Genomic DNA, 139,550 nt, shown 5'->3' with positions numbered 1-139,550 from the left:
TACGGGGTGAGGCCTGGAACAGTGTCCCACGTGTCCTTAGTATCCAAGTTGTCATTTGAAATTTAGGCTCTGTCAGGGCTGAGAACCTCACCCAGGCACCTATATTTTCGCTCTTTTATCTTTTCCAGAGGACTGTTGAGTGCTGAATCTAGGATTTGAACTCAGGGTTATGCTGCCCAGACCCTAAATCCTTAATTGCTAAGCCCAGCCTCTTTACCTCACTCTCAGACAAGAAGCCGCACAAGCCAGACTGAGCATGTGAGGATCCCTGCAGACTGGCTTCCAGCCACCCCGAGTCCCCCTGGGACTGTCATCTTAGCAGTAACCATCACTGATGAGCCCAGTCCCAGGAGCAGCAGCTGTAGTCTGGGAGGATCATGAACTCAGCACCACGAGGAGAGATGAAAAGTGACACCTTCTGGTCCCGAGGCTCTGTGCCTGGGGGAGGGGGTGCAGACTGCACACCTGGGCCTGGTGCAGCAGCTGTCACACAGGAGGCGGCAGGAATGGGAACTGACAGCGTGGGTAGAGGTACTTGCCCACCCAGGCACTGTGGGGTGCCCATCACACAGCTAGGATGGAGGTGGAGGGGGGCAGGTGGGGGTACAGAGCACATGAGGCAAGCCCTGGCTAGACAGTCAGGGCCTGTGCTGGCTTCCACACAGTGTAGAAGGCACCCGGGTGACAAGTGGGGATTGGAATGGCAGCTGGAACCCTCTCTAGCTACAAACTGTGGTGAGCTACTTCTCCTGGACTTCAGTTCCCAACTCTAATGGGGGTGGTAATGGCACCTCTTGCCCCGCTGAGAGCCTTTGGGGCACCAGCATACATGAAGTACTGAGTGCCTGGCATGCCTTCTCTTGTGGGTTGGCTTTGAAGAGAAGCAATTTACACCTGGCTGCTGTGAGGGGCAGGTGAATTACATATGGGAGAAAAAAATGCACGGTGCCAAGTGTACAGCACACTCTGTCAGTAATTGGTATTATTATTAGGAACAGGCCAGCTACATAATTTGCAGAGCTCAATGGAAAAGGAAATGTGGGGCTCTCACATATAACCGATTAAAAGCTCCAAAATGGTGGGGCCAGTGAGGTTGCCACAGTAAGGAAAGGCGCTCACCGCCAGCCATGACGCGAGTTGGATACCCAGAACCCACATGATGGAATGGGAGAACTGACCACTACAAGCTGTCCGCTGACCTCTACATGTGCACGGTGACAGGTGCACGCAGGTATGCATGTGAGCGTGTGCATGCACGCTCGTGTGCACACACACACACAATGTTATTAAATGTAAATTTAACAATAATAATAATTCCAAGAATGGCTACAGAGCCATAGGCTGAGAGCAGGGTCTGTCTGAGGATTCATACCTGCAAAGTCTACAGCTGGCTTTGGTGAGGAGACAACATTACTGAGGTTCTAATAGTGCAGTTGACTGTACAAACTTAAGGATTCCCCAGCCCTGTCTCCTGGTCTCCTGATTATTCCGGTAAAATTCTGTGTATTGTGTGAGCTTCTGACCTTCTCCGTCATTAGCTTACTCATCATGAAGGAGCAGGCTCTGTGAGGTGAAGGCACATGACCCCACCACATGAACTTTTGGGCGGGAGCAAGTGGCTGCCCGCCGCACACAGGTCACCACTGACTGATTGAAGCAAGTGGCTGCCCACCGCACACAGGTCACCACTGACTGACTGAAGCAAGTGGCTGCCCGCCGCACACAGGTCACCACTGACTGACTGAAGCAAGGAGTCCAAGGATGAGCTTATTGGGTTTACTTCTAGGAATGTGATGGCACCCCCAAACAGCCACATCACTGAAAAGTCTCACCCCAGCACGAAGTCAGACACTCTCTTCCATCAACCCTCACACTCTGCAGCACCTCCTGAGACCACTAGTCCACACGCAACTCATGCAGAGTTACACACAGCTGGTGGTGAGGTTCAGGAGGTCCTAGCAGCAATCTCAAGTGGGTGGAGTCTAATGACCCTCCCCACTTCTTCTATGAAGGAATATCTGTAGACCCAATCTCTCTCTCTCTCTCTCTCTCTCTCTCTCTCTCTCTCTCTCTCTCTCTCTCTGTGTGTGTGTGTGTGTGTGTGTGCATTCATATGTGCAAGCACATGGAGGGCAGAGGTCAATATCTCCACCTTATTTTTAATATCAGTGTCTGTGCATGTATGGTGTGTATGTCAGTACAGGCACATGCATACCACCACATGTATGAAGGGCAGAGGACAACCCTCAGGACTTGATTCTCTCTACTGTGGTATCTAGGACCCAAATTCAAGAACTTAGGCTTGTGGCAAGTGCCTGTACTCACTGAGCTACCTCACCAGACCCTTGCCACCTATTTTTTGAGATTGGGTCTCTCATTGAAACTGGAGTTCATTGATTGCCTAGACTGGCTGGCCAGTAAGCTCTGGGGATCCTCCTGTCCTTACTTCTGAAGGCTGCGATTATAGATATATGATGTCACATCTGACTGTTTATGTGAATGCTGGGGACCCAAACTCAGGACCTCACACTGGTGCAGCAAGTGCTGTACCCACTGAGCCATCTCTTCATTCTCAGCAGAGCCAGTTCTGAAGCTCTCATGTGAGTCGTCAGAGCTGCTTTGATGAATATGGTTTGTTATGCTCAGGAGACAGCTTCCTGCATCAGAGACTGAGAAATTATCCTAAGCCCTCCCCAAAGAGGGCAAGCGCAAAGATACACAGGGCCCTGTCCTGATGCATGACAATGACCCAGAACAACCCCAGGACAGGACAGGACAGGAACTCCAGGGCTCTGTGGTAGCAGAGGGTGTGCAGAGGAGGAAAGGGTGGGAAGGACAGTGCCCATGTGTCAGCCTGGGCTGTCCCTGGGGGTGGGCACGGGGGTGGTTCTGTTCTCTTGGTGTCTCTGTGTTTTCCCCAATGGCAGGGATTGCTTTTGTAATAGCAGGCAAAACCCATACACGAGCTTCTATTCAATAAAAAGCACTGTTCTCATAGGAACCAGGAAGACAGCCCCCCCTCCACCCAATGCAAAGTACATCCAAGGAGGAGAAAATAAAAGCCATGAACATGGTTAGATTAGAACAGCTCATCTGTACTACCCCTACATAGCTCACCCCCTCCATGAAAGCCCCGTGTGAAAAGGCTAGAATTGTGTTCTTCTGGGCTGCTGGGCTGGTGTGTGTGTGTGTGTGTGTGTGTGTGTGTGTCCCCGTGTGTCCGTGTGTCCTAAGTGTGATGGTATCTGTGAGTGACTGAGTGTAGGAAGTTGGGGCTGGGGGAAACAGTTGGTCTTCCCAGAAGCTAAACCCAAAGTGTCCTCTGTGATGCTGAGTGACAGAAAGAGAACAGACTTCGGATGGGGTGGAACAGCGTTGGAGTACCAGCTGCACCAAACCCGTCACGACCCTACCCCAAGCAACTCCTGGCGTAGAAGGGAGAACACAGAATCTAAATTTAAGGATACGGTTCTTATAATGAAAGAGACCCAACCAGCCTTTACTGCATAGTAGGTGTGCAATCAATGAGGACTTCTCCACTTCACCCCTGACACATCTTAGCATTACCTTGAACTTTGACATCTTCAGATGTAACCCAACTCTTGTGAATAGGAGGAAGGACTGATGGCACTCTGGGAAGCTAGGGTCTGTAGTCCCTGTGCTCCAAGGACGATGGGAGTCAAACCCTTGATAGGTCCCTGGAAGGAGGCATTTGGTGGAGAGTAGAGACCCCTAGTGGTCATATCAGAGACTGCATGTCTCATCCTGAAACTTTCTACCTTGGGTTTTCCCTTCAAGGCCCTGCAAACATGCCTTGAAAGTTAAAACATGCCTGGAAACATTGGTGGTACTTGAGGTGTGAACAGAAAATGGTTGTCAGTCTTAATAACCCATTTTCAGATGCAGCAGAGATGAGGCCATCTTATTTCTGCTTCTTACCCTTACAAATACCCACATAGAAAAGGGGCTCAGGCATGATACACTTACAGGCCTGTAGGAGTAACGTTCTTCTGGTCACCTATGGAATAAGAAGGAATCTGAATATTCACATGATTTTAAAAGACCAAACTTGACCGATAAATTGAGTCTGAAGTCGCATTCCCTTCCTCTTCTGCGGGCATGATGGAAACACCTAGATTCATGGTTATACAAGCCGGTACTTGTGGTGTGCCAGCCACTGAGAGAAGCCCTTTGTGTATGGCCTCTCATCCCATTCCCCACAGAGCAGAGACTCTGAGCTTATCGAGCAGCTGATGTTCCAGGAGCATTGGTGTTTGAAACACCTATAGAGTGTAGAGTGGAGACTTGAACCCAGGAACACCGCCTATAGAGTGTAGAGTGGAGATTTGAACCCAGGAACACCGAGCTCCAGAGCTCTAGCTCTTGTGCATGAATCAATATGCCTGCCTAACAAACTCACAAAGCAACGTTACTCCAATCTCTGGGCCTCAAGTCCTCCTTGGTCGAGCCAGATGTTCTGTTTTGTTATTGTTTGGTCACTGTGTTTCAGAGGGAACCCTGTGGGTGTTCATTCCCAGCCTCAGATAAATTTTGGACTTAATGGGTTATCTGTGTCTGAGCACATCCCAAAATTGGGACTTTCAAAAGACTTCTCAGGTTGTTCTAACAAGGATTGGAGACCAGAGTGAACACACATACTACAGAACAGCAAGAAAGCACTTCTGCTCAGGGTGAAGTCTGTGGAACTGGAAAAAGTGGTGTGTGCCTTGCAATCCCACTCCTCCGGAGACAGAGGCAGGAAGGTCTGGAGTTCAAGACCGGCCTTGGCTAAACGAGAACCTCTCTCAAAAACTACCCTTCCAAAGCCTGCATAGCCCCCAGCTGCTTCATAGATGAAATCCACACCTTTAGCTGGATTGTGTGTGTGTGTATACACACCAACACCAGGCTAAGACGTAGCCTCTTTAAAATAGTGTTTATGGGACTGGAGAGATACCTCAGTGGTTAGGAGTCTTTGCACTGCAAAGAACCCAAGTTCAATTCCCAGCACTAAAGTCAGGCAGCTCACTAATGCCTACAACTCCAGCTTCAATGGGATCACACACCCTCTTCAGGATTCTTTGGTCTTTGGATGCCAACACACACACACACACACACACACACACACACACACACACACACAGAGAGAGAGAGAGAGAGAGAGAGAGAGAGAGAGAGAGAGAGAGAGAGAGAGAGAACTTTAAACATATTTGTGTGTGTACGAAGTGGAGGGGTGGATAGAACGTACCACAGTTTATACACGAAGCTCAGAGGACAATTTTATGGAGTCGGTTCTCTCCTTCCATACTTACGTAGCTTCCAGGGTTTGAACTTGAGTCACCAGACACTTGGGGGGCACTTGCTTAGTGGATTGCTCTCCCTGCCTGGTTGTCTCACTTCTTAAATGGTAAGCTTCTTAACCCACACAGATCTGCCCTGTGGCTTAAGCCTGGAGCAGCTAGTGTGAGGGCCATATTACTTTAATCAGATAATCAGATTATTTCTCTCCTTGGCATCTGGCAGAGATCAGAGCATTAGGCAAAGGGAAATGAAAGCATAAAGCACCCATCCCACTGGGCAGATAGTTATCAAGTGCCTGCTATACCCAAGCCAAAGGCCCACACTGTGATGTGCGTGCCCCCGGGGCTTCCTCGGCACAGTGAAACCCTGCTCGCATATTCTTCCTGCCCTGTCCTCCTAGTTCACATTTCTCACCATAAGCGCCATCTTGAGCATTTCACATGGAATCCCTCACCTGACTCACATGACACCAGATACAGGAAGGGCCTTATTGACCGATGCAGCAAGAGGAGGGTTTGTCTGCCCACATATGGAGGGTTAGTAGCCTTCCAGTGTGGCGTGAGGCAGGCTTCCCTGTCATGCCCTTCCTCTTTATCCCATGGCTTCCTTGGAGGCTTTGAGGTGGCCACCAGGGCCATCAGGCAGAATGCCTCTTTATTCTTGTCCAGCAAAAGAGAGATTGAGCTTTCCAGGGTTGTCTTCCAACAATGAGGAGGATGGTCACTTCAAAACCATGAATGAGGGGGCTGGAGAGCTGACTCAGTGGTTAAGAGCACTGACTGCTCTTCTAGAGGACAGAAGCTCAATTCCCAGCAACCACATGGTGGCTTACCATCATCTATAATCGGATCTGATGCCCTCTTCTGGTGTGTCTGAAGAGAGTGACAGTGCATTCATACATTAAATAAATAAATAAATAAATAAATCTTAAAACAAACCACAAATGAGTCTCATCTTACATTTTTGTTATCCCAGAGTGGCTTAACCTACCTATCTCCTAATAAAGTGGTCCCTCCACCCCAACTGATGGAACATCAAAGTTGCTGTGAGTTTTGGAGAAAATAAAATAGTGACACCTGGGGACCATGTTAAAGACCATCTTCCTATTAAGTTAGGACTCTGTGGGGTGACTGCAGGTTCCAAGGTTTTTAAAGAAGTATCCAAAGTATGTCTAGCACATAAGGAAAGCTTTGGGGTTAGAATGTGGGTACCCCTTCCAACAGGAGATCATTGCCCTGGGCTAAGGATCCTAGCCAGAATAGATGAAGATGTTCATCAGAAAACATCATACCCATGGCCTTTTGCTAGACCCCACTGCCCAGAGTATACTAGTAATTAATAATTTTTAAAATCCTGTAATTTTCTTGTGAATAGCATAATTATATTGCTTGGCAATTTGCATGTGTGCTAAGAGCATTAATTTACTAAATGTAAACATCTAAATCTATGCCGCAATTATTGTAAACCATGTTAGCATGCCTTGGTTTTTAATATCCTGGGAGCTTCTCCCATTATAAGGTGTCCAGGAGCCGGGCATGTGGCTTAGTCGCCAAAGCACTTACTTTAGAAGCCCGAGTGCCTGACTTTCATCCCTAGGACCCACATAAAAAGAAGACAGGCATGGTGGCACAAACTTGTACTCTGAGGTTGTCCTCTGACTTACACACACACACACACACACACACACACACACACACACACACACACGAAGGACCCAAGACCTCATCAGCTTTTGGAGATTTCACATCTAATATTCGGCCACAGGCTAGGCAGCACAGCCCTGACACGTCCCTTCTGTGGAAGTTGCAGACTTGATCCCAGTTCTCCACCTCTTTAGAGTTCCATTGCACCTACTCCGTTGCCAGTGGCTTAGTGGGGGGTGGATGTTCCTTCAGCCCCTGACTGCGACCTTACTATGTAGTTTGTACTGAGCAGTGAACTGAAAAGTCGGCAGAAGCTAAACAGATCCCATATGGCTGCCGCCTGTCAGCCTGAGTCTGGGATGGTTCATTGTGTGGGTGAACTGGATTGGACTAAGGAATGCCCAGATAACTGATGGACCCCATTAGTAGGCATGTCTGTAAAGGGGTCTCTGGAAGAGATTAGCACTGGACTCTCTAGATGCTCACCCCTGGGAAGTTATTATTTTTATTGTTGTTGCTCTCACAAAATACCCAACAAAAACAACTTAAGAAGGGAAAGGTTTGGGGCTGGAGAGACGGCTCAGCAGTTAGAGCACTGTCTGCTCTTCCAGAGGTCCTGAGTCCAATTTCCAGTCAACCACATGGTGGCTCACAACCATCTGTAATGAGATCTGATGTCCTCTTCTGGTATGTCTGAAATGTATTAACATATATAAAATGAATAAATCTCTTTTAAAAAGGGAAGGGTTTATTCTGGCTCGCGGTTTGAGGCTTCATGGGGGAAGTGTGAGGTAGCTGGTTATACTGCATGCAGCTTCAGAGAGCAGGAGATGGATGTTGATGCTCACCTCACTTTCTCCTTTTTATTCAGTCCAAGACCCCAGCCCACGGGATGGTGCTACCCAATTTTGGATTTGTCTTCCCTTCTCAGTAAACCTAGTCTGGAAACTTCCTCAGATGTGCTTAGAGGCTTGTCTTTTAGGTAAATCTACCCCAATTGATAGTCAAGGCTGCCCAGCAGGCCACCTCACCAGTTGGGGTGGACAACAGCCAGTCCCCCAAGGGCCTGAACTGAAGGAAGGAGAAGGAAGGGTAAGTTCTCTCCTCTTCAGCCAAGCTGACACTTCCTCCTACTCTTGGATATCCACACTTCTGATTCTTGTTCATCTGCTCTCAGGCTAAAGCATATACCTAGCTTGTCTGGCTCAGCAGCTTGCAGGTGGCGCATTGTGAGACTCTTTGGCCTCCAGAGTCATGTGAGCCAATTTCCACAATAAGCTCTCAAATGCACACATGCACACTATTGGCTGATACAGGGCCTCAGGAAGAGACAGAGCTCTGTGCTGTGCCTGTGGCCATGCTGGCCTGAGAAGCTCTGAGGGGAATAGCCAAGCACTTCTGGATGTGCCTGGAAGGACACTTCAGAGTGGGTTAACTAGGGAGGATGCCCTGTCTCTGATGTGAGCCATACCATCTGAGAGCTGGGAAGAAAGAAGAGGGAAGCCCTGTTTCAGGGATTCTCTTCTGTCTTCTAGAGATGAACACCCGTTGTTTTGTTTTGGTTTTTGGTTTTTTTTTTTTTCCCTCATTCCCCTGAGGTCATGTCGTTATCTCTTCTTGTGTCCCAAAGCAGTGATTCCAGCCAAAGACAAAGAAACTTTCATCCTCGAACCTATTCTTCAGGTATTTTTCACTGAAAAAATGGAAATATCTGCTTCCTGGAGCACAGCCCTGCAGCCAAGTGAGACTGTGCTGTAGAGAGTGAGAATACCAGAATGCTGTTTTAAACCAACCAGCTTTGGGATGTTGGTTAGGCAGCATCAAGGCAGCATTAGCTGCCTAACACACATTTTTAGACTAAGCTGGAGATAGATATTCAGCTTAATGATTTTTCTTTCCTCTGAGAATTTAAAGGCTTAGCCTAAAGGCAAAGACTGAACAGCAGATTTCCCTGTGGGTGTCCAGTGATTATATCTAGCATTTTGAGGGTTGTGGTCAAGTCTTAGTCTAAGGGTAGAGATTCTTCACTTCATTACATCAAAATGAAACAACTTAGCTCTATCTCATCATGTATGTGGACTTAGATAGGCCCCTAAACTTCTCTGGGCCTCAGTTTCCTCATCTGTAGAAGGGGACAACAATAACAATTACTGCCTGTGCCATGCAGATTAAATAATCTCTGTATCAGATGCACAGATCAGGGTGTGGTCCACAGTTACCTCAGAGAAGCAGGAGTTCTGCCCCCTCAATTCTCTTAATTAACAGCCAGAGTCTTATCATTCATAGGAGCTGAAGTAAAGAAAGATCTACTGGCCAATTTTCTGTCTCCATTTCTGTGGTGGATTGAATGAGAAAGGTCCCTCCTAGTCTCAGGCATTTGGACTCTTTTGTTGTTGTTGTTGTTGTTGTTGTTGTTATTTGTTTGTTTGTTTGTTTTTCTGGGCATTTGGACTCTTGATTCCCAATTGTTAGTGCTGTCTGAGGAGGTACAGGAGGTGCAGCCTTGTTGGAGGGACCTCAGCATCACTGGGGGTAGGCCTTGAGAGCAAAAACCCTGTGGACACTCCCAGTTTGCTCTCTCTGCTTTGTGCTTCTGGGTCTATCTGTGAACTTTCAGATGTCTGTTACCACCACCACCATGTCTGTAATCTGTTGTCATGCTTCTTTCTGCTCTGCCATTGTGGACCCTCGTCCCTCTAGAACCAAAATCCAAATAACTTCTTCTGTAAGTCGACTTGTCATGGTGTTTTTATCACAGCAACAGAAAAGTAAGTAATTCAGTTACTCGCTTGTGTGTGTGTGTGTGTGTGTGTGTGTGTGTACTTGTGTGTGCACCTGTGTGTAGAGATCAGAGGAAAGTCTTAGGTGTTGTTCCTCAGGTACCATCCACCATTTTTGTTTGAGTCTGTCACTGTCCTGGAACTCATCAAGTAGGTTAGTAGGGCTGGCTAATGAGCCCCGGAGACCTTCCTGACCCCAGTGTTGGGATTCCAAGTAAGAACTATCAAAAAGGCCTGACCTTTTTTATGTAGGTTCTGAGATTTGAGCTCTGGTCCTTTGCTTACACCTTATCAACTGATCATGTCTCCAGCCCTTATTAGTGAGTACGTGGCTTGCATCAGGCAGCCATGAAGTATGTGGTTAACATGGAGGGGTGGAAACTGATTAAAAACTAGCAGGGGAGGAGCAAGATCCCTGGGTTGGTTGGTGTATGTGTGTATGTATGGTGTGGAACTGCCTTCCAGATTCTGAGGCTAGGTTTACTCCAAAGTAAAAAACAGATGCTGCTGGGAAGTGGGGTCAGAGCTTCCGGTCCAGTGTCCTCTGCTGTCTGTAGTAAGGCCCCTCCTTCCCAGGGAGACCCTGAGCCTTGCTGAGCTGGCATATCCTGGGGGCCTGACAGCTGTGTCCACAACCCCATGCCAGTACAAAGCTGGTCTCTCTAAAAAGCAAGGATAGGTGCAGGGCTTTCACTGGATAACAGTGTTTGGGGGGGGGGGGGCTGGGAGCTGGCCTACAGGCCTGGTCCACAGCTCTCTAAAGCCAGATGCTCAGATGGAGAAGGTTGCAGAGTCCTGAGGCCGGGCTCAGGGGGAAAGAGAGAGGGTATCCTAACTCTGGCCGCTTTGCTCTGGGAATCTCAGTTTTCTTGAAATGAGGTTCATATTCTCATGCATCTTGGCCCTGTACAGACGTTCCAAACAGGTTCCGTGTGGGGGCTGGGATGGGGAAAAAGACCCTTGCTAAAATGCAAGGATTTGAGGGTCTAGAGACTGCTCTTAGGTCCTCAGTTCCTGTGCTGTAAAACCCAAGCAAGAAGTTTAAAGGGCCTCACAGCTGGGATGTGTCTCTCTCATTCTGTCTCCCCAGGAATGTGAGTAGGAGATGCCACCAACTGTATTGTTATGTACATAAGTGTTAAATTGTAGTTTCCCCACCCCCAGACCCTCTACCACAGCACTGGGGATGGAAGCCAGGCCAGGCACTTAGCTATGTTCACAGATCTCTTTTTACCATGGTATTTAGAGACAGGGTCTTGAAACTGTGCTCCTCATGCTCGCCCTCCCAAGTAGGCCAGAAGAACAGGCCTATGCCTGTATCTGAAAGTTTCCTTGTAGCCTCATGATTTGAATGGTCGGGACCTGGTTTGTGGTTCTATGAAGCTTTTAGGAGCTGGGGCCTGGCTGACAGAAGTGGTCCACTGGGTCTTTGAAGATTACCCACTTCCCATCTAGCTCACTGTCTCAGGAACTGTCCCATGTCAGCAGTCACCATCACACATGCCGGATGCCTCAGACCTGACTTACCTCACAATAAACTGGACCCTCCAAAACCATGAGCCCAAATCAGCCTTTCTTCCCTTTAAACTGTCAGATATGTTGCCATCGTGACCAATATACCAACAGCTCCCACCTGTAAGTGTAGCAGACAAGGAATAGGATGAACTAAATAATTGAGTCCCAAAGTGAAACTTACCGTCATTTCCTGTCACTGGTTAAAACACTCTAACAGAAGCAATTTAGGTGAAACAGGGTTTATCTTGGCTCACAGTTTAAGTATGATCCTCCATGGTGGAGAAATCAAGGGAGCTCAGAGCAGCTAGTCATGTCTCATCCATAGTAAGAGACAAGATGAGTGTTGTTCTTCAGACCCCTATTCATGAAGTCCAGGACCCCTGCCTGGGACCGGTCCTGCCCATGGCAAAATGGGTCTTTCCACATCAATTAACAGAATTACGATGATCCCTCACAGACAAGCCCAGGCATCCACTCCCCAGGGGATTCTAGAATCTGTGATGTAACTGGTTCAGTCCTCCAGATCTTTATAACACAGGGACTGGTAAAGCCCAGACTTGAAGGCTCATCCCCTGAGGCCTTGTGCTGCCAAGAGGACCAATATTTCCAGCAATCAAAATGAGAGATAATTGGGGACAATGAAGGAACTTGAGTGTAGACTGTGAAATAAAGAGATATAGCTGAGGGCTGGAGAAGTGGTTTGCTTGCTTAGCAAGCCCTAAGCCTGAGGACCAGTGTTAGGTTCCCAGAACCCACAACAACTGTCTCAACTGTCCACAACTCCAGACTCAGGAGATTGTGTAGCCTCAAGGGCATCTGTATAGCCTCCAGGGAATCTATCTGGCCTCCAGGGAATCTGTGTAGCCTCTAGGGATCATTCTATCCTTCAGGAGATCCGTCTGGCCTCCAGGTATCTGTCTGGATATCTGGGCACCTGAGCACATGTGGTTCACATATATGGAGACATGAACATACGAACACATATTTTTTTAATCAGATAAATAGTTTTAAAGAAGAAAGATATAGATGGGTTGGCAGGAAGAGGCTGGAGCTGTTACTGACAGCAGACAGTAGGATCTCATATTGATTAGAACATTCACATTCATAAAAAGAGGCCAGACAATAAGATGTTTACAGTGAGACTCACCAGGGGCACAGAATGACAGCTTTGTTTCCTTTTCTCTCTCTCATCTGCATGCTAGACTTCCAGGATAACAAAAGTGTGTTAATTTTATTTTGAAACAAGATCTAAAATACTTAGACTCCAACAATCCTCCTGCCTTGGGCTGCTAGATCGCTGAGACTATGGACTTTGTTCCATGCCAGGTCCTTTTATTTATTTTTTTGAGATCGAACCCATGGCCTTTTTGATTTGAGGCAAGAGCTCTGCCACTGAGCTACAGCCCTAGCCCTTAAAAGGCTATTTTATTTATCAGTTGGGGGTGTGGCTTGATTGGTAGAGTGCTGTCTAGTATGCCCAAAGCCCTGAGTTTGTTCTCTAGCTCTTCTGGCAAAAACTGCCTGGCCATGGGCGAGGAGTTGCTTCTCCAGGCTTCAGTTAGCCCTACCTCCCATTCTGTTGCTCTGTGGCGGTTGTGGTGGTGTTGATGGTTGTGGCAGTGGGGATGGGGGTGGAGGTGGTGGTGGTGGTAATCAAATACAAGGCTTTGGATTTGCTAAACAAGAGAGTTCTACCTGTGAGCTATATCCCCAGTTTGTTAATGTTCTCATTATAGATGGTGTTGAGTGCAGGCTCTGACTCCCAGGACTCATTGAAGGCTATATGAGTTGAAGGTGGGCCCCAGTGCCTGGTGACTAAGAGGTATAAGCATCATTTTTATTAGCCATTCACTACGTATATAATTGACTTGTGGATGGTGTAGTCCCAGTTCCTGGTGACTAAGAGGTATGAATGTCATTTTTATTGACCATTCACTATGTATATAATTGACTTGTGGATGGTGTGACTGTGGAGAGGGGGGAGATAGCCCAGCTTCCAAAATTCTCACAGAACACACACTTTGTTCTGTCCAGAACATCTCAGGGAAGTTATCAGCAGCCAGATACTTCTAGTTAGCTCTGCTCTGATGCTATTCCCCAGGACCCACTCCCAAGGTCTTCCTACCTGCTTCCCAGCCACTGGAAATTGGCCCCTACCCTCTGCTCTTTGTGGCTGCTACCATACAGGTGGCTCAAAGAACAATTGCTGTCCCAGTCAGCTCCTCAGAGGATTCTGGGAGATCTGCAAGGACATCTTGTTGGTCACAATAGCTGTGTGCATCTGTGTGTGCACGAGTGTGACCTGTTTATATATAAACACGAAGTAATCTTTCATGCTTCTTATATACACAGAATTTTCTGGGAACGAGACTATTGTGTATTCAGAGAAAAGATTGTCCTTTGTTTTGTTTGGCGTCTTGCCAGGACTCGGTGCCTAATTCATGTCATTGGCAAGAGGGCGGCTCGTGGTGTCTGAGTCAGCTTCACAGCCACCTGTGTCCACTGTCCTTGGGGCTGCTATGGTCCTCACGGTTACTTCTCTAGGAGCAAGTGTGGGGCCATGAAATGCTATCTACCTCCTACAGTCAATTTGCACCCTGCATCCTGAAGTTCATATTATTTTATTATAAATTATTTTTCATTTTTTCCTTCATGGTGTAGTTAGGATATTACATTGATTTTTTTCCATCTGTTTAAAGGCATATGTGCACACAGGTTAGGTTATTTATGAATTTCATTTCTATTCAGAGAAGGGAGCACTGGGAAATATTTGTCATAGGAACCAGGCACCGGCCTGCAAACCACCACTCTAGAGCCCACATTTGTATAATTCCAGGAGACCCATTTCTGAATGAACCTCAGCATCAGCCTTCAGCCGGGAGAAGCCTGTTGCTGAGATGAAACACTCAGCTGTTCACTTGCCTGTGGGATGTGGAATCTACCTCCATCGCTGTTCTGTTAAATGGAGCCTTTCCCTCCCCACTAAGGAACTGTCCATGACTGGTCTTTATGCCCAATCCTGTTAGTCAGAATCTTTTCCAGACTCCTTCAGGTCTGGAAAAGAGTACCTGTGTGGTTTGGCCAGGCTGTCCCCTCACGTGCAGCCACCCAGCCTCCTTGCCTTGGTGCTGAGGCCTCTTCTCTCTGGAATGTCTAGTCGGCATCTCCTCCAGCTCCCACCGCCCTCCCCTCCACCGGGCTGTACCCATGACTTCCCATTCTGATCTGGCATCTCTAAGATACTTCTAGAAAACTGTTCCCACCCAGGCCTGTAACTGCCAGAGAAAAGTGGCTGCTGGGGGGAGGGGGACAAAATGTTCAGTTTGAGAGGTTCTAGAAGCTCTTCCCATCCAAGACTGAACCATTGTGAGGCAGAGGATAAGGTATCTCCCTACATACCCAGGCCAAGTGGGCTTTGGGTGTTCTCATCCTTGAACCTGACATTCATCTATGAGACTACACAGTTTCTGGCCCAGTGGGAACACCACAAGCCTCTTTGGGATAAATCAGTAGACACTTCGCACAAAGATAGGGCCAGGCACGCCCAGAAGCTTCTCTCATAAACAGCTATCAGCAAAGTCACTTCTCTGTAGAGTAATGAGAACAGTGAGGATGGACATCCCTGGGACTTGGTGGATCCTCAGTGAAGGGAGGGCAGAGAGGCTGGCCTGGCACTGGTACCCAGGTTAATGATGATTGTGGCTTAGATTGCAATGGAGGCCGAGGCTGAAAGAAATCCAGAGTTTCCTGTCAGGATCTGTGCAGAAGACTTGGTTGATTTAATATGACATTATAGCTCTGTGTGGTGGCACTTGTAATTCTACCACTTGGGAAGTAGAGGCAGGAGAGTTGAGAGCTCAAGGCCAGCTTTGACTACACAGTGCATTTAAAGCTAGCCTGGGCTACATGAATCCCTGTCTCAAAATAGACAATCATTAATCAAATAGCAACCTTCCCCCTTAATATTTTTTAATATGGTTTTGTGTGGCCCAGGCTGGCCTTGAACCTGCTATGTGGCTGGGATGACCTTGAGCTTAGATCCTTCCTCCTTCCACCTCCCAAGTGCTGTTATAACAGGTATGTGCCACATTCCTTGGTTCATGCTACACTGGATGAAGCATCCTGGAAATAGAAACAGGGTGGTCCAGGGGTGGTCGGAGATTATAAATAGCCATTGGAGAGTCTTAGAAAGATCAAGAAGGATGTTGGACTCTGCTGACATTTTAACAGAATCTCACAGGGAGAGGGAGTCTGGGAGATGGAGAACTGACACCTTCTTTCTCATGTAAACCCTGATTAGCCTTGCTGACTTACATCCAGGGCCCATCTCTCCTCTTTTAGGACTCTTGAATTCCAGTCTCGTCTATTTCATTGTTTGTCAATAGCTGAACTTTAAATCTATTTTTATATGCATATGTGGAATGTGGTCTGTGCACATGTGAGTGCGGTACCCAAGGAGGCCAGAAACATGTGTTAGGTCTCCTGGAGCTGGAGTTACAGATGGTTGTGAGCCACCTGACATGGGTGCTAGCAACCAAACTTGGGTCCTTTGCAAGTGTGGTACTTACTCTTAACAGCTGAGCCTTTTCTCCAGCCTCTAATAGAAGAATCAAATTACAAATATTTACTTACATGTCATGGCACCCATGCAGGGGCCAGAGATGAACCTGCAAGAGTTGGTTCTTTCCTTCTATCATGTAGGCCCCGGAATTGAACTTGGGTCATCATTCTTGGTGGTAAGTACTGTTACCCACTGAGCTGTCTCGCTAGCTCTGTAGTTGAATTTTGATATATGTACTGGCTCAGAAAACACAGCACAAAAGATGACTACAAATTTTGGAATGCTTCTCAGGGAATAGGTGTTATTAATCACTAGGGCATGAGCATACATTTGAGAGCCTTTGTGTGTTGTGGCAGCCAAATGCTTCCCAGTGAGGTTGCCTCCAAGACACAGGTGGGAAGTAGAAAAGGCACAAGAGGGGAAGTTGATGCTTCAACCCCACAAATCCCCCAGGTTCCAGGTATCCCACTGAGGAGAATCTGGGTCCTACTACAGTCTTGATCTATGTTACTAATTCCCTGACAGTGCAGGATCTAGAGACAGGCTTTGACTGAATCATGCTGTAGTTTGGATATGGTTTGAATATGTTCCCTGTAGTTTCAGGTCTTAAAACAATCCTCATTCTATTAAGAGGATGGAAGCAATCTGACCATGTGTCCAAATTGTGGCCCCTGGGAGGAGATTAGAGTTAAATAAGGTCATTAGGTGAAGACCTCATGATTGAAACCTACTGGCTTTACAAGAAGACAGAGAGAATACGCAAGTGTGCATATTCTCTCTCTCTCTCTCTCTCTCTCTCTCTCTCTCTCTCTCTCTCACACACACACACACACACACACTCATATCTACACACTCTTTCTCCCATCTCACCACATGAAGTTCTTTGTTGCTTAAGGACGCTGCCAGCAAGAAGGTCATCAACAGTTGCAGACATGTGATCTTGGATGGACTTTCAGAACTGTGAATCAAAATAAGTCTGCCTTCCTCCCTCCCTCCCTCCCTTCCTTATTTAAAACTCTATGTATCTGAGTGTTTTGCCTGTATGTAAGTATAAACACCATGGCATATGGTACCTAAGGAAGAAGAGAGTACTGGACACCCTGGACTGGAATTACTGACTGTTGTGAGTGGCCATGTGGATGTTGGGAACTGAAGCTGGATCCTCTGTAAGAGCAGCAAATGCTCTTACTTATTTTGTCATTTCTGTAGCCCTTAAGCCACCTTTCTTTATAACTCCTGTAGTCTATAGCCCTGGGTGACTCACAGTAGAAACAGATTACTATAGAGGACTTGGTGCCACTCTTTAGCAGGTGCCTCTCATTAGTAAGCCGCTCCACTGGCTTTATGGGCAGGGCTTAGATCACCCTCAGGAGGAGTGCACTGTTCATCCTACAGTAAAGTGCCTTCAGGTTGGGAGTCAGGCCAAGACAATCAGCTGTGACCACTGGAACCATTACAACAGATGAAAAAAATAAGCAGTCTGGGACCATGTCCCCAAAAAAGGTGCCTGGAAATTTGGCTAAGACTGAAAAGATTTCTGGCAAGGGATATAAGGTGACCAGAATCATCTTATGTAATCGGTGGGAGTGAAATGTAAAAAACACTTTGAAAAGCAGAAAACATGGATCACAACACACTCCAAAAATCTACCCCTAAGAGTACACTTAACAAAAACGAATGTGTAGAAAGAGGAAGAGGAGGAGGAGGCAGAAGGGAAAGGAGGAGAGAGAGAAAAGAATGAAGGAGAGGAGGAGAAAGATGAAGAAAAGAAGGGGAGGGGGCTGGAGAGATGGCTCAGCGATTAAGAGCACTGACTGCTCTTCCAGAGGTCCTGAGTTCAATTCCCAGCAACCACATGGGGGCTCATAACCATCCTTAATGGGATCTGATGACCTCTTCTGGTGTATCTGAAGAGAGTGACATTGTACTCATATACATAAAATAAATAAATAAATCTTTTAAAAAAAAAAAGAAAAAAGATGAAGGGAAGGAGGAGGGGAGAGGAACATGGAGGAAGAAGAGTAAAAGGAGAAGGAGGGGGGAGGGAGAGGGGGAAGCCATAGGAGGGGAGAGAGGAAGAATGGGAGAAGGGAAAAAAGAAGAGAGAGAAAGAGACCATTCTGAGATAGGAGCCAACTTTCCTTAGTCAGTAAGACCAGGGCTGTGGTGAGCCATGAACTAGAGCATGCTGTACAGGTTCCTTTCCCCCCAGTGGACAAATAAATCTTAGGTTGGGGGTTTGGGCCAAGGGCACATGCATAGCACAAGTGGACTCCTACTGGCTCAGTCTGAAATTTGCAAAAAAAAAAAAAAAAAAAGAAAGAAAGAAAGAAAGAAAGATGAAAAAAGAAAGACAAATCCCAATAACGATGAGATGATCTCAGTCTCACCCACTTTTCATCATAGGAACTATAAAATCCTGCCAGCTGGTACGACATGATAGCCCTCTCTCAGAGCCCCTCCTACCCTCTGAAGGTGTTTCTCATTTTCCTTCATAAAATCATGTTCACGTCTCTCCCTTTTTGTCTCTATCTCCTTAATCTTCTTTGGCATGACACAATGAACTCAGAAGTCACTGACTGGGGTGGCTTTGTTTGCCATCACCATTCTAGCTCCCTGAGTTAGCCATTCCGTATCAGACACTTGAGCATTGGTGGGGTCTGTTATCTTTCGTGGTCTCAGAGTTCATCCTCCATAGACACTGAGGGGCTACTCTCCCAAGGGATAGGTGTCTAAGACCTGAGGCTGGCCCTAACGTCTCCTGGAGTCATGGACTATTCTGAGATCCCCCCATGGGCACCTGCCTCCTGTGCCATGGGGTCAAAGACATGCTTCTCTTCTTAACTCTGATCCCAAAAGGCAGGAAAGCTTTGTGAAAAACTCCAGGTTAGGACCCATTCCAAATTCTCATCCTTCATATTACCTGGAAACCCACCTCTGGCTGCCATGTCAGGAGGGATCAGGTCCTCATGCTCAGTTGAGAAGAGTTCCCAAACCCAGGGTGAGGCCTATGACTGAGTACTTGCCATGTACCAAAGACCATGTTGGTAGTCGAGGCTGACGCTGGTAAACCCACTTTCCTGTTTGGACAATGAGGTTATAAAAGGGTTCCCCCCAACTGTGAGGCAGGAGAAGACTTCAGAGCCATATTCTCTTGCCTCTGAATTGCTGGTGGAGACCTTCCTGCCAGCTGTAATCTTTTTCTTAAATATAAAAAAGGCAGGAAAGAGGGGCAAGGTCTGTGATTATTGGTATAGGCATTTGTTCCCTTCCTATATGTGGCAGGGGCTTGATGCCCAGAAGTCAGCTTGCTAGAGGCAGTTTAAAGCTGCCTAGTGATTTCCTGCATCTCTTCCCTCTTTGTGAGCCAACACTTTCCCAGAAAGGAAACTGAGATGAGAAACAGGAAATGGTTCCTGGTGGAGGGAGTTCAACTTCGATGGTTAGAGCAGTGCAGTGTGGGAAGGGAATACCTCCTAGAGCACGAAATGAGCTGTGTGGTGGGAATGAGCCTTCAGTTTTGGTTTTAGGCCAGCCTGCACCGTGCTGTGCAACGCTGGGTGCTTTTCCCTCTCTGTGCCATTGTTCCCTTATCTGTACAATGTAGGGATTGAAGTTCATGATTGCTAAGGGATCATCCACAGATTACAAAAGTATTGACCAGTCCCCTACTTCAGTCACCAACTAAGCACTGGTGACAGAGCATGAACAGGTTAGGCCTGGCCCTTGCTCCTGGAGTTGAGCCAGTGCCTTGAAGACTGCTATCTGGGAGAAGTCTAGGAAACTACAGACCTGCCCCTCAGCCCACAGACCCAAGACAGTTTGAGACTGGCTCAAAGAGCAAGCTTGCTATCATGTGGGCATTACCCTGAAGCCTTCAAGTATGTTCCTATTCCCAGAGTGCTCCAGGCCCTGCCTCAGATTAGTGCACCAGGAAACTTTAGGTTTGGGGGATGCTGTCGACCCCTATTTCCTGATGAACCTGAGGAGAGACATCAAGTGTCCTTCTCGAGATCTGGCCGGAAGGGCAGATGACACTATGGATAAACTTGCAAACCGGCGACCTAGCCAGAGGCTGGACAACGTGCAGAAGCCAAGGAGGAAGAACACCAAACAGGTCAAAGGTAGCTTGCTTTGTCCAGGGACAAGCAGGGTAAAACTCTGACAGTGTAGGGCCCTGGAAAGGTCACAAAGCAGAGGTCAACCCCAGCCTACATGTCAAGCTGTACATCAACCCTGAGAAGAAATAAAGATGCTTCGCTAAAGAGGAACTTCATCTGGACCACATATACTATGTTTATCTGAAATTCCAATCAAATGTCCTTTGTTAAAAAAGAGACGGAATCGTTTTTTTATGTAATGTTGAATGACATTGAGTTCCTGGTTTTCCTGCCTCCACTTTCAATACTGGAATTACAGACCTGCATTACTGCTCTGTCTTTGCTAAGCTGGCCACCCTGACCACCTCAGTACACATTGGGTTCAGAGACAAGAGTCTCAGTTTGAGCCCCAGCTCTAATTCCAACAATTAACTCACCACCCTGCCCTCCTACTTACAAAATCCTCCTCCCTAAGGGTCAAGTGACTGCTGCCAAGTCGGTGAACAAGAGTCATAGATCCCTGTGTTCTACTAAACTGTCTGTACAGGAGCACTGGCATCTCCCAGAAACAGGGTCACCATTACCTCCTGAGTTGAACCACATGGATGGGGTTATTTGTCTTTGTCTCTGTCTCTGTCTCTGTCTCTGTCTCTGTCTCTGTCTCTCTGTCTCTCTGTCTCTCTCTGTCTCTCTCTGTCTCTCTGTCTCTCTGTCTCTCTCTCTGTCTCTCTCTCTGTCTCTCTCTCTCTCTCTCTCTCTCTCTGTGTGTGTGTGTGTGTGTGTGTGTGTGTGTGTGTGTGTGTGTGTGTTATGCACACCCTCAAGTGGATGTCAGAGCACAGCTTTCAAGAATCAGTTCTGAGACTAGAGAACTGAGGTTAAGTACACTGGCTGTTCTTCCAGAGGACCTGGGTTCAACTCCTAGCACCCACATGGCAGCTCACAACTGTTTACAACTCCAGTTCCAAGGGATCTGACACCTTCAACCAAACATACATGCAGCCAAAAGACCAATGCACAAAACAAACAAACAATTAAATCTGTTCTTTCCTTCCATCATGTAGATTCCAGCAATTAAACTCAGGCTTGGTGGGAAGTACCTTTACCCACTGACCTATCCTACCAGCCCACCTGGATGGTTTTTAACAGGCTTCTTAACCTTAGGTGGTAGAAAGGAAAGGAAAGCTGATGTAGACCCTGGACCATAGTGGCTTTCAGAATGTGCTTGCTAGTCCAATTTGTGTTGTGGTGCACAATTTTTACAAAAAGAAATTGGCTTGTCAAGTCACTTTTGCTTTGTTTGTGTATTTTTGTACAGCACTGAGAATATTTGTTTCTAATAATGTAATTGAACTTTATTTCTCATAGTTCCAAATGTAAGAAAGTCCAAGATCAAGGGCCAGCAGGTTCAGAATCTGGTAAAAGCTGGCCTCTGATTTCAAAATGGTGCCTATTAGTCATCGTTCTCATTCTTGTGACAAAATACCTTACAAGGGCAACTCAGGGAAGAAAGGCTGGTGGTTTGAGGAGCTAGAATCTGTTACGGCAGTGAGGCATGCGATGAGAATGGGAGACAGTGGTCACAACTGCATCTACCGCGGGAAGCAGAGAGAGGTGAAATCTGGTGTTAGCCCACCGTGGTGGTCTGAATGAGCATGGCTCCCATAACCTTATGTATTTGAAGGTTTGATGCCCTGTTGGTAGAACTGCTGCCTTGTTGAAGGAGGTGTGACATCAGTGGTGGGCTTTTAGGTTTCAATACTCACACCATTCCCAGTTGGCTCTCTGCCTCATGGTTGCTGTCTTCATATATACAGACACCCTGCTTCCTGCCACGGTGGCCATGGGACTCTACTGCACTCTGGAGTTATGAGACCCAAATTAAACAATTTCTTTTATAAGTTGCCTTGCTTGTGTTTTATCACAGAAGAAAAGTTACTAGGACAGTTGGTACCAGGGAGTGGGACATACTGCTGTGACAAGCCCGACCATCATTTTGGGGGGGAATGCAGAAGACTTTGGGGCTTTACACTAGAAAGTGATTGACCACTGTAAATGGGGCTTAATGGACCATCTTAGCTTACTAAGCAGACAGTAGTACTGAGAACCACGTGGACCATGGGTGCCTAGCTCATGATGTTGCAGAAGCAAATGAGCTTACTAATGGTAAGGGATCATTCTTATGATATTTTTGCCAAGAATATGGCTGGGTTTTTGTTTGTTTGTTTGTTTGTTTGTTTGTTTGTTTTACCTTGCCTCAGAGTCTGCTTGAGGCTAAATTGAAGAGGTTTGAACTAATTTTCATTGGCAGAGGTGATTCTAAGACAGCTTAGTACTGACTGTGTCATGTGGTAAGTAAAGAATCATTCTTATGCAGGTCTAAAACGAAAGAGCATGCAGGGCAAAGAGAAATATAAAATGAACAGCTAACCCTGAAACTTGTGAAAGGAAAAGGTCTGAGGGATTTCCTCATTCTAAAAAGCAACTGCAATGAAAATCAAATGGAAAGTAGATCAAGGAGAAGACCAGGTTTCAGCCCAAGCCGGCAGCAGAACTTAGCAGTGTGGGCCATGTGGTGTTGGCTTTAGGGTCATGAAGGATATAGGAAGAAAGGGGTTGTGAAATCTTCCTCTCAAGTTAAGAAAAGCCAAGGAGGCTAGGCATGCGTCAGTCCCTGCACTGAAGCCTTGAGAGTCCATTGTGTGCAGCCATGATGGTAAAGCCTAGATTGTATTGGAGACCCTGGGATGTTGGAGATGCCAGAGCCCTGGAATACCTGCCAAGGAGAGCTGCACACATGGGTGTGGGAGAGGAGGGGGGTGGAACCATCCCAAGAGAGAAAGGTGTGCTGCACTGGGCAAACCTGGAAGGCAGAGCCATCTAAGTTCTTTGATATCAGAAATAGAGATACAGGATTAGGAGCTCGCCCTGCTGGGATTTGGTCTTGCTTTGGTCCAGTATTTCCTTACTATGCCCCGTTTCCTCCCTTTTGGATTAGTAATGCATATTCCATGTCATTGTATGTTGAAAGTATGTGATTTTTTTTTTATTTTACAGATTGCCATAGTTAAGAAATCACCTTAAGTATCTGAAGAAACTTTGGACTTTTATACTGTGTTGAGACTGTGAAAGATCACTGGGACTTTTGAAGTTGGACTAAGTGTATTTTCACTATGATATGGCTACAAGCCTATGTGAACCAGGGAGTGAAATGGGGTGTTTGAATAAGAATGGCTCCCATAGGCTCATATATTTGAATACTTGATCTCAAGTTGGTGGAACTGTTTGGGAAGAATTAGGAGGTGTGGCCTTTGAAGGATACATGCCACTGGGGGTGTTCTTTATAGTTTTGAAATTTCATACCATTCCTACTTAGCTCTCTTTCTCTGTCTCTCTCTCTCTCTCTCTCTCTCTCTCTCTCTCTCTCTCTCTCTCTCTGCCTTATAGTTGCTAACTCAACATGTAAGCTTTCAGCTACTCCTTCAGTGCCTGCCTGCCTGCCTGCCTGCTGCTATGCTTCCCACCATATTGGTAATGGAACCTATGACTCTTAAGAACAGTGAACCCCAAATTAAATAAGTTATCTTGGTCATGGTGTTTTGCTATGGCAAAAAAAAAAGAAAAGAAAAGAAAAAGAAAGAAAAGAAAGAAGCCAAGACCAATAAAGAATCAATAAAAAGGAACTTATCAACCATCTCCTTTCTATTCAATATGGGATCTCAGACCAAGTATGCTTTCCTTCCTCAATTTTTCCCATCTAGAAACTCCCCAGAGGCATACCTAATCATTTTGTCTCCTAAATGACTCTAAATCCTGCAAGTTTGACAAGATTAACCATCAAAGGGGCCCTTGCTGTGTCCTCACTTGGTAGAAGACACAGAAGCACTGACCTGTTCCCTTGTGCTTTTAAAAGTGCTAAGCCCGTAGCATAATCACTTCCCAAGGGCCCCACATCTTCCCCCCCCCAAATATTTTTACTAATTATTTGGAAACATCATACAATGTACCCCTATTACACTTGCTTCCCATTTCTCCCAGGTCTATCCTCTCACCCTTGCACCACCCCTCAAAACACCAAGTCCAATTTGTGTTGCCCATATACTCATAAACATGGTCAAACTCCCAGTGACCAGCAACCCCACCCCCCAAAGTTTTTCCACACCCTTCTCCTAAAGACATCAACTGTCTTTATCATATTTTAAAAGGACTCTCTTCAATAGCTTCCTGTCCGGACTGTTTCTTTTGAGGGGTGTGGGGGGATTGTCAGAGAAGCCTTCAATGTCTCCCTTTCTCAGTTCTGAGTCTGCAGTCATCAATACCACTGCAAAAGAAGCTTCCTTGCCCATAGCAGCCAGTGGCAGCATGGACCACAGACATCAAGATGGATTCCAGTAGCAGCACGGACCATGGAAGTCTCTTTTAAAAGACTCAATCCAGAAGATAAACCGTTCTTCACCTCAGACAACTTGCTGTTGTTCAGAGTCAGACAATGTGTAGTGAGCAGGACCCTCAAGAGTTCCAGGCTGCTGTACACCACTCTGCCCTCTGTGATGGCTGCTACATTGGTCCCTCAGGCATGCCCATTGTGTTTACATCCCATGGGCAGCGCCGTGGCCCTGAACTCTCCTTCCGTCAGAAGGGCAACAAATCCATGGGCCTGTAGGCTAGGCTGAGTGATGGCCAGTGGGCTGCCACAGTGACCCAAGCCTCCCAGCAGCCCAAGGACGAACCCTCCTTGGCAACAACATTGTCCTTTGTCCACAGCAGCCTCATGCCCATACCTGTCACTCCTGTGTCTCTTGGGCCTGACATCTTAATAGCATCATCTAGGAGGTTAAAGTTCAACATAGAAATTTTAGTGGAATGCAAACATTTAAAGCATAGAAGATCTGTATTTATAAAAGTTCTAAGTAAAAAGAAAAAAAAACATTGTTATGTACTGGCAGGAGACTACACTAGCAAGTTATATAAATGCATCTAATGAAAATTGAATAGCAATGAAAAAGGATAAATGACTTCTACAGGAACCCAGAGAAATGGTTCAGTCATGCTGTGCATCCCAGTTTAGATCTCCACATAAAATCCACATCAAAATGTTTATGTGGTGGAGCATCCACACAGCAATCCAAGGATGGGGAGTGTGCCTATAATCCCAGTGTTGAGGAGGCTGAGGCTAGCAGATCTCTGAAGCTCACGGGCTAGTTAGCCAGGCCAAATGGATAAGGACTGAGTTCAGTGGAAGGCACTGTCACAAAAGTAAGTGCACTTCTAACCTCAGGACTCGGGAGGAAACAGGCAGAGCTCTATGAGTTTGAGGCCAGCCTTGTCTGTGTGATGAGGTCCAGGCCAACCAAGTGAGACCCTGTCTAAAAATAATTTTAAAAATGTGGGGGAGAGATTGAGGAAGATATCTGACTTTGGTGTTTGGCCTTTACACACAGAACTCTCACATACATACAAACAAACACAAAACTATTGATCTATGTGAAAATCAAATTTGTGATTGTATTACATAGAAACAAAAGTTGAGGAGAGTTAGCCAGATATGGAAGTATACTGCAATAGTCAGGGTTATCTAGAGGAGAAAAACTTATAGAACACATGTCTATATAATATATAAGTATATTATATACACGGAGAGAGGGAGGGAGGGAGGGAAGGAGAGAGAGAGAGAGAGAGAGAGAGAGAGAGAGTGAGAGAGAGAGAGAGAGACTGAGAGAAGATTTGTTAGAATGCCTTACAAGCTATGGTCCAGCTAGTCTAACAGTGGCTGTCCAAGAACCCAGTAGTTTCTCAACCCACAAGACTGGATGTCTCACCGGGTGGTGGTGGCACACGCCTTTAATCCCAGCACTTGGGAGGCAGAGGCAGGCAGATTTCTGAGTTCGAGGCCAGCCTGGTCTACAGAGTGAATTCCAGGACAGCCAGAGATACACAGAGAAACCCTGTCTCGAAAAACAAAAAACAAAAACAAACAAACAAACAAAAAAAGACTGGATGTCTCAGATGGTCTTCAGTACGTGTCAGAATCCCGAAGAAATAAGCTTTAATGCCAATGCAGAAATGGACTTGCTAGCAAGAACGAGAGCAAGCAGGCAAAGGGAGCAAGCTTCCTTCTTTCATGTACTTTATATAGGCTGCCACCAGAAGGTGTAGCCTATATAAAGGTGGATCTTTCTACACAAAAATCAGAATTAAAGATGTCTTTCCACTTCAAAGATCTGGAGTAGAAGGGGCTCTTCCTGCTTCAAGTTATTTAGTTAAGAAAAGTCCCTCAAAACAAAAAGAAAACCTTTGCTGGGCAGTGGTGGGCACACATTTAGTGCCAGCACTCAGGAGGCAGAGACAGGTGGATCTCTGAGTTTGAGGCCAGCCTGGTCTACAAAGTGAGTTCCAAGACAGCCAGGGCTACACAGGGAATCTTATAAAACCCAAAACACTCACTGGCCTTCCAGTGAAGAGCCTATTTTCCTCATGGGCCACTGCCCCACCAGCTATTACTAGAATTGTAAGAAGAAGCCATATCCAATGTCTCTCTTCTGCCTAGGCATCCCTGATGCTAAGTTCCTCATCGTTGGCTTAGGACAAAAGAAGGCAAAAGTTGATGAATTCCACTTTGTGGCCACATGTGTCAGATGAATACGAGCATCTTTCTGAAGCCCCGTAGGCCAGCTGTATTTATGCCAACAAATGCATGGTGAGGAGTTGTGGCGAGGATAGCTTTCATGTTTAAGTGAGGCTCCACCATTTTCATGTCACCTGAATCAGTAAGATGTTGTCCTGTGTTGGGGCTGACAGGTATGTGTGGTGCCTTTGGAAAACCCCAGGGGACAGTGGCCAGGGTTCACATTGGCTAGGTCATCATGTACATCAGCACCAAGCTGTAGAATAAGGAACACGTGATGGAGGCTCTTTGTAGAGCCAAGTTCAAGTTCTTTGAGATGATCCACAGCTCAGAGGACTGTGGTTTCACTAATTTCAAGCTAACAAGTTTGAAGACATGATCACTGAGAAGCAGCTCACTCCTGATATCTCCAGTCTCGGTCCCCTGCATTCCCAAGGGCTTCCATAGTGCTCTCTGATACCAAACTATGTTCAGTAATAAATCTCACATCTAGTGCCCCCACCCCAAAAGGAAAGAAAAAAAGAAAGAAAAGAAAAAAACCCAAAATGACATAAGAGAAATAGAAATAGAAATCTCTCATACGTGTGCCCAGCCATTTGGGTTTTAGTTCATTTCAGATGTGGTCAAGTTGACAACCAAGAATAGCCGTCAGAATCACCTCCTCTTTGATTACATTGGTAGGAAGTTTATTGACAGACAAAGCCTGTCTATAGGATGGAAGTCAGAATAATGGGTACTTCTGGGGAGGCAGATGCTGACTGTGAAGGACATAGGAACTGTTCTCCATCTTTACTTGGTCGCGGTAGGAAGTATACACACAGCCTTTACACGTTCCGGTCATATCCAAGGGAAAGAAATGGAGTCTATATATATATATATATATATATATATTTTAAGCAATGGAAAACCACATCTGGGGTTTAAGCAGTGACTTGACATAATTTAATGTTCATTTATAAAAGGTCACTCAGCTGGGTGGAAATGGGTGAGAGGTGAGAGCCACTGCAGTTGCCCTGAAGACAGTCAAAGGCACCCTGTTGGAAGATACTGATAAAAAGGAAGAAATTGATTTTTCAAGGATATTTAGAAGAGGGTTGGAGAGGTGGCTTGGTGGGTAAGGATGCTTGCCAATAAACCTGATGACTTGAGTTCAGTCACATAGTGGAAGGTTAGACCAATGAACACAAATTGTCTTCTGATCCCCACATATGTATTGTGGAATGTATGCATGAGCACATGTGGGCACACAAGCACACACACAAACACACAAACACATACACCTTAATGCAGAAAAAAACATTTGGAAGGAAAAAAAAAAGTAGATGGAAGAATGGGTGGATGGTTGGATAGAAGGAAGGACAGATAAATAGATGTTTGAGCGGATGGATTGATACATAGGTTTGTGGAAGGAAAGAAAGAAGGAATGTAGATAGATGAGTGTGTGGGTGGGTTTGTGAAAGCAAAGAAGGTTAGATGGGTTTGTGGATGGGTAAATGTGTGGGTGGGTGGGTGAGTGAAGTGACACATTAGGTAGATGGCAAATGAATAGATGCGTAGGTGAGTGGGATTATTAGTTGGTAAACGGATAGATGGAAGAACACCTTCAGGTAGCCAGGCTCTTTAGGCTGGCTTGTGGTGTCCAGAGAGTACAGATGAATCATTCCAGTCAGTGTGCACACTGACTTTCTCCTGAGACATCTGTGTTTACACTTTTGTCATTCCCTAGTGGCCCAAGGGAAAAAACTAGTTACTACAATGCCCACCAAGGAGCAGACACTTACGAATAGGCTCTCTTAATGAGATGAGAGGATCTCCCAATCCTCTGGGCATTTGGGGGGAGGTTCTGGTGATGCCCAAGTGAACAGGGATGAAGCTAGAGCAGAGAAACTTCCTAAACCTCCCCCTGGGAGGCATAAGGTTGCTTGGTCTCCTCTACCATTCCTAGCAGCAAAACACCATTAGAATGGCCTCCTGCAGTTTGTTAACCATCGCCAGCCTTACTGGGACACTCTCATAAATCTGTTGAGCCACTATTAGTAAACTAACTTAGTTTAGGTCAAAGATGTGGGTTTGTGGCTCCTTCCTCTCGAGAGAGAACTCACTCCTTAGGATGATGGCTGATCTTCCAGCCCTTCCAATGCCAGCTAAGTCATGTGGCTCAGGCCCCACCTCCAGCCAGTTAGCCCCTGTGATCTCCTCCTTTATTTCATAGCAGTAGGCCAAAGGAAGACTGGAAGGACAAAGACTTAGCAGTGCAGGTACAGCAACTGTTTGCAGAGGCAGGAAGGTCTGAAATCCTAACTGGAGACGCATAAGATGGTCCAGAAGTGATGCTGGCTCCAGGTGCTCCATTCTTCAATTCACAGGCATTTCCTAGACTTTGCAACTGGCTAATCTCTCTCTCCCTGTGGGAGTCTGACAGCTCAGCCTCCAGAGCTTTGCTCTCTCCTCTCCAGGCTGGTGGAGTTTGTGCTATTTGGATAAACAACATTCCCCTCTTGGGATACCAGCAGCAGACTTATTTACCTGGTGGCAACCAAGCAATTTCTTCCCACCTACCCCCATCTGAGATGCCTGGATATAGGGGGAACTGGCACTTTGTAATACTCAGGGGTGGAAGACCTGAGCCCTGGGGGTGATCAAAGTTCTCACATCAGCTACAAGGATCCAGGGCTGGGTACCACAAAGTCACCATGCCCCAGATCTGTGATTTCATCCAGTAATTTAATATCTTACATCCAAGTGAAGAAGTAGTTGTGGTTTTCCCCCTGCCCCCAGCCATGAACAGATGACACTTTATACTTTTAAACCCTGTGTATTTTGAATTCTCTCAAGCCTTTGTAGAAATCAGGAGTGTCTTGGTGACACTTTCTCTCTTAGGCTGTGTGTTTGTGTGTTGGTAGGGGGAGTCATTGTTGTTGTTGGTGGTGGTGGTGGTGGTGGTGACGGTATGTGTGTGTGTGTTTGTGAGCATGTGGGTGTGTGAGTGTGTGTAGTAGATGAGAGCATCCAGTCCAGATCTCCAAGGGGCAATACAGTTAAAAAAACAAACCCACAGGGGTGGTGTCCAGCTCAGGAATTTTGCAGTCACTGGCTAAAGCATCCCTGTCTACAGCTGCTATGAGAGTCTGGGGCAGGGTACAGTTGTGCCAGCTGTTGGAGACAAATTATACTATGAAACTCAGCCGTGAGTCACATTCCAGCACAGGGGAAATGTGCAAAAGTTATACGCCGTCTTTGGGGGGTGCCAAAAAAAAATCATCTTGGTTTTGTCTTGCAAGATGTTCAGCTTGCAGAATGTGGGGCAGACGGAGGAGGGGGGTGGGGAGGACACAAAGGGAGCAGATCCGTCTCCAGCAGACTTTGCCTGTCACACACCCTCCATCGCTTCTAATAACAACATCCAGCATTTAATCAGCCCCTTTGTGGAAACAGGCGATGTCACACTCATTAATTAGTTAATCCACACAGCCCCCTGGGAGGAGGAGCCATGTTATTATCCCCACTGGGACCCAGGGGGAAACTGAGGCCAGAATGAAGATTTGGCACCGAGCTTAGGGAGCACAGCTAGGCAGCTGGACCAGGACCAGCCTACAACTTGCCATTGGTTCTGGTGCCTCATTTCATCTTCATCAGCTCCATTCACAACCCTACTACCACCAGTGATACCAAGCTGAACCAGGCCAGAAGGTACTCTGAGGAAAAGCTAAACACAGCATTGGAACCACACCAGGACAGACCCCAGAGAGTATGTGTTCAGAGCCAGCTGCCCTTCATGGCTGCTCCTTGCCAAGGGTCTCAGAAGCAGGAGTGGAAGGGCTGGGCAGACGGTGCATTTGGCCACATGCTTAGCAAGCATGAGGACTTGAGTTCAGACCCCTAGCACTCACGTAAAAAGCTGAACAGAAGCCGGGCATGCTGGCACATGTGGAAGCAGAGGCAGGAAGACCTTTGTGACTTTGATGCCAACTTGGTCTACATAGTGAGTTCCAGGACAGCCAGGCCTAAATAGAGAGGCCCTATCTGGAAATGGTCCAGTGCCAGGGAGACAGAGACAGGAGGACCCCCTAGTGCTCACTAGTTAGCAGGCCCAGGGAATCAGTGAGTTAGGGAGTCATGGTTCAGTAAGAGACATTGTCTCAAAGAATAAGATAGATAAGGTAGACCATAACACACTAACACGGGGGGGGGGGGGGGGGAAGCGGGCGGATCCAGAGATGCTATGCATTGCCACTGAAGGCCTTGAAGGATTAAGACTTAGGTCAGCCTGCTAGCCAAATGAGACGTGAACAGAAGGCAAAGAGGAATAAGGAGTCAGAGGAAGGAAGTCATGAATTCCTTCCAGGAGTTCAAAACCAGTTGCAAAACTAACGCCTGCAGCCTCTGCCTGAGTTTCCTTGTTCCTCGCTCACATCGTTGAATTCTAAATAATTAACTACTGCCTTTTGTCTGTTTTGGGGTTGGCGATTGCACTCGGGATCTCGTGTATGCTAAAAACAGAACATTAAATGTTTAGTGTCTAATGGGAACGATCAAGGTTAAAAACGCTTCATCTTACCTTTCCCTTTCCCCTTTTCCCCAGTTTCACAATGACAGTTTTCCAAACTTTCACATGCACAGAGATCCCCTGAGGGTTTTGTAATCACACTGAGATCTTGGGTCTGAGGTTCAGAATTTCTAGGAAGCTTCCCTATGGCATGTCCATGTCATATACCCAGCTGGAAGGGTTCAAAGGTTATGTTAGTAGCAGTGAATAATCCTGGTATGGAATACTCTATGTGGGAATCACTGAAGCAGCTGACCAAGAACAGGACATCACCTTGAGGATCTCCAGTAATATTAGCCTCCCACAATAGACTGTCAGAACCCGTTTGGTTAGAGTTAGATACATGGGAAGGATGATGATGGTGATGGTGATGGTGATGGTGATGGTGATGGTGGTGGTGGTGATGATGATGGTGATGATGGTGATGATGTGTGTATGTGTAAGGAATTCGTGTGGTTTCCTGTGTGCTGGACAGCTAGGGGGTAGACTGTAGTAGACCATCTAGGGATGGTCACACAGCCATGCTTTCTTCATCGGGAACTTCTGTGAATAAGGAAAAGGGCTGATTTTACAGAGTACTTTCTGCCTGGCATTAGTTTATCCACCATGATTCACAGGAACCAATATAATTCTTTCTTCCAGGGGTCTGGAACTTTGAAGAAAGATATTATCTCTGACTGTGTGGTTTGAATGAATCGTGACAATCTAGAGATAAAGTCCCTGAACTGTAACCAAGGCTTCCCCTGATTTCTGTACTTCTTGGGACATCGAGAGCTTTTCAAGAATTCTTGAAGCCCACCATCCATTTCCTTTACCTAAACCAGAGCTTATCTTTGAAGTAATAACCATAGGTGATACCAAATCGCCTGGAGAGGGGCTGAACTACTGCAACAAAGAGAAGTCTGCCCTGGATTCAGGGTTTCACTTTTAGCCAGATGCCCACCTATGGCCTCCACGCCTACAGAACAAGAGTCAATCGTCCTGACTTCTCAGGATGACGACTGGGCAATGAAACACTTTAGACACTTTTCTGTGTTACTCTCCTTTTGACCTTTCATGTCTTTCTGCTGGACTTTTGAGACTTGCCTGATTGCTTCATCATGACCTCTAGATCCACTCTTACCGTGACCCTCCGTGCAGCTGTAGCTCTCAGCTTAGCCCCCATGTGCCTCCCGCAGCGACCTGATATCCTTTAGGGCAAGCTTGCACTCACCCACTCCCCAGTCTCAACCCAGCATAGCCGTGCCCCTGCTAAAAAGCAATTTTCAGGAAGGCAAGTGGAGCGACTTGCCCATGAATGGATGGGCGTGTGTGAAGAACAGGAGGGGCAATTTTCTTCCTTTACCAGAAAATCAAAATTGATCAAACTCCCCTTTGGCTGTCAGGCACTATGCTGGGTGTTGAGAAAGGTGGGAGTAGGGGAAGAGGGGAGGACATAGATAAAGATGTGTACCAACTCCTTAAGACGCTGCTAGGTCCCCTGAAGGAGGTGGGACCCATTTCTCTCCTTTCCTCTCCCCAAACAAACCAGTTCTCCGGTGATCCTTCTTGCTATTTTTCATCTCCCACGCTAAGCCCTGTCACGCGGGACCTGAAGGAGGGGAATTCAGACAGCCTCCATGCCCCTGTTCAATGCTCGCGGTCCAACCCCTCTCTCTGCCCACGGAGCCCCCGCGGAGGCCTCAGCCCCGCGCCCACCGCTCCCACGCGCGGGGATCTGGGCTCTGGCACCTCGGGCCTGTGCGCCTCTCCCCTCCCTGGCGCTAGGGGGCGCTGCCGCCCCACGGCCGTCGCCATGGTCACCGCTGGCGGCGGAGTGGGGTTTACGTAAAGGACGCAGCGTCCCCCGGGGGGCGGAGGCGGCCTTCGCGCCGGCGCCGGCGCCCTGCGGAAGCAACGTTAGTGAATAGGGGCCTTGGGGAGCCCAGGATGGAGGTGGCGGTCGCAGTGGCCGCGGCGGGCCGAGCCCTGCGGCGGGCCGGAGGTAAGGGGGCCCGGGCCGAGTCCTGGGCGCGGGAGCCCTTAGAGCGGCGTGGCGGGCTGGGCAATGTCCACTGCGCGCGGTGGCCGGTCCGAAAGGTCCGCGGGCGGAGGTGCGGCTGCCACGCGCGCCCGTGGCAGGTGTGAGGTCCGCGGAGCCCCCGGCCACCGGCGTGGGGATGGTGACACGCCTGGCACGGGCGTGGGCAACGTGGATACAGCACGGGCAGTGTGATGTTTCCCGGAGAGGGTGTCAGAAGACTCACCCCCGCCTTGGTGTAGCGGTGGCCGCCCAGGTGTGTGGAGAGTGCACCCTCTGTACAGGAGGGCGATGCACGCAGCTGGTGCTGGTGGGTGGCCAGCTGGTGCTGGGCCGTGATGGTGCGGTGGGCATGGGTGTGAGAAAGTGCTGCCATTGCTTGGCTGTTGGCATGGTTCTGGCCTTGGGCTTGACATGGTTTGGAGTGATGGTCCTGGGGGCTTGAAGAATCAATGTCCTGGGCATGACTAGTGGCTCCGGCCCAGCTGTGAGAAATGGCCTTGACTTAGCGCAGTGCCCTGGAATGACTAGCACTGTGAGGGAAGACTGGTGGCCCTCAGACCTGGTAGATAAGAGGGTAAATACCCACCCTTACAGGGAGATCAGTAGGACAATGTCTCTGTTATGGGCTCAGCTTTAATGCTTGTTGGTATGCTGGCCTGGGGGCAGAAGGCTGGAAGAAGGTTGGTGTTCTTTATGATGGATGAGAATAAGAGACACCATGTGTCTACCATGAGGTTCTTGGTTGCTGTCCTGGGTAGAGCTCTGCCCAGTTATGAACCTGTACCTGGCTCATGAGTCCTTCCCATTTTGGGGAAGATGGGAGGAATAGGTGGTTCTCACTGGTGGTCAGGGGGCCATGTGTCTCACCATCTCTCTGTTGTTCCTGGGCCCTTCTTTTCACTTGGTTGATGGAGATGATACTGGGTTTCTGAGAGTTGTATCTTTTGGGCTGCACAGAAGATGGTTCTGTTGCAACTGGGAGTGTTTGGGGATTGCATATGTCCTAACTGGTCTTCTGAGAAGCTTTGGGGAAGGTGCCCTCTCTATCTCTCTCCTTCCCTCCCTATCTCTCTCTTTCCCCTCCTTCCTCCTCTTCCCCCCTCTCTCTTTCTCTCAGTGCCACATGATGTCCTACTTCATAGAGCATCAGTTTGCAGACTCCTAGAGATGTTGAAGAAGACTTCAGGATGTTATGGGTTTCTTGGGGAAAGGCACAGAAGTAGAAGCAAAGAGCTGAGCTTTTCATGAGAAGGGTGTTTCTTTGCCAACATGGGTGCTTGGAGAAGCCTCCCTCATTTGAGGGAAGTGAGCTAAGTTCCACTAAAGTTGGCATGTTGTCCATTGTATTTAGAGTCAGATGACTTGAATTCCAGTCTTGGTTGTGTGACCTTGAGCAGGTGCTGTTACCTTTAAGAGTCACTTCACACAGTGGTCCCAGAGAATGAAAGGAGATTGCACATGGAGGATTCTATAAGCAGCAAGAGGCTATCCAAAGGTCAGGGATTCCCATCAGGTAAAGAGACCGGGGCGAGAGATGGTCGGAAATGGAGGCACGGAATGTGACTGGGGAGGAAGGGAGCCGTAGGTCGAGGGCTTGTCATGGGGAATTAGAGGCCTGGAGTATACATGCTCCTGGTGGGGGAGTGTGGGTTCTGTTGACACTGAGTCAGCTACTGAGCTGGAATCAGGCCCTGGGTCTCCCGAGGACGGTTCTGGTTCGGGACATGGCCATAGCAAGTGTGGAGTTCTGCAGGAGTGGCCCACACAGGAGGAAGCCCTTTGCTTGGGCTGCACACACACCTCATTATCTGGGAAGGTCTGGGAGGTGTCTGTGGCTGACAGATCTAGGGTATCTGTGTGGGAGGGAGGCTTGGAAAGTGTATTTTCTCTTGAGAATTTCCCTTGGTTCTGAGGATGAGAGTGGGGAGCAGTCATGTCAGCATTCTGGAGACTGTGGCCTAAAGAAAATGAACTGGGTCAGGGTACCGACCAAGTGGGCTCAGAGCGGGAGGTCCTGTGTGGGAGGCTGAGGCTGTATGGCAGAGGGATGGGGGACAGTGAATGCCTGAGACACGTGGAGGAGGGAAATAGTGAGCATCCTTAAGGCTGGATAACTATGGTGAGAAGTCCCAAAACATCTATCCTGATGTCATCAACTTCTGACTGAACACCCTTTCCAGGTGGGGAAGGTGAGGGGAACTGTAAATTACTTCACTTTGGGCCTTTTTTCTCTAGCATCCCTGTGAGTGTCTGCCATGACCAACAACTCACTGCAAAAGCTTGCTCCCTGAGGTACAAAGTTTTCTGCCTCCTGTCGAAGCTGCAGTGTTGAACCGTAGGTAAAAGGTGTGGTGAGCTGACTTTTCCATGCTGAGGGATTCACTCTGTCCCAATAGCCTGGTGTGGTGAGTGTTTTCTTGGCAGTTCCCAGGCTGGCATGAGGGGTGTCCCTGGCTATCTGCATGCTTCCTGCAGTGCCTTTCTACCTCCCAGGAGGAAGTGCTTGGCACTTCACCTCCTGCCTGGAAAGCGCTCTGTTGAACAGATCCATTAAGGAGGAAGCCTTCAGTCTACTCACATCCCCTGTCCCCTCCACTCGCCCTCCACACCTCCGCCTGTGTGTTCTGATTTGTGGCTCAGCCTTATGGTTTGGGGCTCCAGGGCCCTTTCCAGCTACCCCTTGCCATCTGCTTGGGATGCTAGGATTCTGCACAGTGGAGCTGGGCAGGAGGTGAGATAGATCAGAAGATGCTGAGAGGAGAAGTTGGTCTCTGTTTCCCAAGGCAGGGCTGAGCTTTCTGTGCTTTCCCCACAGTTTGATAATATTAGGGAGCCTCGCCAGGTGATCGGCTTGGTCGTAGATGCTGATTTTTGACAAATCCCTGAGAGACAGGGGTCTGGCAACAGACGTGGATATTGAGGGCAAGGCACTCATTGGAGTTGAGGTTTTCAACACCAGTCTTCAGTTTTACTCCTGTTTTCTTTGTCCATGTTTCTCTGAAAATTGCTGTACTCAGCTCCTGGCATCCTTTCCTTCTTTGGCTCCATAAGTCACAATGCCCAGCTTCTCTGCCTGAGGGGTGCCAGGGAATCCGGCATTACTGACCAGAGGTTGTTGATCAGAGGAGGGAGCACCAGGTGAGCCTACTGCAGCTAAAGGTGTGGCCTGCTTCCGAAAGCCACTCTGTCCCTTGCCTTCTCCTTTCCAGGTCAGAGTGGGGACCTCTGTATTCACCACCTGTTGGGCAAGCACTCCATCTTAGTTCAATTTCTCACCAGAATAGCATAACATTACACTCCAGCAGACTGGGCAACCAGCGCTCGGGGAAGCATCAATGAGTGTGTGGTCAGGGGAAGATAAATCTTTCAGAACCGCGGAATCCAGGACATCTGAGGATGTGGTTACCAGAGGCCAGGGCTGAAAAACGTTTGTCTTGATTCTCTTTTTTTCATACCAGTACCTCTTTGAATTGGAGTGGGTGGGGACGCATCTGCATGGGCATGTCTTCCCAACACCCAGGGAGCTGATTTTTGGTGGGAACCGCTTTGCTGCTTAGGAGCCCCAGAGAGATCATGTGGTGGGGACCAATGTAGCCAGGGGCAAAGGTGTGGTTTTCCTGAGGTGCTTCACAGGTTGTGGTTAGGGAAAGCAGGGCAGGGCTGTTTCCACCACAGGGCTGTTCAGAGAGTACACATGTGTGGAGCCACGTGTGCCTGCAAGTGTGTCTGTGGGAAGTGAGGGCTGAGGGGGTGTGAGCGGCTGCTGGCGTGGGAATTTGTGGGCTCTGGTGTCTGGCTGGCCTGGTGTCAGTGGGTGTGTGGGGTGGGGCTTTGCAGCAGGAGAAAGAAGTAGGGCCCAAATGAGGGGGGAGAGCCTTCTATATTGGGCAGGATGGAAGGGTGGGCTTCATGCTTTCTGTGATGGTGTCTGCCGAGGAGCCCTTCTGCTTTCTCAGTATTCTTTAGAAAGAGCCTGGCTCTCAAAGACCAGAGAGTTTGGGGGGGCTGATTCACGCCTGCCTCCTACCTCTTCCTCCAACACCTGGAAGTCCAATGGGGACAGTCCAGATAGTATCATAGCCTGTGGATATTGTATGTCTAGATGCTGAGGGCAGACATCTAGATTTCAGTACTGGTAGTTTTCCACACCTCAGTTTCCTTATCTGTGAGAGAGAGAGATAACAAACCTCTTATAAGAATTTCACCCTATAAAGCCCATGGAGCAGAGATCACGATTGGGACCCAGGGAGCATTTACCCAGTCAAGGTTCTTACTCTCTAGTCAGATTCTATTCCATCAAAACGCATGACATTCTGATCTGAATAGAACCAGGGAGGGTAACAGGTTCCAATATCTGATACAGAGACATCAGGGCCATCCTGTCCTGGAGGAGTCTATCTCAGTAGCATCCCCTCTAGGGATGCTTCTCTTGGATACAGATATAGTTACTTCTTCAGTACCAGCTGTGGGTTGGAGTCAAAGAAGGTCATATAGACAAGTTGGGTACACCAGAGCAGAAGGTGCAGATTCTGCCCTCAGGGTTCAAGTTTCCAGAAGTGATGCTTCAAGAGGTTAAATGAGGGGAAGTAATTTAAATGCTGTGATTAAAGGAAACTTGAACAGGGTCTTGGCTCTTAACCCAGGCTCTTTAGGACCAGTGAGAGGTTAGACCACAATAGTGGATGTGGCCAGGAAGGCCAGCAGGGTGCACAAGCCAGAAGAAACTAGAAGCAGTGACCATTTGATTGGAAGGATAGGGAAGAGCTGGATCTCCGGGACCATGAGGGTAGGGCCACAGGTTGGATTTACATCTATGTAAAGATGGTCATCACTGAAATGTCTTGCATAATAATCTGGGGCCTGGGACCACTACCCTGGGAAGACACATCTGGAACAGGTACCAGGGCTGCTGATGGACAAGAACATAGAAGGCCCAGAATGTAGTGCTGGAGCAAGGTTGGTGGCAACCCTGCGAAGCTCAGTGGAGATGCAGGACATCATGGAATGTGGAGGGGAGGCAGAAGCCACACAATCTATGGGTTTGTTTTCTAGGAGATGGGTGTGAGAAGGGGCAGGAGGCAGGAGGAGAACCTGCGCAGGGCCTGCAGTCTCTTCCCTTGTGACTTGCAGATGGTGGCTCCCAGCAGAGTGGCACCAGGCCAGAGTGTAATCTAGAGGCTTTGAAGGATCCCCATGAGGTTGTTGACACTGTCCTCAAGGCTGTCCTTGTCTCTTAAGCCACCGAGGGCTTCTGCTATTCCTAGCACTTACTTCTAGGCTTTTTTTTTTTTTTTAAATAATTTTCTCACCAAATTACCCCTTGAAATTTCGCCTGCCTGAGTTCAGCCCAGGAGGTTACTATTCTGGGAAGTTTCATCAAAATCCTCTCAGCGTTGGAGACTTCTCCAAGCTGGGGGCTGGGTCGGGGGAGAACAGGGATTGTCTGCACTTGTGTTTTGGGGGGCTGTTTCCAAGAAGCATCCCCTCACCTGGAAGCCTTCCTGGCCAAAGAGCCGCTGTGTCTCTTTGGGGCCTGAGGAAAGTGGCCTTGGCTATGGATGCTGAGATAGGACTCCCATATTAATTCATCCCCAGTAGGATCTTGTCACGGTCTCTCATGGAGCCATTTAATTAATTTATGATTGATGTTCCTGGACTCACTTGTGGTTAATTCATTATTGATATTCCTTCATTATGTACCATACACCCTGCCCCTCCCCCTTCTCATTGCCCTGGCGGACAGGCCACGTGAGGGGTGGGATCCATGGACTGTAATTTTGTCCCTCTGGGGACAGGACTCTATGCTTGACTTTTGTGAATCTTTCCATACTTGAGGTTTGAGAAGATACCAATGTGTGTACGCTGAGAGATTTGCTGTGCCACAGAATAACAGTAAGGATTTGTGTGTGGTGGTACACAGCTGAAGCCTTGCATTCAGAAATCAGAGGCAGGAGAATCATTGAAAGCCTGCGATCAGTCTGGTCTACTTGGCAAGATTTAGGGTAGCTGGGGTTACCTAGATAGACCCTACCTCAAAGCAACCACATAGAGAGTAACAACAGCAGCAACAACAGCTTTCTTCTTGTGAATGACAGCTTGAGAGACAGAGGTTCTTGTTTACTCCTTGTAGCAGGTATCCCCTTCACTCCTCCATCCCCATAAGCCCCATCTTACCAGAGTCTTGAAAAGGTTGAATCACCTGCTCAGGTCTACATAGGCAACAGGGAGAACAGGGCAAAGTGGAGAACAGGGTTTGAACAGGTTGAGTTCATTGTCGTGTCCCAGGTCAGCTTTGCCTCTCTTCCAGACTCCACACAAGCCTCTTCCTACAGGAAACCTTTCTTCATGTTCTGCTCAACTGTACTCTATCTAGACAGCCCTGAGAGTGTATATGGCTCCCTTTGCTCACCCTTTCTTCTTTAAAAGTGAGGAACTAGTGATGTAACATTTGCTGGGCAGAGATGCCAGCACCAGGCATCTGTCAGTTTCTTAGTTCGTTTTACCCTCACCACGCCAGGGGCAGGTAGCATGAACCCTTTTTATAGATGTTTCCAGACTTTCTAAGGGTCATTCGGTTGCCAGATTTAAGGGATTTTAAGTCTCCTTCGGATCCCCTACCCCCGCCTCTATCAGTCAAGTATGTTGTGTTTATCAAATAGAACATCCCTATGTCCTGTCTGCCCTGTGTCAGGCCCCCCTTTTGCTGGGAGGACCAGGAGTGTCCATTTCCATAGGGTGGGTACTCTGGGGGATGTGAAATATGCTGAGTTGGGGCTGGACTCTGTCCCTCTCTGCTGGGCATCTCTGCATAAGTTACTTGTCCATTCTGAGCTTCAGTTTTTCTGATTGCAGGTCAGCAATAAGGGTGTTCATCCTGGCTGGCCTGTGTTGAAAGGTGATGCTGGGAGGGAAGGGACCAGGAAAGAAACAAAGGTTAGGATTGCCTGTGAGGTTTGGCAGGCAAACCAAGAGTGCTTAAGGCTGGACACACAACCTCAGGATAAAGCATATATACTCACCCCTGAAGCCACCCAGACAGGCTTTGAGAGAATCCTGTGGCTTGACAGCTGCCAGGAACTTCAGAACCCTGTGGTACCAGGAAAGGGGCAGGAGGTTCTGAGAAAGGTTGTCCGTCCTGCCTTAGGCTTACTGGTTGTCTGAGAAGTACCTGGGCCCTGGTACTTCTCATATGAAGTGCAGGGGGCTCTAAGGATTGTGGGCCCTGTTTCCCCTGTTTCCATGTGTGTTCTAACTAGGTCAGTTCAGGTTGGGTTTTGTGAGGAAGAGGGATAGTTTGCCAAGTAGCCACCTAGATCTCTTCTATACCACCCCCGCCCCCCCCCCAAAACATGCAGAAGTCTGGGAAAGAGGTGAGCCCTGCATCCCGGAAGCAGGACACTGCCTGACTCTCCGTGGCAGGGTTCCCAGGGCGTCAGCTAGGAACGCTCTGCTTTCAGCTAGGAACGCTCTCCCCAGCGCCCATCAGCTCAGTGCCTGGCAGGGGGCTCTCTCAGAAAGTCCACAGGGATCTGAACGGTTCTGTACTGATCCTCCCAGAGCCCCAGAGCAGAGGACTGACTTGTGGGTGGGGGCAAGGCAGGCCTGGCACTGCTTGTTGGAAATCTGCAGCCAGGCTGCCTTTAGGTGACGATTCGTTTAACTTCCCAAGTTTCCGCCTTCTGCAGGCTGGGATTACATCAGGCTCCCCTGGCACGCCCTGTAGCCTACTCCCACTTCTCACAGCTCTTTCACTGTCCTGGGACAACTGCCCTGCTGCAGTTTCTCTGCAGGCTACAGAGTGGTTGGGCAGTCCTAGGCTGGTAGCTGAGGGAACAGCCCCAGCCTTTGCAGCCTCAGCTTCAGGGGCCTGGAACTCCTAGAACTCTGTCTGCTTCATGCTCTTCAGAGACTGCCTGTCTCTAAGAGCACGACACCCATGCCTACCACTGACTTTCTACTTCTGGTTCATCTTCTCTGCTTTTAAATAACACAGGCCTTCAGATATGGACTCTACCTAAAGACAGAGCTTCACTGTAGTACACTGCTGCTTGGGTAGCACTCTCCTCCTTCTCCTTCTCCTTCTCCTTCTCCTTCTCCTTCTCCTTCTCCTTCTCCTTCTCCTTCTCCTCCTCCTCCTCCTCCTCCTCCTCCTCCTCCTCCTCCTCCTCCTCCTCCTCCTCCTCCTCTTCCTCCTCCTCTTCTTCCTCTCTCTCTCTCTCTCTCTCTCTCTCTCTCTCTCTCTCTCTCTCTGTCCAACAGGGGAAGGGGACTCTGCTGGAATGAGGCACATTGGTATCATATGACACCTCTTTAGGCATTCCTGCCCAGAGCCTAGAATGACCATGCCCAGTGCAGGTTAAGTGTTCTCAGTAACTCTCATGATCATTTCTGGCCATTGTTCTGGAAGCCAAGGCCAGTGCTAAAGCTAACGAGACCCTCTTTTACCCAGTGCTGTGCTTCCTCTGAAGCTAGATGACCCCAGACTCTTCCTCAGTTCAGGCCACACCCCTTAGGCATCCCTCCTTGCCAGCATCTGGACCTTTTCTCCGACCTGGCACTGTTTTGCTGGTCCCCCTCTGGAGTCACTCTACTCTGAAGCTGGCCTTCCCAACCCCCAGCTCCTTTTGGTTCCTTTCCTCTTTTGGTTTGCTTCCCTCTGGCACCCCTTCCATCCGGTTCTTGCCTTTGTTTAATGATCCTCTCCTGAGGCCTTTGGGAATGCCAGTTTCACTCTGAACTCCTGTAAGCAGAGTTCTCTGGCCCCTCCGGCCATCCTGGGGCTATAGGATGATGGATGGTGGGGCTGCAAACCAGATTGGGCTTCACAGCATGGCCTGACCATGACAGCGTCTTCAGTGGCTGGGTAATGAAGTGAGCCCAATTTGTAGGCACCATAGCATGCCCTCTGAGGCTTGAAGTCCAGGCAGAAACCCACCTCCATTATAAAGATGTGAAGGAGAAGGCCAGGAGAGCCCAATGTGCCTGGGAACAGCAGTCACGGTTCCCTCTTGCTGAGTTAAGAAATTCTTCTCAAAGGTCCTTTAGGTTTTGGCCAGGCTGCTGATAAAAAGGTCATCATCAAACTGAGCTCCTACCATGCACTGGACTTTTATGTGGAGCTGGGAGGCATAAGAGGAAAGTCACCAGATTCTTCTGATTAGTGGCTGACACATGACACATACTCCCTGGTATCCTTCAAGACTCAGTTCAAAGTGCTCCAAGCTCAGGGTCACGTTTAATGCAGCATGTTGGCAGTTTCTGTGTTATGGACACTTATCCCCTTTGCACTCAAGACTGTCCCACCTAGGAGGAGCAGTGAATGTTTCACAGAACCTCAGCTTCCTTAGAATGTCCACGAAATCTGTTAGAAGCCACATCTCTGCTGCCAGTCAGTGTGGCTCCTACTTTCAGGGTGTTGATCCTGCTTGTTGCCCTCATCTCCCACTGGGGACGTTGTGAGCCCCTGGATAGCCATCCTTCTTTTGGATACCCCATTGCTGAGAAGACCAATCTCCTGATTCCCAGGAAGCCCCAGGCCTGTTCCCCATGTGTAGGCTGAGTTGTGATTTGTAGCTGCTCAGCTTCCCAGCCCTGTCCTCCTCAGACCTTACACCTCCCTGGCCTTGGCAGAGCCTTTCAGGCTCACACAGGATGGTTCCTCTCACCCCGCATGCCCCCTGCCGGTGCTGTTGAGCTGTTCCAGATTGTTCTCCTTGCTGCCTGCCTGCTATACTATGCAGTTTAATAAACAGGCTAATGGAGGCTCTAGGCACCTCAGGAGCCGCCTTCTCTGTTTCTTGGTCCCTTTAGAGAGCCTGTCCCCTCCCTTCCCCAGGTGAACCCCATTCAGCAGGCTTCTGGGAGCGGTAACTAAGCTGGGCGCCCAGCCCACCACCTGCTCAGTACTTTATAAAAGTTTAACCTTAATGGTGTAATGAACTCCCATCATAAAGCAGCTGGAGCAGTGCATCCTGGGATGTATAAATTATAGGAGCCCTCTGAAGTTGTAATTGGAAATGGCAGCAACTGGAATGTTGAAAGAGGCCGGCCTCATCGGGCTGAGCACAGCTATTCTCTACTTCCTTTCAAAAGGCACACAGAACTGGGTCTGGCTGTGAAGAAAGAATGTCCTCAGACCAAACTGAGCTCCTGGTTCCTCCGCCCCAGATCCTACTTCCTGTCCCCAGCTGTGTCTGCAGAGACTGAATACTTTGGAGGCAGGTCATCCAACCTGGCTCTGAGCTGCAGACTGAAGGCATAGTGGGCCAGGATGGAACAGGGCTCCAGACAGACAGTGGGGGGTCAGCTACAGTTCCGCTGCCCAGGGAGGGCTGCAGAGCTGTTGATTTGACTTCCCCTCTGCTGCTGTGACCATGGCTTGTAACTGGACCACAGCCTCATCTGTGAAGTGGATCTGGAAGTCCCTGGGGAGTACTGAGGGCTCTGATATGGGGGTTCCTGCTGTAGCTTCTGGGTCCTTAAACCCATAAAATGGGCATGACTGGACTTCTGAGAACACTAGGAGGGAGAGATGGAATGTACTCTCTAGTTGCTTGTCCAGGACTGGGTATGGCACTACAGTGACACTCACGTGTCATGTGGGGAGCTTGCTGATATAGGCTGTAGCTCAGGCCAGATGGACCCTGTCTGCATTTCTAATAAGCTGAAATTTTAACCCCCAGTGGGCTGTGGTTGGTCCATGGGCCATACTTTGAGTGGCAAAGGCACAGTGTGTGAGTATGTTGGTGAGTGTGATGATTGTGTTGACACTGCCGAGTACTTACACAGGTACTTGCATTGGTACTGCTTAGCATTCCCGAATGTGGCCTAACCCTGAAACAGACAAGAGAGCAGACTGTTACTTGATATACAGCACCACCATCATCTGAGTTCTCTGAGATGGTACCCAGGATCTAGGGGTGATCACCACTGGATATATAGTTTCTAATGCTTAGATAGCCCACTTTCTAAGTCAGGGCTCCTCTTAACACATTCTTGGGCCCCACCTTCAACTCACTGATTCAGCATTGCTGGGTGGGAAAATGGAGGGGCACTGGAAATTTGCATTTATCAGTCAAGTGCTATTTCCTTTTGCACATCTCTGGGAATCACTACCTGAGAGCTGTGTGAAGGGTAGAACTCCATGCACACTCCTCAAACTCAAGGGGGCAGAAAAGCTTCCCCTGTCAAAAAGACAGGATATAGCAGGGTCCTGTCATCAAAGCCTGGAGCCCAGAAGTATATGCCCTAGGCTTGCTTCAGAGGTTTCCTCACAGCAGGAAGAGGGAAACTGAGGCTCTGGGTGAATAATCTACTGTAATTCTGCTGTGTTGAGGAGAGGTAATAGAGGTGAGAGCCATTTGATGAGCAGAGTTCACTTTTTCCGGTTGCCTAAAGAGAAATGACAGATACAGAGCAGCCAGGTGCAATAGTTACTTTTCTCATAGCTATTTTAAGACACTGGACAAAGACATCTGAAGGAAGGAAGGGTTTATTCTGGCTCACATTTCAAGACCATCATGGTGGAGATTTCATGGCAGCAAGAGCTTGAGGCAGCTGGTTACATTGTATCCAGAGTCAGGAAGCAAAGAGAGAGAGAGAGAGAGAGAGAGAGAGAGAGAGAGAGAGAGAGAGAGAGAGAGAGAGAGAGAGAGACTGGTGTTCCACTTACTGTCTCAGTTTTATTTAGTCTGTGGCTGCAGCCCGTGGAATGGTGCCACCCACAGTTAGAGTGGGTCTTCCCACCTCAATTAACCCAATCCCCAAACTCTCACGGGCATGCCCAGAGGTTTGTCTCCTAGGTGATCCTAGATTCTGTCAACAGTAACCATCACACACTATATTTGGACAGAGAAAACAAAGGACTAGATGGTTGTTCATAGTTAATTTTTCTAGTAGGATTGGGGGCAGCTTCTGGTTCTTTTATTGTTAGTGGTGGTGGTTTCTGTTTTCCAGAGAGAGCATAATTTCGTAGGAAGGAGGAAAATGTGACATAAACATGTCTGGTCTAGGGTTCCAGGGACACAAGAGACTCACTCAGCATGAGACAAGAGGCCTCTTTGGCTAGTGGAAAATCCATCTGCCAGGACTGTGGCACTCTGGCTGTAGTAACCTTGTCCAGGTCCCCTCGTCTTTTCCAGGTTTGGGTGCTCCTAGTGTATCATTTTGATCTGAAGAAAGTCTATCGCTTTCTTGCTTCTGTTTCCTCTAGTGATGATAAGGATACCTGTCTGCTACATGGAAGGAAAGTGGGGAGAGACATCTAAAAGGCCCCTCACCCCCAGTTTGCAAGGCTTCAGGGTACATACAGTTCATTTTCCATCAGGTGCCCTAAAATAAACTCCAGAATCTAGGCTCACAGATTGCGCTAAGGAGGTAATGGTGGAGTGGATGAGGCTTGAGTGGCATTTCCGACAGGGCAAAACCCAAAGCTGTGTGATTTGGGGTAGGTCCCTGGGCTTCAGGTCTTTGTCTCTGGATCATGAGAGCAGCCTGAACTTAACTCTAGCGCCTCTTGCTCTGCCCTGTCTTTCGGTGAGTTCCAACTATACTGTCTGGTTTTCTGGTCAGTTTCAGTTGCCTGAGAAGACCTCTCCTCTCTGTTCCAACGCTAGCCGTGTATCTCTGAGTGGCTGCTGGTCCCCTAGAGAAAGGCCTGATCGGGGCTGTCTGTCTCTGCTCTCTAGGCCTCCATGACTGTGGGCCATAGTGATATGATAAGTGTGGCAGGAGTCTTTGTAGACCCACTGACCACAGAGACTCAGGGTGTCTGCATGATCCTGGCCCTAAGGTTGACATCCTGGATCTCATGGGTAGGGTCTGAGCTACCTCCAGAGTGCTTCGATGGCTGGCTTTGTGTCCAAATGAGGACTCCCAGCAGCTCTAAGACTTTTGAGCTACTGTTTTCCATTGAGTGGCTCAGCTCCAGGACGGGTGGGGATAGAAGAAAGCCATTCAAGACATTTGTTTGAAAAACATTTAAATAAACCCAGGAGATTTATGTGGCCACATGTTTCCAGGCTTCTTTCAAAGTAGTGGACAGGCTTCTGAATTTCTCCCACTACCCACTTCCCTGTCCCGGAAGTGCAAGAGGCCAGGCTTTAGGAAGAACCAAGAAAGGGAAAGCCCAGCAGGAGCTCAAGATCAAAGCTAGCAGGGCCTACAGAAACCTAAATGAGAGCTTTCCCAGCTCTCAGCCCATGCATAGGGTCCCTAGTACCTGCCCAGGCAACAGTCAGCATGCATGTGACCCAAGAAGCTGGGGAAGCTGGGGAAGCAGCTCCTGGGCCCCTGGGCCTTCTCCAGTGTGCACCCCCTGGTCCAGAAGCCCAGAGGAGCTGCTTCTGTGTGTGGCCCAGAGAAGGCTCAGCTCAGGGGCTCCCCCTGGCAGCAGTGGCAGGAGAGTGGGCTCTGTGCACCATATATCTCCTGCTTGTTCCTGGAGTGGATGGAGGGGAGGAGAGATGAGCCAGATAGGCACCTTCCCTCTTGGATGCCTCCTGTCTCCTGTCTGAGCACTGACCCCATTCCAAGGTCCTTTGCATTGTAACCCTGTATTACCTGCCCACCTTGGTTTTTTTTTTTTTTTTTTTTTTTTTTTTTTTTTTTTTTTTTTCAATCTGACCAGAAAACCCCTAGAGGTTGGACTGTGGCATGTCCTGAGGTCCTGCAGAGTGTGGCCAATGCCTCCTGATCTGGGAGCTCCCAGGCCATAGATCTCTCTGGCCCTGGAAGAGCCCTGCAAGGCTGTGGGTGGAGCATGTTCAGAACCTCATGTCTACCTCATTTCTCTTACCTAGGCAGAGGTAGAGGGCCCTTGCTATGTGAGTGCCAGACCAGAAAGGGATGGAGTTGTGAGTGGGGGTGGGGGTGGGGGTGGGGTGGGAGGAGGCATCTTGAGGCAGGCCTTAAAGCAATCTCTCCTACACTGTCAGGCAAGCTGCAGGTGGTAGCCAGTGATCTCCAGCACCAAGGTCTGGTCTGGTGGGTTTATAGTCCTGGCCATTTCTCCTGCTTCTTCCAGAACAGAACATCTTTCTGGTTCTGCCTAGTTCTCTCCTGGCCTTGATTTTTGCTTGGCCTTGGTCTCACCTTCTGGAAAAGGGATAGTCTGAGCCTCAGTTACCTCTCCATCCTGGCTTGACAAGGAGTAAGCCACTCAATAATGAGGTAGAGTGCCCATTTCTTCATCTTCTGGAGTCATGAGGATGTCAAAACCCTAAAAAGCATAGTACTCAGAGGCCAGGATGGCTGGCACTGGACAGGAGCCACCAGGTATTCCTCTCCACTAATGTGCCAAGCCTGAGGGGTCAGGTCATAGGCGGGCATGTGCCCATGGCCTATCTTTCAAAGCTGCCTGCAGTGTGACTTCCTCCTGCTCCACCTGCCTGGCTCCCCTCTCAGGGAACAGGAAATGGGGGTGAGGGAGCCCGGGTGTTCCTCTCACCCTCTGTGGGAGGGGCTGGATACCCCACTCATAGGTGTCAGCGGAGCCTCTCCAGTGGTGGGTGCTGGCGCTGGGGCTTCCCTGGCTGACTCACCCTGGGCCGGGCTGTGCCTCTGCTGAAGCAGGAGTTGTGAAGGTGTCTGGGTGGTAAGAGGAACTCACACTCAGCTCCAGGATGGGGTGAAGGATAGAGTCAGCACAATGCACTAGGCCTGCCAAAGAGCCTGCCACCCTACTCCCCAGTATGAGACAAGTAAGACTCAGGTCTTGAGCATGGCTGCTCCTGAAGATTCCTGGGCCAACCGCCTTCCTTGCCCTACCCCTGCCAAGAGACTAGGGAATAGGGAAGCCATTGATGCAGAGGCACTTCCCAGACACAGACAGGGCAGCCAGGCTAAAGACTGTGAGAGGCAGGAAGTGGGGTCAGTCCAATGACCTAGTTGGGGCCAAAGACCCCTGGGAGAAAGAAGAACACTGTTGGCTCCCCCTCCCCCAGAAAAAACCCACAGGTCCTGTGTACTTGGTTCTCAGACACCCAGAGCTCGTCCTCAGGCCTCCCCCAGCAGGCAGTAGGACAGAGGTGTCGCAATCACAGTGTAGGGAGGGGCGGGGGAGGACTGAGCAGACAGCACTGGAGTGCATGGCTTGCTAGCAGGCTTGTGGGGGCGGTGGCAGCAGTGATGCGTGGGGTGAGCTGGGGGGTGCTGGGTTGGGGGAGATGTGCAGTTCTGAGTGACTAGCCCCAGCATCCCTGGCTTCCTGTTATCAGCGGGAGAGGCCATCGCCGTGACTCCCTGGGCTGGAGGCACAGGGGATGGCTGCCTCTAGGAGTTGGGACTCTGGCATATTTGGTCAAGACACTCATCCCTCTGGCCTTGTGAGAAAGAAACCTCGAGTGTTGTTGGTCAGGTGCCAGAGCCAGCACCTCTGACAAGCAGGCTATCTGAGTGTTCACAGCACCTCTGTAACAAACGGTGCTGATTCTTTGTTCACAGGCACAGTGGTAAGGTGTCCCAGGCAGGAGTGAGGCTGGCCAGCCCAGGCTTGACCAGCCTTAAGGCTAACCTGATACTCAGTTTGGCCTACAACTGGGGAAAGGAGCACAGAGACTAAGGCAGCTATGACCTAAGCAGGCAACATTCATGGGCAGCATGAAGAAACATCAGGCCCCAGCTGGGATGGTTCTTCCCAGTGGGCTAGCATAGTATTGAACCTCTCAGGGGGTTCTCTTGTCAGGCTACTTGTATGGGGGAAGTGTGACCCTGTGGGGTAAGGCTGTGCTGTGGACAGAAATGTGGAGCCAGTACTACACCAGGTGGGGCAAAGCTGCAGGAATCTGGGGAGCAGCGAGGGTCCCAGGCTTTTTTCCTACCTGCTGCTGAACTTGTGAGGCCTATGACAGGTCTTTGTATCCTTGGTCTTCAGTGGACTCCTATTCACTGGGGTGTTCTGTTTATTGTTTCCTGAGCTCGAAAGAATAGTCAAAGGGTGAGGCAGTGACACATACCTTTAATCCCTGGCACTCAGGAGGCAGAGGCAGACAGATCTCTGAGTATGAGGCCAGCCTGGTCTACAGAGTGAGTTTTAGACAGTGGTAGCTACACAGAGAAACCTGTCTTGCAAAACAGAAAAAGAAAGAGAGAGAGAGAGAGAGAGAGAGAGAGAGAGAGAGAGAGAGAGAGAGAGAGAGAGAGAGAGTGTGTGTCAAGGACCTCAGAACCTTGTTTAGGTGGGTTCTAGTTAGCCAGGTCCCTCTTTAGGGAGGAGCAGGGCCTGACCACCCTTTTGTGGACCCTCTTGGCCCTTCTCCTGTGGGAATAATAGGGTGAAATGAGGTGATGATGGGAAGTTGCCTTGACGAACTGATACTGTCATCTTTATTGCCCTCTGTTTCAGTTATCACTGTCTCATTGTGGGATTGACTCCCCAAAGCCAGGAGCATCTTGGTCCCCATATGCTCAAGAATCAGAAGGTCAGGCAGGTGTAGCCAGGGTTTAGGAGGGTAGGACTGGTCCTAGCACCCCTCAGTGGCTGCTCTAGTCTTGGCCCTAGGACATTGTACAGACTCTATCCCCCTCACCCCATCCTGGGACTGAGTGCGAGTTGCAGAGGGGCCACCCCACCCTCCCAAATTGGCTGGGAGACCTCAGAGCTAGGAGCGCTTGTTCTCCAAACATCTTGCTCACAGCAGATGGCAGCCACAACTGCCTTTCTCCCTGCAGTTCCGGTGTACCTCCCTTGCTCACCCCTTGTTAACTTTGGTTTCTGCTTTTGGAGATGGGGAGGCAGCCTTCATGCCCCCAGAGCTGCCTCTGATTGTGGGTGAGGCTTAGTGCATGCAAGGTGGGCACTTTCTGAGGGAGCAGAAACCTCCTTCTCCCCAGCTCAGGGACACAGTCTTGCTCTGGTTCCTGCTAACCGAGTTTGAATCTTCTTGGCCATGTGTGTTGGCAGTGCAATCTGAGAGGAGCAAGGAGCCGGGCTGGGGCCTTGTTTGACATTTCTTGAGCAGCTTCTAGGCACCAGGCTCTGTGCTGGATGCCAAGGACATGGAAATGCAGGGCGTGCAGCCCTGCCCTGTAGCAGCCCCCAGCCTTTGGGGGAGCACAGAATGGAGGAGAACCAATTATTTTACCTAAGGGGTTGGTGGATCCCAATGGCATCCTGGAGACATGTTTAGGCTAAGCCTGGGAAATCTGAAGAGCTCTGTAGACAACAAGATTGGAGAAAGCATTGTGGACTGAAAACAGGAGGCCTGCAGCACATCCAACTGAGGCACATGGAACAAAGGGAGACCATGTTGCCTTCTCTGGAGCCTTGGAATATAGCCTGTCTTCTGTTTGCATCTAGATTGGGGTCAGCCTAAAGCCAAAGCTCCAAAAGGGAATGGCACACGGCTCTCTCTCAGCACTAGGGGTTCTGTTCCTGGGTTTGAAGTCAGCACAAGCAGCTACTGACTGTGGAGTAGATATGGTCTATCCTTTCCTTCTGCGTGGCCCTTCAGCCACAGGCCAATGATCAAGTGTTAGCATCGTTTTCCCAGGGGGTCCGAGAACAGCCGGGCGAGCATGCTAGACCTCCACAGTGCTACCCCTCATTCTGAGCCTGCCTCCAGTCCACCCACAGCCACGGGAAGCTCTAGGCTGAACATCCGCATAGTGAGTGGCTTGTGTGTGCTGAGCCCCATGCCAGTTACTGGAGTCGTTAGGGGTCAACGCCTGAGCTCTGGCAGACCCAACAAACTGGACTGACCGTCTGCTCCCGTTGGCCAGTTAGAGACAAGTAGTCTTGAAAATGAGAGCGCAACGAGGCCATGCCGATGGGAAGAAGAGATGGAAGGCTCGAGTGCCCCTCCAAGTCTGTGTGCCCAGGGTCCTGACATGATGTTTAGGTTTAAATAGAAGGAAAGAGGGGTGCGTAACTAAACAGTACTGGTCAGGGTGTGGCCCTGCTGATCATTGTCTCTGTTGTCATCTGTCCTACAAGGTGGTGGGAGTTGTGTGAAACCTCTTCCTAGGAGGCAAGTTTCTCCTCTGGCTGGCACCCGGCTTCAGCCTTTCTCTTCCCTACTGTGAGATTATTAGGACATTTTTTTTTTAATTCTTTGGGGACGATTGTTTTTATAGCCTGATACTAAAGGGAGGCACACAAGTGTCTCTCTTTAGAGTACTTTCTCTCCTGTCACACATATACCAAGGACTATATAGGCTTCATCCAATTAACTTTAGAGGTTGTGAGTGGTGGGCATCACTGGCCCTAAGCCCCTATGACTTGTTCAAAGTCTTTCAGTAGACTCCAAGCCCAGGTGAGCCTGCCCCTCTCCTGTGGGGTCACTTACCCTGTCCCCTAGACAAGGCTTGAGGGAGCATGTGTGGTGGCCTAGGTGGGTGGCAGGCCACTTTGGAGGCCTCAGGCCCTGTTCATTCTTCCTGTTGCTGTCTCCCCTGCTTCATAATCAGGCCTTCTGAGGGAGTAGATAGCAGGGAGTCAACTCATTTGCTCTTCTAGACTCTCCAAACACCACAGGCAAATTTTTGGGGCACTAGTGGCCACTATAGGCAGGGCCAGCAGAACAGTCCAGCAGGCAGCAGGCAGAGCCAAGGCCTTGGTGTTTGTTTTCCGGTTCCCCCTTCCCCCTTCCCCCTTTGCTTTGCCTTTTGCACCTGTCTGACTGCCCAAGGATTTGCCCTCTTGGAAGATAGGCGGACTAGAGGGGTGGGGTGGCAGGAAGGCAGCAGTGCTTCTTGGCATCCGACTTTTTGGCAGGTCCTGTACTACACATGAACTATCCCAGCAGTGCATGGCATCGCCCGCGCAGAGCATGTGACTTCATATTGCCCGGGCCTGCCATGCCTGGCATGCCTGGACAGCAGCAGCAGCAGCTGGACTGTTAGCTAGGAGCAGGAGAGGCCCACAGAACCCTGTTCTGGGGCACTGGCCCCAGGGCGCGGGGGTGAGGGGCAGCATCAATGGGACTTTTGTGTGGCTGGGGCAAAAGAACACATGGCCAAAGCCAGGAGCCCTGTGTAGATACATCTGTTCCTTTCTGTCCTGGAACGATCAGGCTGCAGGCCTCTTACTCTTAGCAGAAGAGCTAGCTAGTCCTTGGTTCAAGCCATCCTATCCCTGACCTTCCTGTCACCCCTTTCAGCTGAATCTGCTTTAGCATCTTGAACTTCTCCAGTAGACACTGCCCCCTGAGGTCTAGCCTTCCAGCATCTCCCACTGACATGCCTGACAGCTCATCCACAGTGGCTCCTAGAAGCTGTGGTCTGGGTCCTCTGGGTCAATGAGAGCAGGTTAAGTAACCAGTGACTAGATCCAAGGTTGAAGAATCCCCTTTGCTGACAGCTCCAGATGGGGCTTGCATTAGCTAGGCTAGGAGCCAAATGCCTTACTTCCTGTAGTCTTTCCTATGGCCAGCTTTGTGGAGTATTTTCAGTCTTGTAAAGTGGGAATTCTAAGCACTATCTTTGGGTTTCCATTTTGCTCTGTGTAGTCACTTTTAACAAAGTCAGTTCTATGACACATGACCTCTGTGCCACTCGGTACACCTGCCCATATGAGCCATGAGGGCAAACTGGCTGTCACCAAGAGGCTGTATTATAGCTCCCATGGGTGAGGAACTCTGTAAACAGAGAGGAGCTGGGAAGGCACACTGGCTCATACTTGATAACAACCATTCTAGGTGGGCACAGCTACAAGAGGTTGTCTGGTCACTTTCAGACTAGTCTGGTAGAGTTCACCCATGTGCTAGGGGTGAGAAGACAGCCTGACCCAACAGAGATAACATTTGGCTTCTAGCTACAGGGATCCCAGGTGCCCAAGACTAAGCAGGAAGGAGGAGAAAGAGAGCTGTGTGATTCTGGGATAGGCATGGGTATTGGGGAATTGTCTCACCATGCTTCTGCCTGGCAACAAACACAATTGGCTAGCCTTGGCGGGGTGGGGGTGTACTGCAGAACCCATCCTGGGACTTTCTCCCTATGACTTGTCCTCCAGTAGTGGAAGAAATGCCCACTATTTACCACCCATACACAGTTTGGTACCAGATGCCTGCCATGACTCCTCCCCAGGGCCAGCCCTGTGGACTGTGACTCTTGGCGTTCTCATTTACAGGTAAGAAGACTGGTCTGAATTGCTCTTCCACCAGCATCCCACAGTTGTTACTCCTCTTCTCCAGGTACCAGGGCTCAAAGTGGCAGCAACTTACACATGCCTGTTAAGTGACCAGGCCCTGTGGTAGTCCACACAGACTAACCCTAACTCCCCTGCGTTTTCCCACTCTGCCTTTGCAGTCAATAGAAGCACTAATAAAATAAACACATTAATACATAATTAATCCTACCTCTATCCCTCCAGCCTTTTCTCTCTGGAAGCCCCAGACGTGATCTCATGCATCCTGTCAAAGCCCCAGAAGAGCTATGAGGAGGCTCTGTGCAGATGATGGGGAAGGGCTGGCACCCATGGACCACAGGGACTTCAAATCAGCTGTTACCCAGTCTTAGCTCGGACAACAACCGACTGCCCTTCCTCAGCTCTTAGCCTCTGAGTAAGAGGTATTAGGGTGAAAAATCATCTGTACCCTTCCTCTGGTCTCTTTGGGATAATGCTGGGCTAAGCAGAAGGAAGAGGAACTAAGGTGAACCCCACCATCCTACCACCCTGTGATAGGATGTGTCTTGTTTGTGAACACACACACACACACACACACACACACACACACACACGAATAGTGGGTGTGGCCATCGTAGCACTGCTGTGTTACAAGCTAGCAGAGAGCATGTGAGAGTCCCAGGGAGGGAGGCAGAATGAGTAAGCATCCCGAGAGCAGGCTCAATGCTCAGGATCCTCCTTCCCCAGTGGCTAAGGATGCAGTGGCTGATTCTGTCTTCATCATATGAAGAGGAGTCCAGGTTTAGAGCCTTGCCTGGGTCACAAGGACTCACAGAGGTGTTGGGTTTGAGTAGTCTTGTTCTGGCAGACTTCAAAAATGGAGGCCCCTGTAGAGTTAGGCCACAGTAACCATCCCTGTCCCTTGCCCCCCATCTCTGGGGTTTCAGAAATAAAGTCTCCTTCAGGCCCTGTTCTTTGCTTACAGGATGACTGCATTGCATTCTTGGTCAAGCCAAGTCACAGGCCCTGTAACTGGGAGAGGGCTTGACCTTACCCACTACCCCCAGCTTTGTCCTGAGAGCACATATCTCAGGGCTCTTCTCTGAGCTCCTCCATCCTTCCCTCCTGGATGCCTAACAAAGGTGGCACATGTCACCCATGGCCAGGAAGACCTGGAGCTCACCGAATCACTGCTGGAGAGCCCCTTAGTCAATAGAACCTCACAACAAGCAGATTACTCAACCTTCCTTTCCAGCCACAAGTGTCCTCCATAGAATGACGATACCATACTTACTCCTGGCCTGTCCAAAGCACACTCACCAGTGCCAGTGTGAGCTTCTGCATGGTTCCTGCCACAGGGGCAGTAGGGCTTGGACTTTGGCTTCCTGGCAAATAAAGCTTGAACCTGGCCATCAGAGCCCTAGGCCCTGGACTCCTGTATATCATCAGTCTGTCTCTGTCTCTTGGGCCTTGCTCAGAAACGATTCTTCCTTCAGGCGAGTTTCTCCCACCTGCCAGGCCATTTTCTGGGTGAAAATAGGACAGGTTTGCCTCTGGGAAGCCATACTCTGATGGGAGAGCCACACAGAAAACTAGAGAGCATTAGGTGGTACACAGTGCTGAGAGGAAAACGAAACAGCCTTGTGTGACAGATGGGGAGGGCTACCTGAGACAGGGCAGGTGGCTCAAGGATATGGGCCCTGAGCTAGGAACTGAATGACATCAGAGAGGCAGGCATGCAGAGATGGGATTGGAGAACAAATAGAGGAGTACGGGCAGGGCTTGAGTGACAGAGAAAAGGCTTGTGTTTAGGAAAGAGATGAGACAGCATGAGAGGAGGTAAATGTAGGCAGAGACTGGCCCTACAGGACCACATCCCAAGGGGAGGGAGAAAGAGAGAGAGAGAGAGAGAGAGAGAGAGAGAGGAAACTTTTTAGTGTGATAGGAAAGATGGACAGATGAATGCTTGAGTGGATGGATGGATGGGTGGTTGGATGAATGGGTGGATGGATGGATGGGTGGATGGATGGATGGATGGATGGATGGATGGATGGATAGGTGGGTGGGTAGATGGATGGATGGATGGATGGATGGATGGATGAATGGGTGGATGGATGGGTGGGTGGATGGATAGATGGATGATAGATGGATGAATGGATGGATGGATAGGTGAATGGATGGGTAGATGGGTGGATGGATGGATGGATGGATGGATGGATGGATGGATGGATGGGCAGGTGGATGGATGGGTGGATAAATGGATGGGTGGATGGATGGGTGGGTGGGTGGATGGATGGATGGATGGATGGATAGATGGGTAGGTGGGTGGATGGATGGATGGATGGATGGATGGATAGATGGATGGATAGATGGATGGATGGATGGATGGATAGATGGATGGGTAGGTGGATGGATGGGTGGATAGATGGATGGGTAGATAGATGGGTGGGTGGATGGATGGATGGATGGATGGATGGATGGATGGATGGATAGATGGGTAGGTGGGTGGATAGATGGATGGATGGGTGGATGGATGGGTGGATGGATGGGTGGATGGATGGTTGAGTAAACAGTTGGATGAATGCATAGGGAGATGAATGGTTAGATAGATGTATGTGTAAGTGGATATATGTATGTATTCATGCATGCTTGAGTGCATTTATGTATGTGTAGATGCTTTGAGTGAATGGATAACTGGATTGATGGATGGATGTTTTGGAGAATGGATAGATGGATTGGTGGATGGTTGACTTACATTAGCTTGGAGTCTTCCTCCTGAGTTATGTCTCCTTGAATGGTGATTATCATGGTCAGGACTGGATGACAAGAAGAGTGAGGAGTTAGCTGTCCAGGGGAAAAGCCTCAAACTTCAAGCAAACTTTAGAACACAGTGACCACTCCTGAGTGTTTCCTGCCATGGGCCTTCCCCCTTGTACTGTGCACAAATTCATCTGAATCAGGACTGGACTGAATCAGAACTCTTTGGAAATATGGTGCTTCTCTATGGGGCCAGGTAGCTCCAGGCCTGTAATTTAAAGATACCCCTCCAGGAGCTGCTGCCCATTGCACAGGCCAGTGCCCTCCCTATCACTTCTTATGTCGACTGTCAACCTGGACCATCCATGCTCTTATATCTCATATCCACCTTGGCCAAGGTCCCAGGTTCTGACCCCACCAGTCTTCCCTTCAGCTTCCCCTCTGTCCCTGCCTCTGCTAACATGGTCTTGGCCACACACTGTTTCCTCCCTTGTAACCTGTGTAGAGGTGTGTGGTAGAGGTGTATGTTCTGTGCTTGTCCCCTCTTAGCCCCTCCAGTGGTCTCTCTGCCTTGCTTGGCCCAATTCTGGCCCCATGTTCTCTAGGCAGCCACACTAGGTCTATGTGGCCTCTCTGTCTTGTGATAGGGTTTTCCATGCCTTATGTGAAGACTGGCTTGGATTATCTTTTTTTCTTCTGGATTGGAGATACGTGGGAATCTGACTTCACCTCACTCCATGGCTTGTCTTTATTACCACCTTTGGGTCCTTGGCCTGTGGTGGCACACAGAGAGTAGAGGATGGCTAGAGTAAAGAATTGCTTAGTAAGATCCCATCTGTGTATGCATGGTCCTGCGCTCTCTCTCATCATCTGTTCTTTGTCTCCCCTGAAGCCTGCCCTGCCTCAAGCTAGAAAACTTGGAACCAAAGCCTACCATTGTGAGGATCAGTGTCCTTGTTCTACCAGGTCTAGGGACCACCTTCTGTCCTGTGCTCCTGGTCAGCCAGGCCTAGGCTAAGAAGGGAAGGTCTACTTCAGAGTCAGGCTGCCAGGTAGAAGGAAGCTGCCACCTGTCTAAACAACTGGTACCCCAAAGGCCCCTGTCCAAGTGGGGTTTGTCTCAAATAGGCTCCTGGGATGATGACATATCTGGAATCCAGTTTAAACTAAAAATCACACAGAGACTGTGGGACTGAGAGGTGAAGAGGAGGCTTTGGGGCTTTCAGCTCTGAGTGGGGCTCCAGAGAGAACCCAAAGCCAGAGGCTGAGGTGGTGATACAAACAGCAGCAGATCTCAGGTGGCTGTGTCTCTTTGTTATCTCTTGGGCTGGTCGGGGCCTTGCCTGTGAAGAGGATTTGGAGTCAAAGTGCTGTCCTTTGGGTTTGGGGTTCCCCATGGCTGTCTGAGGCATTGCTCTGGTCTCAGCTACTGTTTCAGTCTCGCCCCTTCTTCAGGTGGGTACCGACTCTCCAGCTGCAAGGATGCTCTGGTCAGACAGGCTCTATCTGAAATGAGCAGGGAGGGGGCCCCTGGAGGCCTCCAAGCCCACGATTCTAGGTCATCTCCTGCAACATCCAGAGAATGGAGTGGTATTTATAGCTGCCAGCGGCCACTGAGGGTGGAGAAGCCAGCACGAGCTATGACGCAGGCCCGACCCCCCCCCCCCACTGCCATCCCCCACTCCAGAGCCTTCCTGAGATGTGCAGGAAAGGACTAAGCCTGCTGAGGAAGCAGGCTTTGTCACATTACCACCTTGAGCCCTGAGGGAGATGAAGTACTAGTGTCGGCCTGGCAGGAGCCTCAGCTTTTCTGGTCTCACCAGGACCTTGTCTGGCCCGAAGACACTGGATGGGCATCCTATTAGCGCTCACCTGCCCTGCTAGTCTTTCATGCATATTGCCAGTCACTCTTTTCTTGAAAGGTTTGCCCCCAGAAGATAGGGTTCACTGACCTCTCTTAGCCAAGTGAGGGCCAGCACAGAGGCCTGCTTCATCCCTTTACAATGGGCAATAGCCCCAGGTTGCCTGAAACAGGGCCTGCCAAATGCCTGCTACTGCCCCTGCTCTGGTCTTGCCAAGTGGCAGTAGAGGGCTCCAGCTCCAGCTCCTGCGGCACCAAGGGAGTGAAACTACAGAAGTGACAGTGTGACAAAGCTGGGCACCTGGCTATCAGAGGCAAGGCCTCTTGAACAGAAGGTAACACCAAACAGGCTGGGACCTGCCTCTGCCCAGCCTTAGCCTGTCCTGAACAAGGTGGACCATGAGTTCTGTCCAGGTCCCACATAGACAGCTTTGTGCTGGAGGCAAGTGTCCTGCTCCTTAGTGCCTCTGATTTTCAGCCTCCTGGTTACTAAGAGTCCTGGAGCCTCTATCACAGACTAGGTAGAAGTATGTAGAGCCAAGGCTTTCTCCCCAGGAGCGTGCAATGTAATAGAGAAGGTGAAGCCCACACCAGAAACCTGCAGAAAGTAGGCCACAGGCCGAACTGACCTACCACCAGGGCTGGAGTTTGGAAGCAGTTGGAGACAGACACCCAAATAAACCTACAGAACAACAACAGAAGCCCATGAAGCAAGGGGTCCAGGAGAGGACAGACTCTCTAGCCAGGTACAGTTGGTAAGAACCATGTACAGGAGCAGGGTCTGGCACAGAACCAAGAGTTGAGATATAGGGGATGGTCTTGGTGATCATGGCAGGATGCAGGGGGTCTGGGCAGTTGGTAGAAAGCTTTAGAGCCAGTGCCTAAGAGTTTTGATTTTATTTAAAGGCCAATTGGGAACCATGATGTGCTTTAGAAAAAAATATTGGGAGTATATATGATGGGGGAAGGGGTACATGCATTTCATAGCATGCCTGTAGAAGTCTAGGACAACTTTGTGGAGTTGGTTCTACCTGTGGGTTCCATCAAACTCAGGTTATCAGACTTGTGTGGTAAGTACCTTTACCTGCTGAGCCATCTCTCTTGTCCATGCTAGGTTTTTGAAGAAGAGAGCAGTTTCCAAATCAGTGTATGTAGTTCACACTGCCAAGCATCCAAACATCCTGTCTATGTCAGAGCCTGCTCTCAACACTCCACAACTTTGAAATGGCTTTGTCCCACTGTCTCTTAGCCCACGAGGGAAGTGCTGTCATCAGTGTCAGCTATTTACTGATGGGGAAATGGTCACTGACTCGTCTGACTCATCATAGGAAGTGGCTGGTCCCTCCCGCACTGCACTCTGAAGTCTCCGCCCAGTGCATGGCTGAGAAATAGAGTCCCTAGGACCAGTGCCAGGTCCAGCCTGTGCTCCACCCAGCAGTAGGGGCCTTCCAGACACTGCCCCTTCTCTGAGGTTTGTATAACTTGTAATGAGTCCTGCTTTGTCCTCCTGAGGGATGAGAGGGCAGAGGGAGTGTGAAAATAGAAGGAGTTGTGGCCTGAGGTCAAGGGTCTTCTCCTGTAGAGCCTTCTGCTCTCTTAGCTCAGGCAATGGAGGAGATACGGAATGGCCTCCCGAGCCTAGACACCTAAGCCTGGACACCTGAGCAGCATCCCAATGCTCTAAATGGCAGAACTGACCAGAAGGCTCTCATGGCTCTCAGGCAATTTTGAGCACTTAGTTCAAAGCCTAGGTATGTATAGAGCAGCTAAACCTTGCTTTAAATGACATGGAGTGCCAGGCCTCAGAGACCAGCCTGCCATGATCACCTCCCTTCATCTGGGGTCCTCTCAAATGGCACAGAAAGGAGAGCCAAGCAAAGGAGAGACTGGGCCTTAGCTTGTGCTGTTGGTGGTCCCATATTCCACAGCTGGGGGGCGGAGGGTGGGTGCTGGCCGTTTGAGTCACCAGAGGTCTGTGGAGCAGCTCCCTAGGGACAGAGCTCTGCTTGCTGTCATTTGATCCCTGCTGGCTTTGAAGATGACTTGGGAGTGGCTGAAACCCAAGAGCCTGAGCTTCTGGCCTGTGCCCTAGATGGTTGTACTGCCCAGGAGGTGGCTTTCTAAGGCACACACGATTCATCTGGAAGCTTTCTCTTACCTTTGAGCAGCATGCACCCAAGCAGACCAGAGCTGAGGGCTGGTCCACTGCCTGAGGAGGTGGGGCTGAACGTGGCTCAGGGTAGGCTGGGCCCAAGGGGTGGGAGGTTCCCAGAGGGGAGGTGTCAAGCTTGGTGTGCCCACTTAACACCTCATTAACGACCTCATTAGGGATCCCCTAAGGAAGCGAAGGTGCTAATTCCTCTCTGAGGTGTCACCAGCATCAGAGACTGACAGTCTCCTCTGGAGGAAGTTCTGAGGAGCTGAGAATGGGGTAGAGCTGAGATCTGGTGAACTTCCCTTCTGGGGCCATCTGGGAAGCCAAGAACTCCCCGAATGTAGCCCCAGCAAAAGAAAGGCTTTGTGGAAGAACAGTGTGGTGGAAGGAATATTGGACTGGGCCAGAACTTGAGGAGGCCTCTGTCCTCAGGGCGTATTGAGTTTGGGTAGGGAAGCGCTCTGCAGTATGATGACCTGAAACTCAGTTGTACAGACAGATAGATACACAGCTTTCTCATAGGAATGTGGGTTTGGAGTGGTCTATAGCCTTTTGGCCTTGGGCAGGAGTTCAGTAACCCAAACTGTCCCCTCTAAAGAGATGGCCTTCCTGTCTCACTGACTTGTGGATCCAAGGAGTCAAGACCCTGGGTAGTTTCCTCAGAGATACCACCAACCCTACCTGAGAAGAGGCCACTCAAGGATTGGGGCTGGTGCAGGTCTGCCTGCCACTGGGAATAGAGGGCCAGGGAATTACATTGCAGGGCAGCAGGCTTGGTGCACAGGTTCTGCACACATTGCGGGGGGGGGGGGGGGGGGGGGGGGGGGGGGGGGGGGACGACTGAATAAACCAGAATGGGAACAAACCTGGCTTCCTTGAGCCACTGGCTCTGCATGTGCTCATCTGCCCCTCACAGCCCCCCAAACCCCCAGGGAGAAGGGAATTTGTTCATTATCTCATTTGCACACAAGGAAACTGAGGCTCAGAAAAGTGATGGTCACAAGCCAATAAAAATAACAGCCCTGATCCCTGGTTCCCCTGGAGGGAAGGCGGTGGTTGCTTCTTGGAGCAGCCTCCAGCTCTGTGTACTTAAAAGAGGGAGTGATTAGGAAATCCAGTGGAGTGAGCTGGACTGCAAGTAATGGGAGGAGACTGGCTACATGCCTACTGCCACCTGCCTGGTCTGGCCCAGCAGCTCCCAGGGGAAGAATGCAACCTGAGGCCAGCATGGCTTGCCTGTCTGAGCCCCTGCAGGCCTCCTCTGCCCAGAGAAATGAACAAGCATGAGAGGCCTATGAGGAGAAAAAGATCTCTAAGGAAGAATTCAGAAGTAAAGCCTGGCCTGGCCAGAGCTAGAGGGACCTTTCACCTTCAGGAACTCCCCCTGCCCAGGACAGAATGTGGGGATTCAGGTCCAGGCTGCCAAAGAGAGGGTCCTGCCACTCTCTCCTGCCCTTCCTCCCCCATTCCTCAGCAGCCAGCAGCCCTCTCAGAGCAGCCAGCAGGAAGTAAAAGGCCCCAATTGATTCCTGGGGAGTTGGCTGGTGTCAGTGGCAGGGCCTGGTGGCAGATGGCAAATTCTTTTCATTGAAGAGGAGTTGGAAGATAATTAGCGTGAGAACTAGAAGTGGAGCTGGTGATAAACGGAGCCTGGTGAGCCTGGTGGGGAGGGCTGGCCCAGCACGGGGCTCTGGAGCCTTAGCCTGTCTCCAATGCTCCCTGAACTGAGTGACCTTGGGCAGGTTACCTGGACCTCTCTGAGCCTCCAGCTCCTCATCTATAAAATGGGGAGAAAAGTAGCAGTTCATAGAGAGTGTTAGAAGTATGAAAAATGGATTCTGTGACTGTTGATACCACATCTAACAGCACTAAACACTACATAATTTAAAACAACAAAACATATGGCTGAGTAATTGTTGGAAGCAAGTCTAGTTCAGTGCAGGTGTCACCCTAGTGATAGGGTTAGTTTCTCATTGCCCCATTTCTGTAACTCCAAGCCTGATCCCTAGACGGTGCTTTTATAGAAGGTCTCTGGTCACACGCCCAACAGAACAACAGAACTGGCTTCACAGCCTGACTTTACTTTCCCCTTGCTGTGTTCCTAACTTCACGGAGCCTCAGTTTCCCCATCTATGAGATACAAACAGGAGGGCTATGGTGAGGACCCCTTATGCTAAGGGGTAGAGGAAGTGAAACTCTGCCCTTCAAGGCCATAGGTTGAGATGAGAATATGTCAGGTGTCTGTTAGCCTCAGACCCTGGCTTGGGGGGGACAGAAGACTGGCTTTCTTCTCCTGGTCAAGCTGCCCCAGGCACACTGTCTGTGCTCTGTGGGGCCAGGCATTTGAGGACCTCTCTCCTGCTGAAATTCTGCCCTGGCCCTGGGCAGACTCAGCTCTGCCTTCTGCTCCAGCACAGCTGATGTGTGAAAAGCAACAGCTTTTGGGCCCCCAACTTGGGTTGCATACGCCCGGGCACAGGCTGGTGGCGCACGCGGCCCTCAGCCCACACAACTTTCTGTCACCTCCCTTGCTACCATCTCCCTTCCTGTGTTTTCAAAGGCCAACCCCTTGGCCACCCTGCCCAGGTGAGCCTGGAAATAAGAAAGGCACTTCCTCAGGGATTCTGGAGCAATAGAAGGCGTCAGGCTGACAGACAACACCGGCTACTGTTGGTCCTCTCTGTGGGATCTACAGGACAAGGTCTTCAGTCTATCCAGAGCATACTCCCTTTGGTTCCTGGCAGCACTAGGGTGTGAGTAGACTTCAGGTTCTACTACAGTGACCACCTCGCAGGGACCTGGGCCATGCGCAGGCTTATGGCAGGCCCTGTAGATTGGCACCCATCCACTCTCACTCTGGCCTTGTGAAGGTGGCACCCCACTTTACAAAGGCAGGAACCACAGAGCATTGTCCAGGTGGTTGGAGGGTCTCCACTGAGTAAGCAAGGGGCCACTGCTGGCAAGCAGAGCAGGTGCGAGCCAGGGGCTGCTGTTTCTGTCCTGACCAGGACAGGGCTGTTGCTGGCAGCTGAGCCTTGGTGACACAGTGGTGGATTGGGGTGATGTCACAGGGCATTGTATGCCTACCGTGGTCCTAACCCCCAAAGCTCTCAATTGATCCCGGCAAAGGCAGCAACAAGGATTTAGGAAGTTAATTAGAAGGCGGTCCGTTCGGGGCCAGGTTGGGTTGAGGGGCCTGCAGGCTCCATAAGGGAACGGTCAAGGAGGACTTCTAAGAGGAGGTGCCTTTGTCTGGCCTAGAAAGAAGGGTTTGTGTGGTGAGAGCACAGGGTAACCAAGGTGTTGTTTCCACCATGGCCCCTGCAGAGAAGAGTAGGCTTGGGTGAGTTGGGGTTATTTCAGGAAGGGAGTGCGGGATGGTGAGGGGTTGGAGAGCCTCCCTATCCAGAAGGTTCCTGCCAGATGAGGGCAGGTTGTGTGCATCCCAAACCCTGCCTGGAATCAAAGAAAGTGCCCAGGGTTGATCCCTATTGGCACATAAAACCAGGTGTGGGGTATATTACCTGTAATTCCAGCACTCTGGAGGCAGGAGGATCAGAAATTTAAGATTTGAGACCAGTCTGAGATACAGAGACCCTATAAGCAGGTAATGATGGTGATGGTGGTGGTGATGGTGATGATGATGACAATGATGGTGGTGATGGTGATGGTGATGATAATGATGAAGGCAGCACATGCATTTTTAAAAAGAAGTTTGCATTTTTAGGAAGAGGAACTCGCAGAATGGTCAATATTTAACCCAGAGGCCTGAATCATCACCAGGAAAATTTGGCTATGGTAAGGGAGGGGGTGGAAAAAGAGACCCCTTAGGGCTGCCTACCTAAGTCATTCCATCCACATGAAAGGTACTCCTGGTACCCCTTCACACCCTCCAGGGTCCTGGTACCCCTTCACACTTGCCTGGGTCCTTTCACCCCCTGCACACCTGCCTAGGTAGGGGGAGCTAAGCTCCTGCTGGAGTGGGTGTGGCCTGCCCTGGAAGTCCTCAGGGTCTGGGAGGAGAGTCCTGACTCCAGCACAGTTTAGTCTTTGGGGGCCACTCTGGGGGTGGGGTGGGGGGAACTGAGGAGGTGCTCTACAGCCGCCCCAGGCCAGGAAATGGCCGGGCCCTCCCCCTCCCAAGACATTTCCTCCAAATGAAATCATAGCCCCAGCAGGGAAACAGGCCCCCCATTGTAATGGGCTGGGGTCTCCAAAGAAAGGACGTCTTTCAGGCCAATAAAAATAGAAGCCTTAGGATTTATGAATCTGTACAGGGGATGCCCCTTCTCCCCCCATCCTGTGACCTCGTGGTGACCAGCTGAAGATTGCACTGCCTTGCCTGGGAGGGCAGCTGGGCTGCTAGGGGTTCACACGCACTCCCTCTGCCTCCACCCCCACCGATGTGCTGTGGCACTGGCCCAGCACTGTGAGGGTTCTGCAGACCTTCTCTCTTGGGATCCTGACTGGAACTTTAAGAGGAAAGCATAACGGACATGTCACAGATAAAGAAACTGAGGTACAACCAGTAAGTTACACAGTTGGGTGGTGGATGCTGGGTTTATAGCTCCTGGGCTGGGACTCCTGCCTATGGAGTCTAGGACCTTGTTGTGTTAGCTGCCCTGGGTAGAAGCTGGAAGGGATGTTGGAGAGGTACGGAACCCTGATGCCAGGAACAGGACACGCGCGGGGTCAGCCCTCCAAAAGTCTGCCACATCACAGGAAGGCCCTGGTGCTGACCACAGCTGCTAGCCACAGACTGATCATCACCTTATCCCCAAGTGCAGTTCAGGTGCCATTGGCCCTATCATTTCAGTGTTGTAATGGTCCTGCAATCACAGCTACAAGTCCTGGGGTCAGAGAGGGCAAGGTAAGGCCAGGGCAGGGCTCTAAGTGCAAGGACCAGGGTGCTGGGCACCTGGTGAGCTACAGTGTTAGCCTTTCTAGACTCCTTGAGGGAGAGTGGGAGAGGAGGGACCCAGTGTGACTGTGAAAGGGCCATATTCTGCTTGAGGTGATGTACCAGGTTCCTGGCAGGGGCAGGACCCTCCCTGACCGTCCTCTTTGGGCAAGCATGGCAAAACATCTCCCCTAGCTTTATGGGGATAAAATGCAGGGCCTCAACAGGTGATGGTTCTGTTTCAGCCCCATGTCACACTGAATGTGTGTGGGGAGCAGGGTGGTGCCACCTCTGGCTTCCCACTCTGTGAGCCACCTGCACACAGGGAGGGAACAGGTACAGCGGTTGTTGGTAGCTCTGCCAGCCCCAGCCTTGCTGCCACCCATGAGGCCCCAGCTCCTTCCCATCCATTATTCCAAACTCTAAGCTATGTCCTGGGCTGCTTGTCCCAGATTTTGCTCCAGTCCTCAGCCTCTGTCCACAGTAGACCTCCCCACCCCCGAGCCACCCCAGCAGCAGCTGCTTCTTCACTCTGCATCTTTCTCCTGCTCCTCACAATCTGCCTGACTCCTCCTTGAGAGTGGGATGATGTCACTTCCTGGGGGGTGGGGGGAGTAGGCACGACCCCAGCCGCTGCTCAGGCAGCCAGCTCTGCTTCTGGGCACCTCTTGGGAGCATTCACTGGCTGGTCCTGGGAGATAAGCCCAGCAGAGCCTGTCCTGACATGACATGCTACCCAGCCACCTGGCCCCAGGCCCCTTTGCCCACTGTCAGGGCTATGCTCACAGGTCTAGGAAGGTTTGGCTGGGTCCTTCCCTAGTGAGTTTGGTCTCCACATACACATGTTTTCTTTGGAACTGTCACTAGAAAGAGGAGGACCTGCTGTCTACCCTTGGACCAGGTGCCATGTAAACTTCTGCTGACTTTGGGGGACAGCTGCCCTCTGGCAGGGGCTCCCCTCTGCATAGAGCTATCCTGGAGCAAGTCCTGGGTTTCAGCTTAGTCCAGCCTTATATCTTTGCTACAACTTTCTTCTCCCAGCTCCAAAGGAGGCCCCTAGCTCCTGGCCGCTCCTGAGCTTGTAGCTGGTTTGTACCTAGCTACTCCAGAGAAGTAGGCATCAAGCAGTGAAAGCTATCATCAGGTCAAGGGTGAGTGTGTTAGAGTGGCTGTCATTCTCAAGTGAAGGGCAGGTGTCTCTAGACTGGACCTGAACCATGACAGTGACTGAGAGTTTGGTAAGACGGGTGCAAAACCAAGTCGAACCACATTCACAGCTCAAAGGTCTCCCGTAAACAAGAAACCAAAGGCCTGGCTGTGCAAAGACTTACGTAGAGGAGTTCGAAGTGTTGGGCATCCTCACCCTCCACCTCTCACACACTCCCCTCCCACTCTACACGGCTTTCTGCTAAAGGACACTTGTTCTTGGTTCTGAAAGCCTTGGCCCAGAACCGTAAGTACCGGTCAGATTTCTTTGTGGAAAGACAGGGCCCTGGGAGCCGAACATCCCATTGATTCCACGTATGGAGAAAGAGAGAGTGAACTTAGGGTTGTTTTGTCTCTTTTTTGAGACCTAAGCTCCCCTCAGAATCATGTTCCTCCTAACTTAGTCTTCCAAGTGCTGGGATTTCAGGCAGGCCCAGGTCTTCAGTGGAGCTGAGCAGTTACTATGGGAATGATGTTAGGTAAGTGGCAGTCTGGTGGTGGCAGGGGTAACCTCAGGGGACAGGCTGAGATTGGTGTCAAGACCTTTGTTGTGAGGAAGCTGGAGAGGGCAGGGGCAGCTTCTACCTGGGTCAGCATCTCTGGTACCTGGAAGCCCATTGGCCATGAATGGGGATTGGTGCCAACACCCAAGATGCCTGACCACACCTGGTAGTAGCCCAGACTGTTCCAGGGTCCTCTTCTTGTTTTCAGGAGGTGAGCGCCTGGCCCGCTGAGCCTCCCAGAGCTGCCAGCCATGCCCGGGATCGTGGTGTTCCGGCGGCGCTGGTCTGTGGGCAGCGATGACCTCGTCCTACCAGCTATCTTTCTCTTCCTCCTGCACACCACCTGGTAAGTCTCAGCACTCGGGCCGCAGTCCAGGGTTTCAGGAGGAAGGTCTGGAAGGAAGCTTTCTGGTTACCTGTTCTTTTATGCCAGGCCCAAACCTGACTGTTCTGCTCCCAAACACTCCTCCAGGTATTCCCCCCCAACAGGATTCAGGACCCCTCCTGGCCGGGAGTCCTTCTGACCTCGGCAGTGGGGATAGTAGCCGTTGTCGATGCCTCTCTGTGCTGACAGTGGGGCACATCAGAGGCACCCAAGCCAGTGGACAATGTTCTTGTTGGGGAGATGCCTGTCTTCCTCTTCTACCACTGAGCTGAACCATGTCTGCCAGCCAGGGGCAGCACGAGGCACAGAGGCAGCCCACCCTTGTTCACCTGTACCCTCTGCAGGTTTGTAATCCTGTCTGTGGTGCTCTTCGGCTTGGTCTATAACCCACACGAGGCCTGCTCCCTGAACCTGGTAGACCACGGCCGCGGCTACCTGGGCATCCTTCTGAGCTGCATGATTGCCGAGATGGCTATCATTTGGCTGAGCATGCGTGGGGGCATCCTGTACACAGAACCCCGGGACTCCATGCAATATGTGCTCTACGTGCGCCTGGGTAAGGGACTCCTGTGGGGCCGGGACTGTTCTAGGGCTCCACGCCCTTCTCCTGCACTCATTTTCTCCCTGAGGTTTTGGTTGCAAACACAAACTAAGAGCCAAACCCTGAGGAACATGGGGTGCCTTACTGGACTAACAGCCTGACCCACCAGCTGTTTTGTGAATCTTCTCATTAGGGAATACACCCATTTATTTATATGTTGCATTTTGTGTTTTGGTGCCATAATGGCAGTTGAGAAATTGTTTTGTGACTCGATGGCCACAGAGTCTGAATGCTTGCCCTCATGGCCCTTCATAGACAAACTTAGTTGAGCCCTATTCGAAACTGTGAGCTTGTCTGCAAAATACTTTGATGATTCTTCTGAAACAGATCAGGAAACCCCTGAGGCCAGGCTGAGCCAGCTCCCCAGAGGACCAGCCTATATCACTTTTGGGCCACATCCCAGCAGCCTCTAGGGTAGTCCCAGGGAGCACTTCTCTCAAACTTCTCCACTGCTCCTGGGGAGGAAAGTGTTAGCTTTGTTTTGAAGATAAGGACACTGAGGCCAGAAAGACTAATTAGCTCGTTAAAGGTCATACAGCTAAGTCAAGAGAGAAGAGTCAGAGCTGGAATTTGAACCTATGCTTCTGTTCTAGCTCCATTGACTAGGCTCTTAGCTGCTATACTTCGCTGGCCCTGCCAGGCTGTCTTATCTCCTTTCCACTCTCACTGGGGCTCTAGACTTAGTACCCTAACGGACTGAATGCATGGCCATCATTGGTTAGCTCCTGGGCCTCCTCTCATCCTCCTATCCTACCAAACCAAGATTCTAAGTCTTCTGAGAAACAACAGTTTTCATAAGTTCCAATCTTCAGTGTTTTGTGACAAAGTTATTGGCAGTCTCAAATAGGGACGAGGAAACAGGCTCAGAGAGATTAGCTAACTTGCCCATAATGAGTCTGATTCCAAAGCTCTTGCATGAAACTGTGAAATCCTGAAGAAGCTGGGAAGTACTTGTTCCCTGTTCACCTGTGTAGTCACAGACTCAGCTCTGTGCTCCCCTGCTGTGAGATGGCTTAGAGGCCAGACAGCAGAAGCCAGGGTGAGTTTCCTGGGCCCTTCCCTGGTGGCAGACAGTGGTCTATAGTCTTTCATCAGAACCTGCCTCTCCTTGCAGCCATTTTGGTGATCGAGTTCATCTATGCCATTGTGGGCATCGTCTGGCTCACTCAGTACTACACCTCCTGCAATGACCTCACTGCTAAGAATGTCACCCTCGGTATGCACCCCATCTGCCCCATCAGCGAAGCCAGCCCTGGGGTGGAGGTAATAAGATCCAGCTTGCAGAGAAAGGAGCTCAGGTGCCACTCTAGGGAGACACCCAAGCACAGGTGCACCCTTTACCCAGTGTCCTGCCCTCTCACTTGGGGTCCCTACCAGGTGAGCAGCAGCAGACACAGAACTGTCCAAGTAGCACTAGGACTGTTTGTCACCTTCTCAAAAGTCCACTCTGTGCCATGCATGGGCCTTGAAGATCATGGCTTCTGAGCCTTGCTCTTGAGCTAAAAAAACAGCTGGGGACATAAAGGCCACAGTGTTCTTCATATATCGCTCATGACCCAGGCAGGTGGGCCTAACACCAGTTCTTTCTTCTCATTGCTGCCGCTGTAGGAATGGTCGTTTGCAACTGGGTGGTCATCCTCAGTGTCTGCATCACTGTCCTCTGCGTCTTTGACCCCACGGGCCGCACCTTCGTCAAGCTGAGAGCCACCAAGAGGAGGCAGCGCAACCTGCGAACTTACAACCTGCGGTCAGTCTACTGGGTGGGTGGGTGAGCGGTGAGCTTTGTAGAATGGCGAGCAGAGGAGGGTCCTGTTCTCTCCCAAATCACACACCAACTTCACAGAGCCACTGCTCTTTGTGAAGGCCTCACAGTCTCTCTGCCTCTTCTGTTCTTGAAAAGGTAAGAGTCGGGTGGGTATGGTGGCACATGCCTTTTGTCCCAGCACTCACTGCTAGTGAGGCAGACCAGCTCAAGGCCAGCCTAGTCTACACAGCAAGTTCGAGGCCAGCCAGAGCTACACAGTGAGATTCTGATTTTTTTTTTTTTAATTTTAGATACCCAAGAAAGTACATGGGTGTGTATAAAACACAATAATGTACACATAGTAACAATTCATGAAGAAAGCAAGGAGAAAGAAAAGAAAGAGCATAAGCAGAGGTGTATGGGAGGGCTTGGAGAGAGAAAAGAGATGAGAAAATGATGTAATTATATTATGTTCCCCAAAGAAAAGAAATAATTAAAAACAAAAGCATGTCTGCGACAGTACTGCCTGTCAAGCTGATACAATTCATTCAACCAGTTTGCCAATGTTAAAAGTGAGACTTGTATCTTTCCCTTTTTTTAGTTTTTATTCATGTGGGTACAATGCAAACATAAAAATTTAAAAAAAAATAAAATCTGAAAAAAAAAGTAAGAATAGCAGTTGCTGGCTCAGGATGTTGTTGTGAGATTTAAGTGAGATAATTTATACCGAGTGATTAACACTGTGGGCAAGGGCTGAGTTAATGGCAAGCCACTCAGCGGCAGCACCCGGACACATACTCGGTTATGGCAACAGCAGAAGACAGAAGTATTGTTCGGAATGAGTCACAACCCAGGTCCTCCCTGTAATGGGGGTGGAGAAACCAAGGTCCAAAGTTCACATGGTTGCCTGGTTACGTGGTGAAGCTGGGAACCAGCTCTCAGCCTCACTTTGGAGCCCTTACTTAACCATTAGGTGAGGCTGCCTCTAGGTCTCAGAGGTTGTAAGGAGTTCATCAAGGAAGACTTCCTGGAGGAGATTCCTCCTGGTGTTTAAAAGAAGTGGCAATGGCAGAGAAAATGAGAAGAGGGTATCCAGCATGGCCATGGTGACTTCTTTATTGAAAGCAAGGGCTCTTGGGATGAGTCGTCATAGTCCCCACAGCCAGGCTTCTCCTGGAAGGCAGGCCCCATGCTTAGCCCTTTGTGATTAGTCAGTCTTTTTGCTATCCCAGAGCAGCTGTGAGACCCTCTTCTACAGATGGGGGATCTGAGTCACTGCCCCAAGCCACAGTGGCAGGGTGTGGAATGGCATCCACCTCCAGCCCAGGGGAACAGGCTGCCAAGACCCCTGCCCAGCAGGCCTGACCCCACCCCAACTCATGCCTCAGACCTTCCATGTCGGCCCACCAACTTGTCACCGCCTCTAGTACCACACCCATGCCTGGCCTGGCCTCCTCCCAGCCTGAGATGTCAGGCCTCGGAGCCAGGGCTCCACAGCCCATTTTTCCCTCTGTGCGGCTGGCCACCGCCCCCTGTCCCACTTTGCCTGCTCTGAGCACTTGCCGCACAGACCTGTTTCTGGGCTCCTGGGCCCTGGAGAAAGCCTCCTTCCCTTTCTGACTCTGGGTGATTGCCTTAGGGGCTTCAGACTGGTACAGCAGGGTTGGTGCTCAGTCATTTTAATTAAGAAGCTCCCTGTGGTTTCCAGGCCCTGTGGAGGCCATAGCTTGCAGGCTCTTGACCTGTTGTGGTTTCTCCAGGTCTCCTGAGAGGCTGGAGGGCACAGTCTGGCTGTGGGGCTTCTTCAGGCTGACTACCTGCCTGCCTGTCCTCCACTGGCTCCAAAACTAACATTTTTTTCTAACAGGGACATTTTTCAAGCTATCAACTCCCAAGGGCAGGGACGTACACACCCTGGCTGCCATATGGTTGTTATTTTGGTTTCTGAAAGCCGGGAGTGTGTCTAAGTTTTGGTCCTTTCTCTTCCAGTTAAATCTGGTGGGGACTGGGGGAGGGTGTTATTCCCGGCTCTATCCCAGGAGGCTTGACCTTGGGTTTTTGTAAAAGGAATGTCTGTCCCCTTTTACACCATGAGACTCCCAACAGATAGGGCTGTCAGGGTCCATGAACTTCCTGTCCAGACTTGATATGTGTCTCTGGTATGGCCAGGAGCCTCTTCAGGTGGTTGCACTTGACCAACCTGTCAGCTTCTCACACAACCCTGGATCATCTGCCCCCTGGTGTTCATGTGCGGTTCTTAGTGGCGTGAGAATTTCCATCTGGCCAGAGGCTGGGGAGGACATTTCTCGTTCTGCATTTGAAATCCCTGTTGAATCAGAAAGCAAAACGTACATGAGGCCCTGAGAACCAAGCTTCACTCTCTCTTCATCAAGCCCCGGGGCGATGCGTATTGGTATAGGATGCAAGGCTGTTCCATTTTCTAGGGACTGCAGGTCCCTGGGACAGCTGGCCTCTTGCATCCTCCCTAGCCCCTCCCGGTGCCTCCTTTTTGGTCAGCTGCCTATGTAACCAGGGTTAAAGGAATGGAGAGCAGTTCTTGGCTGCACATACGAGCCAAGAGGCACAGTGTGTCATTCCTGATGACTGTTAAGTGTCTTGAATGCATCTGAGTGCCACCCTTGCCTTTTGCCCCTGACTCAGTGACAGGCTTTTAAGGGGACAGAACATTGCTTAAAACCCAGTCATAGCCTCTTCTGGCTTTGTTTTGAGATTCACAGAGTTTAGTGTCAGGGTAATTATCTTTTCCTTTTCTCCTTCCTTCCTTCCTTCCTTTCTTTCTTTCTTTCTTTCTTTCTTTCTTTCTTTCTTTCTTTCTTTCTTTCTTTTTGAGATAGAGTTTCTGTGTAGCTCTGACTATCCTAGAATTTGCTTTGTAGACCAGACTAGCCTTGAATTCATACAGATCCATCTGCCTGCCTCTCCCTCCCAAGTGCTGGGATTAAAGGAATGAGCCAACACCAGTGACATCAGAGCCATTATCTTTGTGCTCAAAACGCACCAGCTTCCTAGGTGCCCAGGATGTAGATGCGCTCCTGAGAACGTAGCTTGTTGTTCTCTCTGCTCACTCACCCCTGTGCCCCTAACTCCCCACCTGACCTGAGGAGATAGAACAGAAGGGACAGGGGCAACCATGTGTACCTGCCCTACCCAGACAGCAGCTGGGGAGCGTGAGGACCTCCACTGCTCACCAGGTTGGCTAGCAATACCCTGGCTGACTGGCAGCTGGGTCACTAGCCACTCAGCTGTAGCTAGCCTGCTGCCTATCCTCCCCAAGCCCACTGGAGAGCTCTTTGGTGTCTCCTGGGAACAGGCCATTTTACTTCTATAACATCTGGCCGCCTCCTCTAATCCAGATCCAAGACTTGACACATGTCAACTGTCTACCTTCATAGGCACCGGTTAGAGGAAGGTCAGGCCACCAGTTGGTCCCGCCGTCTAAAAGTGTTCCTCTGTTGCACCCGGACAAAGGATTCCCAGTCAGTAAGTACCCATAGTTGTTTGCCTCAGGTCCTCTCTCTGCCATGCAAGTGCCTTTCACTCCTCTGGTAATGCTAGTGGGTGGGGCTGGTAGGAGGTGGGGCATTGTGAGCAGAGTGACAGCCTGCTTGTGAAACAGTCTGCCTTTTCACTGAAGTACAGCCCCACCCTGCAAAACAGACATTCACCTGTTTCACTGTGGAAACAGAAAGCCCTGATGACTGATTTGGTGCCCTTGGAACATGGCTTAGTTTCAAAGAAAAGTACCATGTGGTCAGCAGTGGATGGATCTGGAAGGTCTGGGGTGCTGTTGAGTGCTTAGGCTGGGGCTGGGTGGCACACATCTCTGAAGTCTGAGATGTGGACAGACCCATAGTGTTGAGGAGCAAGCTCTGCAGACAGTGGCTCTGAGCTCTGAGCAGGAAGGGGGAGAATGGACCCCTCAGTGCAGGGTAGGAGGGTTAGAACTCACCTAACCCCACCCCTCATTTTGCAGATCAGTCAGCTGAGACCCAGAAAGACAGAATGATTTGCTCAGTATCCCACAGCTAGGTAGTAGCTAGGTAGCAGAGCTAGAGAAGTCAGAAGACCACTCCTTCCCAACGAAGATAGCTAAGTGCCCACCTCAGACACTTGGGGAAGCCTGGAGTGGCCCCTCCCTAACAGCACCCCTCAGGGACCTTAGATTGAGTACCTAAGAAAGGAAGCTCTAGTGTTCCCTGGCAGGTGGTGAGCACCTCATGGGGCTGTCTAGGGCTGCCTGAGAGATCCTGGTCCAGACCTGGCTGCAGGTGTACCCGGCAGAGGGCAGGGAAGGGAGCCCTGGAGGTGGAAACCAGGCTTACCTGGGCCTGTGTAGACACACTCATTTTCCCATAAGACACAGGCTCAGGGATGTTGTAAGAAGCTAATGTAAAGGTTACATGAACCCGGAGCATGATCCTGTTAGACACAGACAGCTCAGGGGCAGAGCCCATAAGAGCGATTTTTCTCCACCTTGTATGTTGTTGCCAAAGAACTATACTTGAATGCTAGTCTTTGAAGAATTTACATAAATGCCTGTATGTTCAAACCTGGCACCCTGAGCTGGGCAGCTGAGCGGTATTTGGCTCCATGTGGCCCCTTAGAGGTTTGAGCTGGTCGCCACTGGCATTTTTCTCCTGACTTGCCAGGCACTCAAGGATGAGACCCGGTGGGTGAGACAGATTCAATTGCCATGAGTTTGTTCTCACTCTGCCCTCTCCTGATAGGAGAGGCAGGGGAAACCCAGGACCACAGCAGACAGGGCTTGTCTGCCTCTGTTCTTTCCAAGGCCCAGGGCCAACTCGAAGCCAGAGAGGCCACCGATTATGAAATTGTACTTCTCAAACCCATTACAGGGGCCACTGAGCTGAGGCTGCTGAGAAGCAGGGGAAGCTTGAGATTTGGGAGATTTAGCAGGATTTCCAGGATTACAGCTGGTAGGGCAGTGGTAGCCAAATAGTTTGTGTGGCTTCTCTTCTAGAGAAGGGCTGCCTGGACCTCGATCCTGGGTATGTAGAGAAAGAAGAGGTAACAGTCTAGGTTGGCACCTGTGAGCAAAAGGTAGCATGAGTTGTAGGACTTCAGTGGAGAGGAGACCTGGGAGGTGGAGGAAGGGCCAGCAGTGGCGATGGTAAGGGCACAGAGCCCAAAGCAGGGTCTCCAGGTTCCTGCTGTATGGAGGTACCGCACACCTGAGGACAAAGTTGCCCAGGATCATGTAGGTTTCTGGTAAACTTGCCCTGGGTATTCACTCATGGTCTCTCCTTTCTCCTGCTGCCCCGCCATCGCTGCCTGCCTTCCTGGGCCTTGCTTGACAGGATGCCTACTCAGAAATTGCCTACCTCTTTGCTGAATTTTTCCGTGACCTCGACATCGTGCCCTCCGACATCATTGCTGGCCTGGTGCTGCTTAGGCAGCGGCAGCGAGCCAAGCGCAATGCGGTGCTGGATGAGGTAAGTACCCACTAGCTCTCCTGTGGGCCCCTACTTCAGATGCTTTGCCATCCTCTACCCATGGGCCCCCGGGGCCACTGTTACTGCTCATCACCATCCGCTGTCCTAGCTGAAACCTTCCACCAAAGTTGTCTGGACCACATGTGGCTGCTTCTGAGGCCAGCCTCTGAGGATGTCCTGTTCACTGGGGCTCAATGACCAATGCCAACTCCAGTGCTTCAGCCTCTGTCTGAAATTTGCCCTGGCCCCCTGTCCTCATCAACATGATAGTTCTGGTCTCTGTGCATCTCACGCAAAATCCCTTTCCCTCTTGGATGGCTCAAGACCATCCCTTGGGGTCTGAAGGTCTGGGTAGAATGAAGAAAACTAGAAAAAATAGGGAAATGTGATTTTGGAAAACTGCTGGAGATTAGAAGAGCTGCAAGCTACATGGTTCCTTCAGACCTTTGAAGCAGGCTGAAACTGAACTCTCTTCTCATCTTTACATCTGGACCACTGTCCATCTTACCGCGCCTGTTTTCCAGGCAAACAATGACATCTTGGCTTTCCTGTCTGGGATGCCAGTGACCAGAAACACCAAGTACCTCGACCTCAAGAACTCGGTGAGTGGAGCCTCTTCCCTTCTCCAGTGCCTCTCTGTATCTCCCCACAACTACATGGTGTAAGGCAACCCCACCACTCTTGCTCAACTGTCCAGGGAGTCTCAGATCAGGCCCTCAAGGGCTTTTACATTGTGCTGTTCCAATAAGCAGGGCCATGAATCTCTTAACCAAGCTCCAAGACATTTGACCCCTGCTTCTGGAGATTGCACAGTGCTTTATGGGGATGAGCTGTGACATTATTGCTGCTGCTGCTGCCCTCATAATAGGCAGCGGGGTATGGCATTGCCATTTAAAAAGCCTTTTTAGCAATAGAAACTTTCCTCAAGCACCTTTAGTAGAAAGCCCATGTGTACAGGCAACGTGGGTTCCATGGTATGAAGGAAGGCACAGCCCAGGCCAGTGTGGCCGAGAGTGGAACCACAGCTGCTAGCAGGAACAGTCAGCCTGGCCTAGAAGAGGCAAACTAGTTGAGGTGCATCCCTGCTCATTTGCCCCTCTCTGCTACCTGGAGTAAGCCTGTCATCCTCAAAGCCTTCAAGACAGATATAAAATGCCCTAGGCATGCATACCTTGAACCCAGAGCTGCAGGAGGAGGAACTGACCCATCCTAAATTCAGGCCAGCAAGGCGCTGGAAACTTGATGCCAAATAAGACAGGACTGGAAAAATTTTGGCCCTCGGGGATCTGTGTCTTTAGAAAAGCCCCAGGCATCTGTCTCCTCAAAGCAGACATCACTTCACGTTACCAGCCACATACACATACAGTCCATGCCCCTAGCCAGCTGCCCACCACTCACTCAGGCCGTGCCTGGCTGGCTCTTACCACCCCCTGGGGGGAGGTGCAGAGTCTGCACCTGCCACCTGGCAGAGGCTACCAGTGCCCCGCCTCCCTGTCCTGTCACCCAGGGTAATTGCCTCAGCGGCTACTGGCTCCTTCCTGAGTTCCTGAAGAGCAGGCAGAGGGTGCTGATTGAGGCCTACCTGTTTCACTTCACAAGATGACTAATCACCCTCCTTAACTTTTACAAGGTGACTAATTCCCTCTAAGTGCCACAGTCCTGGTGCCCAGGGGCTGGGGACTGACAGGCTTTGCTGGGACACTGCCATCCCAGCTTCTGGACAGCTCTTAGCACTGATGCCAACCATCAAGGGCAGCTGTTGGGTGGCAGACTCCTGGGTTTCAAACTGGCACCTTTCTCTAACAGGATCCCACTCTCAGGGAGACAGCCTATCCTAGCCTCAGGAACCTGGGACTCTGTGAATCAAGCCTGAGCCAGAGACATTCGGTGACCGGGTTCCATGCCCAGTATGGCTCATCTGGCTGCCCATAGACACTCCCAGCCTCAGGCCCTAAGATTTCACAGGGTTACGTTCCCTGGCCCGATTGCTGAGGTTGGGGTGGGTGGGTGGGTGGGTAAACAAGCCAGGGCTCCACATGGTTTTCTGTCCCCAGATCATAAGTTCTGAGACAATAGTGGTAGGATAGATCTCATGAGTATGCTGGCCTGGGTGTAGGGAGATAATTGGACAAATGTAATTAGTATCTGGAGGGACTGCTCCTCCTTAGAGCCCAGCAACTGTCCCCAACTGGAGCAGGTAGGCAGGCTCCCACTTCAGGGACTGGTGGTGGCTGAGGTAGCAGGCAGGAAGGGCAGAAGTCATCACCCTCTGCATCCTGTCTTTCAGCACGAGATGCTACGCTACAAAGAAGTCTGCTACTACATGCTCTTTGCCCTAGCCGCCTATGGCTGGCCCATGTACCTGATGAGGAAGCCCACCTGTGGCCTCTGCCAGCTGGCGCGGTCCTGCTCGTGAGTGCTCAGCCAGTCCCCAGCCACATTAGCACAGGCTGGAGGGAGGGTGCAGTGATGAACTGGTACCCTCTTCTTCCCCTGGAGCTTTGAAACTGCTGTCCTGCCCCTACCTCCTCTGTGTCCTCTTTTCCATACTGTCTCTGGCTTCCTCCTGCTTCCTCCTTGGACTGGAATTATACAGGCCAACTTTCAGTTGCTACCTTGGGCAAGTCAGTGCACTTCTGTGAGCCTCACTTTCTACATCTGTGAAATGGGGTGTTGATACATCTGTTTTTGAGATGTGATAGTGTAGTGTCTGCCCTGCTAGTTTTCTTCTCTTCTTTGAGCCCTCCTCTGCCCTACAGACATTCCCTTCTGCCCACATCTCCCGTCTCTTGGCTGCTCTGCTGTGCGCTGCCTGTTTAGAGGAATGAACTTTCTTGGGAAATAGGCCCACTCTATGGAAGTCTCTAGAAATGCACCAAGCAGGCATTTTGGCACAAAGTTCTGAGTAGAGAAAAAAAGGCTGGACCCAGATCTGACCTGCAGCTGACTCCACCCTCAGCCCTGCCCCTGTGGATGAGGGGTGGGGCTCTGTGCTTTTAAGTGGGCCAGAGAAGGGCTTTGGAAGGACCCTGTCCTTCTATGGTGTCTCCGTCCTCAGTCCATGACAGGCAGAAGCAGGACAGTTCCCTGGGCTCCTGTTCCAGAAAAGCTGACCTAATGAGCCAGTGCCTCTGTCCTCCATGCCTCCTCCCAGAGGGGACAGCATCCATGCCTGCTCCATAGTGCCTCCATTTTGAGAAAGCTGGTGGCTCTTGGGACCTTGTTCTCACTGTCCCTAGCTGATCAGAGAGGAGCAGGTCACTGTGTGCTCCTCCCATCTCTGCCAAATGTACGTGCTTGTCACTTCCCCTGCAATCCTGGGACACTGAGTCTGGATGGCAAGATTCTCAAGATGAGCTCTGGTCTGGGAGCCTCTAGGCCTCTGCTTAGGTGGGCCCTCTATGCTTCTCAGGAGCCTGTTTCCCCAGTTCTAGCAGATGCTATCAACCCATAGGACAGTTCCGAATCACAGAGCCACTGGCTATGGGGCTCTGAGTGCTTTGGGGACAGTGGGAATATCAGCACCTCCATGAGCCAGTACTGAATTGGCAGAGGACAGAGTCCTCAGCTTTGATGGGGCACAGTCAGGTCGGGGACTCTTGGAAGAATGAACCTAGGGTGGGGTGGAAACAAAGCCACAAAGTATGGGGATAGTTGGAGACAGAGATGGCTGGGCACTGAACTTAGCATCTGCTATCCGCCTGCTGCTTGTCACTTTCATGGACTCTCAGATCCTGAACTTTGGTTGTCTGCTACAGTGGGTGACACATCTCCATTTTGTTTTTGTTTTTTTCAAGACAGGGTTTCTCTGTATAGCCCTGGCTCTCCTGGAACTCACTCTGTAGACCAAGCTGGCCTCAAACTCAGAAATCTGCTTGCTTCTGTCTCCCAAGTGCTGGGATTAAAGGCGTGCACCACCACTGCTGGGCACATCACCACTTTGTAAGGGCCTGTTTTGTGTGGAGAGTGGAGCAGGACAAAGGGCGTGGCATAGGGGTCTAGTAGCTTTGGGAAGCAGTAGTCAGTGCTGACTCTGACAGGAGAAAGCCAAGGTTTATCTGAACCATGGTTACAGAATCAGAACACGATATAGCAGGAAAGATTTGAACCCAAGTCCTGCCACTCCCTTACCTCATTTGAGCCTTCTACTCAGCTGAGGGTAGAGGGAACTTCCTGAAGACTTGAAGGTAGGACCTTGAGCCAAGCCTGCCACCACTTGACATGATGGCTTCTCCAGGCACAGCTCTGGGATGAGTGTCCTGTGTGTTGTATCCTATGTATGGGGCAGTCCCTGATCTAAAGCTCAGGCAAGCTCAAGTCTTGGCTTGACTCTGAGGTTTCTTGATGAGGCCTCTCCCTGTTGGGAAGTCCCACAGTCACTTCTTAGAGACAAACACCTAACACTGAAAGTCAATTCAAGACAGCTGGCAGCCTGGTCATACTTGCCCCCAGCTCCGTGTACCCAATCTGTTGGGTGCTGGCTCCCTCTGGTGGCCTGAGAAGCAAATGCTTATTTTTCTCCAACCCATCCTGCCTTCATGCCCAGTGGAGTGAGCAGTTCAGCCCTGGCTCATGTACCCTGGGGAGTGTCCTGTATGCCTGACAAGCTTCGTGATTGGTGAAACATCTGGGACTAGCACAGAGCAGACCCTGCCCTGTGTAGCAGCTGCCATGGCAGTACTCAGATGAGGGACTCTGGGGCAGGTCAGCGGAGCACATGGATGTTATGGAGAGGCATAGCTGACTAGTGCTAGACCAGAGGTCAGGTAGGATTGGTCCTGTCAGAGGGGTACCTAGAGTAGACCTCACTGTAGGCAGGCTCACATTTGGATGGACACTAAAGGGTATGTGCATAGAATCTGGTGAGGGAGCTAGCTGTTCAGGAAGAGGAAGGAAAAGTAAGAGTGGTGTAGGTGAAGTGGGCGGACGTCAGTCAGATGAGGTCAGATGGGGCAGAGCCTGGAAAGAACTCAGACCTCTGTGATGACAAAGGGAGCATCTCTGTGGGATCCTAAGAGGAAACGTGACAGTGGCTTGATGTATCTTCAAGGGTCCCTCCCTGTGCTACTGAGTTGGCAGTGTGGGGGCAAGGGAAGACAAGAGAAAGGAGGTCAGACTTCAAACAAAGAGGATGGGAAAGGACAGTGGGCAGGTTTGGTTTTAAATGTGAAGACAAAGTGCACTGGTGTGGGGTGACTGGGAGGAGCTGGTAAGATAGTCAGGGAATAGGTCGGGGTTCCAGAGATCGTCAGCACAGCTAAGGGGAGGTGCCACGTAGGAGTCCAGTAAGGTGCCTTTGGAGATCTGCAGTGGGTCTGCTGCTGTCCTAAGTGAACTTATAGAAAACACAAGAACTAGGCTGCTAGGGGGAGGGAGGTCCAGGCTAGACCCAGGACCTTGAAAATGAAGGACAAGCTGGAGGAGGCTCAGCCTGGGAAGAGAGAAGAGTGGTGAGGTCTGCAGCCACGAGGGAGGATTCACAGTTCATGTAGTGCTGTGTGTAGGAGACTGGGATGAACTGGTTCATGGTTTGACCACTCAAAGATCACCAGGGCTTCGCAAGGGTGATTCAAGGAGACAGACAGGCTGGTGCTGAAGTCCCACCTGGAGCCAATTCCAGAGAGAATGGAAAGAAAAACAATCACCCCACGGGTGCTGACCCACCCTGAGCTTTCTCCACCCCATTCCAGGTGCTGTCTCTGCCCTGCACGTCCCCGGTTCGCCCCTGGGGTCACCATTGAGGAAGACAACTGTTGTGGCTGCAACGCAATCGCCATCCGACGTCACTTCCTGGATGAGAACATGACTGCTGTAGACATTGTCTACACCTCCTGTCATGATGCGGTGAGAGGCCAGGCTGGGCCCAAGTCCTCTGGAGGCCACTGGGGACCCAGGCCCAAATCATCTCGTGTGTAGTCTAGAGGTGGCCTCCTCCACTTTGGTGCTGAAATCCACACTGCCTCAGACTAAGTGGAGAAATAGATGCCAATCTCATCCAGTATTAGGGGCTCCTGGCCCAGCCTTAAGGGACTGGAAGAGGCAGAAGGCACTGGGGAGAGGCAGTGAGCCATTTGGACTGAGCACAGGTCTGTATGAGGCAGAGTGGAGTGGAAGGGCCAGGTTCCAAAGACCCCTCAGTGACCTCCAGGAACCCTGACTTTGACAGGTGTCAGGGACCCTGTGGCCCATGGGGAGCTTTACCACCGTAGTCTGGCTTCATTCTGGGGTCACTTAGGCTCATGAGCTGGTACTCCTAGGTCTATGAAACTCCCTTCTACGTAGCTGTGGACCATGACAAGAAGAAAGTGGTGATCAGCATCCGGGGAACACTGTCCCCTAAGGTAAGCTGCCCATGTGTCTACTCCACAGGCCCCAGTACTTGCGGCCCTTGCCTGTTCGCCTCAGACACCTCTTACCTGCCTCTTTCTTTCCCTAAGGATGCCCTGACTGATCTGACAGGCGATGCTGAGCGCCTCCCTGTGGAGGGACACCGAGGCACCTGGCTGGGCCACAAGGTATCAACTTCAACACCCTGAGGTTCTCTCACCTTTGTCCCCCCTCCCTGACAGTACTCAGGTGCTTGCAATTAGCAGGGGCTCTTTCCTTGTCAGAGATCAGTCATAAGGATGTGGTTTAGTCTGCCTGCCCACTAAGGGGCACTCAGGGACTGTCCCTAGAGGTATTTGGGCAGGCAGCTGGGGAAGATGTCACTCTTGTTTCTATCAGGCAGACATCCCTCTGAACCTCCATTTTCTCATTTGGAAAATGCAATTGAAAATGGAGCCAAAGAAGTACCCACCAGCCCTCGCGGCCTATTTGTTGAGGGATGGAAGAGGCACTGGCCGAGATTACTGGCTTCCCCGAGGCTTCCCAACAGCCCTGCTCTGTTCTTCCTACCCAGGGCATGGTACTCTCAGCTGAGTACATCAAGAAGAAGCTGGAGCAGGAGATGGTCCTGTCCCAGGCCTTTGGGAGAGACCTGGTAAGTCTTCCATGACATTCCATCCTGGAGAGGAGGGGTGAATGGTGACACCCCCTTCCCTGAACACTAGCTGCTGTCCCTCCCTCCCACATTCCCAGCTCCTTCTAGCTGGCTTCACCCATTCTACCTACCAGACCCCCTTTCTCAAAGTATCCTTTCTCGATACTCTGCATCCCAGTTACCAAATGTGTACTGTGCCAGCATTGTGGTCAGGACCACTTGTTGCAAGAGATTTTACAGACTAGTGACAAAAAAACAGCTACAGGGAGGGAGAAGACTGCACCTAAGCTGGGCGGCAGCCTGAGTCAGCCCAGCAACTACTGCCTACTTGGTAACTCCTGCTTTCAGCCCCCCATTCCCAGGTCTCACACTGTAGACTAGTGGTTAGGAAGGAGGAATAAGGACAGGTAACCAAATTATTATAACTGTAATCACCAAAGTGGTCAAAGGTTGAGGGCAATGCCTTGGACAGGAAATTGTTTCTGGAAAATCAGGGAGGGCTTCCTTGAGGAGGGAATTTCTGAGCAAGGCTGTAACCTGTATCGGATGAGTGGGAATTTGTAAAAATAGTCTTACTAAGCCTTTGCTCTGTGAGGACCTAGCTTGACTCTCCTTCAGCCCTAGCATCCATGATCCTAGGACTCTGAAAAGACCTCTCATCCTCCCAGCATCAGCTGGGAAACTGAGGCAGGGTTCTCAGGCATCTCTTGGTCCCCCAGGGCCGTGGAACCAAACACTATGGCCTGATTGTGGTAGGCCACTCCTTGGGAGCAGGCACAGCTGCCATCCTCTCTTTCCTCCTGCGCCCCCAGTACCCGACCCTCAAGTGCTTCGCCTACTCCCCACCAGGAGGCCTGCTGAGGTAAGTAGCTGGGGGCCTCAGAGCTGGCTGGAGCAACTGGGACCCCCGAGAGCCAAGGGCTGACTTGGGCTGGCAAGGACTGGGAACTGGTGGCTGGACTGGGCAGCCCAGCTTCTGATCACAGGATGCTTGGGACTGGCTTAGGGAAGCACTGTGGTGGTAGGATGGGGGCTTTAACATCTCTGGTGGACCCCCTGCCCTAAATCTCGTGGTAAAACACAGGCAGGAAGGGCAGAAGTTGAAGCACAGCCTGGCACTATGAGCTCCCTGGAAAACCAAGACCCAGGTGCAGAGTCAGGCCATTCCTACCAAGGCCCTGCTCTGGGCTTGAGCCCCTTCCCTTGACTTCTCTTGTAGTGAGGATGCTATGGAGTACTCCAAAGAGTTTGTGACTGCTGTGGTTCTGGGCAAGGACCTTGTTCCCAGGTAAGTTCATCTCTCTTGCTGCAGTCTCTTAGCAAGCTCTCACCCTACGCCTCAGCACTCACACCTCTCCCTCAGCCCCCCCTCACCCTCTTCCTAAGGACTCTAGTGCCCCCTTCCCTTCTTAGTGGCCCTGTGGTGAGAAGACAGAGACAGTGCAGGTACCATACCTCCCTGAGTGGCCTCTCTGACCTGCACGCTTCCTCTATATCATGACCCAGGTGGACTTGTCACCTTGTCCCTAGGGCCTAAGTGACCCACTGCCCCCTCTCCTGTCCCTCTCCTAGTCCATGACTGGTCCTGGCTGATGCTCATCCCCTTCCACAGGATCGGCCTTTCCCAGCTAGAAGGCTTCCGACGGCAACTTCTGGATGTCCTGCAGCGAAGCACCAAGCCCAAAGTGAGCTCCCACTAGCTCCCTGACCACTGGGAAGTCCTGGCTGTCCTTCTTGTTGTTCCCCACTGGTCCCAGGGACACAGCTTTGTTATGGGTGATTCAGGCTGTCAGACCCCTCGGTACCCAAGCTCAACCCATCCAGTTCTTGCGTTGTGAGGACACTGAGGCCCCGGTGTGGAAGGAACTTTGCTCACAGACTAAGCTGTCGTGGTGTCATTACTGGACTCAGGACTTTTCCCACATGTAGCTGGTGTGAGGAAGGCAGTCCCTGAGGCACGGTGCTTTGAGCAGTCAGGGAAAGACCTGTTGAGGTTGCCCAGACTTGAGGAAGGCTGCTGCCCCAAGTGGAGGGTATGGCTCAGTTTGTTCTGCTATTCTGCTGGCGCCAGGAGAGAGCCAGCTTGTTCTAACACCAGGACTTGGAAAATCCTGGGGAGCCCTTTGTATGCAGAGACTTTCACTGCTAGGCAGGTGAGGTGGGGTGAGACAAAGTTTTATTCCAAGCATCCTGGAGTAGGCCAACCATAGGAGGCCCTTTTCAGTCAGTGGGGGCTCCATGAGATGTCTCCCCACCCCTAGGTGGGTCCTCACCCTCCTTCTGCTGCCTATATGTGGTCTTCCTAGCCTTGGTGTCTGTGACCCTCTGGTAGAAAGGACCCTGAGTCAGGTGGCAGGTGACCCTGGGTCAGAATAGCTTTATGAGACTGTGTCCCTGTAAGTCCTTGGAAGCGGTGTTTGCTTCTCACAGGGCTCAACCGAGGCATATCACCCAGAAGGTCCAGCTGGGTCATACTACCTCTGTCTTGCACAGTGACCTAGACAGATCCCTCCCCTCGCCAGGTATGTCTCCTACCCACTAGATGAGGGCTTGGTTAGTCTTCCAAGCCCTTACCAGCTCTGAAATGCAACAATTCTGTGTCACCTGTTGTTGGCATCTTAGTGGCCATCTGGCCACTGTACACCTCAGCCTCTACCTCTCCAGGTGGGCATGTACCACTAATGTTCCAGCCACTGCCCCACCACCAGCCCTCTCCTCTCATCTGTTGAGCCCTTCCTTACAAGCACCCTGATCCTACCCGCCTAGCCAGAGCTGCTCAGCTCTGCCCCCCCCTCCATGGCCCCATACAGTGGCGGATCATCGTGGGAGCCACCAAGTGTATCCCCAAGTCGGAGCTGCCTGAGGATCAGGTGGAGGTGACCACCTTGGCCAGCACACGGCTCTGGACACACCCCAGTGATTTGACCATCGCCCTTTCGGCTAGTACCCCACTCTACCCACCTGGCCGCATCATCCACGTGGTCCATAACCATCCTGCTGAACAGTGCTGGTAGGTGCTGATGGGGGTCTGGGCCACTCCTGTAGGTGTGGGTTCAGGGAAGGGGCTGCTGAGAACTGGACCAGGCTCTACTAAGTTAGCCACTCACAACTGGACAGAGATAGATAAAACAGCCCAGGAGAGTCCCCCCATAGAAAAGTTCCCCCAGCTTCTAGCCATGGAAAGGGAACCAAAGACTGGGTCCACAGCCATCTCCAGAAGGAATTTGATTCTGTGTCTCCCTAAAGGAGCCTAGTCCTTTGAAGCAGCATCTACCCAGCACAGGGCCAGGCCCAAGTATTCATCAGATACAGAAGCAGGACCCGTCCCGAAGGCAGCCAGGCCTGGCAGGTCCAGCTGGGTCAAACTGAGGCCTGTCCTGCCTCTGATTTGTGCCCACTGTCAGCCCTTCACTGGTGTCTCCCAAGGCTGAAGCAATCCCTATTCTTGGTGTATCTGGGAGTAGATGACCTGTAGCACCAACCTGGTTCTAGGCTAGCTCATACTTCAGTGTCCCTGGGTTTATTGGCAGACACATGGGGCCAAGAAGGGGACTAAGGCAAGAACAAGAACAGTGTGCTAGTAGGTGGGCCTCTCTGGCTTCATCCTCACACAGCCCTGGGCCCTGGGCTCTCTTTCTTAACACAGGCTGTCCCTCTTGACAGAAATCTGAGGAGCTGAGCCCTGCCCAGGAAGAAAAGAGGTAGCCTAGACCAAAAGCAGATGGGAGGCCTTGTAGGGACTGCAGCTGAGGCTCCTTGTCAGCCTCTCATAGGCTGCAGGCAAAGTAGCCGGGCCTGGGAACATGCACATGCTGCCTAGAGTAGACAGGGCCTCCAAATCCAGCCTGTAGATCCCCAAGCAGGTACACAGAGCTGAGCCTCCTGACCCCTTTCTCCCTTACCCCTGTGCCAGCTGCTGTGAGCAGGAGGAGCCCACATACTTTGCCATCTGGGGAGACAACAAAGCCTTTAATGAGGTGATCATCTCACCAGCCATGCTCCATGAGCACCTGCCCTATGTGGTCATGGAAGGGCTCAATAAGGTGAGTTCAGGCGGGGCCAGTGGGTGTCCTTAGATTGAGTCCCTGGATCCCTTCTGAAAGACAGGGGCCAGAGACTCAGGTGATAGCCAGCCCAACCACAGTCCCCAGCTGGGCCCTGGTAGTAAGGAAGACCTGCAGTCTTTCCACTTCACACTCCTGGCTCTTTCCACGTGCCACCGTGTTGCCCCATGGCAAGGAGGAGGGAATTTAAGACATTCCTAGGGGCCTATCTCTGAGAAAGACTGAATTGAGAGGCCCTAAAGGCCAGCTGGCCATTACCAGATATATATTCAAGTGGGGCCAGCATGGGCCCGTGAAGGACTAAAGAGGAGAGTGCTCCAACTTGGCTTCTCTAAAGACAGGCATCCTATGGCAAGTACCTGGCCTTCCATGAGTGGCAAGGAGACCCACTAAACTATCAGACTGTTTGGTCTGGGAAGCCATAGGGCTGGGCTGGCCACCCATCTACTACCAGGCCTCTGTATCCTGTTCCCAGGTGCTGGAGAATTACAATAAGGGAAAGACGGCACTGCTCTCTGCTGCAAAGGTCATGGTGAGCCCCACTGAGGTAGACCTCACTCCTGAGCTCATCTTCCAGCAACAGCCACTGCCCACGGGGCCACCTCTGCCCACCGGCTTGGCCCTGGAGCTGCCTGCCACAGAGCATCGCAACAGCAGTGTCAGGTGCATCTTGTGTCCCCATTCCACCCCAAGGGAGTGTGGGTTCAGAGTCTTCATAGTTGTGCATGTGTACATCCATGTGTTCTCTGTGCCTCTTGGGCCCATGTGTATCCCCAAAGCTGTGTCCATGTGCCCAGTGCAGAAGCCAATCTCTGCTCAGGACCTCACTCTGCTACAGATGTCTCTTACCTTGCCATCAGTGTCTTGGGATTTCCCAGGTAGGATAGGAGGTTTCAAAGCACACACAGACCTACATACACCACAGACCCAAACACCAGTTTCCCCATTCCCACTTAGTCCAAACAGATATATACCCAAGTGTTTACACAGATGTGTATATATGTTAGAGTTTATGACAGGCTTTACTCGTAAGTACACAGCATACTCCACACAGGACACACACCAAGGCATACAGAACACACATTGCTGTGGGCACACATGGACAGGTAGACATGTAAATGCAATGGCTATTCCTGTGCCAGACCCACAGCACTCAGGAACATGTGGTCCAGCTGCAGACAGGAACCAAGGTGCACATCCACTCACAGATGTACACACACTTCATCACAGGTTCTAGAGTAGAGGCTCTTTCTGGGGAAGGTTGTCCTGTCTAGCTGGGACCCTGACTCCCAGACCCTGTATCCAGCTGCTGAGAAGTGGGGGGTGGTATCACTGCTTGGTAGGGACCCCCTACACTTCTCCTTGTGTGCTTCCTGTGGTGGCTACATGTCTCCATGAAGAACCCAGGGTCTATCCCTGCCCATTGTTCATGAGGCAACCACTCATTTCCCAACTCCCCCTTCCTTCCCAACAGATCAAGGGGCTCCAGAATTTGCTGCTACTGTCCAGAATGGGGCTGTACCCTTGGAGATGTAGGGGGAACCCTGGGGTGAGGAAGGAATACAAGAGGCACCGGAAGGTGCTGGCCTGAGAGTTGGTGGCAGAATCCTTCTTCTCTTCCTCCCTGTTTTCTTTCTTTCCCTGTCTCTCTGTCCTTTCCTCTGTCTCCTGTTCACTGTGGCCTCATGACTGAGCCAGAGCATCCAATCTCTTGATGCCTAAATCTTCTGTTAGTACCGAGATAGGTATGGATGTGTAGGGCCCAGAGTCCTCTGGGGATCTTATTGCTCTTGGTGGGGTTTTAAGCCATTTAGGACCCCATATCTGTCCACCTAGCTTCTGCCTTTTATTTTCTGTTTTAGCTTATGAGTTGGTTTTACTTCATTTTATTTTAGATTTATTTTTTATTATTTGTCTGTGTGTGTCTATGTGCGCGTGCGTGCGTGCGTGCGTGTGTGTGAATCCCCTAGCACTAGAGTTACTAGGGGTTGTGAGCTGCCTGCTGTGGATGGTAGGATCTGAACTCATGTATCTAGGACTGAGCAGGAAGCACTTGTAACCTCTGGGCCATATCTCCAATCCTTATTTTTATTTATTTTTAAATTTATTTTTCTTGTGTATGGGTGTTTTGCCTGTATGTGTGCCTGTGCTTCTTGTACATGCCTGGTACCCTTGGAAGTCAGAAGAGGGTGTCGGCTGTCCTGGAACTGGAGTTACAGATGGTTGTAAGCCACCACGTCAGTGCTGGGAATGGAACTCAAGTCCTCTGGAAGAACCAGTGCTTTTTACAGCGCTGAGCCATCTCTCTAAACACTGAGCTAATTTTCAAAAGTCAGAATTCCCTGCCCCAAACGATTTAACAGTTCTGTCCTTGTCTCCTCTTCCTTCTAGCCTGGGAAGTAGGGTCAGTCTCATCTGCCCTTTGACCCTTATCTTTCTCTTATTGTTCTCTACAGGAGCAAGTCTCAGTCTGAGATGAGTCTTGAGGGCTTCTCTGAGGGGCGGCTGCTGTCCCCAGTGGCTGCTGCATCCGCAGCCCGACAAGACCCTGTAGAGCTGCTGCTGCTGTCCACCCAGGAACGACTGGCAGCAGAGCTGCAGTCCCGGCGGGCACCATTGGCCACCATGGAGAGCCTCTCAGACACTGAATCACTGTACAGCTTCGACTCACGCCGCTCCTCAGGATTCCGTAGCATCCGAGGCTCACCCAGCCTCCATGCAGTACTGGAGCGTGATGAGGGCCACCTGTTTTACATCGACCCAGCCATTCCAGAGGAGAACCCATCACTAAGCTCACGCACAGAGCTGCTGGCAGCTGACAGTCTGTCCAAGCACTCGCAGGACACTCAGCCCCTGGAGGCAGCTCTAGGCAGCGGGGGTGTGACTCCTGAGCGACCACCAAGTGCAACCAATGAAGAGGAGGAGGCAGGAGGTGGAGGTGAGGGTGGTGGGGTGGCCCCACGAGGAGAGCTGGCCCTGCACAATGGGCGCCTGGGGGACTCACCCAGCCCTCAGGTGCTAGAATTCGCCGAGTTCATTGACAGCCTCTTCAACCTGGACAGCAAGAGCAGCTCCTTCCAGGATCTCTACTGCATGATGGTGCCTGAGAGCCCCACTAGTGACTACACTGAGGGCCCCAAGTCCCCCAGCCAACAGGAAATCTTGCTTCGGGCTCAATTTGAGCCCAATCTGGTACCCAAGCCCCCCAGGCTCTTTGCAGGATCTGCTGAACCCTCCTCTGGCATCTCACTCTCACCCTCCTTCCCACTCAGCTCCTCAGGGGAGCTCATGGACCTGACACCCACAGGCCTCAGCAGCCAGGAATGTCTGGCCACAGACAAGATCCGGACTTCCACCCCCACAGGCCACGGGGCCAGCCCTACCAAGCAGGATGACCTGGTCATCTCAGCACGCTAGCACTTGGCAGTGGCCGCCAACTCCTCCCCAGCCAGAACTCAAGGCCCTGTGGTACCTAATGGCTACTCGGGGCCCAGTAGCTTTGGGGAGAGGCTCCCAGAGGCCAAATGGTCTCAGGCCCTGGAGCACTGCTGCTGAGCAGGGGGTCCGCATCCCTACCTCAGCCTAGGACCCCCAGAACCAAGATGTCTGGGAAAAACAGGGGTGGCTTTGGTAACAGGGGGGAGATTTCAGGTTGGATGGTCAATCCTTGGCCCTCAGCCTGACTCCTCTGTGTGGCCAGCATGGTATCTCTGTTCTGGGAATGGCACTAGGCAAGCTAGCTTCCTGTCACTGCCCTCCAGCTACTCTCCCAGAGCCACGGCAGAAAGCAGCCCCCCTCCCCCACATATTCTCACATGGAGTTCAAGTTGGCACCTTGCTCTGGCCACTTTCCCCCAGATCTGGTGCCTGCTGGCCAGCCCCCTGGGGTGATCCCCACCAAGGTGGCCCGCAGTGCTGTATGTGTTTACAGAATCTGCTGGGCTTGGCTCAGGTTGTATCCTGGGCTTGTAAGCCCCAACTCCCAATCATGTGTTTAGTTGTCCCCTCTGAGTGGGACCTGAGAACCAGAGGGGCCCTGAAGGGAGGTGGGGTCTGGGATGCCCCTTCTTTGCCTGGTGCCCCTTATCTTCATGGGTCTGGCCACTGGGCCTGCCTGCCTACCTGCCACTCCCTGGCTTCCTGGCTCACCTTCTACCCCCAGGACTCTGGCCATTCAAAGGGTGGTGGGCATTCCTGTCACATCACCCCTGGCTGCAGAGTCAGGGCCCTGGGAAGAAAGAAGGCATCCAAAGCCCTGTCTCCTTAGCGTCTTGCCTGACCCCTTCTTTACCCCACCATGCCTAGACAGCTCTGGGTCCTGGGGTCTGAAACCAAACATGCCTCTGCCCACTTGCTCTCCTGGCTGCCTAGCTCCTTTCTGGGTCTGGGCTCCAACTCCCACTGTGTCCTGCCCATAAGAAGAGGGGCCAAGAGTAGGGTACTCTGGGACCTGGCTGGAAACCCCTGCCCACTGCCAAGGGGAGGGGCCCGAGACTCAGGGGCTGCCCCTGGTTAGCCTGAGGCCTTCATAGGTTTTCCTATGCTTTGGAGAAGCAGTTCAGGAGGTAGGAACCCAGCCCTTTCCCCAGGCTGGGGGGAGGGGGGAGGTTGTGCATGGTAGTGTCAGGTGTGTGTGTGCATGTGCATGAATGTGCACCACTCCTGAGGAAAGGGGCTGCAGAGGGCTGCCCGCCTTCTGCACGTTGCCTGCCTCCTGCTCCTCCTAACCTGCCAAGAATATAGCCTGTGAAGTGAAGCCTTGGGACAAGCCAGTCACTGGGGTGTGCAGGCAAGCAACTGCCCACCCTTGTGCCCTTGTCTCCTTGGAAGCATGGTCCCTTCCACTCTAGCCCTATTCCCTAGGGGGAATTCTTAGCTGCCTAGGTTCCCCTGACCACCTCATAATTACTGGTATCTGGGCCTGAGTCCCAACTCTAACCCCCACAGCTGGGGTGGTCTGGATAGCTATCCACCCTAAAAGATGAGGACAGAGACCTGGGAGCTGGGCCTCCCTTTACTCTGTGACCTGTGACTCCCCCCACCCCCAACAGACTCCTAGTCACCCTGTCCCCTGCCGAGGCAGTGCCTCAGCCTAGCACAGAAGTAAGATAAAAATCATTGGTTCTTAGAACTCAAATATTAGACAAAAATTTTAAATCAGAGGAATAACCCAGCAAGTACCCCAGCCGGCACAAGGAGAGTTGTGGATCTGGCCTTTTAACTCTTTTCCCCTGTCAGGGTAGGTCTGGGGGGTCCCTCTAGGGTGTGCCCCTATGCCCAGGACTGAGCCATCAGGGACATACCCCCCACCCCCAAGGCTGCAGCCATACTGTGTTACAGGCTTGGGGCTGGGGCAGGCTTGGACTCAGCCCTAGACAGGAAGGGACAGCCCACCCCTCCCCGTCCCTTCCCTGCCTGACCCTAGAAGGGTGGGCTTGATGCACGTTCCTTCACTCCATGCCACATCTGGGGGGGTCTGAGCCACCCCCTTCATCCCAGTTCAGATTGACTTCCCACACTGTCCCCCAGACCCTCAGCACAAGCTCTCCAGCCGTGCGCTGGCCTGCCCTCCCAGGGATCTGGGTGACTTCCATATGCAACTAGTAGCAAACAGGCAGGCCCCCATGAACCCTCTGCACTCCACGTGCCATTCTCCCATCCCCCTTTTGTACCTAATGTATGAAAGATCCACACTAATATCGCTGTAAAAAGAAGAGACAAATTAATATAGCTTATTCTATGAATATATCTGTATATAAAGTTTTCTGTATATTGTATAGAGCTGTGTATAAACTGAATGTAGAAGCACACCTCTGCCTCCCGTGGTCTCTCTTCTTCAGGCGGGGATGGAGGCAGGATGGGGAATCACAGCAGGGTAAGGGAATGTGGACCTCTGAGACCATCTCCTAGACAAGCCGGAAAACAGAAGGGGAAACTTAAGGATTGAATCTTTTGTGCACCCAAAGTTTTGTTAACATGTAAGTGCTAGGCCAGCAAGATGGCTTAGCAGGTAAGTCAAGGCACTTGTCATTAAGTGGAACCACCTGGATCCCCAGCAATCATGTGGTAGGTGAGAAGTGACTCCCAGGAAACTGTCCTTTGATCTCCACATGCATGCACAGGGGCATCCACCACCTCCCCTCAAATACATACATAAACACAATACAAACTTAAAAATAAAAGACAGATGTGGCTCACTAGGCTAGGGAGGGCCCTGTGCTTTTCATTGGCTTCTTGCCATGTCAGTGTCCAGGCCCCAGATAGCACTGAGTTATATCAAGAGGGCAGAAGTCCCCACATGTGAAAGCAACCACTCCATGAATCTTGCCCATGTGAGATGTTCTGAGGAAGGGTTCACACCCTTGTAGCATGTAGTCCTTTGCCCTCCTGGAGAGCTCTGAGACTCTGAGGTAGGTAACCCACCCCAGATGCTGAAACAGCAATTGGAATACCAGGCTTCACGATGCTCACCCACCCTCTGCTCCCTACCCTATGCTGTGAGGAATGGGGATCCCAGAAGGGTAGCATTGAAGCGTGAAGCCACAAGCTCTATTAAGGGCTCCTCTGGGGGAGGATAAACATCTGGGCGGCCACAGAGACCCCAGCTAGGCCTGGATCCAGAGCACTGAGGCTGGGAAATGACAGGCATTGTTGAGCATCCTGCCAGCCTCAGGTCCTGAATCTTTCACACAGCAGGGGGCACTGTTTCTCCAACTAGTCCCACTATGGCCTGCAGAGCCTCGTGTAGATACCCTGGCCCAGGCAAGCCTTGACTCCAACTCCTTCCTGCTCAAACTGCCCCCAAGTCTAGTATGAGTCCACATGATGAGGAGCTATCGCTGTCTCCCCCTGGCAACCTCTGAACACCAGAAGATTATACCAGAGGTACAGACAGATGTAGGACCAAATCCAGAGATATGTCCTCCTGGCCTGCTACCCTCACCTAATAGTGGTTTCCCCTCTCACTGGTCTGCAGTGATCCTGGCCCTAATGGAGGAGAAGCAGAGCAAATGACCAGAGAGACACTGTGGCTTGCCCAGAGTCATACAGCAGATGGCAACCATCTCCACAGATGACAAAGTCTGGTACAAAAATCTCCCTAGGCTCCTTTACCAGCCCCAGCCCCTCCCTGCTGTGGGAGAAGCCCACCTGTGCTTAGACCCCCAACTTCATCATGGTGTCTAAGCCTTTTCTTTCACCCGAGTCTCCAGACATGAGAGGCCCTGGGTATGACTGTTCTTTTGCTCTGTGGCCTAGTGGAATAGGGACATTGGCAGGGTCTGAGTCCTCTGAGTTGGACCAGCTCCCTTGAGATTAAAAGGGACCTGCATCTGCCTGGTCTAACCAACCTCAGGGCTACCCTGGAGTTTAAAAATGTTCATCATCTTGATAATGTGGTGGATCTCCCCATCCTCAGCCCCTGATGAACTGACAAGATGAACACTGAAGTCACCAGCCCACCCTTAGACAGTAGACATTTAGGTGTGGAACTCAGGTGTGAAGTACAGAGAAAAGATGTTTAGATAGCTGCGTTCTCAAAGGGATGCCATCTCTCTAGTGGTCCCAGGCAACTCACGAAATAAATCCATCTTTGAAAATTGCATGAGATGACTGGGTATTCACATTGTCTGTAGGCAGGCCTGACCCTGGTTGGAGGAGGGGCTGGAGTGCAGAATAACAATTGTCTTAGGGGAGTCTGCAGAGGAGACAAACCTCTGGATGCATGAGCTGGAAAAGAATGGACCGCTCAGTGTGGCCCCCTCCCCCACTTGGTGGGGCCCGGCTGGAAAGAGGGAGCTGTGGTCAGTGCCCACAGCTGGGCCTCCAGCAAAATCCCACTCTATATACCTAAGAGAGGCAGCTCTGAGAGCCGCCCCCAGAGGGACAAAACCTCATTGTGAGGCACCCGCCAGCCTAGGCATCCCCTCCCCCAAACCCTCCTCGGAGGGCCACCACAAGCCTGCTGACTGGGCCACATCTGGAGCTCAGGCTCTGGCTGCCCTTCCCCCATGCTGGCCACTGAGAAGAAGGGAGGCAGATGGGAGGATAGGAGAGCTCGTGGGGTCTCACTCGACTACCTGCAAAGCTGGGCTGTGTCCCACCTTAGTTTGGCAGCCACTGCCAGGAAGAGTCAAAAGGTCTAGGCTGGCTAGGATAGTATCTTGATTTAATAGTAAGTTTTTTCAGGCTTCTGGGCTGTTGTTGTTTTGTGTGTGTGCTGCTTTGAGACAGGGTCTGACTTTGTAACAACCCCCACTGGCACTGTACTTGCAATCCTCCTGCCTCAGCCTCCCAGGAACCTTGACTATAGGTGCGTTCCCCCATTCGGCAGGAGGCTGCTCAGTTCCATCTTTCCCAGACAGTGGTACAGTGGGGTAAAGCTTTCTGGTTCTGACTAGCTATGCCTAAGGGTTCTCTGAGGTTCTGCATGGAACCACTTTGTATTGCGATGATTTACTGGGCTGGGATCTAGAATTCTGAAGTTTGCAGATGCCATTCTCCATACATTCAACCTATATTTTTTGAGCATCTACTGTGTGCCAGGTGGTGGAGGGTTTTTTGTTTTTGTTTTTGTTTTTTTGGTGTTGACGTTATCAGTGCCCTCATAGGCCTTCCTCGAGGAGACTAATGGAAACTCCGTGCAAAGCTCCATTCCTATGAAGGTGAGACAGGCTGAGGTGGTGTAAACTGCTTTGGAAAGAACAATGATGTGTGCACGGAGGCCTGGTGGCTGAGAAGAACCAGCTGTTTGGGAACAAGCATCACAGATGAACCAACACGTGCCATGGCCCTGTGGCAGATGTGGGCCTGGCATGTTTGGGTGATGACAGAAGGTCTTGGTAGTGACCTTGGCTTAGTGAGCCACGTAGAAAGAAGTTGAAGCTGAGGTCATTGTTTCAAGTAGAGAGAGCTGATGAGCCAAGGTTTCAGAACCAGGGCAAAAGGTTTAGATGTTGGCGTACAAGGGGAAACCACTGGTTTTCTCAAGGCATGGTATGATCTGACTTCTGCTTTATGAAGAATTATTTGGGAGGACTGCAAAGGAATCATTAGGAGAGATGCTGTGTAATAGGGCAAGATGGAGGTGAGAATCAAAACAGGAGACGGAATGGCTTCACCCCTATGTAATTTCAGATTAAATATCAGGTAGGGTAGCAGGGAGTAAGAGTATGACTCTTTCTGGGTGGTGGTAGTGCAGGCCTTTAATACTAGCACACAGGAGGCAGAGGCAGGCAGATCTTTGAGTTTAAGGCCAGTCTGGTCTACAGAGTGAGTTCCAGGACAACCTGGGCTACCCAGAGAAACCCTGTCTTGAGGAAAAATAAAGAGTGACTCTCATTAAACTCTGAACCCTATTGAGCTTGAAACTGTACTGCCTAATACTACCATGGTCATACATAACTAATTAAGCTCAAAATAATTAAAATAAAACAAAGCTGAAAAGTCAGGTGATCAGTCCCCAGAGCCATATTTCAGACGCTCAGCTGCCACTGTGGCCAACGACAACACCTGGAGTACTTCCATCAATCCAGAAAGTTCTACATAGAAGCACTTCCCTAGAGGAGCACTCCTTAAGCTTCAGTTTCCTCATATGTAAATGCAAATTGTAAGTTCCTTCCAGATGGGCTAGGTGGCAAATGCCTTTAATCTCAACAGTGGGGAGGCCGAAGAAGGCAGATCTCTCTGAGTTTAAGGCCAACTAGTGTTTCAGAACAGCCAAACTGACATAGACTGCTGTGCGTTGGGCCGGGGTGGGTAATGTTCCTCCTTAACAAATACCTGCCGGGATTTACAGAGGTAACATCTATACGGTACTCTGTGCAGGCCTAGCACAATGCAAACATTCCTTTGGTGCCTGCACGTTGCTCTCTCTGGGATAGAATACCGAAAGGAATAGGAGCTATCTCTGAGATCTGGTTCTGAAAACCGTCAGATTCATAGTCTGGAACCCTACCTATCCCGGAAAAGAGTGAAAAGCGACTGATCCCACCGACTTTAGGGCAAGGCAGTACCCAGGACACCACTGCCGCGTCGAGCGCCCCCTGCAGGCGACGCGGTGCCCTGCTATCCGAGGTTGCGGCTCTGGGCGTACCGCCAGAGGGCGCTAAGGGCGGCGGGCGGGGCGCGGGGCAGGCGGAGGCCGGGCTAGGGCTGCGGGTAGCGAGCGTGAGGAGAGCCTGGCCGGACTGTACCGGGAGCCCAGCCGGGATTGTCGCGCGGGCCGCGCCGGCAATGCCGCGCCCCCGGGCCAGGCTGTAGCGGGGCTGCGGCCGGAGCGCACGCGCGGGGCAGGCGGGCCATGGAGGTGGTGGACGAGACCGAAGCGCTGCAGCGCTTCTTCGAAGGTGAGAGACCTCGGGGCTAGCTGGGCGGTCAACCTCCTGCTCTGGGATAGGCCAGCCGAACTCCCTGAGGATAGGACTCCCGTGGGGTTCCCACCATGCAAGGACCCCCAGAAAGCCTCCTTTTAGTCAGGGACTCTACTCCATCCAGACTGGCAACAGTGAGGTGAATGGCTTCGAGATTGGGAATCTCTAGGAGGTGTCTGCCCACGCCCGTTGGACTTGGGTTTCCCTAATCGACCTCCAACACTCAACTTCCTTGGGGATGGGTTCCCTTCCGTGCTCGGGCCTCCTCCTTGAAGCCTTTCGGGTCCTGCAGTCCCCCTGAATGGTGATACTCCAATCTTCAGCACACTTCTGTAGTCTGAGGACGCTGTACTCTCCATTCATGCCAGCCTCCTACTCCATCTATCCTGGGACTTCCCTCTTTACTTAAGGCTGGGACCCCTGAGCCTGGCTTACCTCCTAGGAGCAGGGACTTCCTGACTGTGCTTCTTGGAGGTTGAGACATCCTTGGAGACTGTCACCTGTCTTAGGCAATACTGCTTCCTCCACTAATTCTCCTTTAAGCAGCTACTGCTTTCTTAGCTGGGGCAGGACCCTCCTATTTAGTATGCTTTCCTGGAGATGGAACCCTCTTGAAGTTGGCTGACATCTCTGCAACCAGCTAACTCTGCCCTAGGAGACTTCCAATGCTGTAAATGGTACCCCACCAGCCCTATGAGGCACCTCAGGGTTGGGTCCCTCACACCTGACCCAGGAGCTGACCTGGACCCCCTCATCTTGACCTGAACTTCTCCAGTAGGATCTGTGTATGTCCATATATATATATATATATATATAGTTTTTCCCCCCTCAACCCTGGATTGATTTTAGAGTCTGGTCCTAGTCTAAATACTGCCTCAGCTTTTCCTGAACAGCCCCTGCCCCTCCCCCCTGAAAGCTGGGTTCAGGAGGGAAGGGACTGGAGGGGGGGAGGGGAAGTGCAGGCTGACATCTCCCAGCCTGCTGGGTTTCTCAGACCTTACTGGAGCATGAGGCCAGGGACTTGAGCCCCTTTTGTATCTATCCCCCACTATGTTGAGAGTCTCTTCCCTGCCTTACCCTCTTCCTAGTCCTTAAGCTAACATCTTGCTTCTAAGTACTGGAAGAGGCTTCCATGAGCAGAACCTGTTGCCCTAGACATACCAGGCTGGGACTGTGAGGTGCTGGATGGAAATCAAGACCCAAGTTTAAAACCCAGTGCCCAGTTCCTGCGAGATTTCCCCACGTAAGAGGAGGACTTTATTTGTTTCACTTTCTGTGACTTGGGGAACCACAGAATGGACTTTTGTCTGCACCTACTTGCTGAGCAGCCCAGGAGAGGACAGCCCCAAGTCTCAGCTAATTTCACTCTAGGATGCTGAACACCCGGGCAGAACAAGTCTTGAAGCCCCAAAATGCTAGGCTTGGACTAGATTCAGCGATCAAGTCTGAGGCAGCTATGCTGTTTGAGGATGCTAGACAGCACCCCTCAGTCCCAGGAGCTCCCTGGGAGCTTCCCAATGTTGTGCAACAGGTTAAGAGTGAGTAAAGGCCCTAGGAGAGGAGAGAAGTCAGTGGTCCTTGTTGGGTACAAGCACTGATTGGGGGTGTCTTGTGCCTGCTTGGTGCCCCTAGTGACCCATGAACCAGGACTCCTTGATTTCTGTAGGTATCCCTAAGTTCTCTCCCCTCACCCCACCCCCACCTGGGCTCTGGGCACAGGGGTGGGCCTAATTGGCCTGGGCTCTTCACTTCTGAGCCAAACTTTCCCTCCTGGCCTGGGGGGGGGGGTGGATGGAAGGCTGACGCCACAGCTTAGCCATGCAGCTGCCTGGCAGGGAGGCTGTGCTGCTCCCTCCAGAGAGATAAGAGGAGACTCAAGAATGTCTGTGGGGAGCAGGCGGGGTGTGGGGCCTGCTCTGGAGGGCCAGGTTTCAGCAGTCTTTCAGAGCCTGGGAATAGGGGCAGGGTGGGTGGACACCTGGTTCAAGTCCTGTAAGGTTGTCTATGAGGGAAAGACCTTGGCAGGGAATCCACTGGGGTGGTGAGATGGATGTTCTCGCGTAAGGTGAAGGACCGGACGGAGTGAGCACAGAGCAATGGTGTGCTCACAAACATGAGTGTGCCCTACTAGGAAGTGTGAAACCTTGTTTTAGGGATGCTGATGAGCCCCTGGTGACAGTGTATGCCCTCACACTCAAATATCGGCCCTTGAGTCCTCATCCAGATTCCCACATGGCCCTCAGCCATTCTCTCTAGGCAGTGGGTAGAAATCTCCATGATTTGGGTTCTGGACTGGGAGACAGATTGTTCTTGCTGAAGGAGAAAGAGTCTCTTCTATCATGGCTCCCACTAGTTCAGCATACAGGGGCATGTCCTGCCCTGCTCTTGGTGGATAGTGAGACTGGGGGCTAAGGCGCTTTGGGCCTTTGGTGGGAGGCTGGGACAGAGCGTCCCCCTCGAGGCTGGTACAGCTGGGTCCCCGTGACTGCCCAGTTAATCCCCTGGAGATAGGCACTAGCAGTCCAGAGTGGAAGGCACAAGGCCTGTAGAGAGTGGACCCTCCAGACAGGATGCATTGGCTCCCAGCAGGTAACTGGGTATAGGGGATGGTATATTTCTCTTCCCCTGATTAGTGGGGGCCTTGTTCTCTTAGAGCCAAGTCAGGGATGAAGCAGAACCATGTTCAGAGGACTTGACCAAGACCTCAAAAGGCTGATGCATGCTGGGACACTGAGAGCTGTGAGCCTAAGCAGCGTCTCCCTGTGATTTTTTTCTCTCTCACCTGTCACACAGAAGTCAGTGGCAGAGGTCTCCATTGGTGCCCCCAGCTCTGATGAGCCTTCTGTCCCAATCCTGGGAAGGGGGCATTTTAGAGTATGAACAGAGGATTCTGGGTGGAGGTTGTGCTGATGGTAATGCTAGCAGTTCATGTTGCTTAGCTAGTGTTCCCCAAAACAGTTTTATGTAGGAGTAGTTTGGATACTGAAGGGATTGGGTCTCCAGCAAGTTTTGAATAGCCCACTAAAGGTTTGAGGGCTGATACGGGCCTTGGAAGCCTCCAGGGCTGGAGGAGGAGGCCTGAGTTTCACTCTTTTTGCACCCTGGGGGACCCTGGATTGGTACCTTCCTATTTTACTGGTAGGGTAAGTCAGTAGGGGCTGCTGCTGCTTCTCCTCCTCCTCTTCTTCCTCTTTCTCCTCCTCTTTCTCTTTCTCCTCCTCCTTCTCTTTCTCCTCCTCCTTCTTTTAGACTGGGTTTCTCTGTTCATCCCTGGATATCCTAGAACTCACTCAGTAGAGCCGGCTGTCCTCAAACTTACAGAGATCCACCTGCCTCTGTCTCCCAAGAGCTGGGTGGGATTAAAGGCATTCACCACCACCACCCAGTTTAGAGTAAGAGCTTCTAATTGAACCATTCTTAGGCAACTAACAAACACTAATTCATGCTTTATGATGGGATGCACAAGGTAGACAGGGTTTTGGGTGGTAGGAGGAAGAGAGGATGGGAATGGACCCATTTCTTAGGGGCCAAAACTGAGGCTCTGAGAGACAAGGTTAGCTGGGTGGCAATCTAAGCTGACTACAGTTTCCAGCTTTCTCCTCTGCCATCAAGGAGAAGCAACCACTTAGGGATAGCATCCTTCATCCCTTCCAGAGGGCAGGAGTCTTATGTGGATGCTACCTGGTAACTCAGGAGGGAAGACACCACCCACCATCTGCATAGCTGGGCTGTGAGATGGGGGTGGCTCTATGGCCTCTGTTACCTGTCTATCACTGGTGATGCACCCAGGAGCTGGTAGATAGGGAGGTACCCTATGTAAACTTCCCTGGAGAAGAGACAAGAGGCCTCCTGGGTCCACCTGGAACCCACCCCCAACTCCACCGAGCACTTGGCTACCCACCCCCAGTCCCACAAGATTTCTGTCCCAGCCTCAGTAGCTATAGTGAGTTGATGGCTAGGCCCACCCTTTAGGCCCTGAGCCAGGTAGGAGGGGAGAGATAATAGAGGGTCTGACTCATCCCTATTTCCCCATGCCTATCCCAACCACACAACACTGGGCAGGCAGGAAGTGCTCCCTGCCGATGAAGACCATGATTGATTGATCCATGTATATGTAAAGGAGCCTGGGGGGGGAGGGGTCATAGAAAGCCACTCTCTGGGTGTGGTTGAGATCATATCAGGGATCAGGAGAGTTGGTTACCAGTCCCTTGGCCTTAGGCCTTTCCTGAATCTGGGGATACCAGACTGAATAGAGTACCCCTTGAGGCCTTAGGCAGGGCCAAAAAGTCTATTTGGTGACAGACTATTCTGGGTAGAATGGCAAATCCCTAGGAGACCTGCTCGGATAACTCTCAAAGGGTTACAGCTCTGGGGGTTGGGGGGTGGGGTTGGGGGCTGGCAGCAGAGGCTACTGGGTAACCACCAAGCTATGCTGTTGATTGGCTGTTGCCCTCGGACTTTGCCCTCCCTGATAAGAACAAAGCAGAAATCATTAACTGGATTATTAACTAGGGTGGCCCCGCCCTGAGTAGGCAGCCTGCCTTCCCTTCCTCCTGCTCGTGAACTAGGTCTCAGGCATCCCACTGTACCTCAGTTTCCCTCATTTCAAAGTCTCTAGCCATTATCACTGGGTGTCGGTGGCCCACTGATCAGGAGCTGGGATAGTTGATTCCAGGATTTTGTGTACACACTAATAGGCAGAGGGAGCTACAGTTAACCCTCTTATCCACATGGCCTGTCTCTTGGGTTTGTCAGTACAGTTGGCTGGGGTCTTGTCTCAGCTGTCAAAAGGCCACACAACTGGACTAGTTAATGGTCACCTCTCAGATCTTCTGTGGGATTGGGTAAGATAGTGCCTGTGAAAGGGCCTCAGGACAGTGCCCTGCTTGTAAACCGCTCCATGAATGCCAGCCCTATTTAACCTACCTCCCATAGTCTTGCACAGCCCCTTTGCATGGCCTAGGATAGGTGGCATGTACCCATTTTCAGGATTGTTGATCCACTCGTCCAGTCTTAGACTTGGGTTTATATTTGACAGCTGGTGCTGTGTGCTTTGAGAAAGACCCTTACCCTCTCTGGGATCCTCACTCTAGGAGAATGGCAGAGTGTATTCTGTGTACCAGCAACTGTACTGTGATAGGCCTAGCTTTGCTTCTTCTGGTGTCACATCTTGGTCACACCAGTTATGTCTGCCTCCTCCTCCATCTCAGAGATGTGGAACTTGTTCCCTGGAACAGAAAGGAACTTGACTGCCCTTGATCTTTGCGTTTAGAGCATCCTAGCTAGAGTATTCTACAGATGTGCAGTCCTCACTGCAGTGGGAAGATAGTTTGTACAGCCTCTTTCCAAGAGGGAGGTGCTGAAGGTGATGTACCATGTTCATGCAGGTAGCCACAGGAGCAGGAATGGGATTCTCTGGCCACAGTTGGAGCCCTTCTAGGGTAGGTAGGGAAGGGGATCTCATTGCATACTGAGGGACCTGACCTGCCGATAGCCTTGAAAAATGTCCATCCAGACCTTGGTCTTTCTGAAGCACACAGCCCTCGTTTGAATGATGCAGGCTACAGGGTGTCATCAGGGAGACCCAAAGAGTACTGAGTGGAAGGGGGACAATGGGGAAACGGCAGAACAGGGAAGCGCCTGGGTGGGACATAGTTGGCTCCAGAACCCCCATTGGCTTGTATGAAACTCAGCCTGTCCATGTGCCTGGTGCCCTGCCTTTCTTTTACTTCTAGCAGGGTTTGTGGCCTCTAAACTATCCACCAAGGGAGGCAAGCAGCTGCCTTTTGGGGGGACTTGGGCCTGTGACGTGAATTTGTTTAGTCCTAACTGCGGCTGATGGAAGGGTCTGACTTTCGACTGTGGGAGATAGGAGGATAGAAAAGGGCAGAAGCTTGTGCTGGGGAACCCTGACTCAGGAATGTGTGTCTTGGGAGAGGCAGTAGTGGAGCTTGCTTTGGGCCAGTCTTGTTTGTGTGTGTGAGCTCTTGAAGCCATGCCTGGGAAGTACGCTGAGAAGTGAACTTGGACAAATAGGCTTGTGCCAAAGGCTTTGTGACTGCCGCCTTGCACCTTTGAAACTGTAGCAAAAGGGCTGCGGCTGTCGCATAGCTGGTAGAGTGTTTAGCTGGCATGCACGCGCTGTCCCAGCAAATCCTTAAGTCCAAGCACAGTTCCCTTCCAGTTCCACACCAGAAACAGAAGAGTCCCCTGTACCTCCCCTCCCCCCGCACCCTGCCTTCAGAGAATCCAGGGGATCCAGACTCTGAGCTACCCTTGAGCTATAGCTGCATCCTCTCCTGGTCCCCAAACAACCATCACCTTCCACTTAGGATAACCCAATCTGAGCTCAGCACCAAGATGTTCCTGAAGCTAACCAATCTGGAGCTGGTTCCTAGGAAGCCCACACTGTTCTAAGAGACTTGCTCTTTAGTTTGGGGCACAAGGCTCTATCTAACTCTACGGGCAAAGAGAACCCCACCTGGTGTCTTTGACCTTTTCTCTCAAGAAGCAGGGTGGACCCGCCACAAACACTGTGGGAGGATCCTGCAGCCCCAGAGCTTGGATCTCGATCAAGTACTCCTGTTGATCTGTGTTAACACGCTGGCAGGTCCCTTGGGAGTACACTCCAAAGGACTGGCAGCACACATAGTACATTCTACAGGGGCTCCTTCATTCATTCAGGAAGGTTTCCTCAAGCCCCCACTGTGCATTAAGCCCAGTGCTAGTGTTTAGTGACAAGAGACATAAACCTGCCATGTGCATTTGACATCGTAAAGGACAAAATCAATTGACAAGGTAATACACACACACACACACACACACACACACACACACACACCTTTCATACAGGGTCTCTTGTAGCTCAGGCTGGTCTTGAACTTAGTATGTTCTGAGGGCTAGATTTACAGGCATAATCTACCATGCCTACTTATTTGGTGCTGTGGATCAGACCATCAGACCACAGTGTCTCTTCTGAGTCTCTGGTGAGCAACTGGGAGGGCCACAGACAGCCATGACTTAGGCTTGAGAATTTGCTAGGACTAGCTAGAGCTGCATTGCTCTCGGGTGTGGCTGCTGGACCCAAACTGACTGAGAACCTGATGCAGCAATGCAGAGCTGCTTGCACATCCAAGCTGCAGGCATTCAATTGAGAGTCGCAACTGGAAGCTTGACCAGGGCCAGCAAGCAGCTTTGGGTATCAGTGAAGATAGAATGTCTAGGTCAGAGAACTGTAACAACCCACTGTGCCTTGCCGACATGTGGACTGATTGGAGCTTGTAGCTTAGTTCACCCTCTGAGACAGACCATAGATAGCATTGGAGGTCCTCTGTGGCCAGATGACTGGGAAAGACCCCAGTCTACACCAGAGCAGGCTGGGAGGGAGGCACAGAAGGCATCACTACTGGGGTATGCTGGAGAAGCAGACCAGTACTGGTCGCACACCTGGAGGGACTTAGGGGCAGTCAGGGGCCTTCAGAAACTCAAAGGTACAGAAGATCTCAAAGGCACCAGGAAATACCCACTAGTGAAGCAGAGGCAGGAGGGCAGGAATGGAGTGGGGACACTTGAAATGGAAGAACAGGATGCTATGCTGACCAAGGGATAGCTTTCTGGGGCGCTACCATGTACACTCGGTAGAAAAGGATGCTGAGGTCTGCAAGGTCAAGGTGTTACAATGCAATTAAGCTGAGGCCCATGATGGCATCCAGGCCTCTCAGAGGATCACAAGAATGCCAAGGTGACAAGCATGGGACAGCCAAGGTACTCTCAGATTCAGACACCTGAGGTTGACACTCAGGGCCTTCAGGCCTGGTGCCCTGGCCACCCTGAGTTCAGATCAGCCCACCCTGTTCATGGCCACGTGGCTGACGGGATTTCCGCCATGTTTGGGGTATGAATTGACAAGTACTCCATTGACGGGGAAGGGGAGGGGGTAGGCAGGGCACAAGACTCCCACTGTGTTGTGTCTCCACCCTCCCCACCCGCCAGGACAATGGCCTAGACTCAGCCAGCAGCCACAGCTGTGGGGGGCAGGGGATGAAAAGGGGGACAGGGACGGGAGGGGTCCAGGGTGGAGGGACCACCTGGGTCACCACTGCCTGCTGCACCTGGCTTGGGTGTTCTGGTCCCCCTTGATGAGTGGTCTTAAAAGAAGGAGGAGAAAAGAGGAAACACAGTTTTCCCACAGCCTGGACACTGGCCTGCCTGAGAAGCAACAGCCTCTTCTGAGTCTGGCTCTTGTTTCAAGCAGGTAATAAAGGCCCTAATTAGTGTGGTGCCCCTGGGGGCGCCTCTGCAGGACAATGTGGGATCTGGAGAGGCCCTGTCTAACCTGGCCTGTAGGTCCTGCCCAAAGTCTCCAAGCCTGGCAAAGCCACCTCTAGTCCCTGGCTCATCATCTTGTTCATTCATTTATTCTGTGGTTATTGATTATGACTATGGTATACTGGGATCCTTAACATGGCGGAGAGCCATAGCCCAGTCCCTGCCCTGGAACTATAGGCGATATATCCACTCCCAGCTGCAGTCTCTTCATCTGTACAATAGAGGACATCTGCCTCATAGGAGAGATGCTCTTTAGAATGTGGAAGTCAGTCTGTGGGCACTCACCTTTCTCAGGGAGGTGTGAGCCAGCCAGCTGAGAAGGTAGACAGCCTAACAGGAAAGTACTTAAGAGGACAAAAGAAGAGTTATGAAGGTCACTTGGGTTGGGGGTTGGGTTGGATAATAGAAACTTGCAAAAGAATAGGAATTAGCTTTCTCTGGTAGAGGCAACAGCATATGCAAAGTCCCTGTGGGTGGCATGTTTGTCCCTTACCGGAAGGAAGCAGGAACTGGGCTGAAGAGAGCCCCACAGGGGAGGAGGCATAGGGGAAGCAGATACTGTCAGGCTTTTTGAAGGAGCTCTGGATTTATTGTTTGCTGGGAGAATTTGTTGGAGGGTTTGGGGAGGAGGACAGATACTGATTGGTGACACTGGGGTACAACTCCCTGACTGGTGGCAGACCAGGGCTCACTCTCCAGGTGGTCTTGAGGATTAGAGAGGGGACTGCGATGCTGCCTTCAGTCTACAGCCTGGCAGGCACTCTTCACTGGGATCCAGTGCTCCTCGGTTCTTTAGGCAGTGAGGCAGCACTCCTATAGTATACCTTGAGGATTGTGCCCTCAAGATCCCCAGGCCCCTGCAAGCCTCCATGACACAGATCTCTATTGTAGGTCAGGACCCCTGCATGGAGCCTGGGCAGTGTGGGGAGAAGACAAGGCTTGTGGGGAGAAGGAGGTGGGGGGTCCTGCATGCCTCAGGAAGCCTCAGCTTCTCCCCCTCCAGAGCCTTAGACTCACCTCACTCTGCCATCAGCCTCTGTCCTCCCCCCTCCGTCCTCTCGGACCCTGGCACGAGAGGGTCCCTCCTCCCCTAGCCACATCTGGTTCTTGTTAGGGTCTCCCAGGATGCCTGGGCCTGAAGGCCCCATCCCCCGGGGGAGGTGGACAGCAGGATTAGGGGCGATTAGGAGTGCTCCTGGCCAGGGAAGGAGGAGCCCAAGAGGAGGGGTGAGGGTGGTTATAAACAGCAGCCCATGACCGCATCAGCCCATCACTCACCCAAGGTGCCAAGTTCAGTCTCAAAAACCTGCAGCTTCAACAGCTGGGGCAGTGTGGGGGTGGGGCTCTAGGCTCTCCTCCTTTCTTCCCCAGAAATCTTTAGCAATGCTGTGGGCCAGGGACCAGGCTGGGGGGGGGGGGGGATATGGGGTGGGGGGAGATACAGAAACAGCAACTACACCTTTCTCCCTGGGATCAGATTGTCAGATTGGCTCGGTTTCCTGTGTGGCTTTGGAGTGAGGAGCGAAGTTTCTGAACAGTAGAGACAGAGGTAGTAGCACCCAGTTCATGGGAATGGTTGAACGGTAAAATGCCGTGTGTCAATACTTAAGCAGTACCTTGCCTGAGCACGAGTCTCCGTCATTGTCACCAGCATAGTGTGAATTCAGAAGGGCTGCTAGGCACTTCTTTATGACCTGCCATCGCCAACAATGTCCTTTTCCTTGTATGATGGGTTAGTAGGATTTAGTGACACAATATGTGTGAAGTTGGCAGAATGCCTCATATATAGTAAACTGGGTGATGAGTGTGGCACACAGTAGGCTCTCAATTCCTGGAATCTGTGACTACTAGAAACAGGTGAGGTGGGGTCGGAACTTGGGCAGACAGACTGACCATGTACATGTGCTCTGACCACAGAGCATGGCCAGCAAAACCATTCCTGGTGGGTGGGTGCCCTCTGTTCTCAGCTGGAGTGAGCCAGGGTAGGGGGGTCAGCAAGGGGCACAGGCAGCGTGTGACTCCTAGGAAGGCTTAGCCGCTCACGCTCATTAATTCATTAATCACCTAAGTGCGGCTCAGCATTCTTCAAATGCCAGACTGGGGCCAGGGAGGGGCCTGGGCTGGGGGCTCAGAGACCCCAGGGTGCTAGGGTTCTGGGGGTGAAAACAACCCCTCCATTTGCAGGGCTCCCACTGTGTGCTGGGCACTTTATGATCTATAGCTTTGCAGCCATCACAGCTGCTCCATGATGCAGCCGCTCACTCCCACTTTCCTAAGAAGGATACTGAAGCCCAAGGAAGGGATGGCCTGCTTGAGGTCACACAGCAGGAGTGGCTGAGTTGGGTGGGATTTGTCCCTCACCAGTCTGAGCCCTGTTCCCAAGACTCCCCAGAGGAAGGACTCAAGGTGGCAGTCCAGGATTTGAGGCTTTAGACTAGAGTCTAGGGGGTCCTTCCTGCCTCAGTGGAGCTGGCCAGCCCGAATCTGCAGTGTGGGTGGGGTGTCCTCCATTATCAGGGTTGACGCATCTCTCGCGTCAGCCCCCTTATCAGTTCTAGCTCTGGCTACCCCCCTCCTTGCCCCACAAGGTGACCCTGGGAGAAGAAACCACCCCCCCCCACACACACACACCTTCTTCCTTGCCGTGACCAGGAGCCCTGGACTGCCTTTCCTTTGTCTTTCCTCCCCAAGGGCCCCAGCGAAGGGCCCTGGAGAGGATATCAAGTAAGCAGGTGGAGGGTGGAGGAGCCAAGTTCTGGTCACTATTTCATCCTCTGTCTCCTCTGGAGTGTTGGGCCTGAGCACCCCATCAGAGGCAGCCGGCCTAGCCACCAGAGATGGGCCTTACTGACGCTATTGATCTTGGTCTCAGGCTCTCCCTGAAGCTGGTGCCTGGGGTTGAGTGATTCCTTGACTTCTGGGCCCCAGGATGTGTGTTTTGCACAGCCAGGCCTCATGCTTCTATGTGCTCAAGGCTGGGTCTCCTGGGCAGAAAAGTCATTCTGGGTCCAAGTGGTCCATTCTGGGGTGGTGTGACCTTGCTTGCTTCTTGGAACACTCTGTAAGATAAAAGGACAGATGAGAGGGAGAGAGATGATCCTGTCATATAGCTAAAGAAAGGACAAGAGTGGCTTCTCTTGTTCCCAAACGCATACACTGGGCTATTGACCACCTGGCCTGGGAAACTGAGGATATCCTTGAGGTTTGTGGATAGGCGTTACTTTTGGAGGGGTATTAGGGGTGTACAGTGAAGGGCCCTGCACAGAGGAGAGCTGGGTCAAAGGTTTCAGAGGCCTAGCTTGAGGAAGGGTGCTGGGCCCTAGGTCTGGGGTCTTCAGGGAGCTGTTTCAAGCCCAGCTGTCCCTGCTTTTCAGGCCATGACATCAGCGGTGCCCTGGAGCCCTCCAATATAGACACCAGCATCCTGGAGGAGTACATTGGCAAAGAGGACGCCTCTGATCTGTGAGTCACCTCATCTGAGACCTCTGGGCAGTTCCCTGAGGGAGGGACGGAACTTCCCCTCAGGCCTGGGGACCTGGGGGCTGAGCTCCTCCATTCCCCACAGCTGCTTCCCTGAGATCTCTGCACCAGCCAGCACTGCCTCCTTTCCCCACGGGCCACCCGCCATTCCCGGCTCCAGCGGGCTCCACCATCTGAGCCCCACTGGGAGCGGACCATCCCCTGGGCGCCATGGCCCCCTCCCACCCCCGACCTACGGCACCCCACTCAACTGCAACAACAACAACGGCATGGGCACCGCCCCCAAGCCCTTCCTAGGGGGCTCTGGGCCTCCCATCAAGGCAGAGCCCAAGGCTCCCTATGCCCCAGGGTGAGTGGGGGCAGGGAGTGGGTGGGGACAAAATTTAGGGGCACAGTGGCCACTGTCCAGCAGATGTTGGCCTGTGGACTCCGTGGGAAGGACTTAAACGTCAGACTCCCTTATGGGTAGGTTCAGATAGGGGTGACACCAGGCTGATAGGAGATTTCCATGCTTTGTTGTGAGGCAGTGAGCAGCCAATCAGGGTTCAGAGGAGGACTGTGACAGTGTAGTGCTAGAGAAGTCTCAAAACAAAATAGGGACAGAAGAAGAGAGGCTTGGGGCCCCAACTGCCACTCATAGGAATCCCACCCCATGTATGCACACTCATGGGGTGTTCAAACACACTCCCATGTTTCATCTACCCATGGAACAGTTAGCCGACAATTTCTGTATCCAGAGAGTTGACAGTACCTCAGGTATGGCCGTGCCTTGTGGAGCCAAGGTCAGTTACATCCTCAGGAGGCTTCTTCCTGACAGGATCCCTCATCTCTCTGAGACCACACTGATATCCTGACCTGGGGCTGATCCTGTGCCTGGCTTTGACCACCTGCAGCCATAACACAGCCAGCCTCCAGACCCTGGGGTTCTCAGCCTTTCTAATGCTGTGACCCTTTAATACAGTTCTTCATGTATGGTGACCCCCCCATTATAATTATTTTTGTTGCTACGTTATAACAGTAATTTTGCTACTATTATGAATTTTAATGTAAATATCTGATATGCAGGATATCTGATATGTGACCCCTGTGGCTCATAAAGGGGTCGGGCCCCACAGGTTGAGAACCACTGTTCCAGAGCGTGTTCAAGAAGAAGTACCCAGAGCCAGGGTTCACCAGGCTCTCCACAGACCTCAGTAAACCAGGGCAGAAGTCTTGTCTTAAGATACAATAAAGCTACAGGATGCACAGATAACGCAGTGTCCAGCAGTCTGGCATCAGTCAGGGTCTCCCATTTGTCAGCCTGTGGGCTTGGTGACACATGACCTCTGCCAGAGGCTGGGTTTCCTCACCTGTAAAATGAACTTCACATTCATGGTGGACATTAAGTGGTAGAAAGCAGAGAGGAAGTTTTGGGTAGACACTCAACATTGTGACCAGGGACTCCTGAGTACCTGGCTTACAGTGACCATACTGGAGGCCAGGCACACGGTGCCAGGGGCAAACCTTGGTTGCTTAAGGGTGTCTCTAAAAGTCAAGCTGCCTGAGGGTGGAGGGGACATAGCTTAGGTTTAGCAGGCACAAGTGAGCTCCTTGGCCTTTTCCTGAACCAGCTCCTGGTGGCCCTGGTAGGGCTTGTCCAGAGTCTAGGTGTCCTGGTCTAGGCTTTGTTCTAAGTGATAAACAAGACAGACATATGCCTGCCCCATCATGGGTGACAAGAGAGCTATAGACGCATCCCAGGGCTGAGGGCGCTGCTCAGTGGTAAAGTACCTTCTAGAGAGTGCAAGGATCTAGATTCCCGCTCCAGCACTGTACAAAGTAAAATAATTCACTCCAAAGAGGAAATAACCAGTGAGAATATGAAAGAATGCAGGGTCATGTGGCTGGGACATTTGATGGCAGGGACTAGAGGGTGTGAGAGACCTTGACCTATTGGAGGAACCCAAGAACACGGTTAGGAAAGGAGTGGCCGGAGCAGGTGGGGGATGGACAGAGCTGGGTCAGCCCAGCTGGGTCAGGGACTGAGGCCACAGCCATGGGGAAGAGGCTCTATCCGTGTTATTCTTAGCAAACCTTGTTTTAGAGGCCACTTTTTTTTTTTTTTTTTTTTTTTTTTTTTTTTTTTTTTTTTTGAGATAGGGTTTCTCTGTGTATCCCTGGCTGTCTTGGAACTCAGTCTGTAGACCAGGCTGGCCTCGAACTTAGAGATCTGCCTCTGCCTCCCAAGTGCTGGGATTAAAGGTGGCTTAGGTTTAGGCTGAGGCTAAGGGTTTACATTTTCTGTTTGTGGTTCTAAGGCTTGAACCCATGAGCTCTTCATGTATGTAGGCAGGCACTCAACTGCCAAACTACATCCTAGGTCCTTTTTTCACTCTGTGTGTGTGTGTGTTTATATTTTTATTAATTAACTATTTTATGTGCACTGGTATTTTGCTTGCATGTATGCTTCTGTGAGGGTGTCAGATCTTAGAGTCACAGACAGTTGTGAGCTGCCATGTGCATGTTGAGAATTGAGAATTGAACCCAGGTCCTCTGCAAGAGTGTTTAGTGCTCTTGACTGCTGAGCCATCTCTATAGCCTCCCTTCTTTTCACTTTTTGAGACCATGTTTTACTAGCCCAGGGAGGCCTTGAACTTGTGGTCCTCAGTCTTGAGTCTTCTGAGTAGCTTGAGGTACATGTCTGCACCAGATTCAGTGTCCTTATTCTTGAACCAATTTCAGAGATGTAGTGAGCCCTCCACAAGTAGGGGAGGAGGTGGGAAGAAGTGGCCACGGTTTGTCCAGGGATGCAGTATAATTCTGCAGTCAGAGATGGAATGTCTCCATGATGACCCTGGAGCCTTTCTGGTGGTACCTGGGCATAGTGGAGGGGAGCCTCTCCAGATGTGGAGATGAGAGATGACCAAAAGTTAGGTCTCTAGGCAGCCACAATCTCTCTCTGGGCAAGTACATGTTTTGTACAGGACGTGTTGACCTCTGGGCTTGAGTTTGTTCTTTTGCCTGAACCACTGATAAAATAAAACTTGCAAGAAAGAAAAAAAAAAAGAGTCCAGGCCCAGAAATACTGGCTCTCTGCCCAGTCCACACCTGCCTCTGGCAAGGCAGCTCCTGGTGACCCACTGAACCTCCTCAGACCCAGCCCCCGGGTCCTAGGATTTCCAGGAAGCTGGAAGCTTCAGTGGGTGTCTAATAGAGGCAGAGGCCTAGCTCCTCATTCTAGGGGAGGAGGGTCTCCCAATCCCAGTGCCATCACCAGAGGCCTGACCACTGGCCTACAAATAACCATTATTAGGTCTGGGGATCCAGGACAGAATCTTGAAGTCCTTCACCCACAATTAAACCCTGGATTCTGCCAGGGTTCTAGGATAAGTGGGCAGAGGTACCCTGGGGTAGATGTGAGGAGATTTCAATGGCCTCAATCTCTGGCATGGGATAGGGGCAGTGGGGTCTTTGCAACCTTGCCCACCAGAGGAGCTGCCTGGCCTGAGGGTTGGGTCTGGGGGTTCAGCTGCTGGCCCAACCTTTTCCCTCCTCCGGCCCCCTGCAGCACACTGCCAGACTCGCCCCCAGACTCAGGCTCTGAGGCCTACTCCCCTCAGCAGGTGAATGGTGAGTCCAGCGGGCAGCGCCACCCTCCCCCTCTGGGTTTGGGCAAGTGGTTGGTGCAGCCTTATCAGGGAGAGAGGGAGGAGGGAGGGAGGGGGCCAGCGGCTGCCCAACGGATCAGATTATCGCTGGTCAAATATTCCTCGACGCTGGCTATTGTTCCCCAATGGGCGGGTGGGGAGCCCGGTCCTGCCTCAGAGTAAGTGTCCCTGCTGGTGATGCCACCGTCTGGCCCCCCTGCACCATCATGGACGCGCCCTTTGGCGGTAAGTGGACAGCTGAGGAAGGCTGCGGCTGGGCCCACCTTTACAGGGTGCCGAGGGGCCCAATGGCCCCCATGTGGCCAAGAGTAGAATGATCGTGGGCACACTGAAGAGGGGTCAAGAGTTCTGTTTATCCTACTAAAACATCCCTGGAATGCTTCCTGAGGAACAAAGAGAGAGCTGCAGCCCCCTCAGGCTGGGGTACTGGCCCCTGGAACTGGGAGTGGAGCTGCTAGAGGGAGGAGGCTGGGTGGGGGACTGGGCTGGGGTCTCCAGGAGACTCTTCAGGCTTCAAAGGAGTTAGAGACTGGGGAATCTTCTGAGGGGCTTCACCCAAACAGCCTAGGGGAAAGAGTTGGCTAGAATGAATAGCCGCCTCTCTCGAAGAGTCTTGCTTCCCTGCTCAGGTTCTAGCTGGCTGCCCCGTCTCTCCACCCAGCCTCTGGCATGTCTCAGGAGGGCTAGATGCAGGAGACTGTGCCTAGGAAACCAAAGTTTTGGGTGAGGCACGTCTCTGACTCCTGTCCCCCGTCTCTTCCTCAGACCCCCATCTTCTGCGCACCATAACCCCGGAGACTCTGTGCCACGTGGGAGTTCCTTCCCGCCTGGAACACCCGCCCCCACCTCCAGCCCACTTGCCAGCCCCACCACCACCCCCGCCTCCCCCACCTCACTACCCTGTCCTGCAACGGGACCTCTACATGAAGGCTGAGCCCCCTGTACCCCCTTATGCTGCCATGGGGCCGGGTCTGGTGCCCCCTGAGCTCCACCACACCCAGCAGACCCAAGTGCTACACCAGCTGCTGCAACAGCATGGAGCTGAGTAAGGCTTGGGTAGAGCCTCCTTGGTAGGAAGGTGGGGTGGAAGTCAGGGCATCAAGGGAGGGGGAGTGACCGGAGAGAAAAACAGAGGCCCTACAGGAACGATGCTTTGAGGGCCTATAGCCATAGCTGATTGGTGACAGCTACCTCATTCATAGATGGGTAAAGGGAAGTTCTAAGAAAGGAAAATAGTTTCCCCAGGTAATGGATTAGGAAAAGGCAGAGCCAAGACTTTGAACCTGGAACTGAATTCTTAATACAGACTGCAATGCTTTTCTGCCCACTTACTGAAATCCTTAGGGTTTTGTTTGTTTGTTTGTTTGTTTTTTGTTATTGTTTTTTAAAAGATGTTATTTACTTTATGTATGTGAGTACACTGTAGCTGTCTTCAGACACACCAGAAAAGGACATCAGATCCCATTACAGATGGTTGCGAGCCACCATGTGGTTGCTGGGAATTGAACTCAGGACCTTTGGAAGAGCAGTCAGTGCTCTTAACCACGGAGCCATCTCTTCGGCCTAGTGAAATTCTGAAGGTTTCTATGTGAAAGCACATACTAATCAAGTGTGACCCCTCCACAGGGTTAAGACTGTGGCAAAGACAAAGAACTGAATGCGGAGTGACAGGCTAGATAGAGTACAAGGGAGGCACCTGAGGGCCTCCTGTAGGAAGTATCTTCCTGGCTGGGCGTTGTCTTCTAAAATGGTGCTGAGGGGAAAGGAGTGGGCACTGCATAGGAGAAGAGGGCTCAGGGAGAGAGGGCCAGCCCCCATGCCACTCACCTCTGCCCCCTCAGGCTCCCTCCACACCCCTCTAAGAAGAGGAAGCACTCTGAATCACCCCCCAACACCCTCAATGCCCAAATGCTGAATGGAATGATCAAGCAGGAGCCTGGGACTGTCACAGCCTTGCCCCCACACCCTGCCAGAGCCCCATCTCCTCCATGGCCTCCTCAGGGCCCACTCTCACCTGGCACTGGCTCCTTGCCCCTCAGCATTGCCCGAGCCCAGACTCCACCTTGGCACCCACCTGGTGCACCCTCCCCAGGTAGGTGACTGACTGACCATTGATGCTGGGGACTGGAGCCCTAGGCCTAGATCTCACCAGTGTTCCATCCCTCCAGGCCTCCTGCAGGACAGTGATAGCCTCAGTGGCTCCTATTTGGACCCCAACTACCAATCCATCAAATGGCAGCCGCATCAGCAGAACAAGTGGGCGACCCTGTATGACGCTAACTACAAGGAGCTGTGAGTGACCCGTGCCACCTAGCCACCTCATCTTGGGACAGCTCAGGACCCTCTTGAGCTCCTGGGTCAGGGCATGGAAGGAGTCTGGGTATAAAAGAATCACATTTGACAGAAGAGTCAACAAGCTCAGGGAAGAATTAGGCCCAGGGCTCAGGCTTCAGGGCCTCTGGTCAGCCTAAGTCTCTCTTAAAGTAGTGGTAGCTTCCAGGGAGGGGTGTGGGAGCCAAGTCAGGAGGAAGTGGGCGGATGCATGTTTTCTGACCCCTCCTTTATGTTCTCCTACATTCCAGGAAGGTAGCCTGAAGTTTATAGCAAAAGCTGGACCCTTACAGCAGCCCCCTCCCTGTGGAGGGAGGAGGGGCAGGGGGAGCTGGGGGTGTGGCTGCCCAGGCTGTTCCTAGTCCCTCTTCAACACCACATAGATCTAGCTTCCCAGGCCCCAGAAGCCCAGTGGGGACCACTCTCCTTTCCCCCCTAGAAGGCCACTGGGTGTCTCAGGGTGACTTCTCCAACTGTACTTTGGACTTAGCCAAGAATGAACTAGGTGACTGGGGCTGGGGCTGAGACAGATGACCTGAAGTGGGTGCCCTGAGCTGTGGAGCATCTCTCCAGTGGCTCCCAGGCTGGGGTACCCAGTTGTGTTGGCAGCTAAAGTGATAAAGAAGGCATTTATGGGATCCAGTCCCTATGGTCTAGAGAGAGCCCTCTATTCACACCTCCATAATCCTTGGGCACCTTGCTATCTCCCCACTTAGGCCCCAAAGCCAGAGAGCTAGCAGCAGAGGTTTGCAGTGTGACCCAGGAATTTTCCGGTACTTTCTTAGATCAGACAGATGGATGGGCCCTTTAAGGAAAGAACGAATGAGACCAGACCTTCCCTTAGAACTTGCTCTTGAGTGGGGAAGCATTCTCCCTGTCCAGCTTTCTGTGGGTGGGCACTAATACTTGTGTGCCCAGCAGGGAACCTCTGATGCATGGTAACCTAGGGGAGAATGAGACAAGTCATAAGTCAACAAGTGCTCTCTTTACTGACCCTGGAGGTGCCCTAAAGGCTCCAGACACTGTCTCAGTGACAGATGGCAAGCTTCAGCTGTTCCTGAGGGGGAGGTCAGAAACCAGAAGTACTCCCCTGACTCTGGGGCAGTTGGGGGAGTCAGAATGAGGGCACTGGGGGGCCTTGAGCAAGGAGGTGGGCCAGGTTGGGTCAGGGTGGGCCCAAGGCAGAGCTGGCTCCTGGTTCCACCGTTTCCATGGCAACCAGCTGTCAGGCACAGTGAGACTCTACAGATGCAGGTCCTCATCCCATCTCCCACAAGGGAGGGGGCTTCAAGGAGTGTGTGAGAAGTGGTTAAGGGTACTAAATAATGGTAAAGGCCCTCCTCTGGAGTCCCCTCAGTTCTGGTGGGCCTTCAGAGTCTTGTCTTGCTTCCTTCCTCCCAGCACAGAACAATGGGAGTCCCCAGGCGCATAATGAAAAATCTGTGCAGCTCCTCTTCTAGGCTTAGTTTCCATGCTCGGAATAGAGATTGACCCCTTGGGGTTTGGGGATCTTGGGGGCTACAGCATAAGTAATGGGACTGGAGTGTGAGCCTGTGGAAGGAAGCAATATTTCATCTTCAGCCTGGGGGACTCTAGTGAGTCTCCCTCCCTTTTCCCTTCCCACCTTCAGGCCTATGCTCACCTATCGCGTGGACGCTGACAAGGGCTTCAACTTTTCCGTGGGTGACGATGCTTTTGTGTGCCAGAAGAAGAACCACTTCCAGGTGACCGTGTACATCGGCATGCTGGGTGAGCCCAAGTATGTCAAGACGCCAGAAGGCCTCAAGCCCCTGGACTGCTTCTATCTGAAGCTGCATGGAGTGAAGGCAGGTTTGGGGTTAGTCTTGAAGTGGAAAGCAGGAGGGCCAGGGAACTCCAAGATGCAAGTGATGAGGGAAGACCCCACAGCTGTATTCCACCGCTGGCCCACCCCTCTTCCTCTTCTAGTGCCTGCCACCTAGCTGTAGGGTTGCTTGGACCTCAGCATCTTCCTTATATGCTGCTTCCCTTTCCACTCCATACCCCAAGTCTTCATCTCCAATCCAATAGCCCTTTCCTGGCCCTCTCACTGATGCCTCAGCTCTCAGATCCAAGTCAAACTCCCTGCCACTTGTTCCTCTCCCCTGACCCATCTCAGGTTCCTGGCTACTCAAGCCATATATCTAAAGGCCCTCCTACCCTCAGCTTGTCATACACATGGCTCTGTTTGGAGGCTCTGGAATAGCCCTTGTCTCCTCCTCTTGCCTCCTCCCTTTGGCCTGAGTCACCTCCATCCCATGTCTGAATGTTCAGTCAACTTCTATTCTGCCCCTAATCCCTGCAACATATGTGGTCGTAATATACCCCTTCCTCCCAAGACTCCAGTGTCTTCCCAGCAAAGCCACCATGTCCTCTAAGTTGCACCCACAGGGGTCTTAGAAATCACCAGCCGTTCACTCCAATCCTGTGCATGCTGTGTCCCACACTTGCAATCCTTTAATGCCTTCCTAGGTCCCATCCCAGCACCCTCTCCCATTTCTCTTGTCTGGTTCATTCTGATGTCCCTCTGGGAAACCTGCCCCGAGGCCCTTTGTGACTGAGGGATTCCATAGCACAGCCACTGGAGCTCAGGAGCTCCCGGGGACAAGACCAGATTTCTTCACAGGCTGGGCCTGGCATGGCTCAGCCGGTGTTTCTGAGGAGATGAGAGGCTGTGTGTATGTGAGAGTGTCTGGGATGTACTCTCTCTCTCTCTCTCTCTCTCTCTGTGTGTGTGTGTGTGTGTGTGTATAGGCTGGCTGTAAGTGAGAAGAGAGTACAGGTATGGGTATGATTGTAAGCTAACTGGAAAATGTGGGCATGCATGGAGAAATTAGGGAGTCAAATATTACTGTGATGTGAGGCCATCACAGAGGTGCCAGCAATCACCATGCCGAAGTAGGGGAAGCAATGAACTGTGAGCTGACCAAAGGCTATGTGTGCCCTTGAAATAGCTTGGGAGTGTGGGGTGTGGATGTGGAGACCCCTGAGTTTGGAAGGAAGTGAGGTGGAATTATGCTGTGTACCAGGCTGAAGGGGGTGAAGGAGGAAGACCAGGTGGGGAACCTTGTCCTGAAGTGCCCTCGGCCCATTCCTCTCTAGCTAGAGGCCCTGAACCAGTCTATCAACATTGAGCAGTCACAGTCAGACAGAAGCAAGAGGCCCTTCAACCCTGTCACGTGAGTATCCAGCCCTGTGGGGTGGTGCCTGGAAGGGCCCATGTTAGAACTGGCCCAGAAGCTGGGGAGACAGGCAAGCACCCACGGTGCCCTTGGCCTGCGTTGTTCTGCAGCACGGCTCCTGGCAGCCTTATTTTCTACTCCTGAGCACTCTGCCCATTCTCTGTAGGGTCAATCTTCCCCCTGAGCAAGTCACAAAGGTGACCGTGGGGCGGCTCCATTTCAGTGAGACCACTGCCAACAACATGCGCAAGAAGGGCAAGCCCAACCCTGACCAGAGGTGAGCAGGCTGGACACAGGAGTCCCTCCTTTCTGAGGAGCAGGGTCAAAAAAGAGCCTCCATGGAGCATGCCAGTCCCAAGTCCACAGATGGCCAGTTTCCCAGAGGAGGAACCTGAGGTTCAAATTATTTAGCAGATTTAGGGACTCAGTCACAGAAGACTGGCTTTTGAGCTTAAAAACAGTTCTGGGGCTCCTAGTGGTGGACCCAGGGAGGGATTCTGCCCCCTAGTGGAGGCTCATGTTTCTCCTCCGTGGGATACTGTGATAACTCCACATCCCGGAGGTGCAATGACAGAGTGGGGCTTCGTACCCCGACATCTGGGCCAGAGAGGATGGCTAGGGGCACCCCTGAGTGTTACTGAGTCCCCGGTGTGTCCCAGGTATTTCATGCTGGTGGTGGCCCTCCAGGCACATGCACAGAACCAGAACTACACACTGGCAGCCCAGATCTCGGAGCGTATCATTGTGCGGGTAAGAGTCGTCTCTCCCCAGGGGCAATGTCCAATAGCTTCAGGAAAAATACTATGGAGCGGAGTTGGGTTGCAGGCAGCACTTGCTGGACAGTGGCCGTGTGGCCTTGGGCTTTGTCATCCTGCCTAGGCTTTAGGGCCTTCTTCACTGTAAAGCATGAAGGTGGATCACACCTAGTAGCCTGCTGGGTCTACAGGTGACTCAATGTTATCACAATGGACAGTTTATTGGACATGGTGGGGTAATAAGAGTTGACTGGCCTAGGTATTCCTGGGGTTTCCCCTTTGCTCAGGGCCCTAAAGTTTCCCCTAACCCACAAGACTGATTCAGACCCAACTTGCCGTAGGCCTCTAACCCAGGCCAGTTTGAAAGTGACAGTGATGTGCTATGGCAACGGGCACAGCTGCCAGATACTGTCTTCCACCATGGCCGTGTGGGCATCAACACCGACCGGCCAGATGAAGCATTGGTTGTACATGGCAATGTCAAGGTCATGGGATCTCTCATGCACCCTTCAGATTTGCGGGCCAAGGAGCACGTGCAGGAGGTAGGGACAAGGTCCTGGCTGAGGGGCAGTGCTGTGGGTGATAAATAGGACCATTGGGAAGGACCAGGGTGCCAGGGTAGGGGTAGGGGGCCTGGCTTTGTATTTTTGTATCAGAGTCTCCCTTCTGCACTGCAGCCCTTGAGGCCTGCTCTGCATGACTGCAGGAGGTGAGGAGGGTTCAGTCTTGGCCCTATCCCCTGGTAGGTGGACACCACTGAGCAGCTGAAGAGGATCTCTCAGATGCGGCTGGTGCACTACAGATACAAGCCTGAGTTCGCTGCTAGCGCAGGCATTGAAGCCACCACACCGGAGACAGGTAGAGATAGATGTACCTTTGTCCTTAAGCTTTGGCCAGTCTGTCCTGTCTCCTGGAACCTGTTCCTAGAAACCCCAGCATTGACCTTTGGAGCTCCACCCTCTGAAATATTGACCCTTTGGGGTTGCACCTCCGCTCTTGGAATATCATGCTTCCCAGGTCCTTGAGTCCCTATCCCTGGACTCATCATCCTAGGAGTCACTTGGCCTGAAGTCTTTATCACACAGCATTCAGAGATTCTGCATCGTCTTGGAACACCCTTGAGGTTCCCCTAGGATCCTACCCACCCAACAAATCCCACATCTTGATCTGAGAAAGTTCCTACTTCAGGGCTCCTTAAAACTCAGTGCTCAAGTACTTCTCCAGAAAGCTATGAGCAGGACCTCCGACCACACACCCTTGACTTGTCCCTCCCCAGGTGTCATTGCCCAGGAAGTGAAGGAGATCCTACCTGAAGCTGTGAAGGACACAGGGGATGTAGTCTTTGCCAATGGGAAAACCATAGAGAACTTCCTTGTAGTGAACAAGGTCAGTTATGGGAAACTGAATGGGACTCTGGGTCAGAGGGCCTGGCCAGCTGGTGGCCCTGGCTGGTAGCGGGAAGAAGGGACAGATTTCCTCCTACTACCTCCAAGAAGCCCTCCCCACCATACAGGAAGGGGGTCAGTGTTCAAGATGGAGAGGTAAGTTAACCACTAGAGGCTGTTTGGTACAGGGCAAGGTGGATCCCACTGAGGTTGCACTCCCTCCACCCCCATCAGTTAAAAGAGGGTAACAAGATGTCACCTTTCTGTGGCTCAAAGATGTGGCCTATTATGAAGATGACATTTGTACTCAGTGACACAAACCTTGTATACATGCACTTAGAAACAGACACATGACTTATTTTCACCTACCTGAGAGAGTAGGTCCAAGGGATGAAGCTCTGACTTGAGGGAGGAGGTAAGGCTGTGTAGGTAGACACTTAGCCTAGGCTAGGGGCAGCAGACATGCTGTGTGAGCCAGAATTTGCCTAGAGCAGAGGGCACCGTCAGGCGGGAATATTTCTAGGGTCTCTGTTGGCTGTGGAGAATGGGGATTCTGCTCCGGCCCCATCCAGACTGCAGCCTGGAAGCTTCTTTAGCTAATAGTGCCCTCAAGGCTGTTGTTGCCCCGGGGCAGGAGCGGATCTTCATGGAGAATGTGGGGGCTGTGAAGGAGTTATGCAAGCTGACAGACAACCTGGAGACCCGCATTGACGAGCTAGAGCGCTGGAGCCACAAGCTAGCCAAGCTGCGGCGCCTCGACAGCCTCAAGTCAACGGGCAGCTCAGGCGCTTTCAGGTGCGGGCACTGGGTGGGATTGTGGGGCAGGAGAGACCTCCTTCTGGAAAGCATTCTGATCCCTGTCCTCTTATCGCAGCCATGCAGGGAGCCAGTTTAGCCGGGCAGGCAGTGTTCCCCACAAAAAGAGGCCCCCTAAACTGGCCAATAAGGTGAGGTTGTGCAGGGTTGGAAGGCTTCCTTGTCTCTCATAGTCTTTCCTTCCCAGCTTGCACCTCCCCAACCTCACCGACTCCAGCTCTAACCCCTCCCTTTTCCCCTCTTGACCTTGTAGCCCTTCCAGCCCTCTTCTGCTTCCTCCCTCAGACCATAAAGAATGGGGGTGAGGGTGGGGGCCGGGCAAGGAAGTCGGCATCCTAAATCCACCGTCTTCTGCTGTGTTCTTTCTTCTTGGTCCCCAGTCATCACCAGTGGTCCCAGACCAGGCCTGCATCAGTCAACGCTTTCTGCAGGGAACTATCATTGCTCTGGTGGTGGTCATGGCCTTCAGGTGACTTGTCATTTAGGTTCTGGGAGGCTGGTTTAGAGAATAGAGCTACCCAGTGAGTCAGATGCGTCTGAGGGTCTAAGCTCTGGAGTTTGGGGAAGAAAATGGAGTGGGGATCAAGCAGCTGAGGTTAGGGAAAGTGGGCTTCCCCTCTAGGGTCTGGGAAGGCCTGTTTGTAGACATCACCTGGGAAAACCACAGAGCCTGTCATAGAGAAACGATGTTGGGTGGTGGCTTGCATTCAGACAGTGACCCTTTTCTGTGGCTCCCAGCGTGGTGTCCATGTCCACACTGTATGTGCTGAGCCTGCGCTCTGAAGAGGACCTAGTTGATGCTGATGGGTATGTCCCTGGAGGTCTGCTATTGCTAAGCCCTCAGGCCAGTGGGGACTGATAGAGGGTGGCTTGGGTCAGAGGAGCCAGGGAAGCTCTCACTAACAGGGTTCGGTCTTAGGCTCAGCCTGTTGGGGTGGTGGTGGTGGGTCTCCTTGATAGTGGGTACTTTCTACAGGCCCCCTCTGCCTTCAGTAGCTGTCTGGAGGACAGTTGTAGGAAGGGGATGGGGTACAGGGAAGGATGATCAGAGCAGGACCTTTAGCTCTGTCTGTCACTGTCAAAACTCAGCTCCTGAGGTCACCTCTGACTGTGTCTTTTTCTCTCTCCTCCCCTGTTTCTGTTTCCCTCCTGGTCTCTCTGTTGTCTCCTAGCTCTCTTGCCGTGTCCACTTCCTGTCTTCTGGCCCTGCTCCGGCCCCAGCACCCTGGGGGGAGTGAGGCCATGTGCCCATGGTATGTCTGACCAAACATCCCTCCCCGCTTCCTCCTGTACCCTTCTTCCTGCCTTTGCTCCGCATTCCTCCTCTCCACCAGCTCTTGCCTGCCCCTGCTTCTCTGGGACTCCCAGCCCCAGCTCCAAGGCTCCCCCAGTGCCTCTGAGCTCAGCCCACCCTTTCTTAGCAGGTCCAGCCAGAGCTTTGGGACCACACAGCTCCGACAGTCCTCTATGACCACTGGACCACCAGGCACACAGCCCTCTCTGCTGCTGGGTGTGTGTCTGGAGGGATGAGGTGGGACAGGTGGCTGGGGGTGGGGCTCCAGTGTCCCCTCCCTCCAGCTCATATGGCTTCTGGCTTCCTCAGTGACCAATTCAGCTTCAGGTCCAGCTCTCCGTGCCTTGGACCTGTGTTCCAGCCAGCCCTGCCCCATCGTCTGCTGCTCTACTTCCATCTCCAGTCCTGCTACAGATCCCAGCCTTGGCCCCACTCTTACTCCTACCCCAAGCCCCAGCCCTAGCCCCCACCCTAACCCCAAGCACTCAGGTATGGATGTTTTGGGGGCAGGGCCAGGGTTGTCAGGGGTGTTGGGTATTATTTGTATCCAGAGAAAGGCCCCAGAGAGAAGGCAGGAGGGACTCCTGGTTTGGAAGTTTGGGGAGTCACCCCCACCGGAGCCAGAAAACTCATGAAGCCAGGGACAGTAGGCAGCTGGCTTCCCTTTTCTCAGTTTATCCTTGCTTCTGTCCATAGGCCCTGGCCAGATGGCCCCACTGCCAGTCACCAATATCAGAGCCAAATCCTGGGGCATTTCGGCTAATGGCATCGGCTATTCTAAGCATCCCAAGAGTCTGGAACCTCTAGCTAGTCCTGTCGTCCCCTTTCCTGGAGGGCAGAGCAAGGCCAAGAACAGCCCCAGCTTCAATCTCCAAAGTCGTGCCCGCAGAGGAGCCCTGCAACCCAGCCCAAGCCCTGCCCAATTCACTGAGACCCAGGGCCAGCTAGGTACTTGACTCTCTCAACACTTCACAGCCAGGTCTATCCAGGCCCATTGTCTAGGGCCCATTTCAGCCCGGTCACATGGCTTCCTGGACACAGAATCATTAGTTAGCAGACATTAGGAATCAGGCCTCATGTAGATCATGTCATTTAATCCTTGGCTGGGGAGATAACTCAGAAGGTAAGGCACTTGCTTTGAAAGGAAAGGCCGGGCTGGTGAGATGGCTCAGCAGTTAAGAGCACTGACTCTTCTTCTGGAGGTCATGAGTTCAAATCCCAGCAACTATATGGTGTCTCACAACTATCTGTAATGAGATCTGGTGCCCTCTTATGGGGTGTCTGAAGACAGCGACAGTGTACTTACATATAATAAATAAATAAATAAATAAATAAATAAATAAATAAATTGTTAAAAAAAAAAAAAAAAGAAAGAAAGAAAGAAAAGAAAGAAAGTAAAGGCCAAAATGGTACATTCCCAGAACGTACCAGGCATGGTGGCCCACACTTGCAGTTCCAGTGGCAGCAAAATGGAGGTGGAGACAGGTGGATTCCTCGAGCTCCGTGGACAGCTAGCCTAGCCTGCTTGATCAAGTTCCAGCTAATGAGAGACCTTTTCTCAGACTAAAGGAGGAAAGCTCTGTTGCCATGGTCCCGAAGAACTGGAGACTTAGGTGAAGGGTCATATAGCCAGCCCATCAGCAGTTCTGCTAAAATTCTGTCTCTAGTTTGTCAAATTCCAGATTATACTTACTTCCTCTCTCTGCCAGGGTAGGAAAGTTGACGTACTAAGACCTCAACCTCAAATCTTTGGTTTTTTACCAAGATAGAACTCTTTTTAGTATAGATGTGGTTTTCTCCAGGCTGATTTGTGTTCTCTGGCCTCCTGGTAGCCATAACCAGTGTCTCCGTGCTGAGACGTGGGCTTCCTCACCTTGACTTTGTGGCTTAGCAAACAGAAACCTAGAAAGTGTGGTTTGTGCAGACAGATGTTCAAAGTAGTGGGGCAACTCCAAGGGTTGGAAGCTTGCCTCAAGATATGCATGGCTCCACCTGAGTTTGCACAGGTGAAGACACCTCAGAGTGACAGGTCCTCATGAACAGGGGAGGAACTTAGTCTAGGACCAAGGAAGGAGGCAACCAGGGAAGGCTTCCCAGAAGAGGTGGTATTGAGCCATCTTTGAAGGGTGGCTAAGATGAAAGTTTACCTAAAAAGAAAGCCATCTTGTCTGTACCAGGTAGCTTCACAGGGTGTTCTGGGTGCTGCTGCAGACCTTGAGTTTGTATCTTAAAGAGCTGAAAATGTATCAGGTCAAGCAAATGTTGAGAGGCTGGTGACCATAGCTTCCCACTTCTGGGGTGAAGGACTAGGCAGCAGCAGACCTGAGATAGTGAGATGAACATGTAACCTCATCTCCCAGCTCCATGTTACACCTTAGCCCCTCAGCAGTGCGCTGGCTCAGTGACACCTAATGCAGGGGCAGCCCCAGCTGTGTGTTCTTCTAGCCTTTCATGGCTGATCAGGGCTGGGAAAGAAATGTGTGTGGTCAGGAGCAGAGGCCTGAGAAGGACCTCTACTTGCTTCTGAGTGTCTTAGTTTTGTGAAAGAGGCAGCTCTCAGGCTCGTGAGAACTAGCTGTTTCTAGGGCTGCTGGGAAAGGGGTATGGTGGGATACACCATGAGGGTCTGAAAAGGGGTGTGGTAGGATACGTGATCTGGAAAGGGGTGTGGTGTGATACTGTGGTGAGGGTCTGGAAAGAAGAATTCTTGCTTGCACTGAGGTGTGAAAGCCCAAGTGTGATGTCATTCGTATTCTACCTTACCCTTCCTCAACGCCGCCCTAATGGCCTCTCTTCTTCCAGACCTAGTGCCATCCCTGACCTCCATCCAGCTGCTGGAGAATTCCATGCCCATCACTTCTCAGTACTGTGTGCCAGAGGATGCCTGCAGGTACAGTGGGCTCCCTCTTGTCACTGCAAGGAGGGTCCCTCAGGTGCCAGGAGCCCACGCAGTTTAGATGTTCAGCTCTTGGCCCCTTGGGGAGGAACTTTCCCTGTAAGTTTGGGCAGCCCCTTTCCCGGTTTCCGAGGGCTTCAGTATAGAATGAGTCTGAGGAGGAGAGAGGGAGACTAGCAACGTGGCCTTGCTTAGGTACCATCTTTGCCCCTTTAGACTTGGAAACTTCACTTACCACATCCCTGTCAGCAGCAGCACACCACTGCACCTCAGCCTGACCCTGCAGATGAAGTGAGTGCTGGTGTGGGGGAGGGAGGGAACCACATGGAAGCCCCCAGAGCCTCAGAAAACTCAAAGCTAAGTGATTGCTAAGTTTCTTACATGGAGGGTCCAGGCTGCCTGGGGAAGGGCTGGAGAGGGACCGCTGTTTGGGGTTCAGTGGCTATAAGACCCTGCCTCATGGGGACTGCATGGAATGGTGGGAGAGTTTTCTTCCATCTCAAGCCCTGGACTATTCTGTGTGGTTCTCAGGCTGTGAAGATACAGCTGTCTCGGGTGGGGTGGGGCTGGATGGGACAAGGAGTTTGGGGAGCTGCAGCTACTCAAATGGAAACCCACCTATTCCCTAGTTCCTCCACCCCTGTGTCCGTGGTACTGTGCAGTCTGACATCGAAGGAGGAGCCCTGTGAGGAGGGAGGCTTTTTGCAGAGGCTCCACTCCCATCAGGACACCCAGGTAGGGGCAGGTGGGAATCTGTGGGCTGGCCAGGTCTCAGCAGACCTTCCTCTTCTCTGGATAGTGACCACCAAATGATGGGAAGCAGAGTGCAAATATGTCTGCTGGGACACATACAGCTGGGCTCCTGTGTCTAGGGGCGGGGGACATGGATGTCAGTCTTCATTCTTCCATTCTCAGATAGGTATCTGCATCCCCCATGACAGTGCCCAGGGGAGGAGAGTTTACAAGGGCTGATCTGGGATGAGCACAGTGCCCACCGCAGGCAGGCAGAGCTCCTCACCCCACTGCCCAGGAGGCAAGTGTGGAGTCCACAGCCCTCATACCCAGGGCAGGGCAGTGATTGACAGATGCTGTTAGAAGAGCCGCGTGGAAGGCAACGTGGGTTCTGTTGCTCATGGTGATTTCTGCTCACTTGTTTGTTCGAGTATTTGATGAGGCCTCTTGTCTCCTTCCCTGTGCTTCCAAGACCCTGTTCTCCAGGGAGGGAGAGAAGACAGGCATAAAATACCATGAGCAGAGGAAAGAAGAGTTGAGGGTCATAAGGGAGGAGACCCATGGCCTTACAGGGAGGAATACTTCAGAATAGGGGACAGCCAAGCTAGTGGGTCACTTTTAGCTGTGGTGCTCTGACCTAAATCCATACAACAGAGGCCAAGTCAAAGCTTCAGGTAAGGCAGGTAAGCTGTTTTTGGCTGCCTACCGCCACACTCCACCGTCACACTGTGATGGATAGCCGTAAACACCTGCATTTGAACCCAGCTCAGCCATATATGAGTTTTGAAGAAGGCAAGTGACTACAGATGGTAGCAGCACTTCTGCTTGCATTGCATTGCAGTCGTGGGCACAGTTAATAAGACACTTGTACAGCCTAGAGCATAAGGAGCTACAAGACAAAGGGAGGCCTCAGCTAGGGAAGGCAGTCTGCAGAGGGTGGCTCTCCCTGCTCTCAAAGTGCAGTGTGCTCACCCCTGGACTGTGACAGCCACGCTGGGAGGAATGCTGGTTAGGACAAGGCTGCCCTGATCTCTCTCTCTTCCTTCTCTCTCTAGGGTACCTCTCATCAGTGGCCAGTAACCATCTTGTCTTTCCGTGAATTCACATACCACTTCCGGGTGACATTGCTGGTGAGCACACAGGCCCACAAAGGCTGAGGGCACTTATATGCAGTGTGGGGCTTGGGAGAGGGATAAGGGCTTTGCAAAGTATGGTAGGTCTTGGGGCAACCACCTTACCCATCCTCATTTCCCTTTCACATAGGGTCAGGCCAACTGCAGCTCAGAGGCCATCGTTCAGCCAGCCACAGACTACTACTTCCATTTCTACCGCCTGTGTGACTGAGCTGCCTCCCAAGACAGTACCACAGCCGGGATCAGGGTCCCTGGGCCCTCAACACTGGATGCAAATGTGTTACACTGGAGCCTGCTGCAGGCCAGCTCTCTGCTCTTCACTGCCTCCCTTGATTGAGGAGACTGGAAGTTCTTACACTGGAGTTGCTGGACCAACTGGTCACCTTCGCACAGCACAGTGAGGGCTAGAGGGAACAGCCTCCTGGGTCTTCCTTCTGGCCATCTCCTTGGAGCAGCACAGGACCAATTTATGGCTGTCTAGTTATGGTTCCTGGAAGGCTGGCTTGCCCATTCCCACTCTCCCTGCCTTCCCTTCTGAGCTATGGTAGAGCGAAGGCCCATGGGGGCTGGACCCAGACCACTAACAGCTGGCTGGACCCCATGAGTCCATGCAGAGTCAATAACTCACCCTTTATGCTGTTCCCAGGAGGGACAGCTTGGTAGTAACTTTCTGGGGTTCGACTGTTACACTAGACCTGGATTTCTAAGCTTTAAGTGTGGTTGGTTCAGGAGAGTCTTCCCTGGGAGAGCTTAGGTCCTAAGAATTCCTGAGGTAGTCAGGGCTAGCCCTGGATGGCTGGCGAAGCTGACCTTGTGCCTTAAGTCTACTAGTGCCTGATGGAGCCACACTCATAGGGCTGAGCCAGTGGGGCTGACAGGCCAAGTCAGCCTTGGACCCTTGAACCTGGAGTACCCTGGAAGGGGTGGCTCCCTGTGAGCTCCCAAGATCTGTGTTCCAGGGAGTTTCCCAAACTCATGATGGAGTTGGTGACAAGAGCAGGAATCCCTGCAAACAGTAAACTGGTTTCTACTGGAGGGTGAAAGCAGATAACTTTTCTTAATGATATAATTACTAAATGCACTTAAAGCAGGGCACCAACGTGTAGGACAGAGCTGGAAAGCCAAGAGGGCCTCAGTATGGAAGAGACACTAGTAGACAGGACTCCAAGTTTCTCTCTCGTGGCTTGGGTCCATGCGCAGTGGGTCCCATCTTTGCCTCTTCCACCCCCCAGGAGATGAGTGGTGGGTTTGGGTTAGGAGGTTTTACTAAAGTGACAGCTTGGTAGCGCCTACAACATTCTGAACACATGCAGGCTCCTGGAAGGAGTGTGTCAATCATTTAGCCGCATGTCATGGGTTCAACAGTGGGAAAGGGAACTGCTCTTACCTTGTGGTATTCTGAACCTTTGGAAACCAGGCCCTGCTTTTTCCAATCTCCCATTCTGACCTCTAAATGGGAGCTGAGTTTGGGAAGCCTATGAACTGTGGGTCCTGGCAAGGATCTCAAAGCACTTATCCTCAGGATAGGGAAACAGCAGGGATGCCTTGAAGCTTTCTCCCCAGCCTGGCTCTGTTCCTCCATTCTGCCATAGGATTCACAATTCCCCACATCAGGCCGCGTTTGCCTTAAGACCTTGTTCTGTTCTCCCACAAGGTAGTCCTTCCCACATTACCTTAAGATTGCCCAGCCTCGCTGCTTTAGTGCCACGCTGGGGCTCCTTTCTAGAGGGCCAAGTGTTCTTGGACTGTGGCCCCTCAGTCCTTAACTGGAAAGTGACCCTCTTCTACCCCCTGGAGTCCATCTGGATACAGCCAGCCCTAGGCCCATTGGCAACTGCCTGTTTGCATGCCTGGGAAGAAGTCCTCAGTGAGTTGGGGCCAAACTTGGGCTCCAAGCTGCTTGAGGGGGTCAACCTTGGACCAAAGTTGCCTTAAGCCCCAAGTATAAAAGGGCTTAGGGGAAGGTGGAAGGGCCACAGGCTGGAAGCTGACAGCCTAGCTGGCATCCCTTCCCTTCCCTTCTGCTGTGTTCCTATAGCCACTGGGCTAAGCTCCCCCTCGATTTAGGCTGTACATAGGGCTCCCCCAGCACAGGTCCCTGCCCATGCTGTGCCCCTTAGCAGCCTGTGTGTTCACAGAGCATCCTCCTCATTAACTCCCCATTTTCTCCATGAGCCCCGACTCCTATTTATCATGTACTCACGCTGACTCTGAGGAAGGTAGAGATGCCACTCAGCCTGCTTGCTTCCTGTCCCCCAAACGGTCCTCTTCTGAAGTAAATATACATATATAAATAAATGTATAAATACTGCTTTGTATCTGCACTTGCCTCTGGCATCTTCTTGAGACTGTTCTGGTGGGAGTCATCTCAGACCAGACTGACTAGAATCTAGTTTCTGAGGAGCCTAGAACTCCTGGCCAACATACGAAAGGATCAGAAAGCTACTCCATATCTTTATGCCCCTCCTCCTTGGACTTGGGTTGACCACACACACATCCAAAAGACTTTCCCCATCTACCTGCCACTGCCCACCTAGAAAAGAATTCATCTAAGGGAACAGGCTGAGCCTAGAGGACCACTGCCCAAAGAGGGGTGGCTGCATTCAGAGAAGACTGGTCCAGGGTAAAACTGACTGCTGTTAGGTCCTGGAAAAGTTTGTTCTAAAACAACATAGAAGTTGGCATGGACCTTTCCTATCTGCAGGTAAGCCTTGAAGTAATGACAACAGGATACTGCTAAACAGCCCTTGCCCCCATGGGGAGGACACAAATCTCTAGCATCAGGCACTGGTCAAAGGCCGCTAGGAAGTGGAAAAGGTGGGACTTCAACAGTCAAGGACACCCCAGTTCCCTCCCCTCAGAATGGACACGAGGCAGGGCTGTCATACATCCGCCTTTATTGTAAACAGCAGGTGGGATATGTAGCAATGGTAAAAAATTAATTTACAAAAGCAGAGACTTGGTGAGCTGCCTGGTGAGGTACCTGGAAGAGGAGAGCAGAATCGAGAATGAGTTCACATTCCCTCCCCAGCACCCTATGCTGCCTGAGCAACAGGAACATCGCTGAGGATGGGTCACCAGAACTGACTTCAATTCCCAGATCCTTTCCAAGTCATCTGTGTGTGACTTCAAAGGATGCAGATATAAAACCATAGGTAGCCTTCACCCACATTGCTACCAAGGACACCCCAAAGCTTGAGTGAGCCCTTGAGTACATGGAGAATGCAGAACGGACACCCCAGGTCACACTTGGCTCAAATCTCCATGAGGAGTAGGAGAGGGTGCTGATCCTCCCCAGTATTTCTGTCCCCATGAACCAACATACAGTCCTGCATGGAGAGGACCCATTGATACTTCTTCACAACTCTTACCCTTGGAGACTCATACGTAGATGCCAACCCAGAGCAGGAGGAAGAGGACTCCAAAGCCCATGAAGAGCGAGGCCACCAAGGAGATGAGTAGCTCTTTGTAAATGTCACGGGTGTACTTGGTAGAGGTGACCTCGTAACTAGGTGGGGCTGCTAAGGAGAAGCAAAGATGGACCACAGTGCAGGAGCTGTCCAGGATCACCCCTCATGGGAAACACAGACTACGGGGTTTCTGGGAGGCTTGTCTGGCTTGATACAGCCAGGCAGAGGGGCCCAAGACATGGCATGGACTGATGCCCCACACGATACCTCTAACGTCCATGAGGAAAAAAAGTCCACAGTACTTAGGCCAATCATCTCTAGTCATGTATCACTCGTGGTACAACTAGGACTGGGTGCCAGACCCCTGACACTTGAGCACACCCCTGTTTAAATCACCTTTCTGCTGGGTGGAGTGGTAAACTCCTGTTATCCCAGCACTCTCTGGAGGCAGAGGTAGAGGCAGATGGAACCCTATCAGTTTCACATCAGCCATGTCTGCACAGTGAGACCCTGTCTCGTTTAAAACAAGACCAAACCAAACCCCCAAATACCAACAAAACACCTTTCAAACCTCAGTTCGAAAAGCAAACTGAGCTAACTTGAAGTAGGAAAACAAGGCCCTGGCTTGCCCTTGGGCAGCACAGGCCTCCTAACTCACTGTCTCTATCCCACCTTAAAGGGGGAGTTATCTAGTGTGCTTTCTCTCTCAGTTCTATGGTCACTAATTCTGTCCCCTGGCTGCAAAAAAAAAAAAAAAGGATACACGAAGAACCAGGCAGTGAAGAACATGCCGATGGCCAGAAGTACCACAGTCAGGTGCGGGAAGACAGCCGGGTTCACTGGGCTGGTATACCTACTCATGGCCTCGAGCTCCTAGGAAAGAAAGCAGATCAATCTCAGTTTCAATCTGGGGAGACCTTGGAGCAGCTGTGTACTGCTGAGGACTCCTTCAAGCGATTCACTATGGAATTGCAAATTACAATCATTTTGTGTGTGTATTAAGTTTTATTACCCTTATTTACTCTTGTGTGTGTGAGTTACGGGAGCAGTGAGTACATGGGAAAGTCAGAGGACAAACTGCAAGAATTGGCTTTCTCCTTTCACCACATGGGTCCTGGGGATTGACCTCAAGTTACCAGGCTTAAAAGTAGGTGCATTTGCCTGCTGAGCTATTTTGCAGGTCATTCCCCACCCTGTTTCCCCACTTTCTTTTTAAATTTGGGTGGAAGTTAGAGGACAACTTTCTGAGAGTCGCCTTCTGCTGTGTTTGAGGCAAGGTCTCTTTTGGGTGTTGGTCACTGTAATATGCTTTCCAGGTTAGCTAGCCCTCAGGCTTCTGAATGTTTCTCCTGTGTCCATTTTCCATCTCTCTGTGTGTGAGTTCTGAGATTATGACATCTGGCTTTTTTGTTTTGTTTTTTTTTTTTGAGACAGGGTTTCTCTGGGTAGCCTTGGCTGTCCTGGAACTCATTCTGTAGACCAGGCTGGCCTTGAACTCACAGAGATCTGCCTGCCTCTGCCTTCTGTGTGCTGGGATTAAAGGCGTGCACTGCCACTGCTGACCACATCTGGATTTTACAAAACAGTGTGGGCTCTAGGAGCCAACTCAGGTAATCAGGCTTGCAAACCAGCCCTTTGTCCACAAGCCATCTTCCAGCCCCACGTCACATCCTAAACATAGGGACATGGCAGGCTTTGTGTTAGAGCATTTGCCTAGCATGCATGAAGTCTCAAGTGTGATCCCCAGCACCGGGAAACAAAACAAAACAACAATAACAATGAATGGCAGCAGCAGCTGCTTTTCTTTCAGTGAGATAAGAAGAGCAGCTAAGAGTCAGAGGATCAGACATACAACGGGATAGAGGAAAAACGGCTATTGGGGTTTTCTAGTTAATGATCACTATGTAAGTCATGGATCTGCCCAGAAGAAAACACATAAAGAAAAAGCTTGCCCACAATTTCCACTGCTTTTGGATCTGTGTCCAGACTCTAAGCTGTTCATTTGTGCAGGAAGCCAGAGCCTAGACTAGTCTAGACAGCTCAAACTCTAATTCAGGAGTATTGTTTTCCGTTGTCCTAGGAGGGAGCCACAGGGGATCTCCTGGCAGAAGACAACTGGGATAATTCTGGCTCTACTGAATCATCAGAGTCTGAGTTAAGTAGTTATCACACTATTTGTGTCACAGGGCTGATGCATGATTGGAGAAAGATGAATATTGACACATCTAGTTTACTGCCCAGCATAGAGTAACTGCTCAATAGGTATTTGTTTCCTTCCTAAAGTTGCAGAGAAGACGATGAGATAATCCCTGTGAAAGGGCTATAAACGTAAAGTTCTGTACAAATGTTAACTTCCATTGTCACTCCCTAGCCAATGTTTCTAAAGTCCAGAACATAACAACTCCAGAGAAGTAAACTGAACCCATTGTTCTAAGAGACACAGGAATTCAATTCAGTAAACAATTATGTCCCCCTTCCCCCACTAGAAGAGCCAAGCACAATTGCTGCCATTTATGGAACCTCCAAATGCAGGCCCGGTGTTTGGCAACAGGAATACAAAGATGAATAGCCATCATCCCAAAACTAGATGCGCGTCAGATGGTGGTCACTAGGAGGCGTGGCAGATAAAAAGAGAAGTCCATGAAACGTGGCAAGAGGTGTACAGACTGAGGCTCCCAGAAGACAGACAAGTACCTATGAGAGATCTAAGTGTTTTACCAGGAAATGACATTTATACAAGGGCCTTGCGGGATGAGTAAGATTTCAGCAAGGGAAGCCTTCCAGCTAGAGATAACTGATAATAAAAAAGAGAAATAAAAGCGCGAAGGTTTTCAAAGTGCACCGTGTGGCCTTCAGACTTATTATAATCAACAACATCATAAGCACATTGTGATGGAAACCTCAGCCTGAGGAATACATGGTGAGGGGCTTGTTTTCCTGTCCCTAATTCTCCTAAAGTTTCAGCGGCGTCCCACCCACCGGGCACTGCACACTGAGGCCTCCGCGGAAGAACGCGGTGAGGACCGGGCACACAAGAGTCCTAGGTCCTGGCCCACAGCACTGTCCGTAACTCCCATCATCTCACCATTTTGCCCCGCACAGGATAAACCACCGATCCGCCACCGGAAGAACACGTCGGCAGGAGCAAGCGCGTTGAGCAACAGGAAGAGGATGTGGTCCTTTGCGCGTGGCATTGTGGGACTTGTAGTCCCATGTTTTCAGGGGTAATGGGAACTAAGACTATGAGGACCTGCTGTGAGTAGCTTGGAGTTGAACTGTGGGAAAGGGTGGTGCAAAGTTTAGGTTTTAATTCATTTTTCCCCCGGAAAGAATGCCCACTATGAAAACTGCTATCGGACGTGGCGGGGCCTACACTACATTTCCCAGGAGGCTGTTCGCACCTGGCAGGTCACGTGACGGGAGCGCGGGCTTTGGAAGGCGGTGAAGCTGGAAACGATTTCGGCTCGACATCGAAAGAACGGGCTCGGGACTGTCCAGAGAACGCTGGGGTCTCCAAACCACTGCTAGCTGCTGAAGCCTCGTGCACTCGAGGAGAGGTGAGGTCTCGCAGAAGCGTCTCTGAGAGCGGCGGGGGCCGCCGGAGCAGCACCAGGCAGCCCGGGGCTTTGGCCTTTCATACTGCTCCGAGCATCTCTTTTCGCCGGTATAGGAAGAAGGTGATACCCTCCTCCCCGTGAGGATTAAGAAACCAGAGCGTGTTCATCTTTGGGCTCTTGTGAGGAGGATGGAGCGGGGAAGTTTTGTGCCTTTGAGGAAATGGGTTCATGATCTGCTGACATCAAGAGACAGTGTGCTTTCTTGTATTTCTGGCTGAGGCAGGTGTTGGAAAAGTCCCAAGGACATTCCCGGGTAAGGGAAGCCTGGAAGATTCAGAACAGTGGGGTCCAGGTAATACGGTGATTGATCAGTTGGCCTCCAGGGAGAGGGGCACAGGGGAGCCAGTGCTTTTATCCTGCTTGCAGCCATTTCATTTAAGGCTTTGCTATCTGAAAGGGCCTGTGGAGGCGGGACTGAGACTATCAGGACAGAACAGGTTTTCGTCTGTGGGACATGATGGGTAGTGATATCCTGTATTCATTCTAGCAAAGTAGTGAGGTGTGAACCATATGGTTGACTAGGGAACATGGCACAGCATCTGGTGATGTGTGTATTCCATCTGTTGTTTTAGTTGACCGGTTCTGCAAGGCAGAAATGATTATCAGTCTTACAACTCAAAAATGACTTGTGTTTCACAATGCTGAAGATGTAGGGCACTTGCTAGCATGTATGAGAGTTACACACACACACACACACACACACACACACACACACACACCACCACCACCACCAGATTCAAGGTTGAGTTTTTTTTTTTATTTGATGGGATTCAACATGGGACACATGCTGTACCATTGAGAGGCACAGTCTTCAGCCTTAAGGCCGAGCTTTTGCTGCTTGTATTCTTAGAGGAACCACAGTAATGCGGACCAGGAAGGAGTAAGAAAGGATGGCAGGAAGAAGACACAGCTGAGCAAAAGTGAGGCAGGCCTTTTCATTAGGCTTCCATATATACAAGTAATGTGTGCTGAGGTGTTAGTAGTCAGGAAGGGTCACTTGGGCTTCAGAAAAGACACAGTGAAGTAAGATTGGGAACAAATTAGAAGAATTGACAGGACTTTCTTATGGTGTGGACACACTAACATTGGGAGAGCAAGATGACATTAATAAATTGCATATTAGAAAATTCCTGTATTATGCATTTAACACATTAATATGACTGATAAAATGCAGATATTTTTGTTTAAGATGGGTTTTCTTTCCCAACTTAATTTTTTCTTTGTTTTTGAGACGGGGTCTTACTGTGTAACCCTGGCTGGCCTGGGACTTACTGTGTAGACTAGGCTGGCCTTGATCCACTTGCCTCTGCCTTCCAAGTGCTGGGATTACAGGAGTGTGCTTATTTTGTTTTTGTTTTCCTCTTTTTTTTTTTCTTTTTCTTTTTCTTTAAACTCCATTTAAAGAACAATTAGATAAAAGGAGAATTAATGTTTCAGTTGGAAGAGCCAGAAATTGTGAGGGTAGTTTTGGAAATGCTGCCCTAGGAACCGTTTGCTGGGGGTCCTGAACCACAGAAGTGCAGAATCCAGCATGCTAGCTCTTAATTCAGGATCCGTGGGGAAGTCATGAGGTTCATGTTCCAGACTTAGAGGAAGAGAGTACAGAGGAGGACTTAAAACGCCTCTGGAATCCTGATAAAAAGACCCTCAGGTGCTAAGGGAGATGGGAAGGGAAGAATACCAGCATGTGAGGTGAGGTGACTACTTGGTCCTCATTCAGGTGTATTCCTCAGGTCTGCTGCATCAGCTAGACATCTGTGGAGAGACAATAACTTAGACATAGTCATACTCGAGTAGCTGGTACTTACCTGCTCTTAAGGGTTTATGTCTGCCTTTAATGATCTCAGGACCCTTCAAGCTGAGCCAAGCACTTGCCTTCTATGATCTGTGACACAGAAGTTGAAAGTCACTCTGTGACAGATTGTGCCATTACATTATTCAGAGCCCTTAAGTTACTCAAGAACATCCAGGGTCTCAATTCCTAGAAGCACCCAGATCAGGTTCTGATTTTTTTTTTCTTTAATTTCTATGACTTTAACAAAGAACTTTTTGTTTTTATTTTATTTTATTTTTTTCCTCTTTCCCTTCTCACTCTTGCTTTGGCTCTGCTTACTCTGGCCCCTGCTCGCTCCAGCCCAAAGGTTTTTTTTTTACTACTTATTATATGTAAGTACACTGTAGCTTTCTTCAGATACCCATATGAGGGCATCAGATCTCTTTATAGATGGTTTTGAGCCACTATGTGGTTGGTGGGATTTGAACTCATGACCTTGGGAAGAGCAGTCAGTCAGTGCTCTTAACCACTGAGCCATTTCACCAGCCCCAGGTTCTGATTCTTAGGAGGCCTGCTTGAGAATGATGCATCTTGTTCACCTTTGCATCTTCTGCTCTGTTGACTTGGAGTCCTTTTGTGTTTGTTTGTTTGTTTGTTTGTTTTTTTCGAGACAGGGTTTCTCTGTGTAGTCCTGGCTGTCCTGGAACTCAGTCTGTAGACCAGGCTGGCCTCGAACTCAGAAATCCGCCTGCCTCTGCCTCCCAAGTGCTGGAACTAAAGGCGTGTGCCACCACCGGCCGGCTCCTTTTGTGTTTCATGTTAAATTTGATTGACATGAGATTGATGAATGTTGCAACTTAAAACTTTTGTTCCTTTTGTATTCTTTTAAGTTCCTCCTCTTACTTGACTTTCTTTGTTTTAGCCATGGGAATTCAAGGCCTTGCCAAACTAATTGCTGATGTGGCCCCCAGTGCCATCCGTGAGAATGACATCAAGAGCTACTTTGGTCGAAAAGTGGCCATCGATGCCTCCATGAGCATTTACCAGTTCCTGATTGCTGTTCGTCAGGGTGGGGATGTGCTGCAGAACGAGGAGGGGGAGACCACCAGCCACCTGATGGGCATGTTCTACCGTACCATCCGCATGATGGAAAATGGCATCAAGCCTGTGTATGTCTTCGATGGCAAACCACCACAGCTGAAGTCAGGCGAGCTGGCCAAACGCAGCGAGAGGCGCGCCGAGGCTGAGAAGCAACTGCAGCAGGCTCAGGAGGCTGGGATGGAGGAGCAGGTGGAAAAGTTCACTAAGCGGCTTGTTAAGGTCACCAAGCAACACAATGACGAGTGCAAACACCTGCTGAGCCTCATGGGCATCCCGTACCTTGATGCCCCCAGCGAGGCAGAGGCCAGCTGTGCTGCCCTGGCAAAGGCCGGCAAAGTCTATGCCGCGGCCACGGAGGACATGGACTGCCTCACTTTTGGCAGCCCCGTGCTAATGCGACACTTGACTGCTAGTGAGGCCAAGAAGCTGCCCATCCAAGAGTTCCACCTGAGCCGCGTCCTGCAAGAGCTGGGTCTGAACCAGGAGCAGTTTGTGGATCTGTGCATCCTGCTGGGTAGCGACTACTGCGAGAGTATCCGTGGCATTGGGCCCAAGCGGGCTGTGGACCTCATCCAGAAGCATAAGAGCATCGAGGAGATTGTGAGGCGGCTGGATCCCAGCAAGTACCCTGTTCCAGAAAACTGGCTCCACAAGGAAGCCCAGCAACTCTTCCTGGAGCCCGAAGTACTGGACCCAGAGTCTGTGGAGCTGAAGTGGAGCGAGCCAAATGAAGAAGAGTTGGTCAAGTTTATGTGCGGTGAGAAGCAGTTTTCTGAGGAGCGAATTCGCAGTGGGGTCAAGCGGCTGAGTAAGAGCCGCCAGGGCAGCACCCAGGGTCGCCTAGATGATTTCTTCAAAGTGACAGGCTCACTTTCCTCAGCTAAGCGCAAGGAGCCAGAACCCAAGGGGCCTGCTAAGAAGAAAGCAAAGACTGGTGGAGCGGGGAAGTTCAGAAGGGGAAAATAAATGTGCCCTTCCCTCCACTGTCCCTTGCCCCCAGGATATCTGTTTTGTACCCTCAGCTAGAGCACATCCCTCTCGTCCCTCATCTTGAGGAGAGTTCATTGCTTTCCAGCGCTGCCCTTCAGAGCTTGCCCTCTCTTGACCCTGTAGCAGGAATGCCATAGCTCTGCTTTTCCTCATTTTTAGCTCAGGAAAGATGTCAGGCTCAAACCACTTCTCAGGCAGGTTAATGGACACTGTATCCATTGTTCTGTGCAACTGCTAGCAACGTTTTAAGGAAGAAGATAAAGCAGGGACAGGGTGTATGGAGATAATTTCCCAGCTGGCAAGCTGGTGGAGGAGAGGTAACTGCAGAATGTGGCTGTGCCCTCAAAGACAGCCATCAGCCTGGGATTAGCTGATGAAAGCTGCAAAGATACAGGCAGAGAGGAGGCTGGCTGACAGCAGATTTAATACTGACCGGCTGTGGGTTGTGGGCAGACATTTGAACTTGCTGTCTGCTGAGTCTAGTAGTTGTGCAGGGGAGTGAAAAGGCAGTGTTCAGGTTTTGGTGTGTAGTTTTTTTGTTTTTGTCTCTCCCCTCTCCAATGTTGGGAACTGAACCTGGAGCAAAGACATTAAGTGTACCACTGACTTGTAGCTCCAAGTGATGTTCTGACAGCCTTTCTGAGGCAATCAATTGAATTGAGGTTTTGGGGAGAAGAAACTTGTTCATGGACTATTTCTATTTTAAAAGATGTGAAGAGAAAAAAAAAATCAATAAAATTATAAAAGTGACCAGAATGTGGCTTTCTGAATGTTTGAAAACACCAAGTGCTTTAGTTTCCTGTAGAATAAGTTATAATGGTCTCCTTTTCCCTCTAAAATCCCCAACAGCCTGTGATTGCCCTGGTTACAAGTGGTTTGTTTAGGGGTGACCACAAGGTGGCATTGCACTCACGTAATGTGGCCACAGCAGCTGTGGTGGCACCAGCCTTTTATACTTTAGTTTGAATAGCTTGACTGGATTTCACATATTCTACAGTCTGTGAAATAAAGGAGTCCCCTTGAACAGTCTTGTGATTTAGATAACTATCTCATAACATCCAGGCAATTTGATAGGCCACTTGATAAACACGTGCCCTTCAGAAACCTTGTTCCACCGGGTGGTAGTGGGGTGGTGGCACACACCTTTAGTCCCAGTGCTCAGGTGGCAGAGGCAGGTTAATCTCCAAGTTGAAGGTCACCTAGGTCTACAGAGCAAGTTCCAGGACAGCCAGGCTATACAAATCCTGTCTCAACAAACCAATAAAAGTAGGTAAATAAAAGAAGCCTTGTTCTTGAGATTTCAGGTGTTCAGGAAGAATCTTCGAAAGTTTTTGAGGACTAGTGCATTTAGGGTTCTCTAGAGCAGAATGGATAGAATGAGTTATGTATATGTTAAAAGGGGATTCACTAGAGTGGCTTACAGGGCGTGGTCCAGCCAGTCTAACAATGGGTATCGAACAAAAAAGCCAAGAAATCAGTAGTTCAGGCCACAAGGGATGTCCCAGCTGATCTGCAGTCTACATGAAGAATCCCAAAAACATAGGTTCTAATACCAGAGCAGGAATGTCTCGGGAGAAGATGCGTGGGCAAGAATCAGAAGTCTCCATGTCCTTTGGTGGGAAATGTCACTAGGTGTAGCCTAGATTCAGGGTGAGTTTTCAACCTCCACACAGGTTGTCCCCACTGGCTGGGTTCTAATTGATTCCAGACATGGTCAAGTTGACAACTAAGATAAGCCATTACAATTGGTAAAGCTTAGTGGTGAGCTAGCCTGTTTGAGTTCTGATCTCACAGGTGTGTTATTGACAGTACATGACTAAGTTGAGAAGGCCTTGACAGACTGAGTAGAAGACTAATACTATGGGTTTTCAAGTCCTTTAAATTCTGTATGGTGGGAACAGTTGATCATGGGTGGTGGCATGTGTGGAGGTAAAAGGGCAGCTTTCAGGGATCTTCCTCACTGCATATTATGGAGGTCGAACTTAAGTTGTCAGGATTCTTTTTTTTATTGGATATTGTATTTACATTTCAGATTTTATCCCCTTATCCCATTCCCCCACCACCCAGGAACCCCCTCCCCCATCCCCCGTCCTGCTTCTATGAGGATGTACCCCCACCTACCCCCCCACTCCCACCTCTCTACCCTGGAATCCCCCTCCCCCCAGGTGTTCAGCCTTCATTGGACTAAGGATCTCCTCTCCCACCTATGCCTGACAAGGCCATCCTCCCCTACATATACAACTGGAGTCATGGGTCCCTCCCTCCCTATGTGCTTCCAGGCTGGTGGTTTAGACCCTGGGGAGCTCTGGTTGGTTGGTATTGTTGCTCTCCTCATGGGGCCACAACCCCTTTCATCTCCTTCAGTCTTCTAACTTCTCCATTGGGAACCCCTTGATCAGTTCAATGGTTAGCTGTGAGCATCGGCCTCTGAATGTGTCAGACTCTGGCAGACCTCTAAGGAGACAGCCATATCAGGCTCTTGTCAGCATGCACTTCCTGACAT

The 139,550-nt window shown here is 51.1% G+C and overlaps 4 protein-coding genes, 1 long non-coding RNA gene and 1 pseudogene across 14 annotated transcripts; 4 read left to right on the top strand and 2 right to left on the bottom strand.

The window, feature by feature from the left end:
- Positions 1-7,433: 7,433 nt before the first annotated feature.
- On the bottom strand, positions 7,434-12,531 carry LOC143438129 (uncharacterized). Its single transcript, XR_013107173.1, has 3 exons — positions 12,387-12,531; positions 11,252-11,357; positions 7,434-7,637 (listed from the first exon to the last, which is right to left on the bottom strand). It is a non-coding gene; the product is annotated as an uncharacterized LOC143438129 (long non-coding RNA).
- An 11,775-nt stretch (positions 12,532-24,306) lies between these two features.
- On the top strand, positions 24,307-26,972 carry LOC117722889 (large ribosomal subunit protein uL16-like; annotated as a pseudogene).
- A 5,947-nt stretch (positions 26,973-32,919) lies between these two features.
- Positions 32,920-91,598, top strand: Dagla (diacylglycerol lipase alpha). Of its 4 annotated transcripts, XM_076917118.1 has the most exons (22): positions 57,647-58,520; positions 58,889-59,245; positions 63,657-63,727; positions 66,747-66,884; positions 67,268-67,479; positions 68,639-68,740; positions 69,133-69,271; positions 72,682-72,769; positions 74,608-74,742; positions 75,267-75,344; positions 77,030-77,154; positions 80,433-80,586; positions 81,000-81,083; positions 81,180-81,257; positions 81,644-81,724; positions 82,444-82,586; positions 82,944-83,012; positions 83,337-83,409; positions 84,535-84,734; positions 85,638-85,767; positions 86,264-86,451; positions 88,245-91,598. In XM_076917118.1, exons 4-22 carry the CDS (start codon positions 66,790-66,792, stop codon positions 89,203-89,205), a joined length of 3,135 nt encoding a protein of 1,044 aa, XP_076773233.1. In that variant the 5' UTR covers positions 57,647-58,520; positions 58,889-59,245; positions 63,657-63,727; positions 66,747-66,789; the 3' UTR covers positions 89,206-91,598. The 4 variants fall into 4 exon arrangements, with proteins under 4 accessions (XP_034378395.1, XP_076773229.1, XP_076773233.1 ...); XM_076917114.1 differs by lacking the exons at positions 57,647-58,520; positions 58,889-59,245 and adding an exon at positions 32,932-33,055; XM_034522504.2 differs by lacking the exons at positions 57,647-58,520; positions 58,889-59,245; positions 63,657-63,727 and adding an exon at positions 32,920-33,055.
- A 4,319-nt stretch (positions 91,599-95,917) lies between these two features.
- Myrf (myelin regulatory factor) lies at positions 95,918-128,479 on the top strand. 7 transcript variants are annotated; one of them, XM_034518838.2, is made up of 27 exons: positions 95,919-96,134; positions 107,861-107,948; positions 108,052-108,315; positions 111,514-111,575; positions 112,379-112,658; positions 113,455-113,705; positions 113,782-113,905; positions 115,575-115,770; positions 117,065-117,141; positions 117,311-117,421; positions 117,804-117,894; positions 118,241-118,441; positions 118,646-118,757; positions 119,176-119,285; positions 119,919-120,079; positions 120,159-120,231; positions 120,481-120,569; positions 120,839-120,907; positions 121,273-121,353; positions 121,525-121,610; positions 121,704-121,883; positions 122,091-122,342; positions 124,197-124,284; positions 124,507-124,581; positions 124,920-125,025; positions 126,078-126,152; positions 126,286-128,479. In XM_034518838.2, exons 1-27 carry the CDS (start codon positions 96,089-96,091, stop codon positions 126,364-126,366), a joined length of 3,429 nt encoding a protein of 1,142 aa, XP_034374729.1. In that variant the 5' UTR covers positions 95,919-96,088; the 3' UTR covers positions 126,367-128,479. The 7 variants fall into 7 exon arrangements, with proteins under 7 accessions (XP_076773212.1, XP_034374729.1, XP_076773202.1 ...); XM_076917087.1 differs by having other exon boundaries at positions 121,522-121,610; XM_076917097.1 differs by lacking the exon at positions 108,052-108,315 and having other exon boundaries at positions 95,918-96,134; positions 121,522-121,610.
- A 556-nt stretch (positions 128,480-129,035) lies between these two features.
- Positions 129,036-132,792, bottom strand: Tmem258 (transmembrane protein 258). The gene is given in 5 exon segments (XM_034484493.2): positions 129,036-129,138; positions 129,527-129,663; positions 130,329-130,438; positions 132,651-132,680; positions 132,682-132,792. Coding segments are annotated over 4 exon segments (345 nt in total). The 5' UTR covers positions 132,760-132,792; the 3' UTR covers positions 129,036-129,138; positions 129,527-129,536.
- On the top strand, positions 132,707-137,797 carry Fen1 (flap structure-specific endonuclease 1). Its single transcript, XM_034484478.2, has 2 exons — positions 132,707-133,122; positions 135,879-137,797. Exon 2 carries the CDS (start codon positions 135,881-135,883, stop codon positions 137,021-137,023), a length of 1,143 nt encoding a protein of 380 aa, XP_034340369.1. The 5' UTR covers positions 132,707-133,122; positions 135,879-135,880; the 3' UTR covers positions 137,024-137,797.
- Positions 137,798-139,550: the final 1,753 nt, after the last annotated feature.

The sequence above is a fragment of the Arvicanthis niloticus genome, chromosome 1, assembly GCF_011762505.2.
Source record: "Arvicanthis niloticus isolate mArvNil1 chromosome 1, mArvNil1.pat.X, whole genome shotgun sequence".
NCBI lineage: Eukaryota > Metazoa > Chordata > Mammalia > Rodentia > Muridae > Arvicanthis > Arvicanthis niloticus.
This window is presented reverse-complemented; position numbering and strand designations above follow the sequence as displayed.

What these genes read in the sequence shown, in the direction of transcription:
- Myrf (XM_076917087.1), top strand. Translation starts at nt 96,089, where the DNA reads ATGGAGGTGGTGGACGAGACCGAAGCGCTGCAGCGCTTCTTCGAAG. An exon ending in AAGCCCAACCCTGACCAGAG is followed by an intron (nt 117,422 to 117,803) that starts GTGAGCAGGCTG and finishes GGTGTGTCCCAG; the next exon opens with GTATTTCATGCTGGTGGTGG. An exon ending in GTGGTGGTCATGGCCTTCAG is followed by an intron (nt 120,570 to 120,838) that starts GTGACTTGTCAT and finishes TGTGGCTCCCAG; the next exon opens with CGTGGTGTCCATGTCCACAC.
- Fen1 (XM_034484478.2), top strand. Translation starts at nt 135,881, where the DNA reads ATGGGAATTCAAGGCCTTGCCAAACTAATTGCTGATGTGGCCCCCAGT.
- Dagla (XM_034522504.2), top strand. Translation starts at nt 66,790, where the DNA reads ATGCCCGGGATCGTGGTGTTCCGGCGGCGCTGGTCTGTGGGCAGCGAT. An exon ending in CAGCTGGCGCGGTCCTGCTC is followed by an intron (nt 77,155 to 80,432) that starts GTGAGTGCTCAG and finishes ACCCCATTCCAG; the next exon opens with GTGCTGTCTCTGCCCTGCAC. An exon ending in CATCCTGCTGAACAGTGCTG is followed by an intron (nt 84,735 to 85,637) that starts GTAGGTGCTGAT and finishes CCCCTGTGCCAG; the next exon opens with CTGCTGTGAGCAGGAGGAGC.